Source organism: Anopheles cruzii, chromosome 3, assembly GCF_943734635.1.
Source record: "Anopheles cruzii chromosome 3, idAnoCruzAS_RS32_06, whole genome shotgun sequence".
NCBI classification, from domain to species: Eukaryota; Metazoa; Arthropoda; class Insecta; order Diptera; family Culicidae; genus Anopheles; species Anopheles cruzii.
The window spans coordinates 53154179-53298357 of NC_069145.1; the positions used below are offsets into that span (position 1 = coordinate 53154179).

At 46.1% G+C, this 144179-nt stretch overlaps 2 protein-coding genes across 2 annotated transcripts; one reads left to right on the forward strand and one right to left on the reverse strand.

Moving 5' to 3' along the window:
- The first annotated feature begins 14218 nt into the window (after window positions 1-14218).
- Window positions 14219-15552, forward strand: LOC128270593 (opsin-3). The gene is made up of 3 exons (XM_053008003.1): window positions 14219-14497; window positions 14570-15250; window positions 15324-15552. Exons 1-3 carry the CDS (start codon window positions 14256-14258, stop codon window positions 15550-15552), a joined length of 1152 nt encoding a protein of 383 aa, XP_052863963.1. The 5' UTR covers window positions 14219-14255.
- A 6956-nt stretch (window positions 15553-22508) lies between these two features.
- On the reverse strand, window positions 22509-117694 carry LOC128275674 (tyrosine-protein phosphatase Lar). Its single transcript, XM_053014256.1, has 16 exons — window positions 117676-117694; window positions 115881-116039; window positions 95537-95719; window positions 83229-83615; window positions 83009-83142; window positions 82630-82780; window positions 72671-72771; window positions 71323-71512; window positions 66879-67029; window positions 61154-61290; window positions 55223-55519; window positions 30470-30609; window positions 27170-30375; window positions 26944-27076; window positions 22706-23122; window positions 22509-22577 (listed from the first exon to the last, which is right to left on the reverse strand). The coding sequence occupies exons 1-16, from the start codon at window positions 117677-117679 to the stop codon at window positions 22509-22511; spliced, it is 5859 nt and encodes a 1952-aa protein (XP_052870216.1). The 5' UTR covers window positions 117680-117694.
- Window positions 117695-144179: the final 26485 nt, after the last annotated feature.

Sequence of the window (144179 nt, forward strand, 5' to 3'; positions counted from 1 at the left end):
ATTCCGACCAGATTGGTGTAAACTTTCGGAGAGCGGTCGAGATTGGGATACTCATGGCTTCGTGGGCCATGGCGCCAAGCTAAGCCCAGCTGTTGCAAGAAGTTGCGCTTAGAACTTTCCGGCTCAGTACGGGCTAGGCCCGGCCGACTGGTCGTTCTAGCCGAAAGTAACTAGGCACTTCCTTGCGGGCGGGTGGCGCATTCCGCCCAGCGTTTCCGCCCAGCAGCCAAATAGTTTTCCAATTAGTGAAGTTTCCGATGCTCCTCGGCTGGCCGTGAAGAGTCTTCAAAACTCAAACGAATTGGCTTGTCTAACTACGCCTAAGACGGGCACAAATACGGCGTGCGTCTAGCCAGGATAGGCCAGGCTGGTTCCGGGAACGAGGCGATCCCCGATGGAGAGTCTTATTACCTGGTTCCAAAATCACTTTTGGTAGGGTTTGGTGGTCCCCATACGTGCACGGTAAACATGATGAAGTTGATATGTAAATATGCTGAGAGAACTGAAACGCGGCTTTCGTCAGTTTATTTTTGTCGGTCGCTCCGCGCCGACGTGACGCGCCGGAGCTGGAAGGAAAACATCTGAAACTGGAGTGTTTAAACGCTTCGGAAGATAGATTGCCCGGCTGCGCGGTCTGATTACACGTCGATGGGTACCGAAAATGCCGAAGTACGGTCGTTAATTAGCCTAAACATTCTGCCTAACACATGTCGTAAACGATGCGAAGCTATGAGAATGAACTTTTTCGAGTGGACTCCTAAATTCTTGCTCTCAGGTGCACCTGATCGCACATTTATTTTTATGTTTTTTTAACGGAAGCGTTTCGCCAAGTGAATTCAGGCGCAAATTTTCTCCAAGGGCTGATAGAAGCTGACTAGAACTCCCAAATATATGCTAAAGAGGGGAACGAAAGCTTTGCAGTTGCAACCATAAACGAACATTTTGCGATGTTCAAAATCAGACTGACTGACAACTGACAGCATTTTATAACTTAAGTAAAGATTACTTCGTTGGCCTGTGGCAGATTCTGATGACGGCAAATGTATTAAAAACAAGAGATTAATTACACGTTTGGGTGTTTATTGGGCAAATTATCGTTCTTGGGCATTTGATTAGTGTTCAATTCATTCACCATGACTAGTTTTCGTTGAACTAGATCAAAAGAAAATTGTACGAAACTCCTAGGTCACCAAAAGAACAGCATGCTTAAGGTCATCTGCTGCCGGGACAAGCGTTCGGAAATGCGTTCTACTACGGCCATTTTGGTGTGTACCGGGAATCTTGTGCCTGCGAGTGGTCATCACGACTCCTATTATCATCTTAACTAGCAATAGTTCCGTCTGCCACCGACACTTGTCAGTTTATTACGTTATCAGAACTAGCAATTGTGGGGATGAACGGTTCAAAATAGTGCGGATACGCGCGTTATCGTGCTGACGGATACGGGAGCTCATCGCGATATCGTATGGCATCGAATACTGCGTCTCAAGTCTGGCGTTGACGCTAAATGTAAAAAAAGGAATTAATCAGTAAGCTTCCTTCGCGACGTGTTTAGATGGTGGGTAATTGTCTTGTGGTGAGCGCGACTGCAGCTAAGTTGTCGACAAAGGACTTACAGTCAATGGACAATGATAGAATACTTTAATGCTAATGCCAATGAAATGAGAACGGACTGAAACAAAGCTGTGTTTAAGGTACATCAAACTTGTGATATTCTGCTCCCAATCACCAGGAGCTTGAAAGCAATGTGCCAACCAGGAAGCACCAGGATGAAAGCACCAAGGAGCACAAAATGTGGTCAGCGCAATCTGTGCTAGATATATCATCAATATTTAAAATGACATCCCTTAATGCTAGATCGATTTTATAATACCTCCTGCGCAATCTAGTCCAGTTTGAAGTCGTTTCCGTAATTTCCAGTGCAGCAAAGCCACAAGTCCGAAAAAGTGAAGCTTTTTGAGAATGAAATGGTGTCCAGTACGGCTTACCGAGGGCAATCAAAAGAAGCCACAAGTAAAGCAGCTTACCAGCAGGTAACACATCGCCCGGGCATTTCTTACATCGTACTTCAACGAATGCAACATCGACTTCGATTAGTGCATTTCCTATATGTTGAAAAACTGGGTTCTCTTATAAAAAGCACGGGTCACCCGAAGTGGCTGAAATATCACAACTGCAGTACATAGCGTTGACTTAAGTTAAGGCCACAGTGAGGCCACAGCTTACATTTTCTTACTTTTATCTAAAGCATCGTTGAGTTAACAGTTACTAACATTATTTATTCATATTTAAGCTGGTGATTTGATGCACTGGAAAGTTGCACCAAAAAAAATTCACGAGCAATAACTGAAATATTGCTAAAAGTACTGTTTGGCCGTATCATGCAATATTATTACGCAGTTTTTCCATGCAAGCCTCGCAATCAAGGTTGCATACAACATTCGTGCAATGTTGTGTGCAACCTTGTGTACAAGTTTTGGAAGCAAATCTGGCATACAATATTGCGTGCAGGTTTTGCAAATCAAATGTTGCTTGCAGTATTGCATGCAAAATTGCATGCAAGTCACTGGTGCTACCTACCAGTCGCTCCTGCTCCTCTAGTATAATTTAGGATTTTTGAGACAAAATTTAGGTAAATTTCAGCAAAACTCGGATAGATTTCAAGCAATTTGAACCAAATTCAGTTGGTGCGAATGTTGATATGTATCCAACGTGAAGCGGGAAAGGAAGCCGATCAAATACGTCACCAGTTTTGGATCCCCTGAAATTGTGGCAATTTTGTTCAACAAATTTACGTCACATTTTCTCATTAAAAGTCTCTAATTACTAACATTGTTTTTGCTTAGGCAGAGTTATAATGTTAGTAAGCTGTTCAATGTTACTGTTACCCAATTTTGACGAGTTGCTGTTACCTCTTATTTGGTAGCAATTTTTTTTGGGTGCGAATAAAAGCAGTGATGCTTAAATTGTTACTTTTAAAATCTCCGCTCTTCCGGGCCGGAATGGTGATGGGTATCTTTAATATGCACTGAAAGGACACAGGCGCGCGAGTTCTCTATGAATGTTTTCCATTTCACAATAAATATTGACACAGGCGCATTGTGGAGGCGCTCTCGTTACTGACAGGAAATTAAATTTATTTACCTTCGCTGACCCCGCTGCTGATAAAAACGTGGCGACGTCGTGTAATATGCACGAACAGGCCCCACAAATGGCGAACTCACTAGCTATAGAGTGTGTTTTGCGTGGTATGTCCGTCAAGTCTTGTCGCTACCATCGTTGCTTTAAACTTTTAGTTCTATCTTTTGTTAGGTTTTTTGTTATTTTTCTGAACCATTGTTAGTTTCTGTTGGATACAATCTTTAGTTAATACGCACCGTGATAGAAAAAACCAGCCAAAAAGGGACGGCTTATCTATGGACATTTATTTATTTATTGTAATTCATCCTACGGGCCAGCAGACTTAAGAGAGAAATACACATTAGTTTTATTTTCACTTAATGAACCAAAAGGAAAAAAGTGAATGCCCTTTTCTTCATTTTCTCCTAGCAATTTCAACTACAATTTTTGCCGCCAGCTTATTACTTGAAGGGTTGGCATTGTCGGTGCTACATGCCACAGTCCATTCGTCTCAGCAATTAGTCGATTTGAAGGATTTATATTGTGAAATGGTGCCTCTTCGCCGTTCGCTGCACAGACCGAAACCGCAATATTCACCCAACGTAGGTACCCATGTTGACCGGAAAGCAAATACTTCCGGTGTTAATTACGAGCATCGGAAGGTGGCGTTTCCTAGCCCTCTCAACCCTCAGGATCACCAGGCCGTTCGTGAACGTTCTCCAATTCTCCGGAGAGGAGGACAGACAATGGGCTCCCCAAGAGGGCACAGAGCAGGGATATGGGCGGAGGAAATACGATCTACGCCACGCCCGACGCTACTACCGACTGCTACCGACAAAGAAAATCGTTTTACATCAACTCGAAAGGGTCAAGGATTAAAAGATTACCGTTCAATACCGCCGACGCCGAAGATTGATACGAAATACCGCCGACCGGCGTAACGAGAGCCTTTTTGGGAAATTTGGGAAAAATGAATTGGTTTCCGTTTTCGGTTCGTCGTTCGCTGACCGATTGGCAAACTGTGGCCAGCTCAATTTCGGTCATTTCGGTGTGATTGAAATTAATTAACGAAATAATTCGGGAACCGGCCAGCATCGTTACATCGTTTGTGGATTATTTTTTTGCACGAAATGACGCAAAGTCTGAGCTTCGTTTATGGTAATCGCATACAAATAGTTAAAATGCTGCATAACGGCTAGACGACAATAAAAGAAAACATTTGAAATCCCCGAAAACTGATGAAGCCTTTTTACCGTAACAAACTTAAGGCTTCATTCCGAAGATGTTGCTGTGGCCTCCACCGGACACCGGTGTTTGATTATCGCGGGCGGTCGTGCGGCAAATGGGTCGGCGATCGATCGAGTGTAACGGATGCAATTCCGATTCGATGACTTTTGAGTGAGCCCGCGGAAGCGTCGATAAAAGTGGCTCTAGCTAGCAGAGCTGAGCTCGGCAATCTAATTTCCACTCCAGCTGTCGACACCGGCGGATCCAAATTGAATGTTGTTTAGCGGATAATTTCCTCGCACCACCGGTCTCCGGTAGCCATTTGGAGAGACAAAAATAAAACTCAAAACCAGGACATCCAAATAAAAAGTCACCCAAAACTAAGCGCTGACCAGACCGGAACCGATTGCGTCGCCGGGGCCCGTTGTAACATCCGGTAATGGTTTCAAGCTTAACTTGGGTGTGCCGGCGGCAAAATAGCCAGTTAATGCTTCCGGACCGGCACCAATGATGATGATCCGGGCCCAGGTTTTTACGAGCATGTCGTTGAAATCAATGAAGTTTGCCAATAAAGTCTCCAGTGCGGCCAGCAGCGACCACCGATATCTTTGACAGGGCAGCCAGTCAGCCCGCCAGAACCAACCGTTCGAAGAATGGGCCACTGAAAACGAGATTGAAACCTCGAATCGGCCCACGGTTTTGATTTCGGCCGCCTCTCCGCGGAACGGCCTTCGAATTTTCGCCAGAAGGCGAACTTGCGGCAAGTTTTATTTCATTAGCAAGAAAATTTAATTTCGCACAACAACTGCCTCGCGACTGCCCTCGTGAAGACGAAGCGGATGATGAAATATGAATATCTTGATTGAACATTCATTCAACAGCGCCGGGCACCGGAATTCGGGCCACGACGGCCTACGAAATGCAGCGGTTCCGGGCCCAATCAACGGGCCCTGGTCACGGGCGTTTGCGGGATGAGTTTAATTAAAAATTCACATCAACCTTCCGCTGGAAATAAAATGGCGCACTGCTGGCACTGCAGAGCAAACGGTGTGCCTCACCTTTATAACGACGCGACGGCGCGACGAACACCTACCGTATTTGGTCATCGATGAAGGGTGAAGGAATAACTTTCTGGTTTTCGGTGCGGTTCTGGTGTTCGTTTCAGTTAAAAAACAAACGAAAGACGGCAACCCTGGAATCCGGTGGGCAAAATTCTTCGGACCACAGCTTTGGAACCACTCTAATATTTGGCCCAATGTCTCCGCAATGATGGCCAGCGGAGGTGGCCCTGCTGATTGGCGCGGCGACCATTCGGTAGGATGTGCAGCAGAAATTGAAGAGTGGGTAAGATAGAACATTGGCAACATTGTTTGCTTAACGTTAATTAAATCGTTGCCACATCGGGGGCGGGTGATCTTTATTCATATTTATCTTTTCGAGTGAAAACATCGGCTGACTGCGTAGGTGATCGAATGAACTGCGGATGCATCGATGCCCGGTGGGCCAGTGCACCGTTGCGCTTTTATCAACTGCCTTCATTTACCTAAAGTTCGTGCGATGGAAGGTGCCGCTGGATTCTATCTGTCGTGGTAAATTTATGTAGGAAGTTCCTTCGGCTAACAGGGTGTCAGTAGATTGAAGAGCATTCCATTTCAAATCTTCGAATCTTCGAAACTTTTATCCCTGATTGCCCCTTGGAATGTTGAGAATACATCATAACAATAGGTTGTTATACATGTAACTAAAAATTCAGCGATGGTGCATTTTATTCATAACCAATAATTCTTTGCATTGCTGCTTGATTACCAATAAGTAGTAGATAAGTAGTACAGCAGAAAAATGGGTTGTTCAATTTAAACGAGATCGTACCAGCTTTGAAGACGGTCCACGTCCAGGACGTCCAAGAACAGCAACATCATCTGAAAATACAGGATATCTTATAAGAAAACCTTCGAGTGATTAAAAGATATTTAGTAGAAGCCCTAGGCATCTCATTGGGCACTATAATAAATAATTCATTTCATTTCATTTACTAAAAATTTTGACTGAAGTATTGGGTTTCAGAGCGCTGTGTACAATTGATGCCGCATACACTAACAATGGAACACAAACACATTCGAGTGCAACTTTGTCGACAACATTTAGAGGTTTTTGAAAAGCATTAAGTGGCTTTTGTGCATCGACTCATTGCTAAGAATGAGACTTGAGTCTATCGTCATGATTCTGAATGAAAACAAAACGCTAAACAGTGGTGTGAACCTGGTTCATCGGCTCCGAAACGAGTTCGTGTGCAGAAGTCGGCCAAGAAGGTGTTAACATCAGTTTTTTGGGATGCGAAAGGAATTATGTTTGTGGATTACCTTTTACGCCATTTGAAGAAAAAAAAGGAAGTGAAAAACGACGTTTTGCAGAAGAAAAACATCCTTTTCCATCAGAACAATGCACCGTGCACAAGAGCATTTTGAAAATGTTCGAATTGTTGAAGCATCCACCGTATTCACCAGATTTGGCCCCCTTCTGGACTTCCTTCTGTTTCCAGACAAAAAAAAAATCTCATGCGTGGAAAGTGGTTTTCATTAAATGATTAGGTCATGACAGCTGTGGAAGGGTTTTTTTGTAGCCCTTCCAGATGGTCATTTCAGGGATAGAATTCATAAATTGGAATCTCGTTGGAACAAGTGTGTTACGAAATGAAACATTGTTCGTAACGGTCGGTAGAATGAGACACGCGTAACGCATCAGGTGACAGGTCGCAAACATCGCCTGGCGGCGATGTTTATGAAAAGGTCAGAAGATATAAGCTCGGAGGAGCGGAATTCGGGGCTTTTTCGCAAAGAACACGACGGGACGAATAAAGTAATATTTTGTTCCTGCAGAGGCAGGCTAACATTAAATACGAAGTAGTTCCTGTGCGTTCGTGAATAGCCCAGTTAGGAAATCATCAATAGTTTCCTAACAAAGTGTATTGATGTTCAGGGAGACCATACTTAATAAAACAGCGTATTTCAAACCATAAAATTGTGTTTTTCTTATCGAAGCTCAAAACTTATTGAACAACCCAGTTAAACAATCCTTCATTGGTTAGGATTACGAGTTTTAACGGGTTTGTGCAAAAGGCAACAACTGAGAGCTGAATGTTTAAATTATTATCGCTTTTTGGTCTGAATAGGTTTTGTTTTGTAATTTGTCACCATTTTTGTATGTCACTTTGCATGTTGACTTATTTATCAATTTGATTGAATACTTTTGAAGACATGTAATAGTAACTTTTGTTTGCTGTTACAATAACTGAATTGATAGATACAAAGCAGCGAAATTCATGTTGTGGATCAAATCGTACCTACGGAATTTTTGTAACGGCGGTCGCAAAGGGAAAAATCTCGTAGTAATATTTAGTCAGGAAGTTTCTAATTCTTGACCCTAAGGGGGAATCTACTGTAGGACTACAAGACTGTTCAGTTCAGGCAATTTTAACAGAATATTTTGGAAAATGAAATTGAATAGATTCACTTTCCAAATAATATTCAAATAGCTTAAATACTAGGGTGTTCAATAAGTTTTGCGCCTCGATACCAGAGGGCGCTGCTACGAGTCTAATTTTTTTTTGTCATATTGGTACACTTTTCAAATGAACGTATGTGAAGTTTCATTTCAATCGGTCACTTACTTTTTTTTTACAAGCCATTTAGTATCGACGTGTCACAGCTGTTATGACGTCATTATTTGATGAAAAACTCTTTCCGCGCACGATTTTTTTTGGTTTGAAAACAGATGGAAGTCGTTAGGAGCCAAATCTGATGAATAGGGTGGATACTCGAACAATGCGGACTTTAATCATGGATTTTTTCCATTTTCAAAATGCTCTTGTGACACGTTGCATTGCCCTGATGAAAGAGGATGTTTTTCTTCTTCAAACCGGGTCTTTTTTCACGAATTTTCTCTTTCAGTTGGTCTAAAATGTTACAACAACAATCGAAATGTATTGTTTTATCAATTTGCAAGTAATCCGCTAGGAAAATTCTATTCGCATTCCACAAAACTGATGCTAACATCTTTTTAGTCAATTTCTAGACGAACTCGTTACGGAACTGAAGAAAAAGGTTCCAACCACTCTTTAGCCTCTTGTTTTGATTCAGGATCATAGTGATAGACCCAAGCCTGATCCAAAGTGATGATTCAATGCACAAAATCCACTTTATCTTATCGAAAACGCTTTGAATGTTGTCAAGAAAGATGCATTCGAATGCGTTTGTAGCAAATGCGGCACCCATGTTGCAAACAGCTTTCTGAAGCCCAATACTTCAGTCAAAATATTGGTTATAGTGTTCAATGAGTTGGCTAGGTCTTGTACTTAATTTATATCAGTGATTGGACGATTTTCGAAAACGATATCCTGTATTTTTTCTACGATTTCCGATGTTGTGTCTGTTTTTTTACGTTTTTGACATGGATTGTCTTAAAGGCTACTACGACCATGTTTAAACTCAGAAAACCCCCTTTTAAACACCCTAATTAAAGGTGAAGAGTCCATATACATTTTCTTTGCCTTTGCCTTTGTCATTTTCCTTTGCCTTTAAACCTTTCAAAAATAAAAATGAAATCACTGCACAATACTGGATTTTTTCCATTTAAAAAAAAACTGTGACATGTCGATACTGAATGGCTTGTAAAAAAAAAACCAAGTGTCCGATTGAAACGAAACTTCACATACGTTCATCTGAAGAGTGTGCCAATATGACAAAAAAAAATTAGACTCGTAGCAGCGCCTTCTGGTATCGAACGTCAAAACTTAATGATCACCCTAGTACAAAGCAGCGAAATTCATGTTGTGGATCAAAACTATCATCGTACCTGAGGGATTTTGATAACGGCGGTCGCAAAGGAAAATGTCGTGGTAATATTTAGTCATGAAGTTTCTAATGCTTGGCCTTTGGGGGGATGTACTGTAGGATCACATGACTGAATTAGTTCAGGCAATTTTAACAGCGTATTTTGCAAAATGAAATTTAATAGATTCACTTTCCAAATAATATAATATTAATATTTATCGGTGGGGCAATGCTCAATGCTAGCTAGCTAGTCTTATTTTTAACCTAACGAACGTTATTTGGAATGTTTGTGAAATCGTTCGCAGCTCCGTGCCCTGGCGCTCCGTTCGCAGACATTTGGAAGCCGGAAGCTTGCGCGCCAAGATGAGGCCGGTTACACTATTCAACGCTGGCTCCCGCCGGTGTAGAAGTGACGGTGACAAGTTTGATGCTTCTTGATTTGTTGGGCCCCATTATTACAAGCGACACTTCCATTCCACCGACGTGCCTGGCTTTATCGTGTCCATAACCGAAATGTGTCCGAAATCGTTTCCTTTCGCCAGCATTCCTTCGGGGCCGCAATGCAGCAGCCCGATCGTAAAAGCGGACACCGGGAAATCCGCTAATCGGCCAGCCACCGACCGTTCCGAATGCGACAAATTAATCCCCGCCGGGCCCGGGGATGGACTATTTCGCGTCCCACTTTTGATGGCAGAGAAATCAACCAGGAAGTGAGGTTGGGATGTTTCACTGAGACCTGCTACCACCTGCGGGCCGGTTTTATTTTACCGGCTTAGGCGCAACACAACAATACGGTTTATGTTAACACCAAGGCGCTGAACCTTTATGCGACGAAATTGAACATCTGAGAGACACCGGAACTTGGCGACTCAAGCGTCCTGACGGAGAAAAATGTATTCAATGTTTGTAAAAAGATATGAAAAACAAACTACAAACAAAACTGTACAAAACACCACTCAGCCACTAGCTGAGCAAATCAAACAAGACGAGATAATAATAAGTCGTGTTTGTTTGGAGATTTTTATTCATTTCACTAAACCCGACCTTAAGCGACCGTTTATGGTGCCCGATGAATAAAATTAAAATCGCGATGAACCAGTTGCTTGGGCGCGGCCAAACCTGGTCCGAACAGGACAGGTACTGCAAAGTAACAAGAACCAACGAGGCATCTGGCCGCGCTCCGCGCATAGGGGATCCGCAAACAGGCTAATGAATGAATAAATAATGAATTTTAATCAATCTAAACAAATAGATCGTCTCATCCAGCAGTCATTTTCTTTCGTGCGAACCGATGCTCGCTTTCTTCGCGTGGCACGCGAGAAGAAGTCCGCGCCGGGGCGGGGCGGATACGGGAGCCCCTCGGAGCCGAGGCCTTCATTAGCGAATTGTTCATTCTACGGCATTCCGGCGATGCGGCGGATGCTCGCGCACAGAGTTAATGTCGTGCTGTGGGTCGAGCCTCGACACTAATTAATACGCACTCGAAAGGTTCTGTTGAATGCCGTCGGCAGCATTAGACGAGAGCGAAAGGCGAACAAATGGTATTGGCTCTTGCGCTGCGCTCCGCTTGAAAGGGTCCCACTGGGAGCAGCTGCGTACTGTTGCGGGCCCTTCAATTCTTCGAGCCTCCTCCATGAGTCTCCGTTGCGAGCGAGGCACCGTTACGTTAGATTAAATAAATACGATAACCCATTGCTGTACGCCGCCCAGCACCACCGGTACAGGACCCCAACGGAGTGTTTTGGGTAGCAAAAAGCACCCGAAATTGGCCACCACATTGAGCGAGGGAAACTGTGCCCCGTACGTAAATAGATAATGCTGGTGTCTCATGTCTTATGAAACGGGCGTGAAGTGGTTGGATTGCGATTTCAATTTACACACACTCAATGTAGGAAGGCATTCGACGCATTCCACTAATATTTTCTATTATTCCCATCCCAATAAATTAACAAATCTCCGTAAAAGAGTTCGTAGCGAATGAGTCTTCTGGAGTTTCGAATTTAGCAGGGTGTGCCTGACTAATTTTGCGAATAGTGTGCGATTCATTAAGGCGATCTCCAAATGGACCACAAGGACAAATCCATCGACGTAGCAGATGCTGGCTATTATTCTACGGACGGACCCAAAATTCTAAGTAGCACGGTTACCCTTCTTGATGTTTACCCGTTTTGTTTTAATGGAATTTCTTTGTTTTGTAGCTAACTCCTCGAGGTTTGAAGGACCATGCGTCTCCATTACCGGTCAGGAGCACCAAGCGCCTCCATCAAAAAATGCAAAATTAAACCGATGTTACCAGATGTAGAACTCGAAAAGCGATTTCTTTTCCAAGGAAATTGTTATGTTGAAATGAAAAACTATATTTTACTCAAAGTACTAGCTGTCCCCGCTGTGCGTCGCTACGCCTTATTTCGTTCTCATGTCTCGATTATCCAGCGTTTCAGACGATCGGACTTTCTGGTGACATATCTGATCGGCTGCCCTTCTCACTTCCCATTGCTCCACCTTTTCAAACTATCGGGCTTCCCGGTGACGTTCAAACATTCACCAGAACATTTCCCTGCACAGGCCAGAAGCCCGCGTAATGCCGAGTTGTATACAACAGCTACAGGATTTCAACCTCCAGATGATCTCCAGAACGACACTCCGACACTAACACGCGACTAGGTCAAAACGTAATGGGATCATTTTTGGGATCCACCCAGAAATGGACTAGGTCAATTCATAATAGGGTCGCGAGAGCAGGACAGAATTAATAAGGTATGCGTGAACTGAGGGCGACCAAAATTATTGTACGTTTATGTATAATAAAGTAAAACTACACACCGTTGGCTGATTGTTAGACCTCGACGTATTCGATCATTTGTTCCACCGAGAATGTTCGGCAGTCCGCCCCGATCGCACAAAATGAATCGAGAGTGAGTAGTTTTCACTTCGGAGAAACAACGCAGGATCCCAGACTCCGGTTTGGTCCTTGCACATTGACCAGAACAATTGTTCCCTCACAACCAAAATCTTCCCCTACAGAATTGTGTCCGATTTGTTCGAAAACAACCCGAAATACTGAATTTTATGTTACGTTTGTATGGGAGCCCCCCTTCCCGGAGGTGTGGGATGGTCGAACGGTCCGCTGTTCAATGGCTGGTGTCACAAAACTACTCTGTTGCAAATTTTGCGCCGATTGCTTCAGTAGTTTTGAAGCAATATGTAAACAAAAAAAGGGAAAAAATAAGCAATTTTTAAAAATATTCGAAAACCCGAAAAATCCGAAATTCGACTAGGGGAGCAGAAGCGACTGGTAGAAAGCATCAGTGACTTGCATGCAACATTTGGTTTCCAAAACTTGTATGCAATATTGCATACAACATTACATACAATATTGCATGCAAGTTCTGGAAAGCAAATATTGCACACAGTGTTGGTTTTCCTGTTCCCCTAGTGTTTTTGCGGTTCCAGAAAACCTAATTTTTTCGAGCCGTTTGAGCCGGGACGGCAAAGTTTCGACGAATTTTTGAAGCGGATTTTTCCGATTAATAAAAAAGACCACACGCAGCTTGTTACGGAATCCACCCAAGACACTGGAATGGTTAAGAAGTGGCGCAGCATGCGGAAACCTTTGCGTCAGATCGAGAAGAAAAGCGCGAACAGCTTCCAACGGAAACTGATTTTCTTTCGTGCATTGCTACGAGTCTTACTTTACTTTCCTTCCTCATTTTTTTCGATGGTCTATTTTTTCCAATTCCACTGGAAATAAACAAAATTCTAACGACGGTTTTGCGGATCTAAGAGAATTGTTTTTAATGTTTTATTTGGAAATAAATTCAGGCCCCGGCTCTTAAGAAGAAACATTACAATAAACAGCACCTGACCCCCACCAGCCAGCGGCCCGTAAGGGTGATCTCCTCCTGGGAGATCCACGCGACGAGTTCGTCCTCATCACGTCTACGCCCTCCACCAGCTTTGGCAGATAGTCCGGGTGGCACTGGCGGATGCAGTCGATCCGCACTGCGGATCCACTGAAGGCCCAGCTTCCTGTTGAACACGGCGGACCGATTCAGCCAGCAGCGGATTAAATGGCCGCCCAGGAACTTGCTCTACGTGATGATTCCTTAAAAAAACATATCTTTCCAATAAATATTTAAACATCTAAAAATAATTAGCCGTTTTCTTTTTATAACCAAATGAAATTTCAATTTTTGAAGGCCCCACCCTGTAGTTAATTCCTCGAGGTTTGAAGGACCATGCGTCTCCATCGCCGTTCAAGGCGCACCAAGCGCCTCCATCGAAGTAATGAGCAATAGGAGAAAGAAAACAGTTTAGCAATAAGAGAAAGAAACAGTTTGTATAGCTTGAAGCGAACCCGCAATTAAACGGCCCCTCCCGTGTGGTCGGTTCGGTTTTACCGAGTCCAACATTTGCACCGTTTGTCTTTGGCCAAATCGAGCATTCAAAATGTAGAATTGCGGCACATTTCAGTGGAACTCCATCTCAACTTTCATCCATAATTGTGCGGGGGGCGGCCTCACCAATCAAGGTCCAGCCTAGCGGTGAAGATCTTTGTGCTGCGATATTATTGGATTTAGAGCCGTTGGATTTAGATTACAAAGCTTGCCCAGCGGCCACACCGGAATGTGACACCGACAATCGGGCACTAAACGGGTTAGCAACTCGGTAGGTAATCGATGATCGGTGGGTGACAAATTCAATCAGTGCACCTGGCGGGCGACACCTTCGCCAGCCAGGCTCAGCCACACACCGTGGACTCGTAACCCGGGCGGATAATCACATTATGGTGTCGGGCGCGGTGTGTCAATCCCGGCGACCCAAACACGCAACCCGGGGTGCGCTTTAATCCTGCTCTCCTGTCCTATAAAAAGCGTCCTCGCGCCGCTGGTCGTTGAACATTTGTGAAGCGTTTCTTCCCGGAATCGGTCCAAATTGTTCCTCGCCGTTGTTCCTCCACGAGAGCTAGAGGGAAAGTTAGAGATAAAGAGAGAGAGAGATCGTGTGTTTGTGCCTGTTCTTGCAAACTGTGGTGCTGCTGCTGCTGTCGGTGAGGAGATCCGCTTGAGAGGTGCGAAAATGTTGGAGCTAAACGAAACGGACGCCGTGCTACACCCGATGGCCATGACGATGGGTGAGGGCGAGATCCCGAGGCTGCTCGGGTGGAACCTGCCGCCGGAGGAGCAGTACTTGGTGCACGAGCACTGGAAGGGCTACCCGGCGCCGCCGTACTACATGCATCTGCTGCTCGCCATGCTCTACTTCGTCCTGATGAACACCTCGCTCGTGGGCAACGGAATCGTGCTGTGGATCTTTGGAACGTGAGTCGCGCAGGTCGCGTGCGGAGTGCGCCGGGTCTCTAACGGTCCCATCGGTCTCTCTCTCTTTCGCAGGTCGAAATCGCTACGCAACGGTTCGAACATGTTCATCATCAATCTGGCCATCTTCGATCTGCTGATGATGTGCGAGATGCCCCTGTTCCTGGTAAACTCGGCCTCGGAGCGCTTGGTCGGGTACGGGGTGGGGTGCTCGGTGTACGCCGCCCTCGGCAGCATGTCCGGCATCGGGGGCGCCATCTCGAACGCCGTCATCGCGTTCGATCGCTACCGGACGATCTCGAACCCGCTCGACGGGCGACTGAGCCGGGTCCAGGCCGGGCTGCTGATCTGTATGACGTGGCTCTGGACGCTCCCGTTCACGGTGCTGCCCCTGTTCCAGATCTGGGGCCGCTACGTGCCGGAGGGCTACCTCACGACCTGCTCGTTCGACTACCTGACCGACGACCAGGACACGCGCGTGTTCGTCGGCTGCATCTTCACCTGGGCCTACGCCATCCCGATGGCGTTCATCTGCTACTTCTACGCCCGCCTGTTCGCGCACGTCCGCCAGCACGAGCTGATGCTGAAGAACCAGGCCCGCAAAATGAACGTCGAGTCGTTGGCCGCAAACCGGAGCGAAAAGTCGCAAGCGGTCGAGATGCGCATCGCCAAGGCGGCCTTCACGATCTTCTTCCTGTTCGTGTGCGCCTGGACACCGTACGCGATCGTCACGATGATCGGAGCCTTCGGTGACAGGTACGTCGATCGATGAGTTCTTTTATGCTTGGGGGGGATTACCATGCCGCCTTTTTCGTTTTTGTTTTGCCAGGACACTTCTTACGCCGCTCGTCACGATGGTGCCGGCGGTCTGCGCCAAGATCGTGTCCTGCCTCGATCCGTGGGTGTACGCCATCAGTCACCCGAAGTACCGGAAGGAGCTCGAACGACGGCTACCGTGGATGGGCATCAGCGAGTCGGACGACGCGCTCAGCAACACCGACAGCAAGACGACCGTCGTCTCGGAACAGCTGGGCTCCGACCAGACGCCGTCCAATTGAACCCAGTGACACGAAACGATGTCCGGCCGGTAGCGATGCCCGGCCGGCGCCAACGACGACCCTGCCTGGATCAACGCAAACCGGAATGTCTAGTGTTAAGTCTCCGCTCCTTCGGCGCTAGAGCGCCAGGGCACGCCCTTCCAGCAAAGCAAATTGTGAAAATGCTTTCACCCCGAACCCGTCACAAGTCGGGTCGAGCGGTGAAGCAAAACAAAAACAATAAACTGCACGCAATTTAAGTCTCTTTCGTTCGATTCGGTCATTCCGTTTTTCTGCGGCAGCTGCACCTCAACAACAGCCGGTGGCTCGAATTTTCACGGATGAGAGGTACCTTTTTGATGCTTTCAATGATCATATCATATCAACAATGACAATGCGTGCAGAGACTACGGCCTGCGCAAGCCACAAATTCTATCCAGCAATGTCAAGGAAACCAAAGGTCAACGGAGACTGGATATGAAAACGGCTTGTTCTTAAAAAAAATCGGCAGAAGAAAATGAGTCGAAAGGAAAGAGGTACCCGAAGAGGAACCCGATATTCAACGAGCAACGGACGAAGCGATAGAAAAATTCAGCTGGCAAAGGGGTTTGTTGGAATAATAAAGGAAAAATAAAGGACAAATAAGGGAAATTAAAACTAGGGCATACATTATTGACTTCGCTGGTATGTGTGAGCCACGGAATCGGCATCTGATTATAAATAAGAACGGAAAAATAACATCGGAGAGGAGATTTTTGATTGATTTTTGTTAAGACGAACGTCGAAGGGTAAAGGTCTTTTTATTTTCGAGGTTCCGCAGTCCGCTTGGAGGAATATCAGCTCCAGCCGAGATTTTAAAGCTATTGGTATGCGTTAGGTGACTTGTAAACGCTTCTGCTTTAGGCTCCAAGTTGGGGAACCTTTATACACTGACTAGCAAGGAACTTGTAGGCACATATAAAAATATTATAATATACTCCACAAGAAAAAGTCCAACGTTGTCAAATCGCATGATCATGATGAATATCTTCTGAGTCCATACCTACAATAGCAGGCCATAAAAATCTTGTTATCATTGGACGGTATCACTTGGAATGGATGGTAGTGATCCACCTTTTCTGGGCCTCTTTTCAATCGATTGAGGGTTTTCAGCGCCCCAGGTGAAAGCGCCCCAAAGTGAAAAAAGTGCCACGTCGCTGAAGAAAATTTTGTTGGAAAAATCAGCCGTTTCGCATCCCTATTTTTGTAATAAGTTTTAATAAGTTTAACACGTTGTTCTGTTGCTAAGCAACTCATTTGCTAAGATGGCACACATTGAACTAAAAAGTTTGACAGTTGGGTTGACAGATATATTCGAAAACTGTAAAATGCCAAGCCCTGTGATTTCGAAACTACAAAATGGATGACCCTGTGCGTGAACGGAATCGCTGAATGTCACCCTTTTGAGTATGATGCAATGTTATAAAGAGTCAGAAAAAGAATCGTAGATCGTTTCGTAATTCGGTAATTAGTAAAATGACCCTTAAGGTTCGATATGGTTATGGACATACTATTCAACGAGCATATTTCATATGGCTCCAAAGTTCATCAAGGAACAAACCTTCTGCAAATCGGTTCCACATTCGTTTAGGGTCCCGGAGTCTCCGAAAAATAATCCCCAATTATCCAAAATGTTCCGACAACACAAAAAAATTAAATTTGAAAAATACGATACGAAAAGATCGATAAACCTTAAGCCCCGTTTACACGTAGCGATATATCGCAGCAATGCCTTGTATCCATTATTCGTAGCGATATATCGCAGCCAAGGTGGAGCGTCTACACGCCACGATGTATTCGTTGCGATTTGCAATCGCAGATCTCGGTGTCATGGAAACAGCCATGGAAGAAACACTGTGTTTGTCTGCCTTTGGATTGTGCGTTTCGGTTACAAAGCAAAAAATAGAACGTACCAAGAGTACTAATCGGTCACGGTGGTCATGGGAATGGCTTTTAAAGCGAGGCAATTATTCTCACGTTAAACTTTTGCTTTAAAACATTCAAAACAACATGCCAAACCGCCATCAACACACGCACACATGTCTATCCACCGTCAGCACACGCACACATGTATGGAGATTGGACCGAAATTGATGCTCGGCGCATTCAATTTTTTTGATCTGCCAATCTGGTCGTATACAAGCAATTTGTTCCATTTTTGCTGTCTACACGTAGCGATATATCGTGGCAATTGGTTTCATACAAGGCATTGCTGCGATATATCGCTACGTGTAAACGGGGCTTTAAATAAAAACGATGTAAAACCACAGAAACTTGCTTAAATGGTTTGGCAGATTAAGGAAATAGAAAGATTACCTTTGTAATGTCACGCACACACACACACGCGGCGAAACACATCGTCATCGCAAAAAAACACGAGTTCGTTTCCTTTTTTCAATGATTTTATTACATAACCTATATAATTTCGGACATTATCTATCTTGTTTAGTTATTCCATATAGCAATGTTTGTGTTCATTATTTTCGGGTTAGATCCAGCCTCTCTCTGCGCGCTAACACACTGTCCGATTGCTCTGTTCTGTTCCGAATATGCTTGTAACATCATCATTTGCGCGTCACCGTCACGTTGCACAATACATTATATGGGTTTTTTGTTCTGTTCTGTTTTTGTTTTTAATTATCCGTTTAATTTTCTTCGTTTTTAACATTTTATACGCTTTGCCTAATACTTAACCTCTCTCTGCGCCCCCTGGTTCCGAAGCCCTCCCTTCCCGCTGTGTCCCTGCGTGATTTATATTTTACCCGTCCCGTTCATTGCATGCATGCTGTCGCGCACTCCGAATGCACCAAACTTCTTAATTACAGTTTCCACACCCGCCCGGCCATACTTTGTCGGCCTTCCCGCCATGTGTAGTGCGTTTTTAATTCATTCTGCAAAGCAAATGAGCGCTGTGTGAATTGGGCAAACAATGGGGAGCTCCACCGACCACCGAAAAGACATCATAAATGTCCTTTCCCCGCCACGTGAGGCGGGTTTCAAGAAATTGGTGGTGCCCACACTTCCGGTTTTGTCTGATTAGCCAAGGGCACAAAATGAGGCGAACCAAATGTTGGTGAAAAAGAAGTTGATGGCTCTAAAAACCATCACCTGCGCAACTACACACGCCACACACGGGCAGTTCCTTCTTTGCTTACACACGGTGGCTCAATGTAACGTTCTAGAATAGGTAAGTAATATTATTTAAAAATAAACAGAACTATAACAACTGTTTGGAGGAAAGGTTTATGGCATGGTTGGTTGGTTGGATCGTTAATCTGTACTCTGTCATCCAACAAACTGTACACTGTATCCGCGGTTTCGATCGGTTTTGTTACTAGATGGATGCTACGGGTTGAGTTGAGAACACAAAAAAGGCGCCAACAAATAGCTCTAGTGGGTTTGCTTTCATAATGTTTCAGTTTTTGGGGTGCTTGGATGCCATACTCCTTGGATCCTTGTGTCGTGTTTACTTTTGTACACAAATCTACAACGGTTTAGTGGTGTGTGAATCGGCTATTGTTGTGTTTGTGAGAAGATCAGTTCGTTTGGTAATTTGTTGCTAGCTTGGTTACGTTTTGTTACGCATTCTGGCGGGCGATAGTGGTGCAAACAATAACTTGAATGCAGTCGAGTGTGTGGTAAACTATACACACATTCGACCTGATGAGTGTACTCTTTAATATGCAAAAAAAAACTGTGTAAATAAAACTAACCTTTCGAGAATACCATCGTTAATGCTGAATGAGAATGAATGGAATGCAATTGTGCTCGAGACCATTAAAGAGTAAAGTTGCTGATCCTTTCGTGCGGCAAGTTTTCGCTCTGCGCTCACTGCATGATAATTATGATTAATGTGTGTGCGTTTTTCTGACTGATCCTACGAGTAGCGAGTGGTACTATTAACTAAAAGAGGAAATCATGCCTCAGTAAGTAATATTATAGCGAATCCGCGCAATAAGTCCTACTAAAGTTTTCAATTATCCATACGCTAAAGGTAAGTCTAGAGCGGGAACACACGACAAACTGGCGTCTGTCTCTATTGGGACCTTAATCAGTCACAAAACTTTTACACTAACCGAACAAAATCGTTTGGACAAATAGCACGGAAGAAAAATAAGAACGGAAACTGGTTTGCATAACACACACAAAGTCTCTGGCGCAGTCTCTGGTGATGTTAAGAGTAACGAGCAGTTTGAAGTACTGTTAGGTGGCAGAGTATGATCACATGTAATGCAGGCAGTACGAAAATTAAGTGGAGATCTTTTTTCAGAACGTTGTGCGATAAAAAAGGGATTGCTGGTGGCAAGTCGTAAGTAACGAACTGGTGGCTTGTAGTACTTAAAAAAGAAACAATGGAATATGGAAGAGAGATCACGTTTAGACGAACGGGTTGGCAAATGTCCTACCATTAGAGGTGTTTCCAATAGGTGGTGAGTATAACGTAGGGGACGTACAATTATCGTGAATTTACCCAACACCCTTTTTGCTTAGTGTAATGCGTATGCGATCCGCGCGCGTTCGGATCCACCGTATGATATGGCAAGAGAAATTAAACCTACGCAATCGCACCGAAGGCTGTTGATATTTGTAACGCGTGAATTAACTGCCTAACCTGCCACAGGGAGTGCGCCGTATATCTAATGGACAATGCGCGCGTGCATAATGTTACCTTGGCTCGTAAAGTTAATATCATTGCTGCCAGCTCCATCGCTACCGGAGAGAGGTACACACCATCGAACAAACACACACGTATCACATCAAAATACTACAAAGAAACGGCGAAAACTAAAGTGATATTCGCTTTCAGGTGAAACATATAAACCACCCAAACTGCATTCGTGCGCGCCGATCTTTTTCTCGGGTGATCTAGTAGTCTTGCTTTAATCGTGTTTTTTGCTTGCTTCATTCGCTACAACAAAGACAGCTACACACACCGTGTGCTCTTGTTGGAGTTGTGTGCAATAGTTTTTCGGTATTTTACTTTAACACTTTCCGAAGGTATGCGTATTTCTGCTACGTTTCTACATTATAGCTGGTTTTCCTCTACTACACCTAGTAGCTATATAGAATGTGTTTGTGGCGTTGCTTATCCTAACCCCCCGTATCCTGGCAACGCGACTGTTACTGTACTCGCACACACACACACGCGCAGACTCACACAAAGCCAAACATTCTTCCGTGCAGACATTGCCGTTCCACTCACAGCATGCTGCGACACGGCATGCTGTTGTCATTCAAAAACACTTACTGCATAGATTTACAAGCTTATTGCAAGATCTCCCCACGGACCCGTCGCGCCTGTCATTTGTTCGCCGGTGGCCACTGGCGAAGTGTATAAAGTAGTTCCTAAGTGTGCAACCTAATGTGTGTGTAAGAGTAGTATGCTTTAAAGTCAAATCATCGGCTAAGTCTCATGAGATGCGCCCGACGCTGCGCGCAGACGCATCGGCAACTAAACGGTATGCTGCTATTCGATTATCGGTCACCCATCACCGTTCGGAAACGATTTTGTTGATGAACCGGGTTCTCAACCAGTCGACCACACGTCGATCCGTCGTACGGTCTTCGTTGGTTTGGCTTTAGAACTCTCTAAGAAGTTGAGGAATAATTTGGATTACTTGCAACTGATGTTCCGCTCTCGACGACGACACGCGTCGTTCCGGTTCCGATATGCGTCGTCCCGTTCCGCACCGTTTGATACGCTTATGTCGTGCTTGACAGCAGGTTTTGCTGCTGCTGCTGCTACCGTTATCAGTCTATTCGTTTGACGCTTCATTTCGTTCGTAAGTAATACAATTCCGCGATGCGATGCGTGAACCATGAAATCAAAACTGTTGTGTGATGCTTAAGACAACAAAATGGAGGTATAAACCCGGAGCCGAGATGGGCCACACTTTCACGTCAAACAACAACACGGAAACGGATTGAATTATTGGAAGTTTTCGCAATTAATGGGGTGTCTTGTACATACTGACACCGAGGGTGACAGGGTCGACAAACTGCCCTAGAAAGTTGGATTAGTCGATCGTGGTCGGGAATGTATGAATTTGCTATCGTTACGATCGGGCGCACGCCGTTAAACGAGGGACATGTTTAGTTCATAGGTATATGAGGAATTGCTGTCTGCAATACGCTTTTCTCTAAACGGTGCCGGATCTGTGTGGTTCCGGTAAATGGCAGTAATGATTGTGTGATGTTGTGTGTTGCTTCCACAGTCTGCGGCCGACTACTGGCCGCCCACCGGCCCTCTAATTACCTTTAACGGGCTTCGAAGGTACGCTCTAATTAAACGCTGTTGTGGTGTAATGTGTGTCCTCCTGCGCTCTGGAGTATCCGCCTTGCATCGAAAATCTTAGTCTGTCGATCGTCGATGCGGGGGGCGCGCGCGGAAAGTTCGATTTATGAAACGGATTTTAATTTCAAATATTTTTTAATTTTACTTTTGCCATGAGAAGCTACGAGAAGTTGTCGAGTTTTGCTTTCCTTTTGCATTCAGCCGCTAACACTTCGGCGCATCGGCGACCGCCTTTTTGTTTATAAAGTACTTGAGTATAGTCAAATTTTGAAAAATCCTTCTAAATCTTATCGAACTTTGAAATCGGTCATCGAAAGGATGATGATGTGATGTGTTTCCCGGAAGCGGGCCGTCGGTTGATTGAAAATCTGCCACTCTGGGCAGAGGGCAGATCGCCGAACCGAAAACGGGGCACAGGGCGGCGCGTGTGGACGCGCCCGTGCCCGCGCGTTGTTCAGTATGCTTTGTTGCTTGATTGCTAATTACGCTTGTCAGTATGCGGGGCGCGCAAGAGAGTGGCGAGTGGCCGATTGAGGCGGCCGAAACGAAACTAAATACCAACCTCGCGCACCGGTTGCGGATGATAATGATGATGATCTGGGGGGGTGGTGGTGGTGCCAAATCTCGGGTGGTCTCTCCCCGCTTAGGTCGCATAGTGATCAAACGAACCGAGATACTCGAGCGCCGCCCGGTAGCAGAACTGATACTGGTCCTGTGGATGAGAGAACGATGCGGAGAAGAAAGAAACCAGGTTTAGCAGGTCACAGGATCGACTGCACAACAAACACATTAGAGAGCCACAGGGAATGGTATGCATGCAAAAGAAAAAATGCCACATACCTCCGTCTGCACCATGGCCGGCCGCTGCGAGCGCAGTATCCGGACGGTTTGGAACACATCCAGGACGCCCTCGTACTGCATGCGCTCGAGCACGATGCTGAGCGAGATGAAGACGCCGGTACGGCCGACGCCCGCACTGCAGTGCACCGTGATCGGGCCGTCCTGGCCGAACTGTTCCTTCGTTTTGTGCACCTGGCCGATGAAGTCGATGAAACCCTCGCCCGACTTTGGCACGCCCTGCTCGGGCCAGTCGATGAACTGGAACTGGCGGACCGTGCGCGACGAACCGTCCCGGGCATCCGTCACCTTGAACTCCCGCAGCTTGTACTGCGGCATGTTGTACTCCGCGATCGGGTCCACCACGTAGCACTGGTAGCGCACCGAACGCTCGTGCGGCCAGTACTGGAAGCATTTTTCCTGCAAACAGACAGACAGACAGACGGGGAGTCAGGCGTTTGGATTAACCTTTTCCGGACACGAATGTACTGAATGTGAGGATTTTTGTTATATTTTCCTAAATTAGATAGCTATGAGCGATCCGAATTTTTGGGATCCATGTTGCGTAGATTCCGAGAATATTATCTGTCAAAGTTGAAAAAGTGATAAAAATTACTCTTCAAAAGCAACTTTTATCAGCTACTAGCAGATCCCGGCGCGCGTCGCTGAGCCTCATTTCATCCTTATTTCTCGATTGGGAGGCGTTTTAGAGGACTTCTTGGTGGGGTATCCGAACAGCTTCGCTTTTCGCTTCCCGTTACTCATACTTTTCAAACGATCGGGCTTCCCGGTGACGTATTCGTTCAATTTCCCTTCCCGCCTCCCGTTACTCCTCCGTTTCCCGGTGACGTATCCGATCGGCTACCCGTTGCATACATGTCAAAACTCGCACCACCTGCGTTTGGCTGAAATTGCTTGAAAATTATCCGAGCTTTGCTAACATTAACCCAGATTTTGTATGGGAGCCCCCCTTTGTAAAGGGGGGGAGGTGTTTGAAACTTTCACCACAACATTTCCCCTTCCCCAAAACTCCCGCCTGCCGAGTTTGGTTCGATTTGTTTGAAACGTTTGGACGTAACGTATGGGCGTTACGGTACGTTACGTTTGTATGGGAGCCCCCCCTCCCCGGAGGCGTGGGAGGGTCAAACTTTCCTATTCACAATCCGGGGTCACAAAACTACGCTGTGCAAAATTTCACGCGGATTGGTTCAGTAGTTTTGGAGAAAATGCGGTACAGACAGACAGACAGACAGACAAACAACCATTTTTATATATATAGATTTTAACGCGATCGTTCGCACAGTTCTGCTATGATAATATTATACATTATTCGAAAGGTAATAGATCCTTCTTTGATCTGAAAAAGTCAAGTATCCACGTTTGGCATTGCTTGTTCATTTTTATGGGGAATTAGTATAGAACACTACTGAAAAATATCGACTTTGGTATTGCAGCAAAATTATTGCATTACAATTAAAATTTAGGTAATTTTCAATTATTTCCAGTAAGTTTTGTATCCGTCTCAATCGGTCCGTGTCCGCAAGGCTTGTTACCTTTGTCTAAAATAAATATAATATAATAATAATAATAATATAATAATAATAATAATAATATAATAATATATAATATAATATAATTTGTCAGGGAAAATAGGTGAAACAACTATCTTGTATTCGAACAACCGAATGTACTTTTTGAAGTTTATAAGTATTTGCCAGTTTCAGAAAAAAACGTTTGTATAGAACTTTGTGCATTTTTTATGCCTTTTTGAAGTGCAGTATGGGTAACTGAATATGTGTATTTTTTAGGGCATATGCATTTTAAGGTAGTTGTAAGGTAGGTTTAAGGTAAGGTAGTAAGGTAGAAAAAATATGTTCATATCCTGATCGTGCGAGTACTGTTCTTAATGTAGATAAAGATTTGATGGAAAGGCTTAGGAATATCTTAATAACCATTAGCAGCGAAAAAACCATACTCTTAGTTTTCCTGATATAGTTACAGTTTTTTTTATCATGGAGAAAAACATTAATGACGCTACCGCGATTGATCATATACACTCTGTCAACTTTCTATAGCCGCACCCACATTTTCAACGTATCTTCCAAACCGTCTTTCCGATTCAACTTCTGGTTTTGGGACTTTTTTAATTACGCAAATTTATGAATAAACCCATTTGGTTGTATTGAAGTTTTATGATTTCTAGCTTTTTATCGACCAAATACGATATAGGCACTGTCAACTTTCTATAGCCGCACCTAATAAAATGATCAATATGCGTGGATTTTTTTCAAGTCTCAGTATTTATTATGAGGATTAATAGTCAGTTGGCTTCCCTGATCGCTGAATGACTTGGAAAATTCTGTTTGTCATACTGTTAACCAGGTTTTTCAATATTTTTCGGTCCATATGTTTCCAAGCTTCCAAAATGGATGCTTTAAGCTCATTAATAGAGCTGTATTGCTTCCTATCCGTATAAATTTGTATAACCAATATTCCCCAGACATTTTCAATTGGATTTAGATCCGGACTTCGCGCTGGCGACCCAAGCAAATTGATTTTATGGGTAGCAAACCATGTTCGAGTTATCAAACTGGTGTGAATGCTAGCATTATCTTGTTGAAAAACCAATTTTTTCGGCGGTTGGCAGCTGTAAACGGGATCAGGCCATCTTCTAGAATCTGGATGTAATCGTTAGAGTTCATTTTACCAGATGTAAAAGCCAGACTGATCTTGCCCGCAGAGCAAAACCCAAGCTACACCATCAGAGATCCTTCTCCAAAGTCACTGGTGGAAAAGTACTCCGGATCTTTGCGTAAATCTCGCCAGTAGCCTGTTAGACCATCAAGCCCATCCAAATTAACCTTTTTTTCATCAGAAAAGATCACCTACACGAAAAAACCAGAAAACGGAATTGGTTCTTTTGATACAAAATATGCTCTTGAAAAAGCAGAAGAAAACCCAAACATACCATGTCCCACCGACTTGCCATGTTCAGTTTCGCAAATTCTACACGTTTTTATTGGTGTAGTAGGCTTAGATTTGGTGCCTTGATCATTTTTGGTCGAGTAATATTCGGGCTGTTTTGCAAAACCTTGCGAATAGCTTCCCTGTTCACTGGCAGATCCAGTGTAGATTTGATTTTTGATAGCGATATTGTCGAATTTGACGCCAATTTAACAATGTTCCGCTTGGTTCTTATCGACATCTTGGATTTTTTCGGAGTACACTGCACAGTTGCATACCGTTTAGGATCCTTTAACTAATTACGGATCACTTTATCGGATCTCTTTATTCTTCGAGCCATGTCTCGAATAGCAACACCAGACTATTTGCCTCTATCAATCCTTTTTCTTTTCCACTTAGAACACTTCCTTTTGACAAATTTAAGTAATTCACTTGCAAAACTCGTTATGAAAACTACTCTCGGAAGCAAAACTCAAAGTGCGGCTATAGAAAGTTGACAGTGCCTATATCGTATTTGGTGGAAAAAAGCTAGAAATCATGAAACATCAATCCAACCAAATGGGTTTATTCATAAATTTGCGTACTTAAAAAAGTCCCAAAACCAGAAGTTGAATCGGAAAGACGGTTTGGAAGATACGTTGAAAATGTGGGTGCGGCTATAGAAAGTTGACAGAGTGTATTAAATCAAGTAGATAATATCGGTCCTAGTTTGGATAAAGAAACAAACTAATGTAAAATACGGGAAATTCCGTTGATTCTATATTATTTGAACACTTTAACAAAAAAGAGAGCGGGACGGAAAACGCAAGACTTAAGCACGTGGACACAAGATAACACAAGGACAAAAGACTTAAGACATCTGGTTCGGTCGACTTCCGACGATGAAGTGACATTTACACACGTCGTGTTTGACAGAAGTCATATTAGAGGCTGCGTACACGCTTCGAACTTAGGCTGCGTTACAGGAAGTCTACACTAATAAGTATTCTATCAAACGTTTAAATAAAAGATCGTGGGTTGGATACTTCGGAAGGTAAAAATGATTTGTTTCAAAATTCCCTCAAACGCAATGGGCAAAGCTCCTCCACCATTTTATATCCTCTTTTCTACACTCAAAGGGCATTAGATTTTTATCAGAAATTCGATATTTGGGGACGATTATGCATTAACACGCTTTAGTGTTATGCAGATTGCATAGCTCAGTACCTTGCACTTGAACGTGTGTATTACACATAAAATGTTGAAAACAAAAACGTTGCGTCTTTGTGTCGACTTACCCGTCCCATTTCCTTCAGTTTCGTCAGCATCACCACGATCGTCGAGTTGTGCTCCCAGAGCATTCGCCAGAAGTCCTCCGCCGTTTCCTGCAGCGGTCCTTGGGCGGCAATGTAAGCGTTACGGTACCGATATCTGTGAAATTATCGAACGGTACACGAACGGTTTGTTAAGTTAGTTCTAGGACTGTCAGCGGTCTATGTGCCGCGCGCGCGCCACTCAACTTACCCATCGACGAGGCTGGCGTTGATGTAGTCGCTGCCCTCGACGCCGCGGATGGGCGTGAGGCAGACGCGGGACGACTCGTACGGCAGGATGTGGACCAGCCGGTTCTTGTGCTTGTTGCACGGCAGGTTGGCGGTGACGAAGCGCGTCGAGTCGGCCTTCACGTTCGACAGCTTCTTGAACTCCATCTCCATGCCGGTAATGTTTTCGCCCGGCTCCGTCTGCATCAGCTTCTGGATGTGGTTGTGCAGGCTGCGGGCCGGCACCTCCGTGCTGCCACAGATGACGGCCTCCATGAGTGCGTCGTGGATGAAGATGTACTGGTCCTCCGTCTGCACCATGTAGTTGCGCTGGGCCCGCAAGCACGTCACGTGCCCGTAGATGTCGATCGTTTTCTCGTACTTCATGCGCTCGAGCATCGAGTCGATCACGATGTAGCACCCGGTCCGCCCGACGCCCGCCGAACAGTGCACGATGATCGGGCCCGACTCGGCCGGGGTGAGCGATTTCGTGCGCCGCAGAAACTGCAGGAACGGCGCCGGATGGTCCGGCACGCCGTGGTCGGGCCAGGCCGTGAACTGGAGCTGCTTGATCTCGCGCCGCTCGTTGCTCCCGTTGCGGTAAATCTGGAACGTGCGTATCGAGTACGTGGCCAGTTCCTGCGTTTCCGTAATCGTCACCGTCATCGCACCGTACACCTCGGTACCGCGGGCCGGCCAGTACTGGTCACACTTGATGCGCGATCGCTCCTCAAGCCGCGTCATCATGACGATCGTCGAAGACTTCAGCTCCCAGCACATGCGCCAGAAATCGCTGAACGTCTCCTGCAGCGGTCCCTGCGTTGCCACGTACGCGTTGTGCTTCCGGTAGCCGTCACAGTAGTTCGCGTTGATGTAATCGGACCCGGGCACACCCTCGACCGGTGGCAGAATCACCCGGCTGTGATCGTACGAGGTCACGTTGGCGTACCGGTTCTTCGGTTTGTTCACCTCCATGTTCGAGTGGTCCCACGTGAACTGCTGGCCCGGTTCGATGCTTTCGTACTCCTGCGAGAACTTCAGATTATCGTTCGCCTTCAGCCGCTCCACGTGGTTCGTCAGCTCGGAGATCGGTATCGGCGGGTGGCTGATCATGCCGGGCGTCTGGAAGTTAAGCCGCCGCATATCGACCGGATCGGTCGGTGCGGGTCCCGCACCTAGATCGGCCGCCATCAGGGGTCGCGTGACGGCCGCCTGGTCGGGCGCTTTGCACGGTTGCCGGCGGCGGCGCACAAAGTACACGACGAGGAAGCACACCGAGAGGGCCATCGCTGCAATGATCGGTCCCACGACCCACAGGATGCCGGGTTCCTCGTTCTTGCCGCGGATCAAAATCTCCGGGTCTGGGTTCACGTTAGGGTTGGGCCGGTGCGGTGGCTCGCCGGTCGGTGCTTCCTTCATGTCCAGCGCCAGAAACTCGGAGAACGGACTGGACGTGTAGAGGTGCTTCTGGGGTGTGTCGACGACGGCCCGGACGAAGATTCGGTATCGTTTGCCGCGCTCGAGCTTTTTGTTGGTAAAGTTGTGGTTCGTCTCGCCCGATCCGAGGTGGAACGTGTACGGGATGTTGCGCTGCAGGAACATGGCCGCTATGTAGGGCGCATTCGGGCGCTCCATTTTGGGGCGTGCCGTCAGCAGCTCCTCGGTTAGGAACTGATCCGGGATCTTGTGCAGGTTCGCCTTATCCTCCGGCACCACGATCAGGTAGTAGTGCGAGATCGGACCATACTCTTCCGAGGCCTGCGGCAGGATCACCTGTATCTCTTCGCCGTTCACCACACCATAGAAATCCGGCTGCACCATCGGCTGCGGGGCGGCCATCTGCGTGGTGACGGTGATCTTGGCCGGCGGTTTGTACGTGTAATCGGTCGGGATGGCGCTCACGTTCACGAAGTACGTCGTAAACGGGGACAGCTCGTTGATCGTGTGCGACTTGACGTGGCTCTTCAGCACGATCTCCTTCCGCGGTAGGATCTGCTTCTGCGAGATGCCCTGCGAGTCCACGAACTCTTTGACCGCGTCGAACGAGATCTTGTAGTTGATCGGATTCAGCCGGATCGGTGGCGCCCAGCTTAGGGTCATCGAGTGCGTGCTGACGTCGTGAGCGCGAAGGTTGAGCGGAACGTCCTCCGGTTTCACCTTCACCGTGGCCTTCTCGCTTAGCTTCCCCAGTCCGGTCCGATACATGGCGGCGATCGCCACCGCATACTGGGCGAACTTTTCCAGGTTAATCAGATCGGCCGACTCGGTCACACCGACCACCTTCGTCTGCCACTCGTCCAGATCCTCGACCGCCGTCATCGTGTAGAAGATCTTGTACCCGACGAGCTTACCGCGCGATGGCACCGGTTCCCACCACACCTCGACCGTCTGCTCGGACGTCGCGACGGCTTGCACCGAGAACGGCGCTCGGCCCATATCGCGCTCCGTCGTGATGATCAGCTTCTCGCTGAATGGACCCGCGCCCTGCTTGGTGTACGCCCGGACCCGTACCACGTACTCGGTGCTTTCGTCCAGGTTCGTGAAGACGGCCTTCCGCACCGTAGTGTTCCGCTCGGTGCCCAGCCCGTGGTCGATTTTCTTGTGGAACTGCACATCGTACCGTGTGATCTGCCCGTTCCGGTGTTCGCGGGTCGGTGGTTCCCAGGTAATGCACACGACGTCCGGCGTTTGGAAGCGCACCGCGATGCTCGTCGGTGGCCCGGTCGGTGAGCCTTCCGGCGTTTGCAGGTGCTTGACCGCTTCCTGCCCGATCCCGATATGGTTCATGCCGGCCACCCGGAACTCGTACTCGACGCCCCGCTCGAGGTCGCTGATGCGCTTCACGTTCTGGTGCGTCCCCTGGAGGACCTCCTCGTGGAGTGCCTGCTCCCGCACGCCCCACCGTACCCGGTAGCCCCGCAGCTCGCCGTACGTTTGCTTCGGGCGCTCCCATTCCAGCTCGATCGAGACGGTCGGATCGCGTTCCAGTATCTTCAGGGTGACCGTGGGCCGGATCGGGACGCCACCGGGTGTTTTGACCGTGATCGGAGCACTCCGGTCACCGTCACCCTTGCGTGTGAGGGCCGCCACCTGGACCGAGTACTTGGTGTCCGGCTGCAGGCCCGTAACGTTGTATTCCAGTCCGTCGACCACGTCAAACTTCATCGGTTCGTTCAGTAGTCCTTTACCCTGTTTAGAGAGAGAAGAAGGGAACATAAATCATATTTCGCCACGCTCTTTCACAAAAGCCGGGCCCAGAATGGCCCGGCCGCAGGACACTTACCTCGTCCCGCATTTCCTGCACGTGGATGTGGTAACCTCGGATGATGCCGTTGCGGTTTTTCTCCTTCGGCGGTTTCCACGTCACGTAGATGGTGGTCGAGTTGACCGGGCTCGTCTTGACTTCCTGCGGATCTCCGGGCACTGTGTCGTGACGTGACCGATGAGCGATTGTGGGGGGACGCCCGGAGAGAAAAAAAAGGCCAGTTTAGTTTAAACGCGCAACGCGACACTGTCTTCCCGTTCTGGGTGGCAAAATCAAAACTCAAACGAATGGTCAATTTTAAAACAGTCAAACGGAAAGTTCGAAACTACAAACATATGGCTACGCGTTGCTTTTTTGGAACTTCGGGAACGAAACAATACTCGATAAAACGAAAGGAAAGCGCACTGCACTGCTGCGGGGGGGGACTAAACACCGGGAACTGGGCGAGACGGAACCCGCAGTCCCGCGAGAAACCGAGAAAATACACAACGAAAATTGGTACAAAATTTGACCCTGTCCCGATAAATTCTGGCTCCAGTAAAACTATCGGCTTGGCCGACCGCAGGTAAGGTTTAACTCGTTCGATAGTATTTATTACGTTGGTTCATTAGTAATGATGCCCCGGAGCCGGGGCTTTTACGTGATTAAATAATGGAGGCGTTTTCGGTGGGCAACCTGAACTTGATGAGCCGAGAATCCGGGCTCCACTCAGGGCTGCAATCTTCATCGTGAGACGGTGTTCCTTTGCTGTCCGTTTCATTGGAAAAAGAGTCTTTACCGAGTGGTTTCGAAGGCAAATTGAAGGCCCCCTTCTTTGAACGCTTGGAGGGTGTTTGAAATTCACCGCAGGTGCCAACGATGAGCGGGTCGCGCTGCCCTGCCCCGGTCGGTTTCTACGCCAGCAATTTCGTTTGGACAGCAAAGTGGACGCCAACACGGTTTTTAGAGTGGTACCTACATGGGCGGATGGGCGAAATGAAAAGCCGGAATAGTTGCGTGTCGAGGATGCCAAAAAGGGTGGCAGACCATTTTACAAACGCCATGCTTCTTCTTTCACCAGTTGAGTGCGGAGTGCAGCATATGAGAGTGCTTCTCTGTCCTGGTGTTTCTAATTGAAGAACTACTTGTTGAACTCGCTCGAGAGAGAAGCTGCGGGCGAAAGATTACGAAAGTTTCAACCGGCGTCACCAGCGGAGACGAGCGCGTCGCCAACTATGACGATGCCTTCAATCGCAACCGCAACGCGCTCCCTGTTAATGCACCGGCGTATGCTTCGTGCTGACCAACAAAAACAAAAAAACCCGAGACCCAACGACACGCGATGCCGGGATATTGTGCGGACAACCAGGACCACCGTCCTGCGAACGGACGGCAGGAAATGGAGCAGCATGAAGAAAATGGAGTGCACCGAGTCGTAACGAGTTTAGAATGAACTGAATAATGATGTTCCGCGTGCCGTTCCGGAGAGCGACGTCCATGGGGCGAGTCGAGTGCTTATTTTTCCCCGACCAAACGTGGTCACACTCGGTGAAGGCCGGCCGGTTGGTTGGTCCCCCCCCCCCCTACCCGGGTCGTTAGAGTGGGCCGAGGATGCTGCAAAGTTGCGTCAATCGAAAGAAATGCGCGTGACCAGGCCGGAGTTGCAGTCCCGGTTGCACCCGGATGAAGTGGGATTTTGATGCGAGTTTCCAAGTGTCGTAGAGCGACACTTTGGCCGCGGCGCCGTGACAGTGTCATGTAAAGTATTTGCAATTATGGAGAGTATTGTTTAAGTTTGGGCCAACCTGGCAGCTCTGTGGTGCGCGCCTTTGGAAAGTTGCCGATTATCTGCCGAAGTTGGCGCGTCAGGTCGCTCGTTTTACACACCATTTTGTGGCCCCAGCTTATGGGCGCGGGATTGGAAAAGGGAACAAACACGCCTCCCAGTCATGAAACTCAATCACCCAAACTCAAATGGCAAACTCAAATGGCGGCATCACAGTTTTCAATTAGAGAAGCTCCGAAGCTAAAAGCTTAAACGTGACTCTTTGTCAAACTCTTTGAGTACGAACTGTCATTCTGGTGCATTTTGTAAACATTGAAGTGGTAAACAGTGGAGCAGTTCAGATGTGCGTGCGATTCTTGCTATTATATTTCGGAAATTTAAAAATGATTTCCGCGTACTACGTTTCCGATAGCGACAGTGACAGTGAAGGAACTTAAAATACAAAGATCCTTCGCAAAATATTGCGATGTAAATGTGACTCACTGAATTTTTCATCACCAAATTTGCGAAACAAATTTGAAAATATCACTGTCTTTGGACGTCGCAGCATAAACAATACAAACTAATTGATAAAATTAAAGACAACCTAACAGAACGGCTCTTTCCGTTGCGAAAAGTTGACGGAAGCCGGTTTGTCAAATTCGAGTCTCCGTCTCTGAAAACCTAAATGCAGTGACAACTCGATCAATCGACAGAAAGAGTTCATCCAGCAAAATGACGCTCGAGTGAACATTTGAGTGAAGGTTTGAGTTTCATAATTGACCCGACGGTTTCCTTTTGATGGTGATCTGGGCGAAGGAAAACTCCAACACAAAACTCCAACAGCAGGTCTAAAACTATGAAACCGAATTGTGTAAAGTGAAGGCTACTTTGGTACTTTTCATTATACTTTTTTGGCAACATTACATTGTTTTGACATTAGGAAAAAGATTTCATGTCAAAAAAAAGAATTATTTGCACCTTATCTTTGGTTAGACCATGTCGACTTTTGTCCCTGAAAATAACGTTTTGCGGGGATCGTTGCTTTTCTGCTTCCTGCTGAACAAAACAGCTTCAGAATCGCTTCAAATGCTGTCGAAGCTTTTTTTTAGAAGATCACATTGCTTTAAGCGGTTTAAAACAAAATTAAAAATGGCGATTTTGACTCCCAAAAAGGTCAAGGACGCTGAATTACAAGAACTATTGGACGAAAATGACACGCAAACGCAACAACAGCTCGCGGATGAGCTAAATGTGTCCCAATATGCCATATCCAAGGCCTTGGGAAAGATCCAGAAGATTGAAAAATTGATGAACACATGAACTGAACAGCAGGAAAACCGCCAGCCAGCCAGCTACAAAGAGAAGCCTTTCCTCCATCAGATCGTGATTGGGGATACATTTCATTCATTTTGAGCATCCAGAAAAGAAAAAAAATCATGGGTCAGTGCGGGAAAACCAACAACTTCGATTGCAAAACCCGATTGATCGATTATCATTCCTTTTCATCGATGGAACACGCATTGGCTGAGCAGCACTTCGATTCCTACGAGGAAGTCAAAAATTGGATGGTTAATTGGTTTGCTTCAAACGACGAAAAATTCGTTCGACGTGGAATCCACGATTTAGCAGAGAGATGGTTAGAATGGAGAAATATATAGCTTTGAATAAAATAGAATTTTTCGTTTCAATGTAATAAACATTTGATTTCTTTGAAAAAAAAACGGGTTTCATAGTTTTAGACCTGGAACCTAGAACGTTGCATGTACATTTAATTCACACACAGTCAAGGGCGTCACCAAAATCGGAAAACTTTCGACAAAATCGGTTTTCCAATCTTTAACTGCCAACACCATTAATGACCCATCGCCGCACGTACGCGCAGTTCCAGTGGCAATGTTTGAAGCGTCCTTTCGTCCAGGTACCGACCGAACCGAACCCTGGCGGCATACAAACTAGGCACCTTTATTGTGCACGTCGGATACAAATTAGGTATTATTGAGCTATTTAACGGTCAAGTAGCTGATCCCAAGAAGACAAAAAATAGGATCCCTGTGGCCATTAAAATCTTCCTGCGGCACCAAGACAAGAAAAAGATGCTATCGGCGGAAACCGGCGCCATTGTTTCATCCCGTTTGCACAGTAACACTCAGCGCCTCTTCTGCGAGTCTGCGGATGATAGTGTGGCCGCAGGACCAGGACCTCCAGAGCCAGGTGCAGTATTTTGTGCAGTCTGTGGATCGCCAGCATTATTCTACTCACACACCGGTGGTCGCCGGACCCAATTCCGGCGAAAGGTTGCCGATAAGCTTTAATCCAATATTATGTTACGAGCGTGGCTTTTCTTTCTGCTCACTCAAGCACAAGGCAGCGTCGCCGCGTCGATCGAACGCCACATTTAACTTCTAACCAACCCAATCCGGACCCGGCCCGGGATGGCGGGATGGCGGGATGGCCTGTCAAACGACCTGCCCGGAGCTCAACCGAGGGAACTGGAGAGGAAAATCCTGCCGTTGACGCTCGTGCAGGATTCGCGTGGCACGCGGTTCCACTCTTTTCTGCGGACGGAACGGAACGGAACGGACCGAAAACCCATTAAGAAAATGGCTCCCGTAGAGTCGTCTCTCCCACGGCCAATATGGTATTACTGCGGTTTCGGTCGGCAAGCGGCAGCGGTGTGGCCTGGGTTCGGGGGAACGGTACGGGAAAAAAATGAAACATACGAAACGAATCAGCGAACGAATCGTCGTTAAAAGTTATAGCGAAAAGCCGAATAGTGTTGCATTTAACATGCGCCACGCTTTCGGTTCATCCTTTCGGGACGAGATTGGACGACCTCGAACGGGCAGGTTGTCACGGGATGCAATCGGAAATGCACCGGAACCTGGTTGGGTTGATATGTAGTTTGTTTTCTTTGCCATTTCCTGTCCGGGGTGATCGCAACGGCGTGACACGCAAGTGTATTAGGATCCATTCGGATTCTCAGTAACCGTGGTGTACCGTGTAGAGTGTAGCGTATTTGTTGGACACTATTATTGCCCTAATTTTAAGGCCTATTCTTGGCGGATCTGAGAGGGTTAATTTTAAAGCGGATGTAGATGAATCATTTTTCAATTTTACATTTTTTTATGTTCTGGGTTAAGTGGTTTTGTAGTCAATTCTTGTCTTTTCAGACCATGCTGTCTCATGTCCGACGATGAGGGTGACCACTGAGAGCCCCACAAATTGCACAGTTACCCTGCGTCCACACTTGCAGAAACTGGGAAAAAATGTATGTAGGCCCAGCAACTTTCACTCACTTTTGCTGGACTGCCGTGAGCTACTTTGAGTTGCCGTTGAGTTCCTCTTGCTTATCGGTTATTTGTACCGATTCGGGTTGAGAGGGCATATTTTTCAATTTGACAGTTGGTACGGGCAGCATTTTTGGCTGTCCAAAAATCTGGACAGCTTTTCGAGAGCGGATCAGATTATGACAAAGATGGCAATAGAAAGAGAAGGAAAGCATCATTTGTTATTATTTGTAAACGTAGTTTGGTGTCAACTGTTGTTTACGTTGATTGCAAGTTTGTGAATTTGAAAACATAAGTGCAAATTGTCCTCGGAAAAAGTAAGTGCGAAATGCGGAAAAAAATTTTAAGAACAATTTGGTGAACTAGAAAAAGTCGTTGTTCATGTTATCCGCATAAAAGAATGGCGAACCATAACGGAATTGTTGAGGAACCACTGCCCAGCTACAACTACCAATGGAAGCGGTGCGCCAAAAATCTGTTGCGGTCATTCGGGCGAAATTCCGGAACCCTATTCCATCGTTCAGCTGGTCGATAAAATGTAATCCGTGGTGTGAAGCCTCCGCGAAGAGCTCTCACGTCCAACAACGTCGTGATACACGCTCAGCATCCAAATACTGAGCGTATGCAACAAGCACAGACGCACCAACTAAACACATTTTTCGCGATTTAGATTTGTTTTTATTATTTTTAAAAGACATTTTATTATTCGAAGAAGCCTATTCGCTGCAAAACTACAATTGGCAAAAGAATGAAATGGTGAACTGCCAAATTAAAAACATAAACAAACGAACTGTCATTTCACTCACTGGAGCTCACAGATTTGACGTCTAGAAACTGGTAGTGTGGACGCCAGCACAGCAAAAAACTGTCCCAACTTACTGCAAGAGATTCGCTAAACACGTCACAAAAGCGATGCTTCTGATCCGTCTTAAAAGCCGCGGACATAAAGAAGTTCCGCTTACTAGGGCACCTGGAAGCCCTAGGACGGCGGCTGCAAATGACCGTTCCGTGCACGTTCCGGTCTTTGTAGCTTTAAGCCAAGAACACACACGAGAAGTGCGCTCTGCGCGAAGACACAGCGCGTTACGCTCGGTTCCTTTGCGCTGGGCGGAACTGCATCGGAACGAGGACATTATTGTCGAGTACACGATGAAAAATCCAGATGGTTTTTAGCCCCCCCCCCCCCGGTCCGGGTGGAATTCGGGTTCGGGCGCGCCGTTGCCAGCGGCAAATATGTTGTTAACGTGCACGATAATATGTGAAACGATCTGATGGTCTCAGGAAAGGTCGGCCACGGCCAGCGACGGAGCGATTTTCCGAACCAGCCACAGCCACCAGATAAAAACCAATGGCGCACGGGCGGCGGCCCACGGCCCACGGAGAGCAAAAACCAGAAGGTGAATTCTGCAAAGTTTGCGCTGCCGTAGCACAATTTCAGATGATTTTTGTCTCCTGGGCAGAATTTAAACTTTTGCTCCTGTCGCCTGTGCCTGTGTCGCCCCTCTTTCTGCGCTCTGGGGCGCGCGCGTTCGTTCGATTTCTTCCCGACGTAGGCGAAACGACGTAAAAAGAAAAGCTTACATCCCGGCCCCGACCTGTCGGTCGGTCGGTCGGTCGGTCGGACAGTGTATTCTTTCCTGGCGCAAGTATATAACAACTCCCGGGGGCGAAATACGAAATTGTGCTCTCGCAGACACTTCGTGTTCTTCGCTGGTGCCCGCCCGGAAAGGCACCGCTGCTGTGGCCGATCGTCGCGCGTGTCCGGCGCGAAGCAGTTCGAGCACGGGGATACCGGGGATTCTTAAAGTTAAAAATGATGTACTTCTTCTCGGGCAACACAATCGAGGCGCTGATTAGAATATTTTGCAATAGTTTTGCTCACGAGATTCTTTGGCCGGGCCTTCGTCCTTCCGGCGCAAATGGTCTTCGATTGTGGCAGCGGTTCAACGTAAACTTTCAACATTAATATATCGCATCACATAAAGCGCACTCCCAGTGCGCTGATTGTGCACAGAGAGATACAGCTAAGGTTTATTTTGAATTGGTTCACCCCGATTCCCATTGAGTTGAGAATTCCCGTTGAAAAGTACGTGATTTCGAAACAGAACGGAAACATTCACGAAACGAGCGTCCAACAGGCAGCGTGTAAAATGGTTAATGGAAGCGGTGGTTAATAGGAGAAAGGAGAAAGAGACGTAATCGAAACCGCAAAAAATCCTTCGGTACGCATTGTTGAGTGGGAAGAAAAATGGAAAAACAATATGCAAAAATACAATACACGTTTCAGGTACAAACACACACAAAAATCCGGTTCCTGCTGCTGGTGCAAAAAAACGTTACACTTAGTTTCTAGTTCTACTACAAAAGCACAAAATTCAAAATCCAATGGTTCACAAAATGGCTACAAAACTACATTTTGGCTCTCCCCGTGGCCGGGGCCGGGCGAGTCCGGGTGCAGCGTCCGGGTGGAAAAGAAAAAAGTCGGCCAGTCGGCTCAAAGAAGAGGTTCCAAAAGTGACTGTAGACTGAGGGCCAAAAAGGGGCGAAGATAATCCAAAAAGTCCGAAAAACAAACGCGGGTTGGGTGAAATGGATACTTTGGGGCAATGAGATACATTTGATGTACAGCGAAGATGAGATGAGCCGCGCTCCGGCAAAGTCCGGCAACAACTCAGATCGTGAAATTTTACAACACAAATTAAGAAAATGGTTTTCGAAAAGACGCTCACGACAGTGAGCCGATACGGACGCGGTACGGATGATGGTTACCATTGGCGAATGGCCGCTTGCGAAAGTGATACGCGCCCAGGACTGCCGAAATACTAGGTGTGTGAATTGAGAATCGGAATTTTAAAAAGATGGCTCTATCTGGCGATTGGGACTTCCCAGTTTTGCTGTTCATTCATCATTACCTTGTGTTGACATCAGGTAAATGATTTCACGTCGAAACAAAAATTATTTCGGTTTGCAATACATCATTGAAAGGGTCAACTTTTGTGCCTGAAAATGACGTTTTGCGGGGATTATTATTTTTCTGCTCCTCTTGAAGAAAGCTGCTTCGGAATCGCACCAAATGCTTGTCGGGATTTGTGTTTGGAAGATCGCAGTGCTTTAAGTCGTTTAAAAAACTTCAAAATGGCGATTTTGACTTAACAAAAAAAAGCGTCGAAGGACTCCAAAAAACTGATGGAAACGTTAATTCCAATCGCTACTGACAACAAATGATCAATTTGAACCATGCATTGATCGAAAACGACCAAAAAGCCGTTCCTGTTTTCTACAATGGAGGCGCCTGGTGGTCCGTGGAATCAAGCACCAGGCGCCCCAAAAAGCCAAACTGTTTGAGGATACTATCAAATCACTTGGATGGGAGTTGCTATTCCTCCCCGCGTTATTCACCAGACTTGGTTCTTTCCGAATATCATTCATTTTCATCGATGCGACACGTATTGGCTGAGCAGCCCTTCGTTTTTCTACGAGAAAGTCGAAAAGGGATGACTAATTAATTTACTTAATAAGTCGAAGTATTCTTTCGTCTGGGAATCCATGATTTAGCAGAGAGATAGGAGAAATGTATAGCTAGCGGTGGCACATACTTTGAATAAAAAAGAAAATCGCATTAAAATTTTATAAACGTTTTTTGTGTGGTAAAAAATCCCGATTCTCAATGCACACCCCTAGTAAATACGAAAAGGTTCCGCCGTTGTGCAAACGCCGTTTGAAAAGAAAGCTATATAATTTTAATGGGGAAGTTTACATCACATCACAAGTTCGTTACCCAGCCAATGAGGCACGCTATTGAAACCAAGAAATTAAAAGTGAAGCTCTAGAACTCTCGTTTCGATCACACGAACGTCCAGTTCTTCTCTAGTGGCTCCGGCGGTTTTCCATACAATCACTGCCTGCAATCACTGCATGGAACAATTAAGCCAAATACACAATCGAAAGCCAGCTGTGTGGTTGGGATACTCACACTAACCGAAGCCGGCAAACTGCTTGAACAGAGCACACTTCAATGGCATTTGAGAAAATCCGATGTTTGTGGGCAAATGCTGAGGTTTCGGATCTCTCAGATATGGGCCGACCGGGCCCGAGTAGGTTACAAAAGATCAACAACTCAACCGAGAGCCGCCTCACCGGACATTCTTTGACCAAACGCCTGGCATTTGGTGTGGCTAGCTTCCTTCGAACGCACAGAGAGAGAGAGAGAGAGCTAAATATCTGAAGATGACACTCTGGCCGAATGCTTCCTTCGGACGGCCACACTGGATTCGGTTGCGTTCATGTGGCTTATGTTTAATGAAGCAACTTCTTCGATACTGGGCCGAGGTCTGGGAGTGGAACGGAATAATCAACACTTCCGCGTCATCGGGGAGGCTGGTGTGTGGCCAACGGTATCAGGGGCTCTTCTGTGTCTTACTGTGTCTGTGTCTGGTTGTGTTAAAAGATTAAAATGACTGGAATGTGAACATTCCAAATTAAATGAAATCATACTCTCGAGGGGGGGCCCAGAGAAACGGAGTGTATTCCAAGACACCGGGACACCGAGTATCAAGCCGCCAGGAAGGAAGCGAGGTCCGTGGCAGTGCCAGTAACTGATAGTGCCACAACCGGGCCCGTAGCCGGACCGATTGTTGTTCGAGAAGTAATGTATTTCTTGCCGCACGAATGCGCACTCACTGGTTCCGGCGGAGAGACCGGGGGCGGCGGGGACAAAGACCGGGGGGACCCGACCCGATTTCCGATCGGATGGACCTCGGCATCGATGGTTTGCAAATGCAGCACCGCAGCATACCGGCAAAACAGCACGGAGGAGATGCCGTCGTGTTATTATGTCACCGCAATAAAATCGAGCCCAAGATCACGTTCCGAGGCCGGGCCGGGCCGATCCGCAATCACCGTAACCGGAACCCCCGGAAATGGGTTTCCCGGGGAATTGGTCTACGGACGGTTGGCAAATCGTTCGCCTTACGACGACCGGCCGCCGCCGGGCTTCCGGAAGAGCGCGAATCTTAGATCCTGCCCGGTCATGGTGTGCGTGCTGTGCCGTGCTCGAACATGTAAGTAATTATGTGATTTTATTATCACTTTATCACATGTGGATGCACACACAGTCACGCTAGCCGGAGCGAGAAAGGATGCGTTGCCGCGCATACTTCCCTGAATCCGCTCACGGCTCATCTAATGGCTAATGAAGCCATTTAAATGCCGTTTTTCGTGCCACGCTTCTCACAGGAATTTGCAGGCGATGGCGATGGAAAACCGATGCCTCCTGCGTGCCTCCGCTCGATGGCTGCATCTGGCGGAAAAGTTTCCTGCGCCGGGAACGCCAGTCGAGCCAGCAATCTGGAAGATCCCGGGCACACACGGGACGGTGGCAGTGGGTTGTAATTAAAAAAGCGCCCGCCGAAACTATGCTTGATTTATCGTTGCCGAGCGCTCGGGCCAATTTGCATAATCGAAATCGTTTAAATAATTGATAAATGTAGCGAATGCGACGGCATGTCCGCTCTGTTTAAAGCGATTAAACCTGCCGAGCAGCAGAGCGTGGCAAACCGGAGCGGAGGTGCATAATTGAATTGAACGATGAAACAAACAAACTGGAAGCTTGAATTCGGGGGCTCTTGCACTCCGAGGGTGATCCGCGGATGAAGATTGCTTTCGCAATCCTTTTGGCACGTCAAAGGCACGCTTTTTTGGTCGGCGGCTCATGACTTGCCCGTGGCCTTGGACAAAAATTAATTCGCATTCGAAGCGAGTCGCACGTGTCTGCGCTTATGGCGGCGCTCGTATGGCTTTTCGTTCTCTATGTACGGACGATTAACTTAATTGCGATCAGTAAGTAAAGTTAAGATTATCAAAATGGAAGTAACCGTATGAAAGTAGAATGTGTAAAATGATGGCTCTAGCCATCTAGTCAATTGGGTCTTCCTGATTATGCTTTTTTGGGCAACATTAAAACTGCTACAGAATCGCAACAAATGCTTGTCGAAGCTTGATCATGCTCATGATCATGTTTTTGGATCATGCAGTGCAGTAATCATGCTTTTGAAAGATCGCAGTGCTGTAAGCGGTTTAAAAAAATTAAATATGGCGATTTTAACTTAACAAGCAAAGAGATTTACAGGATTTATTTTGAGAATCCTAAAGAGAAAAAAATCATGGTTTCGGCAAAACCATCAACTTCGACTGCCGATCTGGTTCGATTCGGCAAAAAGACAATGCTGTGTGTCTGGTGAGACCAGAAAGGTGTGTTGTACCAAAAGCTCCTAGAACCGGATGAAACCGTTCTAGGAGCCCGCAAATTAAGTTTGTTACTGACAACAAATGATCAATTTGAACCATCTATTGATCGAAAAACTACAAGAATGGGTCAGAAGGCACATAGTAAAAATGGTTCAAGAAACAATCAAAGCACAGGGCCGGGAATTGCTTTCCGCCTCACTGTATTCACCAGAGTTGCTGCCATACGATTACGTCGAAACGATGAAGTCGAAATTGGATTGCTAACTGGTTTGCTTCAAAAGACGAAGAATTCTTTCGGCGGGGCATCCACGATTTAGCAAAGAGATAGGAGAAATGTATAGCTAGTGACGGCACATCGTACATATCACATCGTTCAAAAAGTCCCGGGACTACCATAGAGATGGCGCTAATAATGCCATTCATATACCAGTGTTCGGAAGTACCAACCTTCAGATGAGGTGTGTAAAAATTTGATGTAATTCGAAGCATAACCAAGAAAGCTATAGTGGTTAAAGTGACGCTACTTTTGCAATCCTGAAAAAATGGACCAAAGCGAGTTTCGTGTGTTGATAAAACATTGTTTTCTAATGAGGAAAAAACACTGTTGAAGCTCAGCAATGGCTTGAAAAACGTTGTCCGGACTCTACTCCGTCGAAACCAACCATTTTTCGGAGGTATGCTGACTTCTATGCGGTCGTACTGATAAAAATGATGCGGAACGTTCGGGTTGGCGAAATAAGGCAGTAACTCCCGAAAACATCAAGCAAGTATTGAAAATCGTGATGGGAGACCGCAAAATGAAAGTGCACGAGATAGATGAGATGGTGAACATATCAACTGCTAGTGCATTTACTATTTTGCACCAAAATTGGCTATGAAAAAGGTATTTTTCAAATGGGTGCAGCACTTGCGCACATTGGAACAAAAGCCACCATGGCACAATTCAATCAAAACGATGATTAACTTCAACGAATTAGGCTTTCAACTGCTTCCTCATCCGGATCTGGCCTCTAGCGACTACTGGCTCTTTACGGATCTCAAAAAAAATGCTCCAGGGGAAAAGATATGGCTCGAATGAGGAGGTGATCGTTGCTACTGAGGCTCAGTTTGAGTCAAAAGACAAATCGTTCTACAAACATTGCATTGAAAAGTTAGAGAAGCGTTGGAATGATTGTATTACACTTTAAGGAGATTATGTTGATGAATAATAAAGAATTTTGCCGATAAAATGTTGTTTTCATAGTTAGCCCCGGGAACTTTTTGAACGATGTGTTACTTTGAATAAAGTAGTGTTTTCCATTTGCATGTAATAAACATTTGAGTTCTTTGAAAAAATTCTACTTTCATAGGGTTAGACCTGATATATGGTGCAAGCCTGAAAAATTGACGTTGTCCAAAAAGAGCCTAGCCGATTCAGTGAAGGGCTGAGCTTCTCATCTGAAATCGCGCCGGAACGCAGGTGAAGATGGCCCGCACTGTCGGAGAAAATTAACGCCAAATCTACGAACTCAACTCGAAGTGAGAAAATATTCCCAGAACCGGCACCAAAGCCGGTGTACTGAGCTGTACTGCGAAACCGCGGATTCAGAAGCCAAAAAGGGATTCAGAAGCCACTCGTCGTGACGCACGTTCCGTGAGCTGGATGGTGACTGTGGGCTGTAGCTGCGAAAAACGGCACCCAATCATCCATCGACGGGCATCATGACAGGTGGCCGCTGTGGCGAAAAGGATGCCTGAGCCGGGCGACCCTTCAAAGGGCTTGATTATGCGGCGCGCCGGGACCGGGATTAAGTTTAACGCTTTCCACTGCACTGCAATCGCGCCTCATTGCGGATAATCTTTCGCGCTGTCTCCACGATCCGCCACCCCTTCCGCTTCTCTTCTCTGACTTGCAGCAATGCAAACACAGGTTTCGAGTAGCAAACGCAAACACACTCCGCCGTCCGGAGCCACGGGCACCAGGGCAGAGTGCGTGAAACACGAGGCGTTGCTCCGGTCACGGTTTTTCTGCAGCCCTCCGACGCCATTGCGACACGGCGCAGCTCTCCTTCGGGTGTATGCTTACCGGGGCCAAAACTTTGTCCATTGTGCGAGACATCGTCTACAAAATGGCGCAGGAAGATGGTTTTCGGTAAACTGCTAATGGAAAAGTGTAACGACGAGAGAACGGGCCCGTTATGCCCCTGGGAAACTATTGGCCCAAGAATGCAAGGCCGTTTGCTTGCGGAACACACGAGTGGACTGTATGTAAGGCATTGGAGGCGTTGGAAGTTCTAGAAGCTAGCCAAAAAAAATCGTTCCGTTTTTTGGTGGAAAACGGAAACATTTCCAGGTTTCAATAGCGATGACTTATCGGTTTATGCTGAACGATATGACGTGTTTTGATAAATTTTAAGGAATTTTCTTAATACAGGGTGGTCAAATAAGCGTTCTCTTTTTCATTTGGTTATAAAACAAAAACGGCTTAATATTTTTCGATTCTTGAACATTTATTTGAAAGGTTGATCATCAAATTTATGTGTGAAAAACAATTTCGCTCAAATGTCCACCTCGGCTGGCTTCGCAGTAGCCCAGTCGATCGACCCAATTTTTGGGCACTTTTTCGACTGTCTGTGGTCCAATCTCGGCAATGGCAATTTCAATTTCAGTGTTGATGTTGTCAATAGTTCCTGGTTTGTTGTCTTTCACCGATCCCCAACAGATAACAGTCCAATCGTGTAAAATCGCAACACTTTGGAGGTCAATTCACAACACCATTTGTACTGATTATTCGCTGTCCAAAGGCGCGGTGCAACCAATCGATCGTGGCTGTCGCTGTATGGCAGATAGCCCCGTTCTGTTTTAACAAAATGTCATCCAAGTTCTCAGCTTCAATTTCGCCAAAGAACCAATCAGCCAACATGGCTCTATAGCGTACGCCTTCGACGGTTACGGCGGCTCCTTCTTCATCCATTCGTTCGGCGGCCGATGATGCCGCCGGACCGAAATTCGCACCGAACAGTCACTTGTTTTGCATGCATTGGCTTCTCTTGCACGACGTGTGGGTTTTCCGAACCCCAAAACCGACAATTCTGCTTAATAACGTAGCCACCGAAGTGGAAATGAGCTTCAACGAAATGAGCTTTTCAAATATCGTACAGTTTGAGATTAGACCTACCACTTGGGAAGTAAGTTTTTAATGTTTCCCAGCTTACGTCAAGCGTTTAGCGAACCATTTCGTAAATTTTTAAGTGTTTACTAAATGTCTACTATTTCCAGAATCAAGTTTGACGTTTTAAACGTCAAATAATGGGTAGTTCAAAAAGAGAACGCTTATTTGACCACCCTGTAGAAGTGGATAAATAAATTGAAAAACAATAATTTAAAAATGGAAAAAGCCCTTTTCTGTGACCAATACGCCGAGAACCCCCGTTGGCCATTTTTGCGGTGCCCTTTTTTCTTTTCCAAGGACGCCGCCCCGAAACGGACGCACCGAAGAGAATGAGCGACAGAGAGGGGGGTGGGTGGTCAGGGAGCGAGGGAAAGCCAAAAGATTGCACATAAATTTAGGCGTCACCGGCCAGCTGGTACTCACTCTTAACGACTGTTTTTGATACGATTTGGCCCCTCCGTTCCGTGGTTCAAATTGATATCGTGATTTATGGCGTTGGCACACACACACACACACATACACCCGTAAGTAGTGCATTGTGCACCGGATTGCGTTGTCGTTGCCACCATCCGCGCGACCCAACCACCGACCGACCGGCCACCGTTTTGTTTTTTTCAATTTCGGTGCGTGTGCAGGAAATGAATTTATGCACACACACACGCATTTTGGGTTGCGGCGGCGTTGCAACCCACCACGCACGCAAGTGGAGCATAATTTTGTTTTCATTTTGGCGTCGGTGGCGTGGTTTTACATTATTTTATGCCATCGCACGGCACGGAACAGGCCGACCAAGGATTTCGAGCAGGCGGGATCGTAATTTAATCGATGACAACAACCGACCGCAGCACCGACGCATATGCGTGCGCGTGTGTGAGCGCGCAGTTCAAATGAGTTACGTGATTTTTATTTAAATTTTTCATCCAACCCATCCCCCGGTACAGTACATTGGCACCATTTTGCATAATCGATTCGATGATCGAAGTAAAAGCCGTGAATCCGGCGTCCCGGTGGCCGACAGAAAAAAAGGATGCGCGGCGAAACACAGTTCCAAGATAAACCGGACCGTGACCCAGGAAGGGGGCCCACGGATGCACCATGTTGGTGAAGAAAATGTTCAATCCAATCGCAGTTATCGCAAGAAGGTGGCCGCGGTTCGGGAGCATCCATCACATCATTCCGCCCGGGGATGGTGGCAATTTTTACGCACCGAAACGTGTGTTGGTTGTATGGAAAATGTAATTATCCGCCGTGTGTGTTTGTTTTCATAATCGGCCCGGCCCGGCGAGGTTTTGTTAGTTTTCAATCACGGACAGAGGTGGCACACAGTGTTGTGTGTTTGTCGTTAATTTGAGCGGACGGTTCCGGTTCCGGTCCGGACGGCGCCGTCGAATGAAATGGAGAAAGATGGAGAAAAGTGGGAGCGCAATGAAATCATCGGATCGGAGCAGAATCAAACCCTCCTTGGCGGAGGTTCGTCCGGTAGCGGTACCGGGTTCGTAGGTCATCGTAAAAATGTGTGCAAAGAGCAAAATGTAACAGCAAGAGCATCAAAAACGAGAGGAAAACAAAGGTTGGTGTGTTGGTGCATTTTAAAGAACGTTTTACGCAAAAGTCAAACACATGGCACGGGACGGTCCTAGGGGCGAGCGACATCGAAAAGTGCGTGAAAAATGCGTGTGTGTGTTTGTACAACTGCGCTATCGAGGCATGATAATGTTTGTTTTCGCTTTTTTCTTTTTTTGGTCCTGCAAACAACTATAATTTATGCCCGGTGCCTTTGGGGCCATCAGAGCCGCCACACCGATACCGCACCGGCAACGGTGACGTTCCGTTTTCGGTAAATTATGATAATTTGAATTATAATCTTAATCGCGTAGTTGCATCAGCTTGACTTGAACGTTTTTGAGCGTGGTGATCGGACGACCCCAACGGCATCGGGCGTTTATTCGTCTTTAACGAAAGCCGGGAAATTTCGAGGATCGGTAGGAGTGAACAAGTTGAGTGGAAGCATAAATAAATATACAATTAAAAACGCAATGCAATAGTAAATGAACAATCGTTTTTGAGGGCCGCTTTGCTCCTCTCCGTGTGGTAAGGAAGCGAAAATGCACCCAAACACAATCCAAGGTCGACCCAAAAATGGGCTGAGCGGTCCAAACAAACTGTGGCATTAAAAATGCCTCAGAGGCAAATCACTGTCAAGATAATGTGTCGGACATTGGTGTGGGTAATAGTGTGTGTGTGTGTAGAGAGTAGATGTTAGATTATGTGCATGATTAATATCGACCCGAAAGATTTAAAATGTAATGGCATAGCTGATCCCCCCATAGGAGCTTCGAAAACATTCTTTCGGGTGTCACTACAGGGTGAGCCGAAAAAACTGCAACAAAGTAAAACGTCATATTTTTTTCATTTTTGATTCAATTTTATTGAATGAAAGCAAAAAATGTCGGAAATTTCATAAAATTTTAGAACAAATTAGGTTTGTTCGAATTGGCCACCTTTGGCACGAATTATGGCCTTCAAACGGCCAATGAAACCGTTACACGCTGCCCGCAAGTGGCTCTGCGGTATTTTGTCCCATTCTCGGCGAAGCGTTTGCTTGAGGTGATCGAAAGTTTGGTATTTTTTAGTTCAAACCTTGCTTTCTAAAATACCCCAGGCACAAGAGTCCAACGGATTGGCATCCGGAGATTTTGGTACCCATTGTGCGGTGGAAATTAAGCGAGGAACCTCATTTTTTAACCATTCTTGGGTGGCGCGTGCTGAGTGCGATGGTGCTGAGTCCTGTTGGAATGTCCAAGGTCTGCGACCGAAATGTTTGCGTGTACTAGGCTCCAATACACTCTTCAGAATATTTTGCGATAATATTCGGCATTTATTTTGACGCCACGGTCGATTAACACGAGCGGAGAGCGACCATCGGCTGTTATGGAGGCCCATACCATCACCATGGCCGGCGCTTGAGTTTTGGTGGCCAACCGAAGGTGTAAATTTTCAGCTGACCTCTCTGGCAAGTAAACACGATCATTTTTTTTGTTTACAAATTGCTGGATAACGAATGGTTTCTCATCGGAGAAAACCAAATTCGCCAGTTCACCACTTGCGGCCAAGCGAAGCAAGTCGTTTGTTCTTTCGAGCCTAACCTGTTTTTTGTGCATCGGTAAGAACTTGCACTTTTTGGAATTTCAAAGGCTTTAGTCCAAGCTCATTTTGCAATATTTGCCCAATGGCATACTGCGATATGTCTGACAGCTGTCAGACGAGAGGTTTAGAAATGACAGCAGTCTGAAGTTTGTTGCAGGTTTTTACGGCTCACCCTGTAATAGCATAGCTGATCCCCCCCATAGGAGCTTCGAAAACATTCTTTCGGATGTCACTAATTAAAGTTCTTGAATGATAATCCACTTCTGACGATAGGTCTCTGCATCGTTTCGTTAAACACAAAAATCTAAGCGCTGAATTAGCCAGCCAACATTTTGTAGCTCTTTTTACTTCAACCGAGAGACCGAGTAGATTGGGCGAGGAATTTGTAATGCTTTGAAAGTTAAATTGAATAAAAATATCTAATTATCGGCCATGCGTAGCATCGCAACCACCACCCGAAGGTGAAACGACATAAAAGTTTTCGATGGACCGTGGGCATTTGAAAGTTCCTCTTCACGTTGACCGCGTGAAGAATACAAACTTACCTGTACAGATGACTGTGAAAAAGTGCCCCTAACGTTTGAACGATACTTCCCGAACTGTCTCTCTTTCGACGCTTCAGCCTCTAATTAACTCAAACAACGTGAAATTTTCTATGAGTTGTAGGTGCTTCAAAAGCTCCTCAAAACGTTACAAATTTCGCATTTCAAGAGTAGTTCAATGGTAGCCTTTGATGATACTACCGAACCGCCCATTAATATAGCCTCTGTGCCTGTGGATGGATACAGTGAAATTCAATTGGGCTAAAAGGAAACGATTTCGAGACTCTTTCTTCGTCCGACGGTTTGGTGGCCGAAACTATAAATCCGATTCCATTCGTGCGATTGAAGTTGAGTTGCTGAGGGTACGCTGGAAATGTGACACGTTTTTTTTCTTTTGGCTATGCTGCTCGATATTAAACCGGCAAAAGGATAACCGGCTCCGGGTCTGATTTGCTGGGTCGTGGTCAATAGCACTTCAAGTGCTACCAAGGTACTCACCGAGAGTTTCCCGATTTATTACCCCGCCTTATAGGGCCTACTTCCCGAGCCCCTCTCCGGTATCTCCGGTCCGGCGAGGGTCACAAACTCTCAACTTCATTAGCTAAATGGGAATGATTCCATCTTCCTTAATCCACTTAATTTATACGAGCAGCGAAACGTGTGGATCCTGGTACTCCCTGGTACAGCTTTCCGGCCACGTCCACCTGACCGGGCGCGGGCATGTGTGTGTCCGTCGAATCGTCCTCCGATATCTCAACAGCAGCACCTGCGTCTCTTCCCGTTCTCGTCTCCGTTTGGTAGATTTTGGAGGATTTTAGAATAAACGGTTACAGTCAGGTGGGCCACGACGATAAATATCGTCGGCTTTGACCTACGCACACGCAACGGCTTTCGGTGGTTCCAGTCCGGTGGCCGGAAGCAGCAATAAAGTGTGTGTGTCCGAAGCCAGAAGATGTGAGATTAGCCAAGTGGACGCCGGCCGCGCCACGTTGACCGACATACCGAGACCGAGACAATATCTTTCACCGGACGAGCTGAGCTTTGGCCGGATTGGCAGCAAAATGAACGACGTGAGTGCGTCGAGTGTGTATTAATCACTTTTGATTAATTACGTTTTATGGCTTTCGGGTGGAGAAACGTGTTTTTCGTGTCACCACCACACGCCACCGCCATGCCATGCTGCTGCGGGTTTTACGATAGTTTCGTGAACAACAGTAAAGCGACGGTACGCAGCAGCTGTGGCTCATTACGTATTGAAAGGATAATCAGATAATGTCAAGAGTCTGGAAGAGGCGGGTTTTGATTGCCGTATCTTAGTGCCGCTGCAGCGATGTTGGATTAATCTTGAAGCACGGAGCTTAAAATCGCTGCCAAATCAAAAACGACGCTCGGCGACACTTTATCCAGCTCTAGGGCTTTAACGGTCTGACGGTTTACGATCAATTTTATCGCGTTCGGTAATCTGAATGGTGATTCCTTTTTCTGTGTTTGATTCCGTTTTGCGTAATGTATTCGCTTCAGATAATCGTCACAACATAACCGTAACGGATGAGTTTACCCTGAGGTGAGCTTTTCTTGTATAACACGGTATTGTAAACATACGGTTAACGTTTGTTTTAATGTAACACTTGTGTATCAGTGATCATAGTCATTTCGAACATCACAACATGTTTCGTGTTTCGCTCGCTTACTTTAACCGCTTCGATCTGAAAAGTTCCCATGAAAAATAGCTCAATCATATCGCAAAAACCAAAACGATCGGAACGCGCTTTTACTGAAAAATATCAACATCGAAACAAGGGGTTTAATTAGCGTGGAAAGTACAAACAGAAGAGCAAAATGAAATGAACCATAAATTAGGCCGTGCGCGATGTGTGCCGTCAAAAATGTAAATGCACAGTAAAATGTTGACACAGCTAGGACAGACACGACTTTACGACTGCAATCAAACTGGCTTATGGCGGAGGCAACGGAGAGCGAGAGAGGTAGAGAGAGAAACTAGTACGAAAGCAATCAAGTGCACATTCATCTCCATAGCACGTGATCATCGTAATAATGACACTTCTACAGATTAAAATAATAACATATTGCAGACGGATGTAAGGAACGAAAAAAATATCAAACTGGCCACTATGATACAAAAACTCGCTAAAAGTTGCTAAACCCATCCCGAGTTCCCGCATCGTCCCCTTTTTCGGCGCGTATCATCGAGCTGGATCGATTGCCAATTTAATTACCCCCTTTTCGAAAGGATGTTATTTCGGCCATTTGTTCGGCATTTTTAAACACTGTCGAGCGGTCGATTTGCTCGTCCGAATAATGCGATTAGATTCGTTTACAATCCTTGAAATATGTGATAGCCCTCAGCGGGTAGCCCGCCCCCCGATTCCGATTACGCCCATCTAAAGCTGTTGATTACCTTAGATTATAATATACGATACGAATTATAAGCTACCCCCCTAAACTTGATACACAATTTATCTGGAAGGTGCTTGAGAAAAAATTTAGAAAACCTAAAACATATGTTCACTTGGTAAGTTGATATTGGAAACAAAACATGAACAGGTCGATCAGGTGTACATATACGTAATATAGAAAAAAAAACCATTGGACAAAAACTGAGTGAGTGTGTGCATGTATGGGGTTTTTGTGAGGGTCTGTGCAATGGTGTTTGCGATACTTGATTTGCGTGACAAAAAACAGTAGTATGCAGTACGGTGCAGAAAAACACAACGACAAAAATTGGTGCATTCTGACAAAAATCGGTGCGCTTTCACAGGTGCAGAACGGACACACGGAACACGGTTCGGTAGTGCTTGTGTAGCTGGTAGTGCGGTGCAATTAGCAATCGTAATAAATACAGAGGCGCGGCATATACGAATATGTACTGTGTTAAACGCTGCACATTAAACAAAATTCAAAACGGTACGAATACATATTCATATTGCAGTTCCTTTCTTTTTTGTTCGTTTCATATTTGTTTGGTGCAGATCGACAAAAAAAAAACAAAAAACCATACTTGAACAGACGGAAAAACAAAAACCAGGAAAAAGTACAACAAAGAAAAAACTTGCTGCTCCACGAGTTGCACGAGAAAAATCAATCCGTTCATCGGGCAATCGGGTAATACAAAAAACTTGGTGCGTGAAAAATGGTGCCAAACGCAACCGACAAAAACAAAACAAATCCGTCAAAAAATTGGCATGCATTTAAGGCTCGGTGGGCTGGGTTACGCGGGGAAGGAAATGGCCGGGTGCGGGGAAGCGGGGACAAGACATTCTGGTTGTTTGCATTGTTTTTTTTTCTAAATCCATTTCCGATTTTGCTGGCGGCCACGGATCACGGTTTTGGGGGTTTGGGTGGCGCATTTGGTCAGCACAAGGTCCGGTCCGGTCCTGCTAAAATATGATCGCTCATTTGACGATGAATACATGAGTGCCGGTGGCAAAAACAAAACAGATAGTGCTCTTGAAAATGGTGCTTATGGGGTGCGAACATCTGCGCGACATACTGCCGAAGTCTGCTTACGCGGCTTTAGCTAACCGGATTCACATGGCTCACGGATGAAAAACAACAAACAAAATACGGCGAGAACAAGAGTGCTTAGCCATGGGAAACAAATAGAGATAATTATTATGCTATTACTGGTGCAAGTAAGTAGAGAGGAAGACTGTGTGTAGCAGCAAACGGCACAAGACAAGAGCCACGAAGTGCACACGAAGTGAGTAACAGACACACGAGAACATGATCAAAACCAAACGAGGTGCTTTCGAAACAACTGTGCGCTAACAACTGTGAGTCTGGACAACGAGAATCGATTAACAAAGTATTGGATGTAAAAATTTACCATGTCTAGGTCAAGGCAAAGGCAAAACAGAACGTGTGCTGTGTTTTGGATATTGAAAGAAGTGAAAATTTTTAGATAATCTAATTTGCGAAGGAAAAAATTGTTGGCACATTGTTGGCACGCGTTCGGTTCGCTGAAACAAATAGGGTAATGGTGGAACGGCGGTTAGTAGTCGTTCTCCGTGTTCTTCTCGCATGGCGCTACATAAGATTTATGTGACAATTAGTGAAGTGTAGAACAAAACACTACGTAGCTACTTCGCGGTGTACCGGGGTTGGTCGAAGGCATGAATAGCTTTTGCAATCGGGTCAGCATCGGGTTTTTCTAATTTCATCCAACAGTGTAAACATACTCAACGGGCCGAGTTTTAAGCAATACGGCAATGAGGACGATATTGATCGAATTGCACCAAACCGGCCGTCAACAATATAAACTAGGAAAGTTATCGTGTCTCACAAGGACCCTGGCTCAAACTTGCGTACCGCGAAGTCGAACGCACGGCTTCGGCTTCGGAAGGTGAATGTTTATTAATGTGATTAATTTTTATTAATTTCACAGTTTGAACTTTCGCGCCCGTCACCGCCGGAGCCGGAAACGGCGTGTTTTGGTCGCTCTTTTTCTATTCCGGGAGCACCTTCTGCAAAAGTCCCGTGAAAATTCCGCTTAAGGCGCCGTGGACCGCTGGGCTCGGGTGGTCTATCTGGCGTGCTATCGCGCAGAAGAAGTAAAAGCAACCAAAAAAACCGGTTCCCACACCGGCCCCGGGAACGGTTGAACGGAGACGGGTTTTTAATGTATTCATTGAAACGGTTACGGCACAAATTAATTTTCTCGCCAGGGACCAATTTGGCGCGCGCGCGGAACAGAGCCGCGGGGAAAAGATTGTGCGTATGGCGGCCGTGAAACGCTCGATTCGGTCCGGGTCCGGGTCCGGGTCCGGGGGCCGGGAATGCGTTGAGTGCGTAACATTCGCGCCGTGACGACGGAACGAGCTGCTGAAGAAGACAGATATTGACTTTATGCTACGTTTATTTGTACATTATTATTTTTCGTCCTCTCTCTCTCTCGCTATCGGACCGGGTCTGGTTGCTGTTAAATTGTGCCACTTCTTTTCCACGCGGCTTCCGGTATCCCGGGGACCGTGCGCCATGCTCAAGATGGATGGCAGCTCGCGCGGAACGTTTCTTCCGAGCAGCAGCAACGGCAACAAAAAAGGTAGCGAAAAGAAGCACGGGCGTGACTTTGCCGTGAATCAAAAAGTCACCCACCGTCAAACGAGCCGTGCAGGTAACAGTGTCACGGAATTACACTCCAGCAGCGCGGCACCGGCCCCGGCCCGCTCCCTCCCCGGGCCGCACTTTTTAACGGCACCCGCAGGAGTCATTAAACTTTAAAACAAATTTCGAACCGAAAGCAAACTCTCGCTCGCTGGTGAATTAAACACCCCGGATTCCGGTTCCACCCCGGATGATGGCCGCGTGCGCGCGGGCGGACGGGAAAGGGGAAATTGAAAAGTTAAGCCATACGAAAATTAGGTTCTTCAAATTAACCAACAGCGCGCGCGCTCCGTCGAAGGACGACGGATAACCTTTTTCGGGTGGGGCGATTAAAAAAGGATTTCCACGGGGCCGCCACTTTCCATTGTAAGGTGGGAGGGAGGGGGTGGGGCACCGGAAGGGGTGGCCACCAAATCGCACCGAACGGGCCCCCCCCGCTAACGGAAAGGATTCCGTGTCCTCTTCATTAACTAACAAACTTCCGCAGCAAGTCACTCCAGTCCAGGGCTGTGATGAAAGAAAACTTAGCGTAACGTTTCGTTCGGTGGGGTTCAAAATTGAAGTTTGCCTTGTTTCGTGCTGCGCTATTCAAGTACTAGCAAATGGCTGACTGGGCGGGCTTGTTACGTTCGATCATTCGACACCCGACGCGCGGAATATGGTTCGTATCAGCGCCGTGTTCGTCAGTTGGTCGCCCATCTCGGCGCCGGTTGAGTATGTTTACTGACACAAATTTACTGATGTTGAATTAAACGTGTATCCTTTTGCAAAAGTTATATTGGGCCCAAAAGAAGGAGTTTGGTTCGCGGCTGACATTCGCTATTTGATGGACGCATTCGGTAAAATATTCGAATTTCAATCTAACGAGTCCGAGTATACGGTCCGAGTGTTCCAAGGTACGCGACGATCTGCTCGTACATTCGTTCGTTTGCTATACGAAAGCATGCACCGTACTGTCCGCTTGATGTTGCCCGAGAAATTTGGCTGGATCGAATAGAGTATGGCTAAAAAATTGACTAAACTACTTCTTAGGATTTGGTACATTTATGAAAAAACAAAAACATTGTGGCTTCAGCTGCTTGCAGAGGGGTTATACACCAATACAAAAAAAATCGTTAGCGAATTCGCAAATGAGTAATGGTTTTGTACAAAATGCAAAAGAGTTTAAAACAGATCCTCGCTGCCGGAAAAAGAGATACACATAGGATGATGTCATCCGTTTAATTGCGTTGCAAAATGTAACTTTACGTTAGGAACAACCTTCAAAATACAAAAATTGGTTAGTTTTCAGTGTTACTATTTTTGGTGTTATCGGTTATCGTAGCTAGTATTCGTGTTTCCCTGTGAACCAGGGTACTGGTGGTGGTGTTGGCTGGTGTTGGTAGTGACAAGCTGTGTCGATGCTGGGTGTATGTAGTAGTGGATTGATTGTGGTCGTTTTTGGCGTTGTGAACGTGAACCGGGCGGGGGGTCGTGTGGGTTGAACGGAAGAGAGACAATAAAACTAGCATATGGTGCAATACATACCGTCTTCGTGAGTGCGAACCGTGTACGGGTACGATCGAGGTCCGTCACCGACGGAGGTCCCAGCGAGGACCCAAATCTTGTACTCCGTCCAACGCTTCAGCTCGTCCAGGACGATGCTAGTCGAGTTGAGGGTCGTTACCGTGGCGTCGCTATCCGATCGCCCCACCTCGACGAAGAACACTTTATAATAAACTATGGCTCCGTTCGATCGTTCGACCGGTGGTGGCAGCCAGGACACGTTGATAGTGGTGGGACTTGTGGCTTCGACAGTTACATTACGAGGCGGTGCGCCGGGTACTACGAGTTGTTCAATGGTCAGGAATTATTGTTCGTGCGGTACAACGGACAAATCATAGCGATAATGGGGAACCGAACGCATAAAATAAGAGAAAAGAAACAAGAAATGAAAAAATGAAATCAAATATACTGTAAACAACTTAAGCTTATCATAAACTAAACATAAAAGCACATCACAACCAAAAACGCTTAGCCTAAGAATCAATCCAATAAAACAAAGGATTATGAACGTTCCAGTTTTACCAAAGTTTTCCAGGAAACGTTTCATATAACCTTTGAATAAATGTGTTAAATTTTTCGTTTGAAACAAAAGTATTCGAAGCACCAGTATGCATCGAGTAAAAATAAAACATAAAATTAGCATACAAATGAAAGTAAAAACAAAACAGTGCATCGTTTGCTGGTTTTCAGGGGTCTTTAACGGTTCCCGTGTTCGTTCGTTGACGTTGGCGGTCCTTTCTGTTCAAGAGTGGTGGTGGTGGTGGTGGTGGTGGCGGTGTGTGCTCTAAACCACGGAAGCACTACTTTTCAAACCTTTCGAAATTTTTGTATTGTTATGTAAATAGTAGATGTGCAGTGAAAAGAATTCATACGGAATCACTTGTATCATACACATTAAATGGTGCGTTTGGTACAGAAAGAATCAAAACAGAGGTGCTCGTTTGGTGCAGAACAGTTAGTTAGAGTTATAAACGAACGACAAGTAAGATTGGAACGAAACAGTAATGCAGAAGAGAAAAACCAATCGATGAAACATTCAATGCGAGAACTAAAACAACGTGAAACTTGTGTCGGGTGATTGGGGATCATTGGGGTCGCGTAATCATGTGAGCTGTTTCTCTTCGCGAAATACTTGTGCAAATAGTCAGCAGATCAGTAAGCACTCTAGTTATACCCCCGCGGGTTTGGCAATACTTGGCTGCAGAAAGCAAGCGATAATGTTGAACAATTTCACTAGATAGACGAGGGTGGTTGTCGTGAAAGTGGAATAAGCGGGACGTTTCGAAGAGGAGAAAATGTGCTACGCAAAAAACACAGTTTACATCATGCAACATAATTGGTCAACGAATAATGTACAGCGAAACAGGTACAAACAAACCGGTGCTCAGTACAAACATTAGGCAGGAAAACGCTCGTTTGGTGTAATTAAATTAGCAAGTGCATTGGATCGAAAAGAAAGCGTACGGAATTGCAAATTGTTGTTGAAATCTTTTGAAGATGAAAACGAATAAACCGAAAAGTGGTAAACAATAAATGAACGAGGTGAACGAACGAGAGAAAGGCACACAACAAAGTTACCGAGAGAGAGACTCCAATTAAAGTAATAGGGTTGAAAAATTAAACATTACCAAAAGCGCCCAAATGCTGAATGCAACGGAAACGAAACGATAGAGCGAACCGATGAAAGATGAATATTCAAAACATTGGTAGGCAATAAATAACGATGCAAATGTTTGCAGCACGTTCTTAATCGACATGCATGAAAGCGTAATCGTTTCGGCATACGCAACAGCACTTCGGTGGTGCACGGGAATTGATGGGATAGAATCGTCCTTTTTTTGATAGAGCACAGACTTCTTTTTGCCTTATGGAGGCCATCTCTAGCAACTGCGCATATGTTCGGGGACTATTTGCGCTTCACATCACCAGGTACGTAACACACGCGTACATTACATCGAAATTGTACCATTATTGCACAATAGAATTGCAAGAAACATAAAATGATTCTTCTAATATGGTTTTCATGTTTAAGGCAGGTCCTGCTTTAGGTTTTAGATATACACAGCTGGTCAATGAAATAGGTAATTGTGTAAAGCTGGTACAATTTGAACTGTACTCAAGCCATTACTAAACCAATGATCACCAAACTGCTACTGTACTTAGATATACTAGTTTATGTCATTTTTTTGCTATGTTGGTGATACTTATGTCAAAAGTGACAGGTGCGTTACAACTTATTTTGACAGCGGTCTGATTTGGCCTGGTCAATAAAATAGGTAATTCTGCGTATAGGGCAAACTTTAATGAATTTACACGGTTTACTCTTTTTTTTATTATCAAAAGTCAATATTTTATTTCAAAATTAGTCAGTACCGCGTATATCCACCATTGTTTTGGAGCACTTCATGCATTCTTCTTGGCAGTGAATCTACCAAACCCTGACAAGTTTTTACTGGAATGGAATATTATTCCTGCCGCAATTTTTGCCTCAATTCATCTTTGTTTGAAAACTATTGTCCAACTAACTTTTGCTTCAAGGTATTCCACAAGTTTTCAAAATGGTTTAAGTCAGGAGACTGACTTGGCCAAGGCGAAACTGACACATTATTGCCATCAAACCACGATTTCATAAGCTATGGCGTATGCTTGCGATCGTTTTCTGGTTGAAATATCCATCTCAGTGGCATGATTTCTTCTACGTAAGGCAGCATAAACGTCTTCCATAATTGTTTTATACTCGAGAGCATTCATGGTGCTCTTTACTCTAAAATAGGGACCTACACCAGATCATGAAAAACATCCTCAAATCATGATACTTCCACCTACATGTTTAAAACATTTTTTTGTAAACCTGGGATGGAATTATTTGCTAGCAGGTCGTCAATTATTACACTGAGAGTCCGAACGAAACAAATTTATTTTGGTTTCGTCGTTCCATAAAATATTATGCCAATTTTTCGTAACCCTCGGTACCTTGCCATGAACGATATTGAGCAGCAAACTGTTACCTCATCTGTAATTTTTTTTTAATCAATAGTGGCACTTTTCTTGCAATTAGCCCTGGTAGATTAGCCTCTTGCAATCGCATATGGAAAGGTTTTAGGCTAATAATGTTATTTATTATTGAGCAAATCGCTCTGGATGCATCAAACGGATCCGCTTTGGCCAAAAATGATATGCGATGATGTCTCGTTGGCTTGATTTTTCTTGCTCTATCTCGCGTTTCTTTTGTTTTTATCCACAACAAAGCATTTCTCACAAAATTTAGTGATTTTCCTAGTACTTTGGCGATGCTTTCGTATGTTGCGCCTTCCTTACGCATATTTTTCACAATCTTTCTTTGCCCAGGGTTGCAATGAGTGCATCTGCCCATTCTGGATGTTCTACCTGCAAAAAACGATGTTTTGTAGATTCACAATTGAACATTGATTGCAGCAAAATCAAATAAACCAATTCCTTTCAAGAAGTCTGGTGAAATCGCAGCGTATACAACGAATTACCTATTTTATTGACCAGGCCAAATCAGACCGCTGTCAAAATAAGTTGTAACACACCTGTCACTTTTGACATAAGTATCACCAACATAGCAAAAAATGACATAAACTAGTATATCTAAATACAGTAGCAGTTTGGTGATCATTGGTTTAGTAATGGCTTCAGTACAGTTCAAATTGTACCAGCTTTACACAATTACCTATTTCATTGACCAGCTGTGTAGCTTAACATAGGAATGCTTGTACTCGAATGTAGTGGAAGAAACTTAAAAAAAATGGGCAAACAATTGAAATAGGCAATAAAATAAATAAATGACGGCTCGCAGCAGCAAAATAATGCATATTTAAAAAAATTGAAACTTGAATAAAAACCGTAATGCATTGCCATTGCCGAAGACTACGAGAAGAAAGAAAAGTAACGGCGGGGATGTTAATTAAAAACTTAATTTAATGTGGCACAGTGTGATAAAAATGCAACACGCGGCTACCGAAATTGCATTAAATAAAACATGAACCAGAACGCAAAACGGGGCGAAGAAGATACAAAAAACAAAAAATTAAAACAATATTCACGCACGGTTGCATGCGAAGAAACGCAAATGATTCATAAAATTTGATTGCCTGTATTTAATGAAAGCTATAGCCCGGCTGCTAGAAGGATGCAAGAGTCGTACGGTCGTGGGTCAGATTAAACAAACGGTGCCCGGGCCGGGCGAGGGAGAGAGGGTTTCCGTTTTTTTTCTCTACGTTACTTTCCATTTCCCTCACAGTGTGAGTGTGATCAGCAAAGGAGTTGGAAGGTGGATGGATGGATGGGTGCGAATAAACCAGCTCTTTACTACCGGGAAGCGGGGCGTGGAGCCAGTCTAGGATATGGCCACGGCCATTGAAAATGCAAAATAATAATAACGAGAACTCGCTCGCGATCGTAGCGAAGCATAAGGCACGAACGAACTATCGACACACTGGCACAGCAAGAGGCAAGCTAACGAAGAGTTATTGTGTTGGTTGGAGAGTGTTGGAAATGTGATAATGGGAACTCGAAACGAAGAAGATGTGATGAAGACGATGAACGAAATGAAACATCAAGATGTGAGCGATGGAAACGTAAGAGAACGCAACGTTCGGAAGCGGAAGTACGCTGCCCAGGCGGCCGCGTGCGCAACTATGCGCGAGAACGGGCGGAAACAGGAGCGAGCATTCCGAGTGGGATGAACCGAATGGGATGAACCGAAAGCGAACAAAACACAAGAGCAAAAAAAAAAAAAACGGAAAAAATTAAACACGAGAATTGTTAAACCATTCTTTTTTGCACAGCGCGGTTAATTAACGATTGCCTTTCTCGAGGCCCTTTCTGCTTCCGGTGGACCTTCGATTCTTTACCTTCTCACCAAGGAACCGACGGATTACGATGCTTAGTGCGGGGTGCTTAATGCCCCCCAAACGACCCCGACCTGTTATGCCCACCCAACCGGCTTCTGGCGACCATTATCGGGAATGATCTCCGTTTCCTGCGCGGGTCCCGATTCGGAAAAACGGATGCTTTTCACTCGCCGCGACCTCCGCACAATCGAAGGGCGCGTGAGCACGATACCCGGGCGCCGCGTTTTTCCGCCCCAGAACCAAACCACGCCACGCCGAAACTCTAAACCGGGACGTTGTTAACGTTTTCAGGCTTTGGTAACAAAAAAAATGATTGAGCTTTTTTATGCGGGCGGGGGGGCGTACGAAAAGAAAACCCAACACCGCTCCGTCACCCTCACCCGCAAAAATCATGAACTCGAACTTTTCGGCAAACGGCACTTGTCGGCACACCAGACGGAGAAAAGTGAACCGAAACTGTGTGCCGGCGGCCGGCCAAAGGACGGGAAGCGCCGACACACACCCGCGAGAAGAAGGAATCCACCTCCGGGCGGTGAGGAGAATTAAAATAAAATCAAATTAAACACACACACACCGAAAGAGAGGAAGCTGGCCGGCCGGCCGCAAGAATCATCGACCTCGTCGCGATGCTTCCCGAGAGTTCGACCCCCTTTTTTTTTTTTTTGCGGGACGATTTATGCTCGTCGGGCGGGTGACGGAGCGTGGGGTGTACCCGCGGGGTCGCCCGGCAAGATCATTGTTCGATTGGTGCCGGAGGTGCAACCCGATTATCCCCGTAGTAGGACTGTGTAGGAACGAACGAGGAAGATATAACGGACCACCAATCCTCCTTCGCGCCACCAGATCTTCCTTCCGTATGACGGTTAGCTACATTTTACACCGAGTGTCCGAGCCTCACCACAACCGATCGCATTCTGCACACCCCCGTGTGCGCGGAAACACTTCGATCACCGTTCGATTGACGTAGGACATTCCGGGAAACACACGAAAAAAACTAATGGACCAAAAAGGTGGGCGCTACATCGCGGGCACTTACCGTACTGCTTGGTGCGCACCGGGATCGGTGGCGTGGTGGCCCCCTCGCCTCGCTGCGATCTCGCCGACAGCCAGAAGTAGTAGAGCGTGTCCGGGTAGAGGCTGCTCAGGGTGTAGGTCTCGGTGTTCGGTATGCGTCTGTGCGGCGGCGGCGGAAAGGAAGAATTTTAATTTGTGATTAATATTAATACCCTGGGCCGGGTTGTTCCACCTGCCCAGCCCGGTCGGTCGGTCGGTCGCAGGATATTATTTCGTTCGCACCGCTAGAGGGCACCGGGTAGTGGTGGGTTGGGATGGGTGGCGGCCGAGGAACATCATTTTCATAAAACACTGCCCGCTTCTGATTCCGAGGCGAAGGTTTCGCGAGAATCACTCGATCCGGGGGGAGAGTAATGCGAAACGGGCCGAAATGCCCGTAACCGTGCCCATACCTCGAGGCCGTTTCGGACCGTCATTTATTCGCAGAACGGTGGCCCACTAATGGTGGGTGCGCGGCGAATGGACATCCTTGACGGCCGCCCACCGGGCCGGAGTGAATTCCGGAGAGTTCAGAAACCAACATTTTTGGGGCTCGCGATCGGTTTGATGAAGTCGACACAATTTGCACCAACCAATCCATTCCCTTCCCAGGGCCACCGGCTTGGAATGTTGCTTGTTGGCCAGCACGAAGAACCAATTTCGGGGGCACCGGTGGTAAACTTGCTACATTACGACATGTTTCCCCGGGGAAACAGGGAAAAATCAACCCACGGCCAACATGCGTTCGCACAGATTACGCGATACGCAATTTTTGGTAGCGCGCGGCGCACGATGTCGCGCGCTGGCAAAATTATCATAAACATCATAATTTGGCGATAATTGATGGGCTTCGGTAATTGTTTGCGGTCGTTCGCCACGCGAGAAAAACATGCTTCCATCGACCGATTAACAAACAGCGTAAAGCGCCCGGCCCGGACAGCGTGATAATATTTCGAACGGCCATCCAACAACAACAACAAACCTCAACAATGCCTGTGCCCGTGTTGTGTGTGGGTCTAATCGCGAATCGGCTACGGCGTGTGACATTTTGTGGTTTGGTTTATGGCAGTGCTAACGACGCGTATAACGGCGGTGCTAGTCGGCTGTAACGAACCTGCTTGAGCAGCTAGGCGAATCGTACACGGCCGTCAATCGCGGCTTGCGATGGCGACAAGAACGGCGATAGAGTCGAAAAATGTGTATCTTCAATCAGTGTTCACTTTCGGTTCAATTACGGACTGTATTTCGGTAGTAAAGGTATTTGCCCAGTTCTCCGGCTATTCGAGCTCGAGCTCGAGCCGACCTTCCTTCTCGAACCCAGACAGTCAACTGTTCCTTTGATGGACACAATCAATGCACGTCAATAAGCTTCAAAAGTATACAAAACGGCATATTTCTATGTTTAAAGGTCGGTTATTGAAGGACGCATATGACAGGCCAAACCTGCAGAGTTGTTAGAATGAGCATGACCAACGTCACAAGCTACACTGCTTTCTGAAACTGGTTCACACACTTTCACGGGTACACTGGTTTTCCGAAATAAAAATTATTTTGACTTAGGGAGCCAAAAAACTGTAAAACGGATGTTTCAAAATGATAGCCTCATTATGTATTCTTCAAGAAAATAGGGTCACCCAGCAAAAATGAGTGACAATTATGATGTTTTAATAATCGGTGGCCTCTCCACTACGATTTATTACTTAAAATATACATTTTGGCATACTTTCGAATAGGTTCTTTAGCACGTTCATCGACAGAGAACGCCAAGCATTTCTAATCGCCACTTCAAGCGTCTGTATGTTTTCGTACTGCTTGCTATTCGCATAGATCTCTCGAACTAGAATTCCCCAAACATTCTCAATAGGGTTGAGATCTGGAGAAACAGCCGGCCAGGCCATTAAATTGACTACCAAATGTTCCAAGTAAGCTTTTGTTGCTCTACTTGCATGGACAGTTGCATTATCCTGCTGGAAAATTAGCGGGTGGTGGTTGAAACGATGCAGGTATGGCTTCAAATTACTATCCAGAATGGCTGGCAGAATGGCAGAATATTGGAAAGCTCAATGTATCGATAGCTTACATAATTCCATTCGTCTTTCCATGACATATGCTCGTTCGCAAATTGCAATCTTGTTGCTTTGTGGTGTGTCTTCATTGCTGGTAGCTTTCTCATTGATTCTCTGGCAATGCTTACAGAGGAACTAAGAGTTCTCCAGATTGTAGCACATCTAACATACATGTGCAATTCATTTTTAATACGCCGAAAACATTTCGTAGTGTTAGACGCAGCTTTAACTACTCTTCGTTCATCGCGAGAGTAAAGTAGTTTTGGCCGTCCAGATGACTTCCGAGTCCCATATTCCGATGGATCTTTCAAGTAATTGTTGGCAAACTTTGGAGATCGTTTCAGTAATGAGGCTATTTCATGATTTGACTTCCCAACACTATGGTACGCTTCAATTTTCCCTTTTTGCCTTCTCCTAATTGAGTTCCACGACCCATTTTTTTTTATCAAAATGGCCAATTGACTACAGGAAATATGCGAGACTACTGAGATTATAAAACTCAGTTACTTGACAATTCAACTACTTTTAGTAGGACTGGACTAGGACCGACTTTTACAAGTGAGACAATCATTTTTAAACAGCCGTTTTATCGTTTTTTGGTTCCCTAAGTCAAAATAATTTGTATTTCGGAAAACCAAACAATGGATATTGTTTCTTTTGCAAAACTAATTGATTCCTCATCTACGAAAAATAGGTTTAGCGTTTTGTCTTAACCTCAGTCTGAAAAAACGGGTCAGGCTATCATTATGAAAAGCTGTGTAGGTGAAGGTGAATGGTAAGCTCTCTAGTCCCTCCACAGCGATTGCTCCAAGGGCAGGACATTGCCCGTCTCCTTTTCAACATAGCGCTGGAGCGCATTCATCCGGACTCTGGAGTGGAGACGCGAGCGACCGTCTATTAGGGATTTGAATTGAATCATGCGGTTTTTATTCGACATTTGTGGCCTAAAAACAAAAGATATGACTAGTTTCATGAAAGTTCTTATTGTTCGTCGTTAGCCACTACTTTCTCCCATCTTTCAAGTAATTCCTGGGATTCCATCTTTGAAGCGATTCAATCAGAGATCAATTTTTTAATACTTTCATAAGAAGTGAATCGTTGTTCTGCCAAATCCGACGTAGTCTGAAGTAGCGACATCTGGTGAATACAGCGGGTGGGATAACAGTTCCTATCTCACATTTTTTCAATAGGTTTTGACCGGTTTTGCGATAAGTGGTCGATCGTTGCCATGTTCTTTTATACCCATTCTGGTCGCTTTATGCACAAAGCTTGCTTCGAACGCATTTATTGTTATCGATAGGGTTGTTCATCAATAATATCATTAGGTTTTAAAAGCTCATAGTACACCACACCTTTCGTATCCACCATATGCACAGCATAACTTTTGCGCATAACTCGCTGTGGTTGCGATAGACCTGCTTCATCAGGGTGTACCCAAGTCTTTTGCGTTTAGTATTCTCGTAATAAATTCACTTTTCGCCACCAGTGACGATTCGGTACAAGAACCCCTTTCTTTTCTGCCGTGTAAGCAATAATTCGCAAATAGTTTTCCTTCTTTCAATGTCTTTTTTTCTCGATTCATGTGGATAATACAGTCAATTTCCTAATAATTGCCATGACACTCAGGCGTTTGGAAACTATCATTCCTACAAGTTAATTTTCCGTATGGCATGCATCCCGATCGAACAATGCTGCCAATTCTTCACCAAAAAACTTTTTGGCTGTCTTCTCTTGGTCTTTTAGCTTTGGTAGCTCTTGCAAGTTGGTCTTGCAAGCCAAAATCATCACTTTTCAACAGAGCAATTGTAGAAAAACGCATGAATCTATTGTAAAACCGCATGAAGTCCTAATACTTTAAGTCCAGCCAGATCATGGCCTATGCTGATGAGATAGACATTATAGGTCGAAGGAAAGGTTCCAATGTAGCTCAAAATTGTTCATAGGGATTGAGCAAACTGGGAATACTCTCGGTCCGCAGAATAACGAAAACAAGAATTCAAAGTGGCAACATCAGCAGCCCGCCCGACAACATCGGCGAACATACGTGGGGGTGCACTAACCTTGACATAACTGAGGAGATACGCGATAGGGGGCTACAGGTTTGAAGAAACTGTTTCGCTCACTTCTTGAGACATGGACCGAAAGTGACGAAATTCTTTTAGCCGCCTCCGAAGAGCAAGAAGCTCAGATTAAATTTTTGCCTCTTAGGAGGGACAATTAAGAAGCCGCTACAACGGCGAGCTGTATGCACTGTACGATGAACTTTGCACAACAGTAAGGCTCACCAGGCTCCGGTGGGCGGGTCACGTCACGAGCATGACACGAATTACGAACCAGCCCGTAAACTCTCCTTATCCCTTAGGCCAGATGGACAGACACTAACACAATAGTGGCAGTGTTTTGCACTTTTTGCCACCTTTCGTCGTTGGGTTGGATTGAGCAAAGTGTTCTATGGAAAAAAGGCCCTCATATTGGACACTTGCTTTATTTGGCATTCGAACAATAACAGGTCTAATTGCAGCCAGCGGTGATGCACTGGAGCGCACCCAAAGACCGCTAGAAAGTCCGCTGCAAATCTCGAAACACTGGAGAGCAACCGTATTGGCAGCATAAAGAAACACAAACAAGTCGCAAATTAAAAACCTATTCTCAGCTCAAACCCCGAACGTCGCATTGCAGGGCGCGACAAAGTAAAAATCAATACCAAACAACGACGCGAAAAACCGAAACCATTTTCCCCGCCCGGGGGGCCATTTCCCCGCGCAAAAGGTTTCCACTAATTTTTCCCGCACTCTCTCTCGCTCGCTTTCTCTATGTGTGCCCTCCGCTCTCTCTCGCTCTCCTCCAGTGTGCGCGGTGTCAATATTATTCAATAATTTAAATTTCAAATTATCGTACGGCTAATGCCCATTCCCAGAGCCGCCGGGGCCAGAACGGAACCGAGTGAGCAAAAAGCGTTCAACTGAACGCTCGGGTTCGGGCTCGGGTTTTGGTGTGGTGGTGGCGCGCAAGAGTGTCATGAAGTACTAGAGACAGATAGGAGTCGTGTTGACATTAGTTGGGCATCCCGCAGTGAACTGACAGATGATGACCGCCAGACACCGCCGTCGGACGTCCTCCCATGGAATGGATATGCGGGCACACGTATATGCGTCGCGGTCTCTCACACATCGTGCGCCCCACAGGAGTGGCTCTAGTTCTCGGTCCTCCCTTTTTTGGGGCCGGTGCGGGCGGTGCTCTGACTGATCCCGCGACTGTTATTGTTACAATTTTTTCGCGGTCTCGTCTGATGAAACGCTCCTCCGGGTCCGGCCCGGATGGGGTGGTTCGTGGAGCAGCAGCAATAACAACGACCAAAACAAACGCTTCCACTAAACAGTTAGCAAGTGTAGCACACACCACCATGGCATGGCCATTGTTGTGTACAGCGCCATTCGATGGCCAGTTCTGTGGCCACGCCACGCCACGAGGGATAATGAAGGAAGTAGTGTGTTTATAGTATGCGGTGGACAGCGCCGACACCGTGCGCTCTCGCCGAAGCACGGAAACACACAGTAAATCCCGGCCACCAGGACCAGAACCAGGGGGGGGGGATTGTGGGAGGTAGCGGCCCCGAGGGGGGGGTGTGAAACATATACATACTGATGATGCTGCTCGTTTGCATAAGTGTCATTCCAGTAGAGTTCGTAGTGTACGATATTCTCGCCCGAGTGAGTCGGTCGGGACCATTGCAGGGTGACAGCTGTTTCGCCGACATCGGTTGCGCGAAAGTTGCTCGGTTGTGAGGGAACTCCTGTGGCAGCGGGAAAGAAAAAAGAGAAAACAAAACCGGAAGCAATGAGTGAGTGGAATGGCGGCACTGGAATGGAAACGGCAAAAAACAACCCCAACAACACACACACACAATGCACCGCGTCGCGGTGGGGAAAAGGAGCGGAAAAGCGAACGGAAAACCACTCGCAGTCGCTAAGTGCTGTGCGAGTGTCATCCTGCTGTCATTGAGCGTGGGAAATGTAGCCGACAGAGGGCGGGTTCGAGAGCCAGAGCCAGAGCCCCCCCGCGCCGGGTAGTTCGTGTTGCGTGTTGCGGGGCGAGCTTACTTATCATGAGAGAGCGCGCTCGCGGTACACGAAGGGGCACTGACGAAGGGGCACTAGGTGGTGGTCGGGTGGTGGCGAATGAAGAGTGAAAACATTTGGCGGTAATTTGCATATGCATAAACATGTTGTATGAATGTTTGATAGGAAACAATTTAATTACATCGAGATTATCACCGGTTTCGATGACAATCCCGAAAGCGCCACAATCCGCTTGTCGCGGTCCGCGGGCCGGGTTTTGAAGTGCAAAATGTCATTGCGGGCATTGCTATTTAGGTGGTGGTTTTTTCGTCATTAGGTTCCGATTGGAAACGGGGCACATGGTTGAACGATTAGGAGTTGCGTGAATTAGCCACGGACCAGGATGTGCCACGGAAGCACTTTCGCTGATTGGAACCTAGATAACACATCGTTCAATAAGTCCCGAGACTACCATAGAAATGGCGCTAATAATGCCATTCATATACCAGGATTCGGAAGTACCAACCTTCAGATGAGTTGTGTCAAAATTTGATGTAATTCGAAGCATAACCAAGAAAGCTATAGTGGTTAAAGTGACGCTACTTTTGCAATCCTAAAAAAATGGACCAAAGCGAGTTTCGTGTGTTGATAAAACATTGTTTTCTAATGAGGAAAAAACACTGTTGAAGCTCAGCAATGGCTTGAAAAACGTTATCCGGACTCTACTCCGTCGAAACCAACCATTTTTCGGAGGAATGCTGACTTCTATGCGGTCGTGCTGATAAAAATGATGCGGAACGTTCGGGGCGGCCAAATGAAGCAGTAACTCCCGAAAACATCAAGCAAGTATTGAAAATCGTGGTGGGTGAGCGCAAAATGAAAGTGCACGAGATAGCTAAGATGATGAACAATCAACTGGTAGTGCATTTACTATTTTGCACCAAAAATTTGATATGAAAAAGGTTTTTTTCAAATGGGTGCCGCGTTTGCGCACATTGGAACAAAAGCCACCATGGCACAATTCAATCAAAACGATGACCAAATTCAACGAATTAGGCTTCCAACTGTTCCTCATCCTCCGTACTCGCCGGATCTGGACCCCAGCGACTACTGGCTCTTTACGGATCTCAAAAAGATGCTCCAGGGAAAAAGATATGGCTCGAATGAGGAGGTGACCGCTGCTACTGAGGCTCATTTTGAGACAAAAAACAAATCGTGCTACAAACATGGAATTGAAAAAATAGAGAAGTGTGGAATGGTTGTATTACACTTTAAGAAGAGTATGTTGATGAATAATAAAGAATTTTGCCGATAAAATGTTATTTTCATAGTTAGTCTCGGGAATTATTGAACGATGTGTTACAGTGGATGGCGAAATTAACTGTAGCTCATGAACATTTGAGTAATATGTGAAAATATGAGTACATCTTCTATTTGAATGGCTCTTTTGAGACGTTGAATATTAGATTGAGGTTCTAAGACTAAAATGTGGGCGATAAAATGACATTTAGATGTAATCTAGTAGACTGGTGCGGTCATTTTTGGCCATAGGTCAATTTGAGCATGGCGAAATTAACCTTAGTTTAATTTGGAAGCTTGAAGTTTTTATTTTTCACACCAATTTCCTTCGTTTTGCTCTGTAATAAAGCAACTAGAGTACATTTTTTAAATTTATGAGCAATAATAACATGATATTTTACATGTTTTAATATGCAAAATGCAGAATTAAAGCTGAGAAACGCATGGTGAAGAATTCACAAGACATTATGCTGTTTCTCAGCTTGAAATATGGTAGAAACCTCTAAATATCCCAAGTTAACCAATTAATATCGTAAATTAGTTTTTAATTTGACTATTAGTGGTTAAAATAATAGGGATATTGCACGAATTTTCGACTTAGCGAGCAAGCAATCGGCAGCAATAATCAAGCTGTATGAAAATGAAGGTCGTATTCATCATGTTAAGGTTTGTGGCCGCAAGAAATCAACGTCAAAACGAGTTGATAGACGTATACTGAATATCTCCTCCACAAACCATTTACAATCCACCTAAAATATTGGCCAAAAACGTAATTCTGAAGGAATACAATTCCTTTCCGGGCATGTCATTCGACGTAGCCTATAGAATGTAAACAAATCTGGCCTTGTTTTCAACAAAATTCCGCACCTAACCATGGCCAATACGAAAAAAGAACAGTATTTTACTATCTGCATGCTTTGAAACCTCGCTTATTGTGAGAAAAGCTGTTTTGGTGTGATAAATCTTTGGTATGATTCACCTCTCATTATAAGGAGTTGAAACTTTTTGCTTTAGGGACCTGAATCATCAATTAGGAAACAAATTACAACTGCATTATGTTTCAAGGATGCATTATTTACATGAAACCTACAAGTTGATGACCTTTCCTGGTCATGCTGACTTGAAAGCTGGTCAAAAATCGACAAAACAAAAATTATTCGAGAAGGAACAAGTCTTATAGGTGAAGATTTCCTCGCACCACAGGATAGTTCGGCAACTCACAAGCCATCAGTAGTCCTGCAGTATCTCGTGGATGATGATATCAAAGTTTTAAGGTATTAACTTCTTTGTCCAGACCATCCAACCAATGAAAACATGTGGTTATTCATAAACCTTGAAGTATGCGTAAAGATCCCATTCAATTTAACAGAATTAGCTAAATTAATCGGACCAATCTATACCAAAACAATACATGAGGACTGTAGAAAAGGCCACATAAAAAAACAGGAAGTTTGGCTACACTGCCTGGGCGGAATGGTATGTATTGCGGATACTAAGGTTGTTTTCGCCGAAGAGAAATTGGCTTGTTCCGAATATGTTTGACCAAAATTTTTCTCTTGTATCAATTATCCCGAAATACATCAAAACTATCATTTACACATCTTGTTTAATGTTTTTGATTCATTTTTGATTGACTAAAGCAAATTTTTCATCCTCGTATATCCAAAAATCTTTTGTGTTTATGAAGTAAGGTTATTTTTGTCATCCACTGTAGCTCCGTACCGGATAGGTGCCTGACGAGTATCGAATGCAAATTTTTCGACAACACATCATGATCAGTGTATTGTATTGACACGTTGGCACCCTCCACTGTAGAATTGCGGATGGAAAAGCGTAATATGGTAGATTTTCGATTCGAAACCCCCAAATGGAATCGTCATTTTGTTTAAAACTTATAGTCCAATAGTCGAGAGGCGAAAAAAAAGTGGTCCGCATTCTCTATTGCACCGGTCGGCGGACGTCGCGTCATCATTGTCCACCGGGCAGCGCGGTTAAACTTCAAACTTGTCACAGTTTCTGGAGCAGGCAGGCGAAAACTATCTTTGCCAACAAGATGACAGAAGTGTAAAGGGATGGATTTGAAGCGCAAAGTTAAATTGAAATAACTTTTGTGCTCGCCCGTTGACGCGAAGACAATGGCACCGTGGCGCATAACCTACGCAACTGACAAACGATCATTGCTCGGCGGTACCGAAAGCTGCTCAACGCACGTACTCTTTTCGTGACGGACGCGCTTGGGAAGAAGCTGCCGGGTGGAAAAGTTTGCTCGCTGAATCGGTGTCACTAGAAACTGTGCCGAGAGCCCAGTCAAGCAGTATGTCGGGGATGGTCTTGGTACGTGTCGGAGATCCTTTCTTCCAATCACAGTGATGCGGCACAAGAAATACGGTTGGCAGGCAGGCAGGATATCCGTGCTCGCTGGCGGCACCAATGAAGGAGATTCGCTGTGCACATTATTAGTGACTTGTGTCCTGAAGCGACGAGTGAACGATACAACATTATGAAACAAAAATCATTCCAGCTTCAGGCTTCCTTCAGGGAGTCGATTGCTGCAAACACTATGCGGAGCTCGTTGTCTGTTTAATCTGCCGGTTTATGTTGACTCTATTAAACCGTTTGCAACAAAACTTTAAATCCGCGAGTTCGCGAGTCTTTCCGCTACGACCCATTGGTTCGGTGTTCAAAACTATCTGCAATTGTTGAGGGGTTGTGTTAAGTTATATCCTTACCTTGTTGGGCTTTAACCTGTACCGGGTTGGACAGTGGACCGGCACCCATGGAGGTGAACGCTTGCACCCGAATCGTGTATATGGCGTGTGGGGTCAGCTCCGAGATTGTCGTCATGTCGTTCGTTTCCATCTGCGAGTCCCACGATGCCTCCGCTTGATTCGGGTTGGTCGTGTAATACACTTTGTATCCCTGCAAAAGTTTAAGCAGCTTTTTATTATTCCATCTTCACACTTAGCATTAGGATGCGCGAGTATCAGCTTTGCCAAAACCATGGCCAATACATGGACTAAAAACGGACTGCTTATGCTGATGCTTCACACAATTGCATTAGAATAGCGTCAGCGAAGCATCCTCCTCCTAATGATCATATTAATCAACGAATCCATTAAACGTTCATTAAACTAGAGCCTTCACAGTAGCGAGGCCGGCACAGCCGGCCTGTCGCCATTATCGGACACACGCATCACCAGCGAACGCGGTGGCGGCCGTGAAGTCTTTCGGTTGACCTGTGATGGCCATCGGTGGTCATGTAAAATTACACCAAATTGCATTAATAATTCACCGTTAATTACGCTGAAACATCTCATAAATTATTAGCAACGTAAACGTGAGCCCTTGTCGAGCCCCGGTGAGCCCACGTTCGATACAATAATTGATAGTTCGTTATCTAGCGCGCGAGGCGCACGTGATAGACTTTGGGGCTGCTGCCAGGTTCTTTTCGCTGGCCACACGCTGGTAGGTAAATATGCTTACATAGACGACCACTTTCATTAGCAGTAAAATATTGCATTATTTAATTTCAATTGCTCCAATTTCCCCGGACGAGCCGGTTAGAATGTCGTATTCCGTATAAAGCGTAAAGTGTCATCCTTTTCATTGCATTTTGCGTGGTGATTGTCAAAAACCCGCCAGCGCCAGAAATAGTCTGCCGACAACAACCGCCCTGGAAAGGTGTGTCAAATAACAACGAATGTTATGTACGTGTTACTGAACTTCAATGCTGCGACGGAAAAATAATTAAATGATGGAGATCTACCACGAAGCCGTTGAATGGGCGACTGATTCAACGCAGTGAAAATTGGCGGCTATATTTAATTCAGCACTCAGCAAATTCAATACACCAGGGGTCAGGGATACAATCAAACACTTGTGTATCAACCCATCTATAAATATCCAGCGTAAGCATTTTATCGCCCCATTTAGCACATAGAACATGCATTATTGAATTTGAGTGTGACAACGATTGGAAGTAATGCTTTGTCTTGTGCCGTTGCCATTTTCGCACACACCGCACAGCTTCTGGCACTCTAATAATTCTGGGGATCCTGCCCTCTGTGCAGTACTTACAGTCACTTGTCCATTAGGCGTCTCAGGTGGTTCCCATGTAATGAGCATTGTCGACGAGCTTAAGGGTTTCACCTCAATGTTTCTCGGCGCGCTTTCCATTTCTGTAAGTAGTCGTTGTACAACGAGGGGGAGCGAATGGTAGATATTAAGGAGCTTCGAGGTTCGAGCATCTGGGGCATCAAATGATCCAAAAGAAAAGCCAAACTCTAGCCATCTGCTAGATGATGGGACACTGGTTCGAGGGCGATGGCGAAGCGGCCAAAGTTGATTTGACGTTGTGTAACTTAAAAGATCTATTTTCAAACTACCTACAATGAACTCGAATACAATGGTGGTGTTTGAAATATCTTACGAGGGTTGTGATGCGGTGGCGAAATGTTTTTATTAATGTTAATTAAAGCATGCAAACGAAGCGAAATTTGGCGAATTGTGCGGTAAATGCGTTTTTCTGTTGATAATTACTACAAATAAATGATAAAGATACAATAATGCTGTACACGTTGTAGTTAACGTAAGATAATTGAAGATTGAAGATTTAGTTGAAGCGCTTAGTTATTATTAATTTTTAGTTTACAAATGGACCAATTGATGAACCAAAACATAAGCACTCTTCCCAATATTCCGCCAGAAAAGTTTGAAATTTTGGGAAGTGTTTTTATAAAAAATTGATAATTGTCGATAAAAAAGTTGCTCAACATTTTAATTCATTAAATTTGTTTCAAATATTAAAGAAGCAAAAAAAGTTTATCCAAAAAAGCTAAAAATATGGTAAAATGATGTGGAAAAGCAATATCAAAATGGCTACGACTACGGATCCAACATACAGCAGAAGATACAAAACAGGTTTCGTAAGAGCTACCGGATAGATCCACCGCAAAGCAGATAACACAATAGATTAGGGAGGTTTGAAAATATTGTGCGACAAGTTGACAACCGATAATATTACTGCTGTGGGTTGCTGCTGCTGCTGAGAACGACCGTTCGGAAGCTCGGAAAACGGCAGCACACAGTCGGGCAGATACGCCCGGGGCCGTGTTTATGGACGATGAAGTAAAATATACAACTCGAAACGATATGCACACAAACACATATAAGGGTTTCAACACAATTGACGGCGAAATAAAAGATTCACGAATGGCACAGGATGAAACAGAATGAGAGAGAACCAAGAGGGGGTGCAAAAAGTAAAACAAAAACAGAGAAAAACGGCCCGCTGTAGTGAAGCAAATCCTTGTCCCGCTCTCGAACAACGGGCCAAAACTTTGTGAAACTAAAATAAAAGTTGCTATCCATCGTTGAATTGAATATTTCCAGCACAAAAATTTCGCCTCTCCTCTGGACTGGTTCTGGACTTCAGATCCTTGTCCAGGTGGACAGCAGCAATGCAGAGCGCGGTAGAAAAGGTACAAAAGTGAAGCGAAACACTGCGACTACTGCCCGTCCATCAGCGTGACAGAGATGGAGGGTAACGCGGAGCGATTTGCAACAGTGGCAAAAAACGTTCAACTGGCAAAAGTACATTTTCCTGCTGCTGCATTATGAAAATGGTGCAGAACCGATGGGAACCAGCGGCGGCAGCGGTGTTGGTGAGAAAATGGAACATATTCTGCAAAACAGTCGACAATACAAGTCGTCCTGGCGGGGGGGGGGGCCGGGAAGACGGGTATTGACAATGAAATCAATAGAACAGCAGCAGCAGCAGCCTGCTGCCAAGAACTATGAACGACAGATCGAGCGCCGCAGGCACGACAGAGGGCACGGTGAGCTTAAGTTGGTGGGCAAAGCGCGGCACAGATAGGAAGATGAACCCCGTGCAGGACGGCGGAACGGAGCAGCCGGAGGCGGAGTGCCGCTGACAGTGCCTCTAGACGGCAGGGACGAGAACGAGCGATTCTGGGGATTGTATCGTTGGGAAAAGTTCTTTGCATCGCCCGAAGCTTATCTGTTGGACAGTTGCAAAGTGAAAACTTTCCCATCCGGCATCGGTTCTCGATTGGAGACGCAGAGATCGGCACCGACGGGCACCGACGGCACCGCCACCTGCAACGTCTTCTCGTACAGTTGTCCTAAGTGCTTCGCAAGGGAAGGCCCTGGCGTGCAGCGGCAAAACTGCTGAGCTGCGAAGCACGGAGACGTACTTTTATGTGCTTACTTCACGTATCAACAAGACGAAAAAGAACACAAGACTAGTGCTGGTGCTACTACTACTACTACTACGTCTACTACTAACACTACGACTACCCGAAAGCTTTCTTCGGGAACATGTGCCTAAGCTGGGAGCATCCGGCACAAAAACAAAACAAAGCACGCACGCACACACGGAAACTCGAGAGATGCTGAAGCAAAAGTGCGCCAAGAACCAGGACGACAAAAACGAAAACCATTCAAAAGAACAACCTACGGTGTCTACAGGAACAAAATACAGGGTTTCACGCATTGCAAAGGGGACAATGTCACAATGCCCCAGACACCCGGCAGTCTACAGGTACGGATTTGCCGCGGAAGGCAACCGATTCGTTCGAGATGGAGCGTTACTCCCCTCGGTTAATATGCTAAGTAAATAGAAAACCATACCGTCAAGCTGGTAAAAATATACCTTCAAATCCAATCCAATTGATTGAATGATATCGTTCAAACGAGGTACAAATATTTTCGGTAAAGCTCGACAAACTGCTTGATGCAGTTCCGACAGTGAATAGCGTAACTTTGACCGGGTTGAAGTATTCTGATCGGGATAAGGCTATTCTGGAGTGGAGGAAGTGCTACATGTTGCTTAAGATAATCGTGTTAAGTTAGTTTACTAGGTGTATGCGTCAAAAATCGGGAACTTAAAAAGATGGCTGTACCTGCCGATTGGGACTTCCCAGTTTTGCTGTTCATTCATCATTACCTTGTTTCGACATCAGGTAAATGATTTCAGGTCGAAAAAAAAATATTTCGGTTTGCAACCCAGCTTTGAAAGGGTTAAATTATGTCAACTTTTGTGCCTGAAAATGACGTTTTGCGGGGATTATTATTTTTCTGCTTCTCTTGAAGAAAACTGCTTCGGAATCGCACCAAATGTTTGTCGGGACTTGTGTTTGGAAGATCGCAATGCTTTGAGTGGTTTAAAACATTTCAAAATGGCGATTTTGACTTTACAAAAAAAAGCGTCGAAGGACTTTAAAAAACGGACTTTCTGATGGGACAGAAAGGTGTGGTGTTTCACAAGCTCCTAAAACCCGATAAAAACGTTAATTCCGATCGCTACTGACAACAAATGATCAATTTGAACCATGCATTGATCGAAAACGACCAAAAACCCGTTCCAGTTTTTTTAAATGGAGGCGCCTGGTGGCACGTGGCAACAAGCACCAGGCGCCCCAAAAAACAAAACTGTTTCAGGATACTATCAAATCACTTGGATGGGAGCTGCTATCCCTCCCCGCGTTATTCACCAGACTTGGCTCTTTCCGAATATCATTCATTTTCATCGACGGGACACGTATTGGCTGAGCAGCCCTTCGTTTTTCTACGAGGAAGTCGAAATGGAATGACTAATTAGTTTACTTAAAAAGTCGAAGAATTCTTTCGTCTGGGAATCCATGATTTAGCAGAGAGATAGAAGAAATGTATAGCTAGCAATGGCACATACTTTGAATAAAATAGAAAATCGCATTAAAATTTTATAAATATTTTTTGTGCCGTAAAAAATCCCGATTTTTGACGCATACACCTAGTAAGTTAACTATTAAGTAAATTTAATAATTACGGTCCGTTCCGTTCTTCTAAGATTAAAAAAAAAGGATTCTGATGATGGGCAATGATCATTCTACCATTTAGCTTTGTACCGGATACTGTTGAAGGTACAGCTTATTACAGTTTATTAAAAGCTAAGAAGTAAGCAGAAGAAATATACAAAACGATGAACTATTTGGTTGTTGCACCATTAAATTGTTAAAACGGACTCAGACAACACAGTCAAGGAACTGGAGCTCGCCCGTCCATGTATGGTTAGCTCACAGAACACCGAGCAAGCTTTTCGCCTCTTCGTGCAAAACTGTACCGTAGACTACGACGAGCGTGGCAATGGCGAACCGCGCGGATAATTTGAAGCTCTGGCTACAGCACACCCTCTGCTGGACAGCAAGATCGACTCGGAGACCGCTCGGATCAACTTTGTGTGCACAACAAAACAACAAAACCAAAAAGTGAGATACAGAGAGAGAGGGCGCTTGGAGCCAAAAATAGGTAACATCTACAAAAGGGCTAGTAAATGCATGATGGTTTTACTTACTGGAACCTCCATAGACGGAATCGCCTATCGACATTTTTGTGGGCACAGTGGGCAAAAAGTGGATGAAAAAACGGGTTCAATGTTATGAGATAAAATTTGGAAAATCTTCGTTAGCATCGGTGCGGCGGTGCCGTGGTTAAAACAAACAAAACAAAAACACGGTGCGAACCAAACTATTACAGAAACACAGAACTCAAACAGCGTGTCTACACTCTCTCTCTCGGGGGTTGTTGGTCGTGAGGCGAGAGCTACGACAGATGGCTAGAAAAAAAACGGTGCAATTTGCGAGGTTTAACTGGAGGAGGTGAACTTAGTGAAACAAAAAATTGCAAAACAGTGTCTATTATTTGAAAACCACACACACACGGGACAGCAGTTTACGAATCACGCGCAACTAACGCGCAACCACGCACCTACCAAAAACAATAGTTTCTGCTTTGTTACAAGAAACAAAAATGCCCGTCTGGTGTGTGTGTGAGTGTGTGTGGGGCGTACAGTTTTCGTGGCGGAGAGAAACATTACAAAAACATAGCTAAAAAATTGGCAAACGCAAAAAAAACGGTGTGGTCCTAGAAAAAGTTGGGAACCATTTTCGTGACACAGACACGCTATCCGCACTACCAAAAACGGACGCAGATAACCAAAAACACGGGCAATCTAAACGCTCTCTTGTGAGATGAGCGCGTGTTGCTGCTGTTGTGGCGGGGGTCAGTGAAGTTGGTGACAAGACAAGACGTGTGTGTGTGTGTAGAGTGTTGCCGAGAGCAAAACAGATAACAATTTTCCTCGCAGTTCCATTCGCATTCGTGTGTGGTGTTGGTGTTCAGGGAGCAAACTGGAGGACTGGTGGTGCAGAATGCGGGAGCACTTTTAGCAACAACAAAAATAAAGGAAAAACCAAAACGAGAATCAAACAGCATTCGTGGGCGTGGGGAGGAAGATAGTGGTGGTGTGTTCATATTCAAATTCGATAACCAAAAACCAAAATTCACTTTTCACAAGCAAAACTTTTCCGTTTTCCACTTACACATTCGGTGATTCGGGTCGCAAGTGTGCGAGGGGACCGCATCGAGAGTCGAGGCGTCGTCGTGCATTCAAAATCCAAAGCAAAATTATGATTGTGGGGGGTGGTCACAGCAAAGCGCGACGAGCACGCGGCGCAGCGCGTTTATGGCGTGTGATCGAGAACCGAGAAATGGCGACAGTTCCGATTCCGGTTTATGGCAAAACAGGATTTTTGGTTGACACACACACGAGAGCAGCACGAGAAGTTTGGGGGTTGAAGTTTTTATTTGGGATGGCGCATGAAAAAAGTAACGGGAAGAAAACGTTCGTCTAAGTAAAACATGAATGGAATGACCTGAATTGTGGTTAGACGACATGTTGTGTAGCTGTTGTTGTGCGTGCGCTGGGAAAGTGTGGAATTGTTCCGGCATAGTTCCGGGGATCGCATAACGTTTTATGTGGCCGCGATAAGTCCACCAATCAGTTGGGCGTTAAAGAATCGATAACAATTGATACATTCGAAAGTTTTGTTTGCAAAAATGATTCAAACGTTGTAGACACACCGCATTCAACTGAAACATTTGAAGTGATATCAATATATCGAAGTCACGGCCGAATTAGTTCAGGTGTTCGGAATTAACACATATCGTAATACAATAGTAGTTTTCACACCGGACAAAAAGGCAAAAATCGAATATAGACTGTTTCATTATGTCTAAGCACGATTTTAAATGAACGCCAAAAATTCAAATTACAAGCAAACTCCATTTTTCTTTCTGTATTTAATACTTTGTTATCTTACTTAACAGTACATGTTTACAAAATTACATTCCGGTTTACCGTATGCCAATGATCGAACTTTTAAACGAACACTTCGCATCAGCTTTTGCACAGACTGATTTGTAATCATTTTGGACACTTTGTTCCAATCTTTGGCGAATATTTCAATGGTGTTGGTTGGCTTTACGTGTTTTCTCAAGTATGTCTTGGTAAGTGCCCAAAAAGTTTCGATCGGTCTTGCCTGTGGACAATTTGACGGATTCATCTCCTTCGGAACGAACTGGACCCCGTTGGATTGGAACCAGGTAACGTATCGTTGGAGTAATGCACGGATGCTAAATCCGGCCAAAATAGTACCGGGACTTTAGGTTTTCGAATCATAGGCAGTAGGCGTTGATTCAGACATTCGCGGATGTAAATTTCGGGTTTCATCGTCTCTGTTGTCACGAACGGTTCGGAATGCATGCCACACTCGCAAATGGTTTGCCAAACCATTGCCTTTTTCCGAATTTTTCAGTAAAAATGGATATATCTGCGTCGTCAGCATTCTGGCGATCCAGAACAGTGTAATACTGAGGACCCGGAAGAGTTTTGTAGTCAAATTTGCAATAAGTTTCATCGTCCATGATGACGCAAACTCGTTTGTCATGAAGCAATTGATCATACAATTTCCTTGCTCTTAATCTAACAGATGCAGCTTGTTTTGCACTCCGTTTCGGGTTTTTCTGCTTCTTGTATGTCTTAAGGCCTAATCTTACTTTGGCACGATGGACGGTACTCGCAGTTGATCCCACCTTTTTAGCCACATCTCGGACGGAGCCACTTTTCTTGCTGGCGTAAACACGCATGACTTTTTGGTCCAAATTTTTATCCACAGGACCCAATTTCCACCCAAATTTAATTTTATCCTGAAAGCTGCTTTCTTTTTTTAATTTCCTTATTGCGTTTCGAACCGCTCCAATGCTTATTTTTCCTGTTTTGCCAACTGACTCAGTGAAATGTTGGGAATAGTGCACCATTTGTGCAGAATCTGTTTTCCCTTTTCTGGAAAAATTCTTCGCATTTTCACAAAAGTTCAGGAAACCTGTACGTATTATACACCGTTTTTTAAGTTAAAGTGTATACTAAAAGAATCTGTTGAGTTTAACACTTAAAACGTCATGTGGAATGAGTAGTGATCTGTCAAAATCGTGCTTAGACATAATGAACAGTCTATAACTACAAAGGAAGGGCTTCGAATTGGGCTATCAAAGGTCCAAAGCGTTCCACTTTCGGCTATTGGAACACACCGCGAATGCTCCAGGGACTAATTCCGAACGAACAGTATGCAAACATCGCCGAACATCTTGGTCCAATTATTTGGCCTCGAAGAAAGATTTGCGAAAAGCTCGTTCATTTGTGAAAAAATAATCCCACGACCCAGCGTGTAGAAAACAATCGCAACATTGACATTAATATACAATTTATATACCGACCGATCCCGGGAGACAAGCGGCCGACCTGGGGGGGAACGGGAAAACGATCCGCTCTTTCGTCGGCGTCCGGCGCGGTGGGATACTATGCACAATTTCCATTGTTTTGATAAAAATCTCTGGGCAATAAAAGAAATTATCTTTCATCAATTCTTGGCCCCCGAAAAGCTGACCTCGTAGTCGTAGCCTCGAGAAGTCCTCGTACTATAAACATTCCATACGCGAAAACTTATTTTCGAGCATCACCACCACCGTACACCATCATGATTTATTAAGTCCGGGCGGCAGAACCAATCTAGAACAGGGTGGCCGTCCACTGCTGCCACTTACACTGCGTGTGCTCTCACGATCGCTCGTATCGGAAAAAGCAGCGCTAGTGACATGGCTTACGCATCACCCCGTGAAAGCAGAGGGCTGACGACTGGTGACTGGTGAGGTCACAGGCAGAGGAGAAAGCATAAAAAATAACGTGACCGTGGCTTTCCTTTCTGTTATTCCGATCCGAAATGAAAGATAAACTTCACGAAGGCGCCCGCCAGATGGCGTGTGGTGCTAGAACGCCGAACGAAATGTACTAAACCTGCACGCGGCGGCGTTCGTTTGCAATCGCTCCGACATGCGATCGCGGACCGCCGGCCGGGGTCCTGAAAAGCACGCAGGAATGTGGTAAATATTATGATATTCTTCGAATAATAGTAATAACATTATGCTCGAATCGGGGCGACTTAAAAAAAAAAAACGAGGCCACGAATCCAAAGGACCACTCTCTCTGGGGGGTGCAGCGGAAAGCTGCGGCTTGGTCCGCGCACCCCACAATCCCACCGAGGGTTTGCTTCCATTCGCACAAATCAAAACATCTAGCCGGTCCCGGCTTCGGATCAATCAGGCCATCATCATTTCATCGGTGCCACGGTGGAAAGAAAATACGAAAACGAAAACGGGTTCAAATATTTGTTTGTACGATTGATTGCGGTTTTCCGAGCAAAACATGCGTTTCTCCGATAACAAGGGCGAAAGTTAAGACCCTCACGCATTCATAGCACCGAGAGAGAGAGAGAGAGCGAGAGAGAGGGAGAGTTTGCGTGCGTATCCGTTGATCAAGCATATCGATGGCCGTTTGGCCGGTTTGTTTTCAAAGTTTTCCGTTTCACCTTCATTTTTGCCCCGAAACGAAACGCTTGATTTTTGTCAAACAGAGCCACCGCCGCCGCCACCGTGTGGCCATCGGTTTGGTGGCCACGATGTGCGTGAGAAATACGTGTCGACTTTCGTTTTTTTTGGTCCCCACAAGTGACCGAAAAAAAAGTCTCCACGGGAAACATTATCCGGGCGCGCGCGAGTGGCAATACACTGTGCCGGTCGGCCATCAAACGGCGGTTGTCGTTAGGTGGCCCCATCGAGAGAGATCCGCCACCGCCGGGCCGGGCCGGGCAGTGAAACGTACACAATTGCAAGAAATGAAATAAATATGGCCCAACGCGGCCACATAGCGATAAAAACGCAATACGCAATCAATAAAAATTCAATCGACGCAGCGGGCGCCGTCCTGCTGCTGCGGCCGGCCGGCCGGCCGGAACCGGAACCTGGGGCGGGTGCGCGTTCGGCTGCTGATTGAAAATGATTCACGGCGATCCGGTGTGCGGCATCAGCACCGGTGGCACTCATTGCTATTACATTCACTTTTAATGAAGATAAATTGCAAAAATAATGAATAATTGGCTGCAAAGTGATTGATATTTAATGAAAGTAGGCCTCGGTGTGGCCGGCGCCGCTCGCGTAGAGTACGCCCCGCTCGCGGAAGGCTGTGGCTGTAGTTTCGGGGGCCACTAATGCCGGAACAAAAAGAGGCCACCATGCGGCGAGAGGTTGTGGGGGGCTCGCCGCTACCGTGGCGCATGGTGCCGGGGATTGACGTTGGTTGATTCCATCTCCAGCCAACGGAGAACACTGGCCCCGCGGGGTGAGCGAGCACGTACGCGAGAGCTTTGCTTGGGTTCGGGCCGAGGGGAAACTAATATTAATATACGGGCATTTATACGCACCATGGGGCCAGGGAAGCGGTTTATTTGCCATTACATTCCCCGAGCAACGTCCGGAACCGGATCTACCGGATAGGCACTAAGTGTACCTGAATTTGCCCTCGAACCCTGCGCCAGCATTGCGGAATAGCGCGCAAGTGGCGTAATCTTGTCCATAGCCCGAGCTAAGTGCAACAAAAGACACATTCGGGTCGGGACAGACGATTCCGACGGAGTTCGGTGTTGTTCGATTAGTATCGCATGTTAGTGAGAGGTGTTAGTGAGTGAGTGAGTGAGTGAGTGAGCTGGGTTGGGTTGCAAAGTGTGCGAAAGACCGGAAGTGGCACAACCCTCCCCGGGGGGGACGCAACCACCAATTGCTGCGCTACGCCCTGGCTTCAGCTATACCTGTCTCCCCGGTAGTCGTGGTGGCCGGCAGTGACGGTGGTCCCCGACCGATGTTGTTCACGGCGATGACGTAGAACTCGTACTCGGTGTACGGACTCAGCGTGCGCACCACGTAGAACATGGTAATGATGCCACTAATCTCGCTGAACGCCTGTTTCGCGCGCGCCAACGTCGTGTTCGGTCGTGTGTGTTCGCGTGCCATCAAAAACGAAACAGAATGCATCGAAAAAACCATTAATAAAGTTGTCAATTAGGGTGTGCGGGCGCGGGTACTTGTCAGTTCGGTCGGTGATCCGATATCATCCCGGGGCGCGCTTCGGGGCTGAGTGATTGGATCTTGGAAAAATGATCCACCACCGGCCGCGTTCCCGATACTTGCCTGATTCGCGTTCTTCGGCTTGTACTGGATGACGTAGTATTGTAGGTCTTCCGGGCCCTTGTAGGACCACTCGAGCCGCACCTGCGTGGCGGTTACTTCCGATATCGTGACATCCGTCGGGGCGGCTGGTAGCGCTGGAAGAAACGGCAACAGGGAAAATGATTATTTATCCAACACGATACCCAAGCCCGCCCAACAGACGAGATTGCTTTTCACTTACACTGAACTTTGACCAGGGAGGTAGCTTCGATGACACCGAGCGACGACCGGGCGATGCAGGTGTAATTAGTGCTGACTCGTATGTTGCTCAGTTCCAGCACGTTCCGCCCCACCGGGACGTCGTTTTCCGGTGTCAAATCCTGATCGACGCCCATGCGCCACTTGACGGATGGCATCGGCGAGCCGACGGCGACGCAGGTCAGCGTCAGGTTCGCCCCCAGCATGACCTCGTACACGGGCTCGGGAGGCCGCGAGAAGGTCGGCGGCACCCGGCGGACCTTCACGTACAGGGGCGTCGGTTTCGTGTGCTCCGTGCCGACGGAGTTTTCAGCGACACACTCGTACTTGCCCATGTCACTTTCTTCACTGTTGTCAATCTGTAGGCTTCCTGCAAAGGGGGAGAGAAACCGGAAACCGGATCAGCAACGTGGTGTAGCCACCGTGTGTAGACCCCCCAAGAGGAGTCAGGAGTTGATCGATTAAACTGGCTTCCTTCCCTGGTGTGCCGGGCCGGAGGAGAGTTTTGGTTAATAAATTATACATCCACCGCCGGGGGAGTTTCCACGACCTCCGGCCCTGGGCCGGGCGGGATCAGAAGCCAGATCGCCTCGGAGTGGTGGCTCGGGCTCGGGCTCCGGGTGTGATTTATTTTGGCCAAAATCGAAACGTCAATAAGCAGCGTACGAGTAATCCGTGGCGAAACGCCGTGTTTGGGGACGGGAAACGTCAGAACCATTTTGTAGTTGAATGGATGGGAACAGGTTTGGCTGATACGTATGATGAATGTGCCGATGGGTTTGGGGAAAAAAAAATCCCACCACGTAGCAGCGTAGTTGTTTCAGCAGGGATTTGGCGCTTTTCATCCGGTGGTTCAACTTTTTGCTGTTAATAAACTAAAATAAAGCCACTGATGCGGTAGGACGGCTGAACATGTTCAGGGCGAACCGGAAGCTGGTAAAGTCGTTGAGTTGTTGTAGCATTCGTTTCGAGGGTGACTTGATAAATTTCCGACCTCAACATGAAAATGGCTGCACTAGCTGCAGGGTGTCAAACTTTTGACAGTTACTCAACATAAAATTTCAGTCAGTTTGGACGCGCAGTTTTGGTGTTGTCAAAAAATGGACAAAACTAAATAGTTGCTTTTTCATAGGCAGTACGCTTATCCAAATCAGAGGTTAGATGAGTTCTGTAAATGGGGACCCCTAGACCATCATTTACCACTGTGAAGTGTTGGGTAGCTAAATTTAAACGTAGAGGACGTTGAACGTTCGGGACGTCCAAATACTGCAGCTACCGGCGAAAGCATCATCAAAGATCGCCAAATTGAGTAGCAGGGTCGAGTGCTAGGACGGCCATCGAATTAAGTGAATGAAATAGCAGAGCTTATGAACATTGCAAAAGAACGTGTTGGTCACACATTGACTCAACATTTAGACACGAGAAAACTGTCATGTCATGAAAGCCGAAAGTTAGCATCACGTTGTTCAGCGGTTGCTATGGCGAAAAGCACGGAGTACGGTTTGAGCTGCTTGACCACTCGACTCGCCTTATTCACCAGATCTAGCCCTAAGCGACTAATTTTGATCGCTCATCTAAAGATTGCGCTCGGAAGACAAACATTTTATTCAAATGAAGAGGCAATCACGTTCGAGGACAATTATTTTGAAGAGAAAAGGTAGTTCTTTTCCGAGTACCATTTGGACTGGTTACATAGCAAGGAAAAGTGTGTAGAGTAACCTATGACAAGGTGATTACCATGTCTAAAAGTAGAAGCTGTCAATTTGGTCCTCTTCATTACGCTTTTTTTGACAAAATTACCTTGTTTTGACATTTGGTAAATGATTTCATATCGAAAAAATTCAAATGAAAAAAATATGAAAAATTAAAATAAGAGAGATGGGAGAATGGCACATAATTTGAATAAACCAGAATTTTTCATTTCAATGCAATAAACATATGATTTCTTTGAAAAAAAAGAATAAAAAAAGGGTTTTTGTTAGCTCGGAAATTTTTTAATTCACCTTCGTACGTATTTAGTGGCCGGACACAAACGAGGAAACCATGATTAGAACGGTGTACACTATTTTTAAAATAGCTCTATTGTTAGCATTACTTAGCTAATGCTGAGATTGAACAAATCAACTCGTCCGACTATTTCAAAAGATCCCTTTAATGGCTTCAGCAAAAAAAATGATTTAGGCATATCAAAGGATTAGGATTGAGTAAATCTCATCCCGGTTTGGGTCAACCAATCTTTTCCTATGTTTTTACCGTACGAGGTGTGATCAATAATTTTCGCGACATTTGAATTTTCTCGGGCTTCGTATATCCGATTTTCGATTTTTTTGTGGAGTTAGGTTACTACACATGTCAGTAACTTATGGTGAAAAGTTCGGCCATTTTGAGTAATCAGTCAATTTTTGACAGCTGTTTTGCTTGGACGTGTTTTGGCTCATCGTCGATTTTTGTGTACTCCAAAAGTAATTGACCACGAAGCTGTAATTTGAGTTTAGGAAAAAGGAAAAAACAGGAAAAAGTCACAGGGGGCCAAATCTAGAGAATACGGTAGCTTTGGCATCATTAGTGTGTTGTTTTGGCCAAAAATTCGCGCAGAAACCACGATGTGTGAGGAGGGGCGCGACAACCAATTTCGGGTTTCCCACAAATTCGGGCATTCGTAACGGATTGCTTCGGAGGAATTGCGCATAACTTGCAGGAAATATTCTTTATTGACCATTCTGTCTTCTGGCAACAACTCATAATGCACCACGACCCTGCAATCGAAGAAAATTGTAAGCAAAACTGTTCACATTCAACCAAACTTGGCGTTTGGAAGTTCACATCTTCTCGGACCTCTAACAAAATTTGGAACCACTGATAAGCAATGCTTTTGGTCTTAAAAGCTTCACCATAAGACACAGCCAACATTTCGATTGCGTCCGAGCTCTTAATTTCGTTTTTCACACAGAATTTGATAAAGATTCTTTGCCATCAATTTTTTGGAAGAGACAAAAATCGACGATGAGCCAAAACACGTCCAAGCAAAACAGCTGTCAAAAATTGATTGACTGATTACTCAAAATGGCCGAACTTTTCACCATAAGTTACTGACATGTGTAGTAACCTAACTCCATAAAAAAATCGAAAATCGGATATACGTAGCCCGAGAAAATCCAAATGTCGCGAAAATTATTGATCACACCTCGTATAAGTAACTTTTCTACAAGGACAATGTGACAGGATGTTCCCGTAGGTTGAGGCCGTAATAGAAATATGCTAATCAAAATCCCACGGTTTTTCTTTCTTGTTTCTTGAAATAAAGGAACTACCGAAAGCATTAGCCTGCGTCGTTGAAACCCCATCAGCATAGTAATATCAGAGACCACAAAGTTTGAAACTTTACTACAGCTAGAGCAGTAGCCAGGGGCACTGTTATGTGACAACTGACTCAAATGTCAACTTCGTTCGTGAGCACGTTAATGACCCCGGGGGTGTACGGTGATATTGTTCCCATCTTCATTCCAACCCCCTCAGGCCCGGCCCGGGCCGTTCACTTTGCGTCCTGCGGTGGTCGACAGCCAAAGTTTAAACATCCTAACTTTGGCAAGTAACTGGGTGTACTGTAGTAGCAACAGACCGACCATCGGCATAATTGAAACCTAATTCTGAATAAGAGAAATGGTTTTAATCCTCCGCGTCCTGCGGTGCCACGAAGGGGGCCGCCAAGTAGGACGATCGGCCATTTAAGGTGTCCGCCCGGTGCTAAAAGCGCACAGCTGCTCTTGATAGGGTGTGCCGTGTGGCTGCCGATCGGCGGCGGGGACATCAGACCCATTAGATTTACTTTTTTCGCACCGTTTTGCTTGAGACCACCGGCCCGTCCGCCCGCCACGCATGACACATGCTCACACGGACCCCATACAGACCAGAGGTGGGACCTACACAGTCTCACATGGCAACCGTGACGGTCGCATTTTATCACAAAACGGTCGCTCTGTGGTAGCCGAGGCAGGATCGCCGGCTGGCCGTGGGATTTTTTATCATAAAAATTCATAATTTATGTGCGCGAGGAAAATTTATCCGTTATTTATGCATGGGATTTTCCCGATGTGCTAAATGGGTGGGCGCCAGAAAGAAGCCGCCCTCGCGACAAACGCTAACAGCAAAGTTTGCGTTCGGTTTCGGCGATCGGCGCCGAGACGGAGAGAGAGAGAGCGCAGCGTACGGGCTCCAGGTACGGGGGTCACTTTCGGTAAAGTGCGCCTGTGTCTAGTGCCGGCAAGGTGTCCTCTCGAGGAGTTTATGGGCGCTTCGTTACCTTTTCACAGCGCGGGCCATACACCGTTATCCGGTGGTGTGTCTCTTGGAGGGTTTTTAATCACACCGTAAACCGCTTTCGATCATTGACGCAAGGCAAGAATTGAAGAGCGTTCCGCCTCTGGGTCAATGCAGATCCGGTCAATAGTTTTCTCTCCGAATTAAGTCAAATTTGCTTTTTTGACACTCCAATGCACAGCACCATTTTTGGCCGACAAAAATCTCACCACCGGAGAAGGGTGAAGGTTGATGGTGCTCGGGGCCCATCCGAACGATGTAAAAACTATGCTACTCACAAGACCCGGACCGGCCCGGGCCCGGTTCCTGTTACTTTACAACACCGATCAGGCCCTGTCAGACCCTCCCAGAGGGTTAGTTCGCCTTCAATCAACCCGTACCCGGCCGGGCGCCCGGGTCCGCTCTATTTACTGGGCATGGCATCATGCTGATGCTGCAGGACCGAGGGATGTTTTCTCAGTTCCCCTTCCCGCACACCCTGGGTGCTCTTGATTTATGCTGTCTCTCTTGCGGGCGCTCTCTGCCAACATCGTTTCCGTTCGGTGTGCTGCTTCCGGCTTTTGTGGTTCTCACAGGCCAGACCCGAAAATGGAAAGCTTTGTCAAACCATAAAAAGCTCCCCCCGGGGGCACCCTTGGCGCGGTGAATTCGAGGGGCCGGACGACGGTTCCTCACGCCGGACATCCCCTCAAATAAGGGGATTCTTTTATTTCGCTTCGGGGAATCGTTTGGCAGGCACCGTCAGAGAGAGAGAGGGAGCGAGAGAAAACGATTTAAGAAAAGCGGATAGGCAGTTCGTTTAATTGGCCACTAATGTCAGTGGGAGAGTGGCGTGAGTTCAATTCCGGTTCCTGACTGGACGATAAGGATGAGCACTTTGGGCGGGGAGGCGACTGACCCCCACAACGCCGGAGTGCGGGTTGCACGGCCGACCGCAAATCGTACCCGAGATCGAGCTGGGCACTAGGCCGCGGTAGCAGGAGCAAAAAAAGGTGGAAATCAAATTTATATGAAATTGCGTCCATAGATCGTGCGCTCTACGGCCGCCGGATGGGCCGTAGAAGCCGGAGTGGGTGCAACCGCGACGCTTTCCGGCCGCCGGCCGAGGGAAAAGGCGAACCAATCTGCGGGGTCCAAGATGCAGTCGGCGCCGGGACGCCCCGGGTTTTAGAGCGAAAGTTAGCAAAGGGAAAAAGCAATTTAACGATGATGATATGTGAACTTTTATGGAAATTGGTTCGTTCCGGTTCCGCCGGCGGGACTTTTCGAGTGCTGCCCGCCCGGCAAAGGGCATGAGGGGGCCGAGTGGGTGGGGAGAAGAAGGCAAAAACGGACGGACACACACGCACACACCTCGCAGACTCTGAGTTGCGGGAAATAAAACCGAAATGGTGTGCAGGCGAGATCCTTCGTGGCCCGGGATCCGGGCCCACTGGCCCGTTGGGGGGTGTAACGTGGCAGGCAGGCAGGCAGGGCGGTGGTTCTGCTTGTTATCTTGCCGTGAAATTGCTGTCTATGATTTGTTGCTGTCAGATACTGCCTTTGCCCTTCCGGGGGTGTTGTATTTTTCGAAATCACAAACACTACCGGTCCGTCCGAGGGTCCTGAAACCTGACAAAAGCGGCGTCCGTTAGCTACGTCCACCCTCCCACCGTACCACCAGCTGGTCGTGGTTGAGCGAGGTGTTACTGCCTCCTGCTCGCCGACGAAGAAGGTGTGCCATGTTAATGGAAATGCAATTTGGATTTAAATGGTCCCAATGTGCCACGCGTCGGTAACTCACGTCGGGTTTGATTTTTGATTCCATGCATTCCGACAAGCTGTGGCCCCCGGGGAGGGTATGCCCGCAGTATGCTGAGCTGGAATAAACAAGGGCGAGCACTAGGGCACTAGCATCAATGGCAAGAGATTTGGTCAACAAATCAAACAAATGGTGGAAATTTTTTCATTCCACCACTGAAAGATTCCTCCAACTTTTCTCGATTCCCAGGACGCGTAGGGTCTCTTTTTAGTACAACCAAGAAATAAAAATAACAAGGGCGAACGAATACGTGGGATGTGGAATTGATTCAAACTTCAGGTTTCAGACATTCTCTTCTGTCAGACATCGTGCACCGATTTTACGGTTTCCCAATTCTTCAATGAAGCCCACACGTTTCTTGGATATGCCAGTTTGGTTTGCGATACGCCGACGAGTGATTCGCCGGTCAGTCTTCGACGAGTTGGCGATGACAATCGCCTGAGGCAATGATTAGATGTTCGCGGTGTGGTCTGTCAACCACGAAATTTACTACCTACCGATTCACAGTATTCACCATCGAGAGACAGCATCGTCACGATAAACAGCCTGTAAACGATGACAAACCTCACTAGCCAACGCTTTCTCAGTAGTGAACGCCAGAGCAACGTAGCAACGCCTGAGTCAAACAAAATAGCATGAAGTGTTTCAAGTGTTTCAAGTCGTAACATTCAAGCCTATTCAAATACTGTTTGACCATAATCTGTGCTTCAGTGAGAATATTTTCATGCTAAAGTGACTCCTTTGTTATGTTTTAGACCGCCGAAGGATGAAAAATAATTAACTGAAATTCTGGCCTTCTTCCTCGGGGTGTCGAAATCCACTTCGAATAAACTGTGCAATAATTTCTCCATTTTCATGCTGAGACTACTCTGATCTTTTGCAGTTGCAATCTGAAGTCTTGTCATTGTGCAGCATGTTGCGTTGCGCAGGGTTATCACACATAGTTTAGATGTCATGTTGCGGATTCAACTACTTTTTAAAGGACCTTCTACACGCTACGATATATCTGAACGATGCCTTGTATCAGATTAATCGTAACGATATATCGTAGCCAAGGTGGAGCGTCTACACGCCACGATGTATCGTTTCGATTTGCAATGACAGCCATGGAAGTAACACTGTATTCGTCTGTCTTGCCATTGTGCGTTTCGATTAAAAATAAAAAAAAGAACGTGCCAAGAGTACTTATCAGTCCCAGTGGTCGAGGAAATGGCTTTTAAAGCGAAGCCATTATTCTCACGTTAAACTTTTGCTTTAAAAACATTCAAAACAACATGCCAAACCACCATCAACACAGGCACACGTGTATATCCACCGTCAGCACACGCACACATGTATGGAGATTGGATCCAACGGACCGAAATTGATGCTCGGCGCATTCAATTTTTTTGATCTGAAACTATGGTCGTATACAAGCAAATTGGTACTTTTTTGCTGTCTACACGTAACGATATATCGTTACGATTGGTCTCATACAAGGCATCGTTCAGATATATCGTTACGTGTAAACGGGCCTTAAGACTTTGAAACGTCAAAGCTGTTACTTTGCTACCTAACGTCTTTCGGTTTCAGGATCTATTTTTGGTTCAGTGTTCGTTGCAAATGAGTGACTGGCGATCTAGTTCTCCGACGTCACTGATTGCGATGTTCCATGAAACATAGTTGATTGGCAACTTCAGTGGTTACTGCGGTTTGAAGGGTGTAGAGTCGAAAAGGACAGACTTCAAATGATACCAGATGAACCTTCTGCGAATGCTTGATGGTCTGTAACATGATTTTCTTGCAACTTGCTGAATGGCGGAATAAAGTTTTAGTAGTTTTATGAACCAATAAAAAATTGCCGCAACTGCCAGGGCTTTAAGTTCACCTGTGAGGATTGCGTTTTTTCATTGCGTTATGAATGACCAAAACCAAAACAAAAATAAAAACTCTGCTCCGTTTTGTAAACGCCGCACAGGATCGCCGTGATAATGTATGTCTTTTAATTTTAGGTTGGCTGTCGATCCGGTTGACATCCACTAAATGTAGGTCATCGGAAAAGGACTCTCGTGGGACCGATAGAAAATCAGTCCCCTGTTTCGTCGTGCCGGTCCCAACTCATTTGAGCCGAAATTGCGACTAATGTTGTGCCGAAATGGTGTGCGCTCTCGACCGGCACAAATGGCCGGCGTTACACGCGGTGGGAGCGATCAATTCACGGTGCTCCGATATCGATAGCCGGTTGGCCGATTCTGCGGCAACAACCGGTGGGACCAATTTATTGACATAAATTTGGCAACATTTATTTATGGAACCGATCGCGCGCCGAAACCGAAAGGTACCGCGCGGCTTGAAGAAGAGCCGCGGGAAAATGGGGGGGAAAATGTCTGCCTCGGAACCAATCGGCGGCGGTGGTGGGCATGGTCCACCACCAGCCGGCATTGTTTCGCGGCAACAGGACCGTAAACAGGACCCGCCCGCGCTGAGATTCATAAATAATTTCGAATGCAAAAAATATGGCTCCCGCCGGGATACTCGACGCCATCGTTTGCGTCAATCGATCCGTGGGTCCAACGGGGCGCATTCGCTCCCCGGATTCGGTGAAACGCGCGCGCGCTCGGTAATTTGGGAGGCTCCGGGTACTTGTGCCACGGGAAAGGATAATCACAGCCAAGCACACTGTTCGAGAGGGCTGACCGAAACGGAATGCCGACGAGGAAAAAAAAAAAACGAGGAGGAGAAGAAACTACCACCGATGTTGTTGCTGTCGCTGGTGGTGCGAATTACTCATTAATTAGCATGGGAAAATTTCGCCCATGATTAATGCATCACGATACCGGAAAAACTCCCGCACCGGTGCCCGGTTGGTGGAAAATTCATAAAGGTAAGCGGGCGCGAACCACGGGCACTGCTCCGGGGGGGTTTGGCGGACACATCAGGATATCAGACCATGCTTGCGCGTTAAAATGGAACCAAGAATGGACACGCCACTGCACGGAACCACGTAGCTAACGACGACGAGCAGCGGATGGATAAGTCCGTTTACACGAAAAGCAATCACGTTCAACGATACGACGCAAACCAGCGTAAGTGATAGCACTATCTGGTTTTAATAAATTAACGTGCCACGTAGTTGCCCGAGATGATAATTTCAAGTTCTTAAATGCATAATATTCCAATGGTTTATTGGTGTCTGTTGGCTAACTGAAAGAGGAAGCGAGATATACAGGGTGATCCATCACGATCCAACTATTTAAACGTTGAATAACTCCGCAATTTGACAGTCGATTTTGACAAATTAGCCAGATTCCGAAACTTCAGTCTATGCCGTTTCAGTCATGGAATGATGCGGTCGAACAGCGGGTTGAAATTGTAGCACTCTACATTGAAAATAATCGTTCAACTGCGAAAACTGTGAAAACTGTGCCCGCTTATTGTTGCCAAATGTTTTCTGACTTCTTTCGGTGGGGCTATTCGAAGACTAAGGTTTATTGCAGCCAAGCGAAGACCATTGAAGAACTGAAAGCTAATATTACAGCGAAAGTTGCTGCTATTACGTTGTCGTTACGTTACGTTATTACCGAAATGGTATCAAATACAATGAAAAATGCCCAAAAAGGCCACTTTTTGTGTGTCTAATGGAGGCGGTCATTTGATCGATATTGTATTCTGGGTGAATTGGTTATAAACGTCATTCTATACCACCCATAAATCTTGTTCATTTGTCAAAATTGACTGACAAGGTCGACCGGAGTTATTCAACATTTAAATAGTTGGATCGTGATGGAACATCCTGTAGAAGGTAAACTGCACGAATGATGATGAAGAAGTGTTGATGATGTTGTGAAGTTTTGTTTGATCGCTTACTGCTTGTTCAGAAAACCAGGAGAAAAAGGTTCAAGAACAGTACAACATACACTGTTGTAAGTTTCAGAATAGGTTCACATTAAACACTTCTATTAGAGAAGAACCAATCCAAAAATCACCTTAGAAGTAATCCAAAGGTAGGATCGTACCAAGGTGGTTACAAATATTGATGATGATGATAAGTCCCACCTCTTACCCCTGCATAGGTTTGAGAAGGACGGATTTATCTATCGATAATTACAAAATTTAAAAAAAATCAACGAGAGGGGGCATGGGGGCAAACTTCCCAGAACCATGGCATCTAGCTTCTCTCCTTTTACAACGGTCGCCATCCCTTAAAGTGTTAGACAATGCATGATGTCCCCACTTAAAAGGGAGGGTCCACTCTACGGAGCGCAGAAGATTTCTCTTGCTCTGTTTATATTGCACACCTCCAGTTACCATTGGTTGATAATGTGGTGCGACCGTTAAGCATGAGCCTTATCATCTGCTTTTCGCTAATTGACACCAACGATTCTATTACAGAATGCCCACCACTTCCTCATTTCCGCGCGCGTGTCTCAAATCTATCTAGTCTCTTTCATTATAATTATTATTAATATTTTTGTATATTCATTTTCTCAATGTTTTTTAATCTTATCATCACCATAATCAAAGCGAACGACGACAAGCACAGTTTCGACAGATTGCTCCACAAGATACAAGATTTCACATATACAACATGTAACATATAACGTAACTACTGGTCTGTTGAGCCAGACGCAAGTTAAACGACCTCTCTTATATATGCGGAGCACAAACGCTTGAATTCCCTCAGATGTACGGCTTGGGTGATGTGCCTCGGCATAGTATTGTACCATTGTACCCCCTTGAAGAACAAGGAATTACAGGCGTTCACAGACAGATAGTTAGGTAATCTCGGATCGCCAGCCCTGCGAGTACAGTAGCGGTGAACGTCTGACCCCACGACTATCCGTTCTCCCAAGTATAATGGCACAATCCCTTTCAAAATTTTATGTACAAAAATTGCCGTTTGGTACGCGATTCTTTGTCTAACGGACATCCACTGCAAAATATCTAGCATGATACTAGATGAAGTGTACCCGACTACAACCCAAAATTAGCCTCATAATTCTGTTCTGCAGCCTCTGCAACCTCTGAAGCTGTGTTTGGTTTCCAAGGAACAGAATGGAGGCACAAAAATCAAAGTGTGGTGACACTATTGACTTGTATAATTGAACTTTCGCAAAAAAATTCCATTTCAAATATTAACAAGTAGTATCGTTGCCGTTTCAGCTTTGCTCGAAAATGTTGCCTTTGAGCTAATTAAAGTAAGATGAAATCGCAGTGAGAATACTCACCATACAAAACTGCATCGGTAGCAAAGTTTACTTAAAATTCGTCTGATAGCTTGAACCCAAATGGTATCAAAGGGATTTCTGACCGATCCCACTTCTATTTACTGACATGTTCTTTAAAACAATTCAAATATCTGAATTCAGGAAACCTCACAACTGTTTCGCAGAGTACCCGGTCATCTTAAAGCACGACATAGACTCATCCTCACATCACTAATGCAATGTTTGCGTCGGATGTTTGTATTGTGCACTGATGGCGTGACAGAGCCATCCAGACACAGAGAGAGAGCGAGCAAGAAAGCTCTTTGCGTTTGGAAAATGACCAAGATGACCAAACCAGTGCAACATGGAGATGCTCTGTGTTTGGGTTTGGTACAAACAGCTTTGTAAGTAGCATTAATTATTTACCAGCTCGCCCAGGAGCCATGTCGGACCCGATACACACGATAGCGACCCAGCTGATGCATCAGGACACTGGCAAAAGGGCAGTGTGTGCAAGGGTCGGTCGGTGTGCGGGGCTTTTTCGAGTAGTGCCCCAACGTGCACCACAAACCGCAGACCGACGCAGCACGGGGCGACAATCTTTGGGCCGGAATCGGGTAACGAACGGACATCGCCAGGGGAAACCATGCCGAATCCATAATAAATGTAATGAACAAGCATCTCATTTACGTTTGCATGGAAAGTGTATCCAATCATGTACTGGCAGACGCACAGACACCCACCGATATCGACAGCCAAAGCAGCCGCAACTGTGCTCCGCAACAAAGTGGCTCACACAATTCGTGGACGCTACTACTACAGGTTACAGCGAGCGGTCAGCATGCAGCGAGCATGTATAATTGGTCCGGCCGTCCTGCCCAAATGAACCATTAGATTAGACGGCATTACTTGCGTCGGAGTATTTGCCGTCAGTTTCCGGACGACCACCGCTGACCACGGAACCGGGCACCGGGAAAAGTTTCTTACCTTCACTGTTGATGCTGTAGCGTGGATTGGTCATATCAACACGCTTCATTTCCTTGATCCAGTAGATCTTGGGCGGCGGCGAGCCGGTCGCCTTGCACTGCATGACGGCGGTGTGCCCAGTTTCAATTACACGAATCGTCGGGCTCTGGGTGATCACGGGGAATCCGGCCGGTGTTTTGTCCCCTGCGAAAGGAAATAAGAAAAAGGAAAGCGGACGGTTTTAGTGTGCTCACGACAATTTTTGGTCCAGCTCTGGGCCAGCGCTACCAAACTTCTACCGCTCTTCTACCGCTTTAATGCATCTTTGATGAAGACACATTTGCGCCAACGCGTGGTGTAGTTACGCCGAGGGAACCCATCGAGGTCCTGTGCTTCTTTGCTACGATTGCTCGTTAAGTGGTTGGATTGACTTGGGCGGGCGCATACCGAGTGAGTTCTCCCGCAACAAGAAGCGCTCATAATCCTCTTTGTCTCGAAGCGCACCCAACGCCGGCGGCGTATGTTGTGGCATCACTGTGTGCCAATGTGAAACCCGATGCTGGATTATACATTAAACATTTAAGAAAAGTAATGGCAAACTGTAATAACGAAGCGGTGGTCAGTAGTGCTCGGCCAAAAAAACACAGAGTCGCCAACAAATAAACCGTATCGATAAGAAAAAAACAGCAAATAACCAACAAATCCGGCGATAACAGGAAACAGTAATCAGAATCACATATTATGTGTAAAAGAAATAACAAAATAAGAAAATGCAACAAATAAACCGTCATGATAAAAAAGAGTAGCAAAAAGCAAACAATTGCAACGATGAAAGAAATAGTTGTTTTTTTCGGAATACTAACATATTAAATAACAAAATAAATAAATAAATAAATGAATTACATTATAATGAATGAATTAAAAAATGAATAAATGAATGAATAAATGAATTTTCCATAGATCCAAGATACGTAAAATAACGAAAACTGCAATGATCCTTGTGAAACTTTGCTGAGAACTGAGCCAATCGAAAGACAGAAAAAAACACGAACACGAACCACAATGACCGGTCCGGTATCGTCGCAAATGTCACATTTCATTCGGTCAGCGTCGGCGACGTGGTCAGCAGGATGTGGAATTAACTCGACAGGTGAACGCACAGTCGGCCAGCGGCAGCAGCAGCAGCAGATAATGCGATACGCAGTGTCAATTTCCGCAGCTGTCCGGTGTTACTTTTTCACCCGTCTCTCTAAGCGTCACCCACAGAGCAAACAGAACGGGCCACCGAGCAGAACCGGACTACCGCCAGTCCACGGCCCCGGACCACCAGAACCCGGCCGTCGTACGACGACGGCAAGCCTCTTCCGGGAATGGCGGAAAAATAAATCATCCCGATGACATCATCCCGGTGGGTGCGTTCAGCGGGATGCTGCTGATGGTGGCCAGCAACCCAATAGTGGACATTTCATTTTATGCTGCCCTCTCCAGAGGCAAATGAAGAATGACGCGTAAATCATGGATAAAATGTGAAATGTGTAAACGGAGCGCGGGCAACGCGGTGATGATTATTACGTTTTCTTGCCACGCCACGTCTTTTCGATTTCGGTCTAAAGATAGGGAAGGAAAACTTTGTTACTGTCCGCCCCCGGAGGAACAGGCGAAGGAAGCTCGAAAGCAGAAGACGGTCGAATCAGTTGCCCTTGAAGGGTGCTGCTACGCGCGAGAAATGAGGGTCTTATCAGTTGCGATTAACAGATATCCTCGTCGAGCCGAGCGAGCTTGATGCTAGTTGGATTAAATGGAGACAATTCGCAGTGCAGTGTTCTGGCAAGTGAGAGCGTAAAAAAGTTAAAACTAATTATCTACTTTATCGAGCAGAATGTCTTCCGAATATGCTGAACGCGTTTTCGTGCTCTTTCGTTCGCTTCCAACGACTGCCGAGTGAATCAAGGAAAAATATTCTTTCACGAAAATTAAACACGACACTAATTGAAATCATTTATGACAGCCCGTGTCACGCGGCGAACATCCGCCGTAAATACAGCTTCAAATTGACGCAGACAGTAAGTTAATTAAGCGGCTTCCAAGCGGTGTGTGTGTGCATATCGTTTTCTTAATGGCTCGGAAATGCGTTGAATTTGTGTGTGAACTCACGCTAATACCCCAGAGTGATTCGCCAAGCGACGGGCGACATCGGCAATGATAATACTAGATTTACAACCGTATCCGAGTGTCGGAATTTACGTTACCCAGAAAGCGCTTCCTTCTGATTCTGCATGAGGATAACGCAGACCCAGCGAGCGGTGCACAGTAACAAAGCGAAGCAGTTCCCTCACAATAATGCGCTCCTTGTGGCCCTGACAGTAATGTAGTTCAGCAGCAGCAGCGCCACAATCCACCATCTACTCCGAGACGCGCTCAGCAGCATTATGTTAAGAGTTTGATGCGAAAGCCTTGGCACCGACGGTGGGGAATGCCAGTGCAAATGCCAGGGATTAAATTATGGCGCACTCTGGCACACAGGCACAAAAAGCAGTTGCAGTTACGAAAATATTGTTCTGCACACGGCCGGTTTGGGTGAGGGTTGGCGCCGTGCGGTCTGCTCCACTAACAAGCGAAGCATTGTGCTCGACATGGCGCAAACAAAGTAGCAAAACGCTTCCGCCGACGGCCCCGCAAAAAGTCGTCCGGTCTGGTCCTGCCGGCCAGGCCATGTTTGAGAAACAATAATTTCTACCCAGATTACAGCCCAGATAGCGCCACCGCCGCATCATGCTGGGCCGGCCGGGTTTCTGGCCGGTGGGGCCGGCCAGTCGGCCCCAGTTTTTCTGGCGGTTCACCCCGGTGTGTGTGACCGCCGACGAAAGATTCACCCGACCCGAAATTTGGCAATTTTCTCTGCGGCGGACAGCTGTTGACAGTATTTTTGGCGGCGACGTTTAAAACTTCATTCTCCGGGCGGTGGGCGCAGGGTCGGTGGGCAAATCACCGTTTGAGGTTTGGGTCACGTGGTTAGGGGTTGGCTCCGTTTCCCAAAAGCGGTTACTACGGTTTGGCGCAGGCGTTGCAGAAACGGTCAGATGCAGTTTTAAAATAATGATACTACCATTTCGGGGTTCGTTCGAAAACTTCTACCATGGCTGAGTGAAACGGAGCTAAACCAGCTCAGCCCTTGGTTTGGTTCGCCAGTCGCCCTTTTAATATGGTTACAGAGACAATAATATGATGTGGAGATTGATAAGTCTTGGAGAAATGTGGAAGTGTTCTCAAGAGATTATAGAAAGAAAATAGTTGATTCCAAATACTAGGCTGTTCAATAAGTTTTGCGCCTCGATACCAGAGAGTGCTGCTACGAGTCTAATTGTTTTTTGTCATATTGGTACACTCTTCAAATGAACGTATGTGAAGTTTCATTTCAATCGGTCACTTACTTTTTTTTACAAGCCATTTAGTATCGACGTGTCACATTACTTTTTTAAAAGCTGTTATGACGTCATGATTTGATGAAAAACTCTTACCGCGCACGATTTTTTTTTGTTTGAAAACAGGTGGATGTCGCTAAGGGCCAAATCTGGTGAATTGGGTGGATACTCCAACAATTCGAACTTTAATTCATGGATTTTTTTCCATTTTCAAAATGCTCTTTGGACACGGTGCATTGCCCTGATGAAAGAGGATGTTTTTCTTCTGCAAACCTGGTCTTTTTTCACAAATTTTCTCTTTCAGTTGGTCTAAAAGGTTACAACAACAATCGAAATGTATTGTTTTATCAATTTGCAAGTAATCCGCTAACAAAATTCCATTCGCATCGCACAAAACTGATGCTAACATCTTTTTAGGCAATTTCTAAACGAACTCGTTTTGGATCCGAAGAAAACGGTTCCAACCACTCTTTAGCCTCTTATTTTGATTCAGGATCATAGTGATATACCGAAGTCTCATCCACAGTGATGATTCGATGCACAAAATCCACTTTATCCTATCGAAAACGCTTTAAATGTTGTCAAGATAGATGCATTCGAATACGTTTTTAGTGAATGCGGCACCCATATTGCAAACAGCTTTCTCGAACTCAAAACTTGGTTATACTGTTAAATATTGGTTATACTGTTGAATGAGTTGGCTAGGTCTTGTACTTAATTTATATCAGTGATTGGACGATTTTCTAAAACGATATCTTGTATTGTTTTATGATTTCAGATGTTGTGTCTTTTTTTTGACGTTTTTGACATGGATCGTCTTGAAGGCTACTACGACCATGTTTGAACTCAGAAACGCCCCTTTTAACAACCTAATTAAAGGTGAAGAGTCCTTATACACTTTCAACATTCGTTCAAAATTTTCCTTTGCCTTTAAACCTTTCAAAAATAAAAATAAATCACTGCACAATACTTGATTTTTTCCATTGTGAAAAATTATTTTGACATGTCGATACTAAATGGCTTGTAAAAAAAAACTAAGTGACCGATTGAAATGAAACTTTACATACGTTCATATGAAGAGTGTTCCAATATGACAAAAAAAATTGGACTCGTAGCAGCGCCCTCTGGTATCGAGGCAAAAAACTTATTGAACAGCTTAGTATAAGTTATCATCAACAACCGTAAGCGATGGGGAAATTAACCGAACTCGTCAATAATAGGGCAGATTTAGAAGATTACATAAAATAATAGGTAAAAAAAACACAATAACCTTCTATTAGGTCTGAGTTTTGTGTTGGCATCTGGTAAAGGATTTCAGCTTAACTTTTAGTCGGCAACTTACGTTGGAGGAGGATTGACCATGTCGTGTCGAATATTTAAAAATGGACATTTTGGCATGACACACAAAGAGAGCATGGTGCGTTTTTAATGCTTCGGCGATCTTCTATGAACATTTAGTACCATTTATAAACATTTGTTTTCCAAAGAGCTTGCCCACCAAAGGCCTTCTGCAACATTTACAACCTTTTTGGCAGCAGAAATGTCATTCCGCACACAAAATTTAATGGAACTGCCTTTCCAAACAGATTCAGACATAATGAAAAACGAAGAATTCACAAAAGGACTCGTACCATGAATAAGTATTCTGACGCATAATTTGACACAGATATTGGTGACAGTGATGCCAACTTAGAAACAAAAACTTTGGTCCCTATCAACCTTACAAACAAGTTCAAAATGAAATTCTCCTTACTTTTTGGTCACAGTGTTACGTGGCTCATCCCTAAGCTTGAAGACCATGCAAAAGATCCGGAAGATCGGAAAATGCGTTCCACATTGAATGAATGAAATTACAAAATAAGTATCATAATGTTACTCGAAAGGATATAGCAAACTGAAAGTTATATTTGGGAAGGCTTCCTAAATCACTAACAGTTTCACGTTCAACTCAACATGTATTGTAAAGAAAACTATATTTATTGGAAAGTTCCAAAGCACGTTCAGATAGGCTTAACTGTTCGATCTAATTGTTATTGCTTTTAACTAGAACAAGAAACCAAACCCTAGATGAGTGAGTGTGGCAGTGCTTGCCGTTGGGACCAATTTTCCGTGTGTCGTGAAGCTGACGGTTTATGGCCGGGGCGAGAAAGTTTCATTTAATCAACACATTTTACACGCAAATCCGTCTCGGGACCCAACAACACCATTGTTGAGTGGTAGAGCATTTTTGAGTTTGTTTAGCCTCATTGCTCGAACCGTGGGCAACCGGCACCGAAAGCTTAACGGTCTACACGGTAGCTCATCGTTCGGTTTTGGTCCATTGTTGCTCCTCCCGCAGTTCCGGAGGAACAAAACTTTCCGCCCGAGCACCCGACTCAGGCTGGAATGGTAATCTTTGGACCGGCGGAAAACGGCGCGCGACCCGGTGTCCTAGGGCAACAAATAAGCGGGAATCCTGGCGGGAATCGCAACAAAGGACCACCTATATATCCGCTTACGAGCTGTGCTGGTGGTGGTGGAAAGAAAGCAAAAACAGCACAAAGCCAAAACAAGCGGGACCATCCATGAGGGAAACAATCCATTTTTGTTTGAGTTTCCACTTAGCCGTCCCTCGGTGGACTGTTTATGAAGTTAATTTCAGAATAATGTTTTTATAATAGACCTTTTCTTTGGCTTTTTCTGCCCCGACGCCGACGCCCCGTCGGCAGTCGGCAGTTCAATTCGCACCAAACGGACCTGCTGCTAACTGCGTTGGCAGCTGCGTTGGATGCCCAGTTTTTGCCAGGGCGCTCCCACGGGACAAGTTTTCCACAATTATTTCAGCTACGGAGCGCGTGTGAAAACCTGGCACACCGAAAATCCGGTTCCCATCGCTGCTGCTGCTGCCGCTGCTAGGTCGCAGGAATTTCGAGATCAAATACTGTGAGGCCAATTCTTCGCCTGCTCATCATCATCAGCATCATCATCGAGCACGGTGGTCCCTCTGCTGTAGACGCTCCCTGGCCACGGTCCTGAAACTGGCAGGAGGTGGCCGCCGCCGACGGGTTGGAACCCATGGGAGAGCTGTAAATTTTCACTTCATGAGAAAGTTTCCCATTCCGCCGGGTGTTGCGCTGAAAGTTGCGAATACATTTTGGAGCATACACTTCTGAAGATACATGTACACTTCCGGCCTCCGGAGCCGTTTGGTCCAGACGGTTTAATATTATCAATTTAACGAACGGCGTGTATGAAGCTTGTGAAGCTCGCAATCAATCACTCGGAAATCGAGAAATGGTTCGGTTTTTCGAACGAAAATGTTGGTTGTTAATTTTTGTTTTAGAGTTTTAGAAGACCCAAACGAACTTCGTTCGGAAACTTCGAATCGCGACAAACCCGTCGGTCTGTCCTATTTTTGGCTGCTTCGCCGAAGATCGATCGCGGCTAATTACAACATTTTCCTAATAAACTCTGTTATCCTGCGCGCCACGCCCGACCACAAAATGATGATCGGTGATAAATGTGATTTTGTAGCAAATTAAACGAACCGGCGCTTCATCCATCACTTCCGGATCGGATCGGACGAGATAGAGCGCGCGGCACTGGATTAACCAATTCGTCCTTCTCTTCAAAGGATCGCCGTTGTTTAGCGGATTTAATTAATTGCCCGCGTCGGATGGGACGAACGGGAAACCGGTGGTGGTCGTTAACACCACTACAGCCACACGCCCGTGTTTGCCCACCGCCATGTGATTTATTCGCCAGCTCATCTAAATAATTCCAAACCAAGCCGAACCGGAATCGGTACACGTTGTGCGGCGCCTCCGTTACACACCGGGAGCTCCTAGAAACGAAAAGCCTTTTCTGGCGCGCCGCCGGAGCGGAAAGAGCCGTTTGTTCCATTTTTCATCTAAATGTCAGTCTTCATTTATTTTCATCTAACAAATCATTGGCGTTCCCGGTGGCCGTCCTTCCATCCTCTGGCCCGGATATCGAGACTTCGCGAGTCGCGCCGCGCTGATGGATGGCGGAGCGAAGAAATCTGATACTGAACGCAGGAAGAATGATTTGATCGGCACTGGGGGAAAAAACGGTGCGCCGGTGGCTTTATCTTACATTTTGAAGGAGATTTAATGGCACTGAATCATGGGACGGACGCAGCATTGGGGGCCCTGTCTGGGGCGGCGGTTGATATGAGGTCGATTTTAATTTTAGCCTGTGGCAGTTTTTCACTCGTCAGCGTCTGGTCTGGTGTGAAATGAATTTTTTGAACCACGAACCCTACATACAACACACGCTGACAAGGATGTTCCATTTTGAAAACCGTCCGCTGTGACGGGTGCCACATGTAGAGTACCAAAACTTGTTCTTATGTTCTCTTCAACGGAGCAGCTAGTTCGGTTCCGCACATTAATCTAATAGGCAGTCCATTCGCTAGGCTGCTTTCAAATTGCGGACAAATGTTAAATACAGTGGCCAAACAAGATTCATAGGACGTTAGAAGCTTGAAGTTCTCGGATTATGAATAATAATATTTGGCATGACTTGATGTTTAAAATGCGAAACTAGGCGGCAGTAAAGCACCATGCGGAAATCACAGGAAACTGTTTTGTTTCTACGTTTTCGACAAAAGCCGGCTATTCAAGGGTTATGAAAAACAAGGTCGTGATCGTCGTATTAAAACTTAAAGCTAAACGAGTTGATAAACGTAAACGTAACATCTCAATTACAAAAGCTCTTCTCTTCGCCAAAGTTATTCAACAAAAAACATAAATCAAAACGTGTAGAAGTCCCTCCAGTGCATGACATCTGACGAAGTCTATAAGATCCAAGCACATCTGATCTTGTTTTCTAAAAACTTCCGAACCTTTGTGAACCAATTTGAAAAAGAGATTGGTATTTTACCATTGCTTTGATATCACCCTTAACCTATTGTAGGAAAAGTTGAACTTTTCTCCTAAAAGTGTGCTTATTCAACATTAGCAAGCACATTACAAATATATTATGGTCTAGGGATGCATTCTTGTCCGAATCTGGTCAACAATCTGGTTAACAATAGTTCGTGAGGACTGCAGAATGGACTGCATAACGCTGTTTGGCAATCATGTGTTAGCATAATGGTGTGTGTCAGAGGAATTTAGGTTGACTAAAATGGATAAAAGATGCGTATAACTACAGAAACATTATTTCCAACACATGATCGATGGCTTTGACTGATAAATCATTCTATTTTAAACGATAAAATTTTTATTCTCCTATTCCATAAAATCTTTTGTTTTACTAAAATAAATATTGTTTCGCTAGCCATTGTGTGTTAATATCTGCCTACCATAGAAATATAACTCTTTTGATGGTATTAATTAAATTGAAAAACACATAATAATATTTGTAATCTTCTGCATTATGTGGTGTGGTGCCTTTGAAAAAAAAAATCAGTTCCTTCGTTCTTGATAAAACCTAACTGGCCAATAAAGAATTGAGGTGTTTTTAATGCCCAGTCCAGAAGAAGGAAGTGGTGCCTCAATGCACACTTGTTCTAGTTTTGGGGTAGAAAAGTAGCCACGTGTATTCCCCGTTTGTGGAGAATCCTTCTGGATGTATCCCAGCTCAGCGTGCAAGTAAATTTGCTCGGTGGATTTTTTGCGCCAAGTATTAGTGCACTTTAGCCTCCAATTTAACAGTCATTACAGTTTTCGGGAAACTTTCGGAATGACTCAACCAGGATACCCATAGGACGTGGGATGGCCATATTTTCCATTGCAAATACTCGTGGAGCTGCCCGTTTTTTTCTTTCTCGACGACCACGATTTGTGTTCTCCCGAAGAGCACTTACATAAAAACCTTCCTGCCAGCGGGCCATCTTCCTTGTGAAATGAAATGTGTACATAACGATCGCAGCAGAACTTTGCCAGACAGAGTCTCGACGGACGGAGTCTCGACGGACGGAGACGGACGGTCGACGGAGCTGCCTGCTACATCATTCCGACTGTGGCTGATATGCGCACCAGCCAGAGAAGTGTAGCAAAAGTTCACCCTATTTCGCATGTGAAAGTTCGCCATTTCTGTAATTTAAAGAGTTCTTCGTCTGCCCTTATCGTTTTAACCGTCATTAACGGTAAAATACACTCACTGTGCATACCACAATGGCCACACCGTCCGGTGCACGGGAATGGACAGAAAGGAAGGAAGGAACACAGCGGGTCAAAGAAAAAAAAAACCAGGGCCATAAAACCCGCAATCGTACAGGAGACGGTCCGACACATATAATTGAAACAAAATAATACATGTACTACGTTAACGTCCAGCATAATTGAAATTAATTGTAATGGGAACACATACACACACACACGTGTCTAGCAGTGGTTTGAATTTCGGTTTCTTAGACCACAAAGCTGCACATACACACACACACACTGGCAGACGTTTAGTGCCCTAGGAAGACGTGCAACCTATAAACTATGTTACCGATTCGCCACATTCAACGGGAACGGTTGGTCGGCGGTTGGCCTTCTTTTCTACGCCACTCCACTCTCCGCCGCCGCCGCCAGCGAAGACGCTTCCTGTCCTCTTTTCTATTTACTTTACAACTCTCACCACCCCACGGTGAGAGGTTCCGCGCTGCCAGCTGCCCTTTGACCAGTGGCCCGCTTCTCCAGTGGCCAACGCATAAGAAAAACCCCTGGGCTGGTGGACCTGGGAGGCTCTGTAAGTCTGGCAACATATCTCTTCATCTGTGATGACCACCGGTCCGCCCGGTGTGGCCCGCGCAACTTCCGGGCCGCAAGTTTGGCGTGCTTGCTTCGTATCGTATTGCCATTTTCTTCACAAAGACCAACCCAGAAACATCGCAACGGCTTGCGCAAGGACGACGACGACGACGACGGAAGTGTACCGCGTCCACGTTGGGCCACCGGCCGACCGCTATCGCGAATAACGATCTCGATTTTCGAATATTCTTTCCCCCCCATTTAGCGTAGGCGACAAGCATAATGGCCGTACTTATCGGGTGGCCATCGGGCGAGAAGACTAGACGCGGCGGTGCGCTGCGCTGTGTTGCGCTAAGGTTCACCCGGTCAGGTCGGAGGGCTCCTGGCATCGCAATGGGCAAACGGAGGCGCAAATGGGTCTGAAAATAGTTGGCAAACGAAACTGTGAAACTGGTTTTCGGGCACGGGCCATAATCATACGTTAATTTAGCCCTCGCCTGACCCGCGGAACGGTTCGCCCCGCGCGGTGTTGTTTGCGCGGATTTATGGGTGCGAGGAGCGTTGTGGGTTGTGCCCGCATTGGGCAGTGGCCAGCACCGTAAATTGGTTGATCAATTGGCAAAATCCGAAGCCGATGTTTCGTGCAATCCGACGGACGTGCCGGAACGAAATTAGAAATAAATATACTGCGCTTGATAGTAGTTGGTAGGAGTTTACTAAGTAATGCCCCGAACTGTAAGTCTATTGGCTTCGTAAATAACATCATCCAAATGTGGACGATTTGGAGTCACATTGTGTATAAGGATAAGGATTATTTTATCGATAGATGGCTCTAGCGTTCGAAATCACGTAAAGTATTGATCATACAGTTTCATGTTTATGTTCGTTATCAAACTGACACTTCACACTTAAAACAATTATTTTAATGTATACTGTTGCCGATACTGTAACAGCTCGTGCAATTTGGGTTTCGTCGACCTGATTCAGTTATTTCTTATGATGCATCTCACATAGGCAGACGCGTCGTCGAAAATGTTGTTAAAGCCACAGAAGTAATCAGAGTTGATCGACATGCTAGTAATTCGAGCATGGGTCAGAAGCTGAAGATTAACTATCGAATAGTTTTAAGCCATTTGCACAAAGCTGAGTTCACAAAGAAGCTCGATGTTTAGCGGCAATACCTAACGGGCAGGATGGTTCTACTGGGTATATGGTGGGACTGGAAAGGAATCGTTTATTATGAGTTGCTTCCGTGTAGCCAAACACTAAATCAGATCATAAATTATGAGCCTAAAAAGTAACAACCCGATACGTTTGGTTTAACGTTACAAAGAAGACTGATTTATTAATTCTAATTTCTATATCGCATCCCATGTTCTTCTGTTGCGGTCGTGTCCGTGTGCGGTCGGGTCCGTGTGCGTGTTATCATATTGTCGGCTAGCGTACGTGGAGCGTCGTTATCGTGTATCGATGATAACTTATATACTCTAGGATCTTAGGATCTCTAGGATTGGACCGTTTAAAGTTAGAGATTGACCAGAAACCGGTAAAATTGACCAAACAGAAGAGTTGTTGCCATCAAGGCAACACAAGACCCCTCACGTTTGTAGTGTCTCGTCAAAAACTTTGAGAACTAGATTGGGAAGTTTATAATCCAAGCATGGCACCAAGCGATTATCACGGAATCAAGGGAAGATTCCGAAAATAGTTTGCTAGAGTTTTTCGCCAATAACGACAAAGACTTCTAAAAGAGAGGAATTATGAAGCTACTTTTAAAATGGCAACGAATTTTCCAACAAAACGGTGCATATTTTCACGTATGTCGGATCATCGGAAGCATCTCAAATAATGATTTGAATTTCATTCAAAAATAATAGATTGCTTTTTAGCCAGGCTTGAAATGCACTAAACTGCATTTAGAAAACTTGAACAGTTTCAGAGTACTTAGTTAAGCTAGGCTTGACACAGTTTATCCGAACTGCTCAATTGGTGCTTCACTAACTAATATGAATCTCAATCTTGTTGGGGCGTACGCAGCAAAACCCTTGGGCCCTACATAAGAAATGTCTTTTCCTAAGCCGAAAAGACGAACACTATAACAGATAAGGGTTTCAGTTATGGGGTGGTACTTTTTGGCCGTCCACCGTCAGTTCTGAAGCAGGACCAAGGCCCAAATACTCAATCGTTACTGGGGCAGTCAGAGCCAGAGTCTAGAGTATTTCACAAACCGAGCACACTAATCTAGCCGAAGAACGGCCATCCGGTCTACAAAGCACAGTCTTACGAATGCAACAACATTCTGCAACGGTTCTGCAACATCGTTGCAAGGATGTGATTAAATGCTACGAATCGATCAACATCAAGCGAGCTTTGCAAGCATTACTGTGAACGATCGGGACGGCGGCAGTGAGCAGCGAGTGAGTTTATTTATGTTCCCAGTCCATAGCCGGGTAAGCATTGCTCAGCGAGCAAGTAACCATCAACATTTAAATACGACGACTACAACGAACTGAAACTAAATTTACCACTTGAGCTGATTCAAATTTATCAAAAATACCAAGCAAAACTGGATGTCGGTAGTGCTGCCACTACTCAGCTGATAATCAACTGCAGTGTGATATTTCACCTCACAGCGCAAAACAGCTGCCGCTGTGTAATGAGTCCGAGTGCTTTTTTTCCGAGGCACCACCAATTCGCGCAAGGACATCTGTACGCGCGGGGGGGTTCTCAAGAGAAACCAGCCTGAGCCAGTCGTGGCGTGCGAGTCTGTTGAAGTTGATGTTTGGTGGGACAAAAAGCTCTCATTTCCATCTCACGCCTCATTGTTGTACGCTTTTCCACATTTCAAAGCCCCGTCGTCGTGTGGAGCTCGAAAAAAAAACAGCGGAAAAATCACACAACTTTCCAGTGGAAGACGAGACGGTGGAACGAAGGCAGGGAGAGCCGGCGGAGGAGGCACACGCGGCCAACACAATACACAAAGTTCACGTCATTCCAGGCGCTGAAATCCAGGGTGAGACCGAAATAAATGTGCTCGCGCCAGCCTCTTGGCCCGAAATATTCGTCAGAGAAGAAAAATTGCTCGAATAAAATGTAATTCCTTTGTGCACCGAGCGACCGGAAGGCCGGGCGGAGGCCGGGCGTGTGCCACTTCCGTTGCTGCGACAAACGTTGCCGTTTTCTTGTGCGCTCGAAGGACAATGCAAATTTCTTCATTTAAGCAACAATGAACAGTGTAACTGCGGACCCATTTGTGCTAAGCCGAGCGTCGGTTCGGAACCGCGGCGAGCCCCGGCCCACCCCACCCCGGCAGTCCACGAGGGCACCAGGACCAGGCGTCTCCATCGGTTATGCTTATTCTTGCCAAACGGTCCGAACCCCCGACGAAGCTCTCGGGTGGTTGGGCGAGATGTTCATTTGGCCAGTGGCCGGGAACGTCAAGAACTGCGCGAGTGCTGCAACTCGCCGTTCTGCTGGTGCCGGTGCCAGCGCCAGTCGTTTGATGCATATTCAAGTGCTCGAGTTGGTCACACCGTCGAAAAGCGTCAAGTGCAGGGGATTTGAATTTTCATTTACCAAAAAGAAAGCGCACCTCGCGACGCGATGCGCTGACCAGCATCGCCCGGCCGGCCCTATTGTAAGCGGGTCGTACACTGCCGACGACGAACTGAGCCGCTCTAACGTCGAAACTGAGCTATGGTCGAAACGGTGGGCTCTCTATGTATCAGTATCGGGGTTCGGTGTTTTCCATTCTTCTTGCGAGTCTTCCACATTTTCGGTGGTGTCGCCTTTGGTACGCTATTCGCAAGGACAAAATACAAATACATTGAGACTGACTGAGAGACTGAGAGTGAGAAACACCCCGGTGGTGGTTGTACACATAAATATAAATGCAAATTTATAAAACATTAGCATAAAAAGAAGTTTCTGCTCTCGGAAGTGAATATTTCGAGCGGACCGACGAACGGCGAACGAAGTCTGTTTCGAATTAACGTTTCTCCGTTTTCGTGGCTTGTCTCTTTCAACAATGGCTGGCTGCTGTTGTTCGAGCCCTACTGTTGTTGGAGCACCATTCCTTCCGGGGGTTGATTTATTCGGTTGATCGAATGGTTCGCTGAATCGGCGGAAAAGCGGTTATCAAGCGGTACGCCGTTGACAAGACACCCCGTTTCCGGTCGATAATTCTGTCAACATCGATGACGGGAGGCGTGAAGTCTAAGATTGAGCACCGGTTTTGAGCAAGATTGAAAAGCAAAAATTGTGCGAGATTGAGCAGTGATTATACGATCGTCGCATCAAGGATTGGAGCAACTTGTTCGACCCAGCAACTACCGCATCTCAATAAATAAGAAAATACAGTCGCATGTGCAGTAACAAGCGCATTTACTAGGTCGATGCGTCGAGAATCGGGATTTTTTACCACACAAAAAACGTTAATAAAATTTTGATGCGATTTTCTTTTTTATTCAAAGTATGTGCCACCGCTAGCTATACATTTCTCCTATCTCTCTGCTAAATCATGGATTCCCAGAGGAAAGAATTCTTCGACTTTTTAAATAAACTAATTAGTCATCCCATTTCGACTTCCTCGTAGAAAAACGAAGGGCTGCTCAGTCAATACGTCTCCCATCGATGAAAAAGAATGATATTCGGAAAGAGCCAAGTCTGGTGAATACGCCGGGAGGAATAGCAACTCCCATCCAAGTGATTTGATAGTATCCTGAAACAGTTTTGTTTTATGGGGCGCCTGGTGCTTGTTGCCACGGGCCACCAGGCGTCTCCATTGAAACCCACTAGAATTGCATTTTGGTCGTTTTTCGATCAATGAATGGTTCAAATTGATCATTTGTTGTCAGTAGCGATCGGAATTAACGTTTCCATCAGGTGTTAGGAGCTTGTGAAACACCACACCTTTCTGTCTCATCAGAAAGTCCGTTTTTTGGAGTCCTTGGACGCTTTTTTTTGTTAAGTCAAAATCGTCATTTTGAAGTTTTTTAACCCACTTAAAGCACTGCGATCTTCCAAACACAAGTCCCGACAAGCACTTGGTGCGATTCCGAAGCAGCTTTCTTCAAGAGGAGCAGAAAATTAAAAATCTCCGCCAAACGTCATTTTCAGGCACAAAAGTTGGCATGGTCTAACCCTTTTAAAGATGGGTTGCACACTGAAATAATTTATTTTTCACCCTGAATTCATTTACCTGATGTCAATACAAGGTAATGATGAATTAACAGCAAAACTGGGAAGTCCCAATCAGCAGGTACAGCCACCTTTTTAAAATTCCGATGCTCGACGCATCGACCTAGTAAATCGTTTTTTATCAGGACACTAAAGCGAGCCAGTAATGGTAAGCCACACCACACAGTTCGGCCGCCAGTCGTCCACGAGTCAGGATAAGAATTCCTGTGCATGATGATGATGATGACGGAGACGATGGGATACAGAGCGAGTCAATCCTATTTAAAAACCTCGGTAAAGTTTCTCCGATGTCGTTCGGCTGACGGCTGGCTGCCTTTTGCGTACATCGCCCGGCACGGGAGTGTTGCAGTTCATTTGCAACGGGGAAACTGAGAAAAAGCGCCGGCAAAATGGCGTGCGCAACGTAGCACGGAGCGACCACTTCCGCTCGAGAGAGCAGAAGCTTGCCCGACAGCGTACAATGCAATGGAAAATTAAAAATTAAAATAGAAATGGATGCACAGAGCACAAAACAATTTACAAATTGCGCAACGGATGAGCGAACGCGCGCGGTTCGGCGGCTGGTTGGGGCTGGTGTTGCGGCCGTCGGTGACAACGTCAGCCTTTTTCAGCGAGATTTTCAGCAGTGCCAATGGATGAGCCCGGAACCCGGGCTGTCTTTCGCAGTGCATTTTGAGGCCGCCGGCCTTCCACCACTTCGTGGGTTAAACATTCATTTTGAAAAATCTCCACCCAGCTACTACTACTACTACGGAGAATTGGGGCATGAATGGCGGAGTAATTTTAAGTGCTTCTTGCAAGAGAGCGTTCTGAAATATGAATCATTGATCACAGCACGGGAGCCGGCCCTCGAACGATTCGATCGGCCGGGCCGGGTCGGAGTTACAGTGGGGATTTTAAGGGAACATCGTTTTGAGATGTGGTTTGTAAAGTTGTAAAGTACGAGTTTTAATTTTATACAACACATTGTAGCGCAATGAAAATGCGACTCATAAACCACAAACGTTTGGCCACAATAAAAAACCGCGAGATGAAGAATGGCGCGCGCATTAGCCTTATTCCTGGCGGCAAACGGAAACCTGGCCGGAGAGAGTCTATTAGAAAAGTTTGCTGCTTTCAAGCTGTCGGCCACAGACCACGCCACACACACACAAAAATATACTAGGTTGTTCATTATATTCGGAGCCTCGATAACAGAGGGCTACGATACGATAACTGCTACGAGTCTAATTTTTTTGTCATATTGGTACACTATTCAAATGAACGTATGAAAAGTTTCATTTCAATCGGTCATTTACTTTTTTTTTACAAGCCTTTTAGTATCGACAGTATTTTTGTCACGTCACAGTATTCCTTACAGCTGCTATGACGTCATCATTTGATAAAAAACGCTTTCCGCGCAGGATTTTTTTAGGTTTGAAAACAGATGAAAGTCGCTAGGGGCCAAACCTGATGAATAGAGTGGATACTCCAACGATTTGAACTTTAATTCATGGATTTTCGCCATTTTAAAAATGCTCTTGTGACCTGGTGAATTGTTCCATTTTTAGTGAATGCGGCGCCCATTTTGCAAACAGCGTTTAAGAACCCAAAACTTCAGTCAAAATATTAGTTATACTGCTCAATGAGATGGCTAGGCATTATACTAAATCTCATTCGACGTTTGAGTGATTCGACGATTTTCCAATACGACATCCGGTATTTTTTTACGATTTTAGGAGTTGTGTCTGTTTTTTGACGTTTTTGTCATAGATCGTCTTGAAAGCTACTACGACCACATTTAAACTCAGAAACCCTCATTTTAACCCCCTAATTAAAGCTGAAGAGTCCTTATATACGTTCAACATTCGTTCATAATTTTCCTTTGCTTTTAAACCTTTCAAAACTAAAAATTAAATCACTGCACGATACTTAATTTTTTCCATTGAAAAAAATACTGTGACATGTCGATACTAAATGGCTTGTAAAAAAAAGTAAGTGACTGATTGAAATGAAACTACGCATACATTCCTTTGAAGAGTGTACCAATATCACAAAAAAATCAGGCTCGTAGCACCGCTCCTTGATATCGAGGCTCCGAATATAATGAACAACCTAGTAGCATCGAACCCCGTGCGCCGCTAATGCATAATGACTAGTAAGCGCTCAATTTTGCATTTTATTAAACACAGTATCTGAGAGCGTGGAAAAAGTCCACAAACGCACAATATCCCACAAATTATGACTTCAGTTGGGCCGTAACTTACACGCCCGACGGTTCGACGGGACCGAGGGGCCAGAACTTTTGAGCAATAGAATAACACAAAGAAAGAAAAAAGTTTTTTCCCCGCCCGAAGTGAACCGAGAACGTATTTAAGAAAGTCGCTGCCAATAATTCTTCGCACGCCAAGACGCGGCGAAAACAACGCGGGAAAGGCAAACAAAACCGCGGTCCGAGAATAAAGGGACTACTGAAAACGGAAACACCGGGACAGTGTGGCCGCGACCTTTTATGCAATGAACCACCCCGCGCGAACCACTGTGTGTTGGTTTATTGTTTTTGTTTCCGAAAAGCTACGTGGGGTGCGCGCGTTGAAAGTCGGTGCGTCGGAGCACAGTGTGAGCTTGTCATCTTGGATAAATCGGGGTAAATGGATGGTCGCCTAACCCGCGTAGGTCGCCGACTCGGTCCGCGGGAAACCGCGGGAGAATTACGGCCACGCCCCAAGAAAGTTAGGCCCGAGGGGATGCCCCCCGGTAAGTAAACCGCACACTTTACGGACCGAACCGGACAAAAACAGACGGCAATCTCTTGAGCGAGCAAGCGAGCGAGAGCTTAATTTATGTCCGAAACTGCTCGAAACTGTTGGCGGAAATATTGGCGCTGGCGCAACTCCGTCAGGCCATTCCAGGAGCCATCCAGGGCACCGGCGAATAAAAGCGCACCACTCACGCCTCACTGCATTACGCTTCGCGGTACAAACTCCCCTGCAGCCTACGGGCAACAAAGTAACACCCCAGCAACACATTTCACGATAAGGTCTGTCTGTGTCTGGTCTTTATGCTTCCGGGGCAGACTTCAAACTGCGCGAAGAAGGCTCCATACACATCTGCATACCGGGTCGGGTGGTGGTGTCGGGTTTCATTCGCATTTGAAAAACAAAAACTTCTACAAAAAAGCGGGATTCAGTTTCAACGATTGCTTTCCATCGGAACCCGTGCGGTGCCACATGCCAAGAATTATTATTATTTACATCGTTATTACTGTGGCCCGCATCTCGTCGTTCACATGTCGTAAAATCGAAAAGGCAATCCAGCATGCAACGGACACAGCAGACTCAAAGAAGCAAACTTTCAAACGATAGCCCGGCAGGTCCCGGCAGTAGCGAGCGTTTCGGTTTGCTGAAGGACTCTTCCCCCTGAAAGGAAAGGAATCGCCGCCGCCGCCGCCGCCCGTGAATAGAGAGCTGGTCTCCGTTATCTGAAGGTTGTACGATACGTGTCGTTTGGCTGCTCATGTGGGGCTCATATCCCTGCGCTGCGATCCTTAGCAGCTCGTTAGTTCCCGGACTGCATGTATGGAAATCTCTAACGAAACTAATAAACAAACAGCTGTGCAGCTTACGGCCATGCGGGTGTAGGACAGGAAGGCCGGCAGGCTCTAAGACTAAATGCTTCTGCTATCTGTAATAAACTCTGCCATGTCCAACGGGGGTGCTATTGAAGTTGTGTTAACAAAAGGTTTTTGAACGCATAACGCTTCACCTGGTCAGCAGCAGGACAATATGTTGATAAATTATTGGGCCGTGCACAACGTCCAACAAACAATTTATATTAAAATTTATGGCAGAAAAAGCCAAATGAAACGATGGTTTTGCTATTAGTTCGTCAACTCAATAACTATCAAGCGATCATAATAATAATGTAAACCTGCAGTGCACCAGTCAAGAGATTTACTACATTTGTCACTGAGTAGTTCCAGTCTGCGTTGATTTAACGCGAAATAATTTAACAACTTAAGCACACGCCTTAATTGCAGAGGAAAATTTTAAAATATAAATTGTACAATGCTCCATTTAATGCTTACATTCTTGCGAAAGCGGTCGCTGCACGTGGGAGAAAGAAGTTTCACCCGGCGAGATGCGAAATCGCCGGCATTAAAACCTTGGCTCGAAAAGACCCACAATTTGCATGATATTGAGCAAATTAAAGTTGGCAAAAAGAAGTGTACTTTTCTTTCCGAGCCTACAATGGTCCCGGGGGGTCTCTTCCGGTCGGTGGCAGCTACTGTATAGGATCAATGAATAAATTATTTAACATTATCACTCATCACCCCCCGAACCCGGCTCCCGAATCCGGCTCCAGCAATGCCGCGCAAGACGATCTAAAATGCATCCTCTCTCTGGCCGGGGGGGCAAGATGCACAAAACCTTTGGCCGCCGAGCCCCGAGCCGCCTGCCGGAAGAGAAGCCGCTCGCTAAGCTGTACAGGGACAGCATCGTGGCCAAAGTTTTTTTTTCACCGTAAAAAGCTCGGTAGATAAAAATGGATGAAATCCGAAATTATTTCTGCCTCGCGGGTTGCAGAAATATGCACCGCGGAACTACTTTGCATCCTAATGCCAACGCCGGCCGCGTTCGGAGCTCGTTCGGGGCCACAGCTGGTCCGGCGAAGAAGAACCGGCGAGTGCGGCGATCACGAAATGCACCGAAATCACGGCGCTCTCGTGGGATGATTAGCATAATATGAGGAAATACTTTTAATTAATCATGCAAATCTCTTCGCACGTCGCACGCTGGAGAAGTCTGGTGCATAATTGTTGCCGGGCCGAGCCGGGCACAAACTACATCGGCGGCGGCGATCGCGTTCTGGAACCGTTTATCTGCAGGGAACGGCACGGCCCGAAGAAGGCACGGTGTGATGAGAAAAGTTTACCCACGAACGGTTCGACACTTTCAACCTGCGCGCTCTCTCTCTCTCTCGCGCTCTAATCGGGATCACTTCTGGACGAGGATTCGTTTTTCGAACCTTTTTCACATTCGGCATTCGGTGCAGCGGGGTACATAGATTGCCACTTACCTTCGTAGACGGTCAGCGTCGCCTCGGCCGACACCGCATCGCCGACACCATTTTCGGCCACACACTCGTACGGTGCATCGTCACGGCCGGCACGCACGGGCTCGATCCGTAACATTGAAACTCCATTAGCATCGTGCACCGTGTACCGTGATTGGCTCACTGTAAGTATAGTTTAGAGAAGAAATTGACAAACGGCCGACGGTGAAATATTACTGTTGCACGCACGAAGGATGACATTAAGTTTATTGCGATTGACCTGCCCGGGTCGGGCTGCCAACTATCAATTAGGATTGATTCATGCGCGCGGCCAGTGACCAAAGTGACCCGCTGTCTGGTACCGAAGCAAACAGAAACTTGTAACGGTCCGGCGGGTGAAGCGAAATGTACCAACTAATGAATTTTGTAGCGGCGTGTGTACACGTCAAACTCTATGATGAATGTTTGTATAATTAGCAGTTTGATGCAACCTAAAGTTGGTATGTGATACAGACAGGCACCAAATAATAGCCAATTACCGGACACTTTTGCAATGTAGATATAGACATTGTATAGGCTCAACTCACCCCGCCTTAGTGGTGGAAGGTGTCAAAACATTAACCGATCAATTTATGTAAATTCAATTAGATAAGGCCAGAATGTACACTCGGAAAGGCTAGACGTAATACTTGAAATTTATCGATAGTGTTCTCCGGTATTCTTGAGTTAAACTTATAAAAAGATGTATCACGGCAATTTTTCCAACATTATTTTTAAACTGCCAACTCGAGCTTGTGAACGGAGCTGGAGCATATGTAACGTTGATTTTTAATGTCATTTGTCTAAAGCGTACTTCTTCATGGGCATGCATAATATTATGTTGCGGAAAAAGAAATCCATTATTTTCTCGATAGATGGCTCTAGTGATCGATAAAGTACGATCAAACAATTCCAAGTGTATGCTCGTTGTCTACGTGAGATTTCTAAAATTCTTTTCCTGTTTCTTTATTGTTCTATTGAGCTACAGAGTTGTGAACAATAGAAGTCAACAAAGAGTAAATTCGGTATATTTTACAGTTTTTCTGTGATAAAGGCGACAATTCAAGCTAGGCCGCCGACGTTGTGAATGGTGTTTTATGGTACCGATACTCTAACAGCTTGCTCCATTCAATTTTGGTTTCGTCTATTCCGTTCAGACATTTTTTTATTTTCAATATGCACCTTGCACACGAAAGCCCGTCGACAAAAATGTCGATAAAATCACAGAAATAATCGAAGTTGACCGGCTTGTTGGTAGTCGCCCAGCATTTCCCAGGATCTAAAGATCTACTTTCAACATGTTTTAAACCATTTGTGCTAAATAAGCTAAAGCTTGATTTAAACTGGAGATGAGAAATGGGTCACGTACGAAACTATTGTACGAAAACGATCGAGGTCAAATCGTGATGAAGGTGACAAAACCAGAACTAACGGTCGGAGAGGTTCTACTGTGTATTTGGTGGGACTTGAAAGGAATCGTTCATTATGAGTTGCTCCGTATGGCCAAACACTATTTTCAGATCTAAAGACGCAAGGCCACACACGATTTTAGTGACTTGCCAAAAACTCCGGGAACTTCGTTGGGAAGATTATAATACATCCACTATATAGTCCGGACCTTGCACTAAACTTCCTGAGTGATAGTAAATTGGAAGCTAGAGCAGATTGTGAGCACGGATTGTGCCGAAACATCTTAATTAAAGCTTTGAATTTCACGCAAAAATAATGGATTTCATTTTCGTCCCAACCTAATCTACGACGATAAGCGTTGGATACTTACTCATAATCTTTTTGCTATTTTTCCGCCAAATCACCGTGGGCTGGGGATCACCTCGGGCCGCACAGAAGAAAGTTGCCACACCGGACACTCGGACTCCCTGGTTGACTGGCTTCTTGATGATCTCGGGGGGATCTGCAATGAAGTAAAAAAAAATGCCCATTAAGAAGTGTGTATCGCGCAGCGTGTTAAACGTTAATTGTGGCCTCAATTGGGCTGCGAAATAATTGCGTGTCAAAATAACGCCATCAGAACGAAATGAAACACACGGGAACTGAAATAATTTACCCTTCCGGGAAAACCGAAAAAAAGGATCGAAAGTTCAAAATAAAACAATAAAAAATAAATGGTTGTTACAAACCATTGAAAATATAGCATCCCACCACCGCGAACCTTATTCACCGACATTCGGCCGGGGAAAAACTTACGTGTAAGGTAAATGAATGGAAAATCCGAAAAATTTCCATCTGCAATAGTCGATGTAGAACACACGGAGAAACGGTTACACGAAACGGTTACAGATCGAGGATTCACATTACAGCACCGCGCACAACGACAGAGAGAACGGTTTTCCGCAGAAGAAAAATGACTAACACGTGCATCGACACGATGCAAATCGTTCCTCGCTCCTCGCTCTCTTTCTCTGTTACCGCAGATTAGTAACACACTTCGAGGCGATCCACAACCGAGTGTCGTCGAGCCTATCACCGTTGTGTGCGGGCCTCCTAACCCGTTGAGGAGCTAATAAATAACCGTCACCTTCTTTCCCTAATGTTTTGCACAGATTTACGACACAACACGCAAGTTGTTGCCCTGCCTTCTCATACTCATTTTAATATCGCTTCACCCGTGGACAGATTGAGGAAAAGTCTGGTGGACGGATCAGGATTGGTGGGATATACGGGGGGGGACTGCTGAGAAGACGAGTGGAGTGCAAAGTCGAAGAGACGGGGAAGCGAAAATTGATGACACACACGTCGTCGGCCAGGCCTGTCTTTCCTCCGTTATGCCACGGTGTCTCGGCGCGGTAAAACCCCATTTTTATGCGGGAAGCCTAGAAAGTATCGGCAAACATCGAAACCCCTCACGAAAAAGGCGCATTCATATTTATCTTTATCTCTTTCTGATCGTTCCGGAGTCGAGGGTATGGTGGGCGCTCGAGAGAAATTCATGCTTTCAACGGCTTCCTTCCACACACACACAGTACAATCCTTCATCCATCCTTCTACAATCGAAACGGAAGCACCGGGAAACCGATCGCTTCCGGGGGCCTTACCGCCATGCTTCGCGCCACACGCCAAGATTGATGACTTTCATACGAGATTTGTGTACTAATCGATTTGGGCTTTTTCTTTCGAAACAAAAAAACAAGGCCACTATACCCGGCCATTTTGTGCCCGGCAGAGCCCGGCCCGGCCAATCCGCGTGGAGCGCGAAAGTGATTTTAATCGTTTTCGGTTTATGTTTGTTTCTCAACACTTCTTCGAGGGCCACCCCAACCGTCTCGTGCCTCCCGCGCACGAGTGGGTTGGTGTATGTGGTACCATAAATTTTCCACGACGAACACATAATTTGCATACGGTTGCAGGGGATTAGACTCCGCTGCTCCACCGATTTGATTTTCCCAAAATCCGTTCCGGTTTTCAACATGATGCAGAGATATGAAACATTTTCCGAAACGTTTGCTCGCTCTCTTCAGGTGAATCAGGGCAAAAATAATGGGCGGCACATCGGGGCGCAGCGCACTTGGCGCGAGGGTAGAATGTAATTAGAAAGTAACAATTGCAAAACAATGGTAATGAAGATCGAGCCAAAAAAATTGGTTGGTCCATCCAGGAAGAATGGAAGAAAACGTTAATTTGCGTTCAATGCGTTACGGTGGACTCTGTCTCTGATGGTCCACTACAGTAATGGACAACACATTTGCAACTTTCCGTGACCACTCGTGAAGCTTTAACGGTCTACTATCAAAAGTTTGTTAGTAAAACTATGGTGGACGATTGAGCAAAATGAGTGAGCAAACGTGGCAGCCAAAGCGTGGACAGCTCCCATTTAATTCGATGGCCGTGTAGCACCGTTTAGTGAATTTTGGGGGTTTTTTCGCCCGTTTTTGCTGTATTTGGACGTCCCGAACGTTCATCGTTTCCCAAGCTCTGGAAATCAAATATTTAATGATAGCTTGATAATCGATTTGTCCATATTTACAAAAGCGTTGACAACCAACTTATTTAAACGATTGTAACACAACAACTGAGTGTTCAAAGTGGCCATAACTTTTGTGAGTAACTGTCGGAAGATTGACAACCTTTCTTTCATTTACGAGTGCTGCCATCTTCATGTTCATTTTGGAAACTCTTCAGACCAGAACTCGGTTTTGTAACTTTCGCCATTAAGATGGCTCCAGACCTGATTTACAGAAACGAAATATCCCTGAACATAACCGAAGCATACCGCTAAATAGAACAACACGTTGGCTTGAAAAGAGTCAAAAACCGTTAATCGATTTGGCAATGTCACACTACGTATGTCAATCTGAACGAGAGCCTATGAGAGACCTTGTACTGACACGCTTGTCGAACTTATGCCTCAAAGATGCAAATTTAATGTTAAAAATAAACGATTCACTGTGAAACATTGAAAGCTGTTTAAGATTAAATGAACAATTATGCAAAGTTGCGTTTGGTTTGCCCAACAGCAGATTTGAAGGCACCAATTCTTTTGCTGTTACAATAATGATCCTTTGGATGAAATAAATCGGAACTGAAATATTTCTGTTCATGCGATTTAGTTTAACTCAACAAGCATTCCCTTGATCCTTTGAACAGTGTTCTGAACCGATCCGAATGTGAGCAAATGCTTTGTCCACCCCTGTTGTTCGGTTAAATTTGTGTACCGTGCCGCAAGCTGGTGAAGAAAATATTTCCCCCAAATACAATCACAAAAGATCGGCAGCAAGCAACCAGCCACACCGGGGCAAATTAAGGGTCCGAGTGTTGTTCGGACGATGGACGAACGAACAAAAACCAAAACGAAGATGAGAGCGCACAAGACGCGCAAGACACGATGATTACACGCGGATGGAGCGACCACCATCGAAGGCTAAGACAATGCTCGGCGGTTTGATGGAAGAAAAGCACAAACAAAAAACAAAACAAAACAAGGCTGGCTACAAAAGAAAGCGGCCGCCAACAGACGCACTCACTCGCAGCACAAAGGCAGGGCAGTGGCCCCAACGGAGGCCGCGCTTAAATTGGGGCCCGAAGGGCCTGGCGCGCTGGTGTAAGGACAATACGCTGCACAAAAAAAACGGAAGCATCCCGCGTAAGGACCCGGTGCTTCCTTATGCTTCTATTCTTCATTCCTTTTTTTTATCTGTGTGTGTGGGGCGAGCTAATTTTGGGTAAATATTGCTCGCCCAGCGAAACGGCCCGCACCGGAAAAACGAAACACAGCCAACCCCAGGCAGCAGCTGGAGGGTGCGCTGTTCTCAGGTTCAAACGACGACGGCACTAACTCTACATTCGAACTACCGCGCGCCCGCATAGCTGGCGCACTCGTCCCATCCTCCGTCTTCTTGAGGTCCGTCGCCGTATTGGCTGGCGCTGAAGCAAATCGACAGGACCACGGCCCGATTGGTGTCGAAACCGAAATGGGCGCAAAAAAACAAATGGAGACACTTTTGTCAAAGCCGCCTGCCACGGGATAAGCTCATCAAACGCGGCGGTGGTGGCGGCGATCCGGGCTCCGGGGGGGAGGCCTTCACGGGATTCACGGCAGTTTGGTAAAATGAAAAGATAATGTCGACCTAATTACGTTTTCATCTTGTTGTTTCATTGTGTGTGGGTGGGTGGCTTGGTGGGTGGCTCGGTGGGAAGAAAAGCTCCGAAAGAAAACTCCCGACGAAAGCCCGGCTACTGCCGCTGCTGGAGTTCGAGATGGTGGATAGAGAGCAAAAAAAAAACCGAGCCGACCTGCCGATAAGGAAAGAGCGAGAGGTGACCGCCCGGGATTTATATGTCCTGACCGTGGGGGCCGCGTGGCCGGTGTCTGGGCGCCCATTGCGCTTTCAACACGGCTTCTCGGAGGAGTCGTCCGCGCGCCTGATAAGAAGATCATCTCCCAGCTTCGGCGTGCAATCAAATGAATGTTCAGTATAATTGCCACCCTCTTCGAGCGAGCCGAGCCGACGATAAGGACGACTATGCGGGCCGCCCCGCCACCGCCACGACGGCTAAAACGGTGACGGTGACGACGTCGTCGACAAGAATGTTTCGGGGGCGCCCGTCCGTTCGTGCCATTTTTATTTAAATTAGATTCCTAAAGACTCTTCTCGGAGCGTAAGCGAAGACTGAAACCACCTTGCAGCGGCAGCAGATGGCCTGGCCGTAGTAGTCGGTGGCCCCGAAGGTCAACACACACACACACACACAGACACAGCGAGGGAATGGGACAGGATCAAACAGAATTGCTGATCAACCGCAATTAGTTCGGGCAAGTTTTGATTAGGACCCTAACGCCCGCTCGCTGACACCCGCCCACCGCATTGGTTTTCGGGCGGATTTGGAAAATTTGGAGCGGCCCCCCGCGTACCTCCCCCCCGGGGGTGCTTTTGGGAGGAAAATTGTCGACCATTAAGGCCGGATTATTTCCAAACAAACCGCCATTAGCCCCGGTCACAGCAGCAGCAGCAGCAATTGGGAAGATGAATCGGGTTCCCTGGCGGGCCTTTGGCCGTCGTGTGCGTGCTCTCGCTCGTTCGCTACCGGTTGACCGGGGAGCGGGGCCACCGACACGGTGATGAACTACGGACGGGCTACACGGTGCTCCGGAGCGAGGAATTAATTTGAAACAAATTGCTGCCACAAAAAGGCAGCCCCCGGGTTCCCGGGCCTGTCTCAGCGGGCAGGGCAATCAGGCGCAGCATCAAAAGCTATCAGACCCCGGCCATCCCCGGGCGGGTGGTGGTCTGCTAAAAAACCGGCCGATCTCCATCCGGAAACCCAGATCGGGGAGTGCGGGGTCCGCGAACTTCAATCAACCTTCATGTTGCTACTTGACACTTTATTCTTCTCGCACTTTCACGAACGCAGTCCGTGTGTTGCGTGACATGTAACCGGGGCGGGCGAAAACAGGTCCTGACACATATTGGCCGAGGAGGCCGAGCCTCGGTCAGCAAGCGACCGTCGAAACTGTCTGATTGAAACACACAAAGGAAACAGTAGGGTCCCAGTGGCAGTCTAGCGAAGGTTGGTGGAGTTTCAAAGAAGAACTTACGACTGTTTCATGCTACTACTACTAAGGTAGGTACCCAGCGCATCTCTCAAACAATTGTGGGCAGGAAAAAAAAAATTCGAGCACTTGATATTGCACTGCACCGCGTTAAACGTCAAACTTTCATGCAGTTAGTTTGCAAACAAAGCATGCTGCGATCGGTAACATTTGTAACTGGCGAAGAGCACCCGAACTTTGGTTTTAGAGAAACAAACGGTCATGCTGTATAAAGTGGTACGAACCAACACAAACTGATGCTGTTTATGGCAGCTCCCAGCCAAGTGCTTGGATTGTATCGTGATGCAGTTTTCCTTGGGGTCCAGGCTCACTGTCATGGAGCAAAATTACCGCACCGTGTCTTCTGGCTCATTCTGGTCGTTTTTCGATTAATGCATGGTTCAAATTGACCAATTTGATGTCAGAAGCGATCGGTATTAACGGTTTCATCCAGTTCTAGGAGCTTATGATATAAAACACCTTTCCGGTCCCACCAGACACACACCATTGTCTTTTTGCCGAATCGATCTGGTGTTGTAGTCGAAGTTGATCGTTTTTCCGGACGGATCCATGACTTCCTTTTGTACATGGCGAACGGAATTTCACATTTGGTTTTTCGGTTTTCCTGCTGTCTTTCGCTGAGTTCATGTTGCCTCCATTTCCCAAACTTCTGGATCTTCCAGCGGCGTTAAACGTAGGGATATGACTTACTGGGACAAATTCAGCTGATCCATGAATTATTGTTGCGTTTGCTTGTCATTTTCGTCCAAAAGTTCTCGCTTCCTCGAACTTTTTTGGAGTCCTCCGGCACTCTTTGCTTGTTAAGTCAAAATCGCCATGTTTAAATTTATTCAACCGCTTAACCCGGCGTCCACACTATGAGAATCTGGTCAAATATGTATGCTAGGCCCAGAATCTGTCACTCAATATCTGAAGTGCCGTGAGCTAATACTTTGAGTTGCTGGTGAGCTCCGTTTGTTTATGGGATACTAGCAGGCCCGGCGAACTCTGTTTCGCCCCAGAGGCAATGGGCCTCCGGTGATAGGAGCAGTCGGTAACGCTCGTCCCTGTATCGCAGCTGGCCATGGGTTCGATTCCCGATTCCGGCGTTCCAGGGGGGTTGGCGCGGGACTAACAACCCAGCCCGTAAAAACGAACGTTTAGAAAGAGTATCAGAGATTAACATTGTCGCTGGTTGGTGAAGGCTAAAACCGTTCAACGGTCGTTGTCCAATAAGAAGAGAAGCACTTCATTTCGTCAGCTGATCTTGGAATTACTGGCAGTGTTTGGCGGAAATTTCAGGTCAGAAAAATCATTGCCCCTCTAAAACATCACGCAACATGCCCCAAACATCTCGATTATATACGTCATTCAGTTCACGATTTGGCGCTGGCATTCCTAATTGTTAGCTGGTATCTCCTTATTCACCTGAAGATCAGGATTGCTGGAATTGACACGAATCTTCACATTTTTTCCCAAACAAAACACGGTACGGTACAATTTCACTATTTTTAAGTAAATACTTACTGGGGAATGCTTCCCTACGATTAAAATTATTTCCCGAAAAAGCAAGTGTTTAAAATGAAGTATTCAATATTATTTCCACGCACGTTAATTTTTTTACGACGCGAAGGATGAAAGGAGATATGAGAGCCGTCGAATTGTCGAACTGCGAGAGCAGGGCGGAAGCTTGAAATAGAAGTAAACAATTCCCTGCTATTGCGCCTTCGTCGCTAAACAATTGCTCGCAGTGGTTCGCGATAATAACTGGTGGCTCTCTCACTGGCTGACAATTTGCCAAACTATTCGGCGTTCGTGGGAGAGAGTGTAAGCATACGCAAGAGAGAGACAATTGCTTGCTGTTTCGCTCTCTGTCTATCGTTTGTCGATGCCGCCTCAGCGGGAGAGATCGCGTCGACCTTATTTGGATGGGGAAAGGGGAGGGGGGGGGGTAGAAAAACACATTGTGCGTATTGTGGCTTCATTGTGACGCGATCGGATTATAAAAAGTATCCTATGTTACCCCCTTGGATCTAAGCTACCTCCACACCAATTTTCAGCCAAATCGGTTCAGCCGTTCTTGAGTTCTGAAGAAAATAACAATAACGCGGTACTCTTTTATATATATAGATTTTACGCGTTTCGAGATATTTAGGGGATATTTTTTCAATTTGATAGTTGGCGCTGAATTTCGACCAGACGTTTTGGCTGTCCAAAAAAAAGGGATAGATTTTCGATCGCGAACCGGATTATGACAAAGACGGCAATAGAAGGAGAAGGAAAGGAAACTGAAAAATCAAAGCAAAAACAAACGAACTGTCGTTTCACTCACTTGAACTCACAGATTTTGCGCCCAGAATCTACTATCTGCTAGATTTTGCGCTTAGATATCTCATAGTGTGGACCATAGTAAACCATTGTGATCTTCCAAAAGCAGTATTCGCCAAGCATTTGACGCGATTCTGTCATAACAAGGTAATGTTGCCAAAAAAGGCATAATTAGGAAGACCAAATTGACAGCTAGAGCCATCGGTTTAAGAATTCCATTTTAAAGTTTTGTACTTGGTAGTTATTGTGGTCTAACAATCGTTGAAGGAATTAGACCTAGATTGTCGATCTGCCCACTTGATGTAACGTTAGTCGAAGAAGCAGCGTCCAAACCAGCTTTGCTACGTCGTAGGCCGTAGCAAAAATACATGGAATACATTGAAAGTCATTTCTCATAGGCGCAGTGAGTAGGTCTGTTGAAAAGACGTGGTCTCTCCAGACGATCCCGTGACGCGGTGCGCCCGGGACCCGGGGCCCGTGCCGTTTCAATATTTGTTCACGAAAATCCCGCATGATTATATCAATTAAGTGTAACAAGCGGTTTCGTTTGGCGCTCAATTCATCAATACGCGCTTCAGCACCACAGTGCCTCCGACTTTCGTCACTTCCGAACACGCACTCGGCCACCCGGACCCAGGTTGGATGCACAGTATCACCACAAGTATTCCGGGACGGCGGCAATCGTGAAGCTCGTAAATCATGCCACGCCACAAATCGAGTGGACGGACGGGGCCCACACACCACACGTGGGCCGAGCGGCGACGTGCACCAGCAATCCTTTCTCTGAGTCATAAAAACGGCCCGAAGCTCAGGCTCAGGCCCGTCGTCGCCATCGTCTTCGGGGGGGTTTCGAGGGCATTCGGGGCGTTTTCTTGGCGGTCACAATTTATAACACACCGGCCCGGCGGGGTTCCCGTTGGCCGGGCCTCGAGGAGCCCTTATCAGCGCGCCCCTATACGGGCCCGCCCCTCGTGTTGTAATTAGGATTGTTTCGTTTTCGTGAAAACCCACCAGCGCGCGCGCGCCGGAGCCTGATTTCTGCCTGGCGCCCGCTTTTCGCTGACATGTTGTCGTAGGGCTAGGGCCCGTACAGTACAGCGGGAGCGGGAGCAATTTTAGATGACGCAATCAAACCGTCACGCGATCAAAGCATAAAATTAAGTAGCCATGCAATGGCCTTCGGACGGTTCGGCGAAAATGAAGCCGAGGGACCTGCTGGCCGTTAGGTAGCGGCTTGTTAGACCAACCAACCGAGTGGTGTGCTCGAGTCGATAGTAAAACCTGCCAATATGATACATTACGGACCGGGTTTCCCCCCGTTCAACAAGGCTGTTCGTCTCCCGGACCGTTGGGTCCAAATTATGCTGGCACTTGCTGGTGGTTGTGGCGGGAAATTGAAAGCCAATGCGGGAGCAGGAGGTCATTTTTTTCCACACATCCTCGCGGTCTGGTCTGGACTCGAGCCGGACAGCTTACCTCTCGATCTCGATGGCCGAATCAAGCGAGGAATGCACTATCTGTGCGGCTGTCAGGAGCGTATCAATCACGCAACTGTTTAATATCTGTCACCGGGTGGACCGAGGGTCAGGAGGCCGAACATCCTGCTCATTCGAGTTCTTCATTTGACAACGACAATGATAACCGTCCCACGTATCCGTGAAGTGAGCTGTCACCATATTTGTCAATCGTCAGCCAGCGCCATCTGTCGTCCCCCCCCGGTAGCAGGTCCCGAGCGTAAGAAAATAAAACTCTCACTCGAAATAGACTCGTTCGCCCGGCACGACGTCCGGAATTACACTCTACTCTGGCGCAATAATGATATGTAGGAACCAACTAACGGCCCAAGGAGTGTGTGTGGCGGGCGCGCTTAATACGCCTAGGCCGCTAGCTAGTCACGCCACGTTGCCTGAGACCGGGAGGTCACAACACAATAACAATCAGCTAGCGAAGCAATATCGAGCCCGCGCTCGAGATGAGAAATAGCACGTCGTTTGCCGGAACTGGAGGCCCAGCCTCTGGAAGATGGTCGTCTCGCAGTTCCGCTGCCTTCCGCTGGTGACAAATGGTGGCCGCCGCCAGCAGACGGCAACTCCCGGGCCGGCAACAGCAGCCAGAGCCGAAAGAAGGCTCTGGCTCCTTCGATTCGCCCGCTTCGCCGAGCAGAAAAAATGACGCTCCAGTCCGTCCTTTATCAATTTTGATTTTCTTTGCCGGAGCGACCGGCCGACGATTGTCACTTTGCCGAGCCGGCAGCGGCTCAACATATTATGCTCACCAGCAGCAGCAGCAGCAGCATGGCCTGTTTTTTTGCGACTAGCTCTAGCTCTCCACTTCAATTATGCAGCCTGTCACCGGTCGCTATTAATCAAAATATTAATAACCGATCTAATGAATAATAACTGCTGGCGGCAACCTGGCGCGCGGGCGAAACTCGGTTAAAGCAATCGAGCAAAGGATCGAGTCGCTGGGCTGACTGTCAGCGCCATGCCCCGCGGACACTATTTTGTGCTCGAGTCCGTTATGAGGTTGGTAAAAAAGAAACTATTTTTGAGTAAAAAAAAACCAAATCATTAATCATTATTTTGCGGAGCACGCTCGATCCGTGTGTAATTCAATCAACCGGGGGGGACCTCACACACCGCACAACCACAAACGAACGGTGGCCGCAAAAAATGGCGCAGACGAGCACGACGTTCGAAGCGATTTCGAACAATACTTCAAAATTTGCAACGATTGCAACAAATATTTTACAGCACGCCGAGAGTGCCGCATAAAAAGTGCATACACGGGATACTTTCTTGGAACTACCGCACCGGATGCGGACCGGATTTTCCGGTGCCCAGATTTTCGCGTGCGCGAAGTTCCGGCGAATTAGACGAATCCGCTCCGGAAACGGATGGCGTCGGTCGGGAATGTAAGCATCGCACGTCTCGCACAAGTGGCAATACCGCCCCCAGACACTCGAAATGGGGATTTTGTCGGTGGTGCCACGACGCTACGTTTCGAGGACGAGCTTCGAGAGACCCCCTCCAGATGGATCACTATCGCCGTGTCTGACATCGACCATCGGAAGCACCGGGGGGTGACGGAATAAATTTAGAAGCTCAACAATTTTCGTAATGAAAACCAAGTCGCGGTGGCGGTGGCCAGACGAGACGTCTGCGATCTCCGGCGCCACCGATGATGATGATGATCGTCATGATGATGATGATGGCGATCGGATTCTCTGCGAGCCAGTCGAGCCCTCGACTCGACACAACAAGACGATGCACGTCCAGAGGAAAGAAATCCGTGACGCTCGTGAAACCCTTTACAGGAGCCGCAGCCGAGGCCAGCGACATGGCCACAGGTGCACGGCCACCCGGGGACCGGGGAGTGTTTTTGGAAGAGCATTCAAACATAGAACGGGAATATGACATATTATATGTGCTCAAATATGCACACCTTTGCAGCACCACAACACCTAAGCATACAGCACCGGGACCGAGGTCCTTTGCTCGAGTTCAAACGGCAGCCTGGGAAAGGATATTTGTTCCCTCTCGTCTGCGCGTGTGTGTGTGTGTGGGCGGCTTCAGCTGAAAACACTTCAGCCGAATAGCCGAGGAATCAAATTCAAGCGGATGTTAAATATGCGGTACGCAAAAATGGTAAAACCAAACACCCGGAGAGGGTCGGGCGCTGTTTCGGTCTTATGTTGCGATCCGATGCTGCATTCCGAAAGCTTCGTCCGGCGAATTTTTGGACGATAAACGCGCTCGGGAAAGTGCCTCCTGTACGGATGGTGATAGCAAGGTGATCGTTGGTTGACTGCAATGCAAGTGCAGAGTAACGATTCCACCTAACAACTCTTCAGCCAGGTGTCCTTTTGGTTTTATTTTTACTATATTTTTTAGGAGTGATTAGCACAAGCGAAGTGCGCTGTGTCCTTGAGTTTCAAAAAGGTTGAGAAAGCATTACTCCATGAGTTCTTCTGGAGAAATGTACCTCAATATTTGCATCCGGAACCGGAATAGTTAGATAACGTGAGATTAAAATGAAATTAACTTTATTTATTATACCACAAGCTTTCAAACATTTCAATAGAAACTATAAAACTTTAAGCCATACGGAATACAGAATACAATGTATACATTAATGGTTTTCAATCGATGGTCAATGCACCTTTTTAAGTAGCTTTATAATTTAAAATTTAGTAAAGTAGCTTTATAAATACCTAAGATACAGAATTCATAAAAATACTGATGAATGGCCGCAAAAGTTACGACATTTCGTAAACAGTGTAAATACTAGGCTGCTCATTAAATTCGGAGCCTCGACAACAAAGAGCGCTGCTACGAGCCTGATTTTTTTTGGTGATATTGGTACACTCTTCAAATGAACATATGTGAAGTTTCATTTCAATCGGTCACTTAATTTTTTTTCCACAAGCCATTTAGTATCGACATGTCACAGTAGTTTTCACAATGGAAAAAATCAAATATGTGCAGTGATTTAATTTTTATTTTTGGAAGGTTTAAAAGCCAAGGAAAATTATGAACAAATATTAAAAGTGTATAAGGGCTCTTCACCTTTAATTGATTTTCTGGGGTTTCAAAAAAGAGGGTTTTCTGAGTTTAAACATGGTCGTAGTAGTCTTTAAGACGAACCATGTCAAAAACGTGAAAAAAAGGCACAACACCTCAAATCGTAGAAAAAATACAGTTTTCAAAAATCGTAGAACCACTGAAAGAGATTTAATATAAGGCCTAGCCATCTCATTGAGCAGTATAACCAGTATTTTGACTGAAGTTTTGGGTTCTTAAAAAATGTTTGCGAAATGGTTGCCGCATTCGCTAAAAATGGAACAATGCACCCAGTGCAACAAATGGCAAAAATCCATGAATTAAAGTTCAATATGTTGGAGTATTCACCCTATTCATCAGATTTGGCCCTTAGCAACTTCCATCTGTTTTCAAACTTAAAAAAAAACCTGCGCGGAAAGTTGTTTTCATCAAATGATGACATCAAAGCAGCTCTAAGGAATACTGTGCCGTGACAAAAATACTGTCGATACTAAAAGGCTTGTAAAAAAAAAGTAAGTGACCGATTGAAATGAAACATTCCATACGTTCATTTGAATAGTGTACCAATATGACAAAAAAAATTAGACTCGTAGCAGTTGTCGTATCGTAGCCCTCTGTTATCGAGGCTCCGAATTTAATGACCAGCCTAGTAATAAATATAGGGTAATAAGGCTGGTCGATTTAAAGGTACTATTTCGGTTGGTTATAAAAAGACAAATAAATATTTTTTGATGCTTAAACATTTACTCGAAAGGTTGAATCATGAAATTTATTTATAAAATACAATTTCGGGTGCAGAAAATATGAAAAACTTATTTCCAAAGAGGTGAGTTTTCAACTCAAACTGTACTCAAGCCAGCGGCGGTAGACATTTGACCAACAAATGCTTGCTTTAAAATAAATGCTTAAGCATGGAAAAAGATTTAGCTATTTTCTTTTTTTAACCAAATGAAATAGTGCTTCTTAAAAGAGCCACATCATAGACCATAGAAACAAGGGAAAGAAAATTATGAATGAAATAAAAGTAAAAATTAACGAAAATAAATACAAAGCAACCAAAAGATGTAAAAAAATAAACCAACAGACAACAAACAAAGTGCAAATTTTTGGTTAAACAAATTTGAGGCACAAAGCATAGAATTTCTTAAATGTATCTAAGTTACTGGCAGCTCTTTTCGTACCCCTGTTCATGGCACTGGTCCTGCTGGTCCCAACAAGAGTTTACCAACAAATATTGCTTCGAGATCGTGTGCGCTCCGAGAAGGAGCAACCTGATACAGTTCGGCCAAAAAGGATACTTTTGCTGTAGTATGTGGTACGCGCGGCTCGCTGGCCGTATCCGTTCGCCGTTCAGCCGGCCGTGTGCATCACGTAGAGCAAGCAAGTGGCAGTGCACGGAGCACTGCATTGCGGCTAACCGGTCGTCACACGGTGGAGCTCTGTGTGGCAGCAGCAGGCAGTATGCAAATCTTATGCTCCACCGCCACCCCCGGGCCGGGCCCGAGCACCGGGACGGATGGATGGCCCCCGGGGAACGGGCCTCTCGTGATCCCCGGGCCTTCTGACAGATGCGAACGGAGCGCAGATAATATCTTGGTTCATTGCACAGAAAATAGGACGAATTCAAGCGGCCTGCCTGCCTGCGCCTTAACTTTGGCGCGTTGGCGTAAGTCTGCGTGTACAAAAAAAAAATGGCGAAATAATATTTCCACCTTCTGCCACGCTGATTGTGATAAGTTGCGATGAAAAGGACCGTGGCGGCGACGGGACACAAACAAGCCGAACACACACCCCGGTTGTAATAATGTAAGATCAAGCCGGAGCCAGTGTAGTCTGCAAAGGGCTTTTGGCAGTGATTCTCGCTTCAAGCGCCCACAAATGACCGCCAGGTGGGGGGAGAGGCTTGATCTTGCGCTTGCTGTAGGCGAAGCCCACCCAATTGAGCCCGACCCGACGTTCGCAGCACAACGCGCTCTTTCCCGTGCCGTGTGTTTCAGTTTCCACTCGGTGACTAATTAGAAACCCACGGGCACACACAAGAAAACAATCCCTCCATTAATGCCAGGCTCCTCGCAGGCACAGCGAATCCTGCGAGAGGGCTGCTATGCACCGGCTGAAGCCGTGTCTCGCCCTGGCTATTGTTTCGAAAAGAAACTTCATCCGAGCCGAGAATTTCATTCAGTCGAGTGCTGCTGCTGCTCCGGCTGCCGTGCGGCGGTCGTTGCGTGCTGGATGCCTTTCGCGAAAAGGACACTCCACTCTTGACTTTCGACTTCAAACGGAGCGAACTGCGGTCTTCAATCCGAGTAGGGTACACGAGACCAAAAGATTCCACCTTCATTCTCCATATCTCAACGTGACAGCCGCCGCCGCCCGTCGGCTTGTGTCGGCCGTTTGGAGGGCTTTTTTAATAGAGGTAAAGGACTTTTGCACATTTGACTTCCCAGCACTCCCCGGGAAGAGACCAACTCACGCTCCGCCGTCGCCGTCTTTATGCTTCGCCAGCATCGCATCAGCCGACTTGCCGACTCGTTTTGCCGACGCATTAATCTGAATCCCGGGTGCCTGAGATACTTGATGTGCCATGCGACCCGCGCGTGTGGCTTTCATCGGCCATCCCGGGCGACTTGTAGTGTGCCGAGGTGGCGAGGACAGAGTGTTCCTGAACCATTAGTTCACATTTCCGGAACAATTTGGCATGTGTTTCGCTCAAAGGTGGAAAAACAAAGGCCGCTTTTACTAGAAAGCGTTAAGTCCCAGACAATCATTTTATTTATTTTTAAATGCATGAAACAAACAATTTATTAAAATTTAACAATGAAGTGATAAATGGCTCTAGCATGTCCAAATCGTTGCACAGAATGACAGAAAAGTTCTAACTTCCAAAAGAAAATCACGGAGGTGATGGTGACGTATTAATAGATAACCTAAAGTTCGAACTCGTCTCGAGCTTCAGCTATCTAGGAGCAAAGGTTAGCCCTAACAATGGCATTACTGAAAATCTCTGCACACTAAGATTAGAAATTTCGGACCGACCGACCGCTTCTTCGACGGTTTCACACCAATTTGCCGAACTTGGGAACGTCAACAGAAAAGTATTTCGCCCTGTCGTTCGGGGGAAAACATTGAGACACCTTGTGTGTTTTAAAACTAATCGAAGACTACTCAATTGAGGTTTTTTTGTATAACAAGCATGCAAAATAATTGTAACTTAATTATTACTTGTGATTCAAACACAAATTCATCATAAAACTGTTTTAATTTTCGCTTTAAAACTAAATGGATCTTGAACTTGCAAATATAAACACAAATAATCTGTCAAAAAACAAAACAGCCCGTAATATTTCGCCCCAACCACCACACCTCCAACTATACGAACCTTGACAAATATGCAAACGCAGAGCTGTCTTTTTTCTCAATTTTGCTTCGACGGAGGAATTTGACACCGACACCGGTGTGAAGTGTCCCATACAATCCAATCCAAAAGACAACGCGTTTTGACGTTCCGAAATTTGACATTTCCAAAATTTACTTCGGCGATGTGTGGAGTCCTTGAGGGTGACATAGCAGCCAACAGGACATCTGCAGTTTGAAGAAACTATTTCGCTCACGCCTCGTGTGGAGACGGTCCAAGATGGTGTTGCAAAGAAGTTTTATATTCACTGTCTCGCCAGGCTTCGGTGGGCTAGGCATGTCATGAGAATGTAGGGAAATAAACCAGCTTTTAAGATCTTTTTAGACCGTCCATTAAAGCACAGAAGATATTTTGGTCCCGTTTGAGAGCAAGCAGTGGATAGAATCTCCGTTGTGGATGCCGGATAAAGAAGAGTTGGAAACATTGGCAAGGGATTTTACAAATAGCGTTCGACAGTTCCACGAATAAAACGCCTCAGAGGATTCGAAAATGACGCCAGAAGTCCACCCTTTGGTAGAGTGTGACTTTTAAACTAATCACTCGCAGTGAGAAAGCAACCATAAACTCACGAAAGAAGTCTGCTGCCGGGTTGCGTTGTTGATAAATTACGTTCCCCGAAAATATGATTAAGTGTCGATGGTGGCCGTGCGACATTGGCGCACCCGATCCGACATAAGCCGATTGTACGACATTTAAATTGAAATGATGCAATTAAAACGGCATCCAGCAAACGTCCTTCGCAGCGGAGGCGATGGTTCCACCCGTTCCGACCAGCGCGCGCAATAGAGATCTCTCGACCACTCAGCTTGAGGGTGGTGTGGAAATTTCCACAATTTAGCCCACAGCGTATATAAAATGGATCCCCAGAACAGGCAGACCCGGGGCCTGCCGGGATGCGGCCGAAAGTTCGAAATCGCTCGTTCCGGTCGGGTAAGTGACACGGGTAAAATTTTAATGAAACAATTCCAATTATTGCCCGATGAAAAGTTTATTGTTATCGTTTGTTCAAAGATGATGATAATTAAGCGGAGGTCGGAACGGGAGCGCTGTGCAAAAAAAGACGCAAAACCGCGCCCCCCCCAACGAGGACGATCGGGGGGGGGAAAAGGCACCGCCTGGTCCCTCCTCGCCAGAGAGCGAGAGATGACTTGCAGACAATTTTGACGCCAGACGGTTCCGCAAAGCATCCGGAAATTAGAGCCATCCCCACGGTCCGGCTTGGGGCTTGGCCGGGCCACCGCGGGGCTGAGCTGACGCTTCCAGCGATGACGGTGCACTGTGTGGCGTGGCGCGCGAAGGACACAGAACGATAATAATGTACCTATACACTTCCGTCCGCAATGTGTCGAATGTCCTTGCGATGTTCGAACTTTTCATGCCGGACCCGGCCCCGGAGGCCCCGTTGCCGCCGAACCGAAGGAGCTGTGTTGATAAAATGTTTATGTGCTTCTGATAGGTCATTAAATGTGATTGCATTTCGGTGGCAATTCCCCAGTGAGAAACAATAGACCACCCGCGATGGCTCGATGGCTCTCCGGTCCGTCCGTCCGTCCGTAGCCGAGGAAGACGGAGCAGCCCGGGAAAGAACCACCATGTGATCCTGTGTGATCGGAGAATGGTGGCGGCGGCGGCGCTGTCATATCGATTTGCGTCGTTCCCATTTGCGCGCTGCTCCGAAGGGTCCACCAACCACTCACACACACACACACATGCACACAGACACACACAAACACAAGCAATTCTGGCCTCAGGTGCTGCTGCTGCTCAGCCGCAGTGCTGATGATGAAATGCGAGGAAGCGATTATCGTTTCCCGGGGATTATCTTCTGCTTGATGGTTTCATTTGTTCCAAGAACCATTTTATAGCCCCCGTTTGAGAGTTCAGTGTTTACGCTGGCACAATAAAAAAAAACCCTCTGGTATCGCTTTATTTTTACCGACAGTTTAATTGAAACATGAAGCCAATTTCAACATGATCCAAGAAATGGTTTCTATTCGAACGAACTGCCAATGTTCACGGCGCGTGACAATACTTTGAGAAGCTTACCTTTTACTCTATTGGGGAACTAGTGAAAACAATGGACTTCAACTACACTTAACATGTGTAGACTCAATGTACACACATTGTTGTTGACTAGCGGGGATTAGAGGAACATTATTAGGTTGTTCATTAACTTTTGACGTTCAATAAGGACAACTTTTAATGGATTGAAACACACTTTATTATTCAGCATGGTCTCCGTTGTTCCAACGAGACTGCAATTTATAAATTCCATCCCTGAAGTAAAAAACTGGAACGCCTTCAAAATACGCTACCGCAGCTGTTATGACGTCATCAATTGAAGAAAAACGCTTTTCACGCATGATTTTTTGAATATTTGAATATTCCAACAATTCGAACTTTAATTCAAGCCATTTTAAAAATGCTCTTGTGACAGGGTGCATTGCCCTGATGAAAGAGGATATAAGGGGATATAGGTTAAAGCCTCTGGTTTTGATTAAGGATCATAGTGATAGACCGAAGTCTGATCCACAGTGATGATTCTTCTTTATTCTTTCGAAGAAGCTCTAAATGTTGCCAAGAAAGTTGCATTCGAATGCGTTTTTGTTCCATTTTTAGCGAATGCAGCACCCATTTTGCAAACAACTTTCTGAAACTCAATACTTCACATTAAATATTGGTTATACTGCTCAATGAGATGGCTAAGCCTTATACTGAATCTCTTAAAGTGATTCGACGATTTTCCAATACGATATCCTCTAATTTTTCTACGATTTCAAGTGTAGTGTCTGTTTTTTGACGTTTTAGACATGGATCGTCTTGAAGGCTAGTACGACCACGTTTAAAACTCAGAAACCCCTTTTTATTTTCTAACTGAAGGCGAAGAGTCCTTTTACACTTTCAACATTCGTTTATAAATTTATTTTGCTTTTAAACATTCCGAAATTAAAAATTCATTCACTGCACGCAACTTGTTTCTTTCCATTGTTAAAAAATACTGTGACATGTCGATACTAAATGGCTTGTAAAAAAAAATTAAGTAACCGATTGAAATGAAACTTCACAAACGTTCATATGAAGAGTGTACCAATATGACAACAAAAATTAAACCCGTAGCAGCGCCCTATAGTATCGAATGTCAAAACTTAATGAACACCCTAGTATTAGAGTTGATCCCACGAGATTATCGAAGTCCGAAAGCTCGAATTACTAGAAATGAGCGATTCGGGATCGAACTTACGACCGGCAGGACCGGACCGACCTGGCGCTTTCACTCTAGGCCACCACCGCAACCTCTAATTGAATGATCGCCACAAGCTAATGATATACTGTATGTTCGACGGTCACTCTCTCCATTTGCGGTTCCATTTTGTATCGTCGAACCATTACGACGACGACGATCGGTGCCTGTTTGTGTCTGTTCACTAACATAAATAACGATGTCGCCTCGTTAGCGCTGTGTAAAACTACGCTCCTGCCTGTGTCTTGCCTCCGGAAGTGGGGCTTTTGGGGCTGCGCCACATTTGATTTCCCCGAGTGTGTAAATCAAATAACAAATTAGACGCTCCAATAATGCATCCGCCCTCCCCGGAGCGTTGCATGAATCTACATCTTTCACTGCGCGGGGCTGCACTGAGGCTCCCCTTGGGTCGAGCGGGGACGAAGATCAATAAATAAGTGACCTTCCGGAGCGCTGCGCTGCCCGCTCTAGTGTCCGGGCTTCCAATATACCCCCGGGGCAGCAGGCTGCAGCATCCGCAACTGCATCCTTGACTCGTGAATCCACTGCAGCAGGAAGGAAAGAGAGAGAGGGAGTAATCGTCCCACAGATCTCCGGGAGCTATACGGGTCCCGCTCGGGGACTCCCTGTATAATGTATCCGTCGCTCGTCGTAAATTGCATGTGACGGTCAAGCGTGCAGCGTGCAGTAGAATAAATGTTCTCGAACTTTGCACTTCTCACCGGCCGACCAGGCCAGGGGAACGGGCCACGGGCCTTGCGATGCGTTCGACGGGCTTCCGGGTGGTTCGATACTATCCAAGTATTTTTTCCAACTATTTACCCTGGTCCAGGTGCCACACACACACACACATTCGGGAGATCGGCAGAACTTTGAAGCTCTCGTCTGACTCTACTCCAGCTACGGGGGGCCACAGCTGCAAAGGCTTCCTTCGCCACCCATTCGGGCCGGAAATAGCAAACTCATCCTCCCGGTTACGTGGCTGCCGGACTCTCAACGTCCCAGGGTCCCCGGGTCCCCGTATGGCCGCGTCCGGTGGAAACCGCTTCATGTGCGCCGGATGCTTTTAATGTGTTCACTTTTTCCGTGTCATCCGATAGCTTCCCCGACAGCATCTACGGGACTACATTAGATAGCTCATGGTGCAGTAGTAGCAGCGGCGCCATCCCGGCGCCAGAAGAGCCGGCCGGGCGACGGAAAGTTCGGCCAGCGCGGCTCTCAGAAATCGGCATCCTTCTCCGTTGCAGCGCACAGCGAAACACACCGGACCCGGATGACGACGACGACGATGAGAGCGTCAGCTAGTCAAAGGATCTGATTTCTCTGAACTGCAGCGCACCCGAGTCGGCCCGGCACGGCTCTTGGCTTGTGTGTGCGGTGGTGATGGATTTTCGTGTAGGAATCCTCCGGTGAAGGTTTCTGGTGTCCTCTCTCGCACTCCCGTTGGCTTCCCGACAGGCACAGAGTCGGAGTCTTTGGAGATTTTCTTCACATGCTAAAACCTTATCCCGGTCGAGGGTCCTCACTTCGAAGACTTCCCACTCTGATGCTTCATTCCCCACATCTCTTCGCCGCCTAACCGCTCCGCTGGCTGGCTGCGGCCCAGACTCCGGAGGAACAAATCGGTGCATCTGGTGCGCGCCTCTCGCAGTGCCTGGTTCTGAAAACACTGCATTCTTGTCGGGGGGGCGGAGTGTCCGGACCTCTGGACGCCAGATAGAGCGCGTGGGGCAAAATCGTTGCTGATGAACCGAAACATCCATTAACAAAATTTATGTTTTATTCTATTTTATGGTCTACATCTTTTGTGTAAGTGCAGCGCCGAGAAAGATAAATCTCGCTCCCCTTTTACACTGCTGCGGACACAGCAACCCGGGCTTCCGAGAGGTCAGCGAAGAGTTACTCCTGGGCCACCGACTAATGAAGAGCAGCCCGAGGTCTCTTGTCGGGACCGGCCCCGGTCGTGGGTAGTTTCTTTTTCGGGGGGTTTTAGTGGTAACACTTGTCTGTTTCGTTTGATCCTGGACCTTGAGGAACATTAAGTATCACACACACACTCTCCGGTGCCGGTGCGGGTGAGATCCCGCCATAAACCAACCGGCCGGCCGGTTCTACAATCCATCATTTCGATCATAAAAGACGTTCCATCCTGGAGTGGAGCGGGAGGCCAATATTCGGTCAATTTTGAAGTGGTTCCTTCCAATAGGGAGTTCCTTTCGTTGGGAGCATTGCTTTTCCACGTTAAGTTTGCTCAAACCCAGCGGAAACGGCACACGGCACCGGGAGCTATGACCTATCACCATTAAGTCACCCGCCCTGGGGGTAATTCGTCCAAAAAAGCGTCCATTCCTTTGATGGTTACCCAACTCGGGCACGTTGGCTTGATAAATCTTCCACCGACTTTGCCGACTTCGGGGCCAGCCAGCAAACCACCTAAGCAACTGGGGCTTACCTGACGGCCGTCGTCCTGCGGCGGTCGGCCAACTCCTTTCGCTGCTGTCGCTCACACCCTCTCTAATCACCGTGTTGCGTGTTGCGGGGACCTGACCTACTACTGGCGGCGTCCAAAGCAAGTGGCCACGTTGGCAGTCACGGATAATGTTTGACTTTTTAATTGCCGTTCACGCAACACACTCTGGCTGACCACCACCGACGGCTGAACCCCGTGATTGGAACCCGTGTTTGGAGAAAGGGGGGCCCAGACGACGATTGTCGTCTCGACGGGGCGCCCGCCCTTCTACATTCTAATGGGCTCCTTCTTTTCGGGAAGGGTGCGAGTTTCGGGTACAAGTGTCGGGATCGGAGGTCGCGCCGGAATGTGACCTATTAGGCGGAAGTTGATTTCCGATACTAATGGCACTTCGCGTTAATAAGCTGAGACATTTTCTCGCTGTCCTTGGCACTTCGAAAACTTGAAGAAGGATAATTAAATAGCCCACCGTACGGCTTGTTAGTGCGCGGTTTTGGGGTGCCGGACGTAGGCGATAGCAAGGGGAATGGAAAGAGTTCAGGGAATGGAACGTCACAGGAACCACTTCTTTCAAAATAGGGCACAGGAGGACACTTGGGAAAACATAGAAAAAGCAAGGACAATCGCGTGCCTTTTTTATACAGCAAATAGAGTTCCAAATTAATCTCGCAATTTGGAGCAGCTATTAGGCATAAACAGATTGTACGGAAGACGGGTAATTGGACTAAGTAGTACACTGGTACAATAATATTTTGAATATTTATTATAATAAAAGTTTTCGTTCTTCTGTTAGTTCAGTTTTGCTCAGCTTGCTAATAACAAATAAAATATTAATTTTTTTTATTTAAAAAGTAGGTCTAAAAGTTAAGAATCGGGTTGTTAAACAGATGGCTCTAGCTGTTAATTTAGTCCCCTAGTTTTGCTTTGATAAATGATTTCAGGTCGAAAAACAAATAAATGTAGTTTGAAACTTATCTTTGAAGAAGTTAGACCATGTCGACTTTCGAGCCTGAAAATGACCTTTTGCGGGGATCATGCATTTTGTGCTACCTGTTGATGAAAACTACTACAGAATCGCATCAAATGTATGCCGAAGCTTGTTTTTGGAAGATCGCAGTGCTTTAAGCGGTTTAAAAATATTTAATATAACGATTTTTGCTTAACAAGCAAATAGATTTACACGATTTATTTTGAGAATCCTAAAGAGAAAAAAATCGTGGGTCCGGCAAAACCAGATCGATTCCGCAAAAAGACAATGCTGTGTGTCTGGTGGGACCAGACAGGTGTGGTGTACCACAAGCTCATAGAACCGGATGAAACCGTTCATTCAGATCGCTACTTACAACAAATGATCAATTTGAACCGTGCATTGATGGAAAAACGACCAAAATGGGTCAGAGGACACAGTGTGGTAGCTTTGCTCCATACCAATGCCCCTGGACACAAAGTAAAAATGGTTCAAGATACAATCAAAGCACTTCGCTGGGAACTGCTTTCCCCCTTAATGTATTCACCAGAGTTGGCGCCTTCCGATTATTACTCATTTTTAACGATCGGACACGTATTGGCTGAGCAGCACTTCGATTCCTACGAGGAAGTTGAAAATTGGATGACTAATTGGTTTGCTTCCAAAGACGAAAAATTCGTTCGACGTGGAATCCACGATTTTCAGAGAGATGGGAGAAATTTATATCTAGCGTTGGCACGTACTTTGAACAAAATAGAATTTTTCATTTCAATATAATAAACATTTGATTTCTTTGAAAAAAGTTCGATAAAAACTTCAAGTAGTAGTTAATACCTACCTAGTAATATTAAAAAAGACATAATAATAAATTCGTTTTCCAGAACGAACACTACGTGCCAACGATATCCGTGTTGTAACGTTCACTTGACGAATCTAGTTCATGAATTGAGCGGACAAATTAATGTACATACTTAAACCAGAGCAACGTGTTTAGCAAGTGCAACATTCAACACTTCGGATGTGTCGGAACACTCCCACGAACTGTCTGTTTCGATTGCATAATGTTGTTGCACCTCGGAAAGTAACACCAACTCTGAAACCGGCTCACTTCGGCCGGATAGTTAACATCGACATATGTTAAGCGTTAGCACGTGATGTAATTACGAATCGCGCGTCATTTTGTGGTACAAACGGCACGATTCGCATTAATTTGCTGTTTCGAATCGAAACTGCCTAGCTAAACGGCGTTTTGAAAGTGCATCAAATTGCTCGCTTCACCACGTCAGCAGCGCGGTCGGCAAACGTCGGACGGTATCCGGGCGTGGCGGAGTGCTATTTGCACGTCGCTCAATTAATCGACGGAAAAAGATAGAAACGGTTAGAGAGAGGTAGAGTAACCGGCCGTTGTGCCGGCCGGAGGATTATCGATTTAATTTGACTGAAAGTGAATTAGTGCAAACAAATTATCCAATTGAAATATAGATTTACTTTCCGGTCGGTCGATCGTTTTACCGAACGGTGTGTGAGTGTGTAGGAATGCATGGGTCATTTGGAAGGAGCCAAACTGGAGCCAAAAGGAGAGAAAAACGATGGGAAAAAGGGGAGCGAGAGCGAACAAAAACCTTTCATCGATTCGTCGACGGTGGGGCGTTAATTGTTTTACTTTCGTGTTCGGCGGCCGAAACCATCGTTTCGATCCAACAACAGGCCGTTCTCGTCGGTTCGCACACACACACAGTTACTGAGCTGGAATTTTCGGACTACAATTACATAAACCAAACCCTCACCGGAGAAGGCTCCACGTCGAGGACGGTGCCCAGGCCGTAGCTCGATTTCGCAATCACTTCGCCCGGAACGGAAAATCAACTCTTTCTATCCCTGTTCCGATCCTGGTCTGGCCTTTCTTTCTGTCCGGCCACCACCAGTCCGGACACAGGCGAAGCCATTGAGGCCTCACCGCCCCGCGGGGTTTTAGCATTGCGCGGGGCCTGCCCGCTTCGAGTGTCCTTGATTTGAGCGGCAGTCGAAAAAAAGCGGGCGATTCTTTCTGCTTTCTGCTTCGTGCAAATGAATTCGGGAAGCGGGAAGATAAAATTAGATATGCAAGGCTTCGGGAAAGGGAAACACACGCCGCACACCACGCCCCGACACAGAAGGGCTTGGTGGTGGTCGGTTGCGGCCCGCAGGACAACGGGCCGGATAATGATATTCAAACAGCCGAGAGAAGCCGGTGGCTCCGAATACTCCGCGGCGGATACCAGGCTCCGGCCATTACACCTTGTGGGAATTGGGAGCGAACCGCGAAGCGGAAAATATCGATTGGAAAACCTTCATCGAGGGCCGAACCTTTCCCTGGTTCCCTGCCCGGACCGGAAGCGGAAAACCGATTTTTCACAAAACACACAGATTTCTCGACATTCAACGAATCAACGGTGAAGTAGCCGAGGGAAGGCTAAAATAGCGACTCAAAATCCACAAGTCTTTTAGCGAAGTCGATGATGTTGGGGATGTCGTCAACAACCGGGCGCGGACCGCTATGCAAACCGTTCAATCGGGATTCAATCGAACGCAAGATAAATAGATTTAGATACAGTAAATTAATCGTAGACCAGATGCTAGGATGGTACATCAGCTATCGACAAAGCATTGTCGAGAAAAGGCGCGGAAAAAAACTCATTTCGCCGAGACGCTACCGAACTGAAGACTTTCAGTGCCAATGGCGATAGGCGAAATTAGCGATAATTGAACAGAGATTTGAAAACCACAGCTTTATAGGCAATTCGATCGAGATAGTAAAAGCTCGATACTGCAAATCGCGTTGTTCCGGAGAAAGTCCTGGGAGATGAAGAAGAACCAGAAACATGACGCGGTTTATAATTTAAGCAAAATGTTTCTATTTACACGCAAGCAACGAATCGATGTTCCAGGATGTATGCTACCCAATCCCACGGCGGCGGGAGACAACACCATCATCGGCCCGGGGGCCGATTATGACAACGATTTAAGGATCGTTTTCGTGGGGCGCTTGATTTGAATATGAATAGGGACGCATCGTTTTCCGGAGGCAATCACCGCGCTCGGGACCTGCTGCTGCTGCTGCTGTTTGGGACACGTTTCACAGGCCGCCGGATTATGCCATAGGAATCCCATCCAGCAGGCACCCACGACGGGCCCATAATCATTATCCGTTATTTACAAAGGTGTATCGCGGGGGAAGTATCGGAGGTGTCATTTCCAGACCCGATCGGTCGATTTGATCACCAGCTACATCACCCAGGGGTTGCCCCGGAGGTGCTGTGCTTAAGTCGAGTTTCTCGCACCCTGCACCCCCTGGGGAAGCCAAGGGTCCTCTCCTTGAGGATACTCTGACGGGCCGGTCGGTCGGAAAACTCAAATTAGCGTCAAACCTTCAACGGCAAACAAATCGTCCTAATTGCGTGGAAGTGGGCCGCAAAGCAAGGGCCGCGATGTGGGGGAGCCGACATCTTCGTCCCTTCGTTTCACACCACCCGAGGGTCCGGGGCCAGGTTGGCATGGCCGGTGGATCGGGAAGGTCAGAAAAAAAAAATGGCACGATAGACTTCTCTGCCCAACACTCAGCAGCGAGACAGCTAGCTCAGCCGAATTCTGAGCCGAGGAATCGGGCTGCCGGACTCGAGTGTGCTTACTGAATCTACAAAACAAATTCGTGATTCAATTTACCGAACTACAAATGGAGCGCCGATGCAATTTGGCGTAGCTTTGAAAACGTTAAAATGTGACTAGAGCCAGCTAGATATTGGAATAGAGCAATTGAAGGATCGAACCGAAAATTAAAACCAAAAATAAAGACATTTTGCAATATTTAAAACAATTTGAAAATAATTGTTCAAGTTATATGAGGTATTGTTATATTAGGTGACAATTATGTAAGGTTCAATTCGATGGTTTCATTTTTTCCCAAAGTATTTATGAAGCCTGATGGTATGGTATAAAGGTTTCTAAAATGTGTCCCGTGTCAACGCGCAGTTAATAACTATAAAGGGTGTTCCATTAAGACATAGAGATTGAAATTTTAAATAACTCCGCCATTGTTTAGTAAATTTTGAAAAATCAGACAAATTCTGAAACGTCAATGTATGCCATTTTAATCATGGATCAATTTACGGTAAAACAGCGGTCTAAAATTTTAGCGTTCTACAATGAAAATAATAGTTCAATTAGGACAACAGTGAAAACTGTGCATGCTTATTGTTGCGCTTAATTTCTTGCTTAAT

What these genes read in the sequence shown, in the direction of transcription:
- LOC128270593 (XM_053008003.1), top strand. Translation starts at nt 14,256, where the DNA reads ATGTTGGAGCTAAACGAAACGGACGCCGTGCTACACCCGATGGCCATG. An exon ending in GTGCTGTGGATCTTTGGAAC is followed by an intron (nt 14,498 to 14,569) that starts GTGAGTCGCGCA and finishes TCTCTTTCGCAG; the next exon opens with GTCGAAATCGCTACGCAACG. An exon ending in ATCGGAGCCTTCGGTGACAG is followed by an intron (nt 15,251 to 15,323) that starts GTACGTCGATCG and finishes TTGTTTTGCCAG; the next exon opens with GACACTTCTTACGCCGCTCG.
- LOC128275674 (XM_053014256.1), bottom strand. An exon ending in CGCCTAATGGACAAGTGACT is followed by an intron (nt 71,513 to 72,670) that starts GTAAGTACTGCA and finishes AAACTTTTGCAG; the next exon opens with GGATACAAAGTGTATTACAC. An exon ending in GGTTCGCACTCACGAAGACG is followed by an intron (nt 30,610 to 55,222) that starts GTATGTATTGCA and finishes GTCACGACACAG; the next exon opens with TGCCCGGAGATCCGCAGGAA.